Source organism: Dipodomys merriami, unplaced genomic scaffold (genome assembly GCF_024711535.1).
Source record: "Dipodomys merriami isolate MVZ:Mamm:240054 unplaced genomic scaffold, mDipMer1.0.p SCAF_696, whole genome shotgun sequence".
NCBI lineage: Eukaryota > Metazoa > Chordata > Mammalia > Rodentia > Heteromyidae > Dipodomys > Dipodomys merriami.
Window position 1 is genome coordinate 97501 of NW_027206286.1, and position 112782 is coordinate 210282.

Here is a 112782-nt window from a genome sequence, read left to right on the forward strand (position 1 = left end):
CTGGCTGCTACACCCCCAAATAAAAGGCAACTAAAGGCACCCACAAGCAAACAACCAAAAGCAAAAAACAACACATGCACACAAACCGCTTTGTTACAGCTCATGTGTCATTGTGAGCTTGAGTCCATTCTCAAAACAAGAATGCTTTGTAGCCAAGCACGGCGGTACACGTCAACAAAAATCAATCCCCAAACTAGGTCTCTGTCTCCGTGTCCCTCTCTAGTGATCACAGTGAGAAAAAACAGCCCTAAAGCAAATGTTCTCTCTCCCTCTCTCTTTTTTTTTTGGTGCCTACCCTGGGGCTTGAACTCAGGGCCTGGTGCTGTCCTTGAGCTTTTCTGCTCAAGGCTATCTAGCTCTACCACTTGAGCCACAGCTCCATATCTGGTTTTCTGGTGGTTCATCAGATATAGGAATCTCAGAAACTTCACTGCCTGGAATAGCTGTGGACCTCAATCCTCAGATCTCAGCCTCCTGAGTAGCTAGGATGACAGGCCACTGGTGCCGGCTTTATTGATTCATCTAGTTTGAGGTGGGTGCTAGATAGGGATCAAGCCCAGGGCCCCTTACTTGCATGTTACCAGCTGACCTCAAACTCCTGGACAGTCCACGCTCCTGCCTCAGTGCCCTGGGTAGCTGGGAGCGTGGGGAGGGGGTACCCCCACTTCCTGGCTACGTTCTGGCTCCTATTCCATCCAGAGCAGCCCATAAGCCCGAGGCCCTGCAGGGTGAAGGCATTCCCTCCTCAGTGCTGGGTTGTGTCTCCCCCAGGCTTCAAAGTCGAAGCGTCCTGAACTATACAACGAGGAGAATGCCAGCCTTGCAGAGCACCTGTGGAAATGAGCTAAGCTTGTACCATTGAGGTGAGGTTACCTTGTTCCAGCCCTCACTGCGGGGGGTCCGGGGAGCAGGGGGGGCGGGGGCGGGGTGTGTGTGGGGGACTGGCTCGGGCGGGACTAGGGCACCACAGGTTCTATCCACACTCCTCCGTGATGAAGAGGAGTTGCACCCGGCTCCAGCCAGGTCCTTCAGAAATGCCTTTAGCCTGGCTGCTTCCCCCTTCCCTGGAGCTCAGTCACCTCTCAGCTCTCCTCAACATTTGGTCTTTAAAAATGTGTCCACTCCAAGGGCAGGAAGTGGTGGAGCACAGCTAAGCCGAAGGTCCAGGCCATACCAAGGCCTGCCCTGGCAAACACATGCGGCTCCATCTGGAAGTAACTACAGCAAAAAGAGCGGGGGGCATGACTCGAGTGATAGCGCATAGGCCCCGAGTTCAAATCCAGTACTGCCACAAGGAGTTAGGGTCTATGGTTACGTTAGTGTGTGTAAGTATATGTAAATTGGATTGAGGTTTAGTCAGGTGATATGACAACTCCAACATAGCAAGTTCTTGAAGATTATTTGAAGCTGGGTGCTGGTAGCTCACGCCTGTAAGCCTAGCTACTCAGAGACCTGAGGATCGCAGTTCAAAGCCGCCCAGGCAGGAAAGTCCATGAGCCTCAGATCTCTAGTTAACTACTAAAAAGTCACAAGTGGAGCTGTGGCGTAAAGTGGTAGAGCACTAACCTTGAGAGAAAACGCTTAGAGACAGCACCCAGATCCTGAGTTCAAGTCCTACGACTGACCAAAAAAAGAAAAAAAAATTTTATAGATTCTGGAAATCCGTACTATTTACAGTTGGGGGTCATTTCCCCGTCATGACCTAAAACCACTTTGTGGGCATGAACTATCCTCACGTTATACAAGGAGCAGTTTATTTCATCAGTCATCTAATTCAGGGGCTGGGAAGGTGGCTCAGTGGTAGAGTGCTTGCCCACCATGCGTGAAACCCCAGGTTCGATTCCTCAGTACACATAAATGGAAAAAGCCGGAAGTGGTGCTGTAGCTCAAGTGGTAGAGCGCTAGCCTTGAGCAAAAGAAGCTCAGGGACAGTGCCCAGACCCTGAGTTCAAGCCCCAGGACTGGCAGAAAGAAAAAAAAAAGTTTACTCCATCCTTAGGAGAGCTATAACCCACAGGGATGCCACATACTGGACGGTGTCAGAGACAGACAGCAGTCAGACCGAGTGACACACAGACAGACAGACAGACAGACGGAGGAGTGAGGGGTCCTGGGCTTCCAGGCATGTGCCCTGTGTGTGGCCCAGCAGGCGCACTTTCCTTCCTTTCCATCTCTGGGAAAAGCCTTGTGTGTAGGAAGCTGCAGTTTGTCTTGCGTGGGTAGCTGGCGAAATGGCACCCACTCTAGCTGGAAGCAGAGGGTCCAGCAGGCCAGCCAGTAGCCAGAAATAAAGGGAATCATCCCAGATGGAGGTCTTAGGGTCACTTTGCCCATGGGGGAGAGGAGCTGGCAGAAAAGTCCAAGTCCACACTCCCTGGCCCCTCACCTTACCCGGAGATCCGCTTCCTTGATAACTCATAAATCAGAGACTGTCTCAGATAAACGAGCTGGTTTAATTACCTCTTTACTGCTATCACCGACCGGGTCCATTTTCCCAGAGAGTTTCCTTGTCTTATCACAGATCCCAGAGGTAGAAAACCCTAAATGAGGCTCACTAACTATGAACAGATGAGATGTCAAGTCAGTGACAAAGCGCAGCCCTTTCCCAGGCAGCACAGATCTGCTCCGAGGAGTGCCCCAGCCTCCAGACTTTCATCCTACGGCCCACCACTCCAGTGTGATTTCCTTCATCCTCAGGTCCCCTTCCCTGTCCTCCTGTGTGTGTGTGTGTGTGTGTGTGTGTGTGTGTGCACGCACACACACACACAGGCACCGGCACTGGCGACTGGAAACGCTTTGATCCTATGAGATTTGTGTCTTCAGCTCCCGTGTGGGGTATAAGGGACCAGCCACACACCTGGCACCCACTGTAGAACAATATATGGGTAGAGATACCAAAGTGCTGCTCCTTTCCCTCCTTCTGGTCCCCCTCACTGAAAACCCTCACTCGGCATTCATATTCCTGTCTTTCCGCTCAAGCTAAAAACGGCCTTGAACCATCTCCCACGCAAAGCCAGCCAGGTGAGGCCACTTTTACTTCTAAGAGTTGGTGTTGCCTTTGAAGTGTGACTTGGAACCCAGGCCATGGTGGCTCACGCCTGTCATTCCAGCTACTCAGGAGGCTGACATCTGAGGATCACGGTTCAAAGCCAGCCTGGGCAGGAAAGTTCAGTTAACTACTCACAAACTGGAAGTGGAGCTGTGGCTCAAAGTGGTAGAGTGCTAGCCTTGAGCAGAAAAGCTTAGGGACACCACCTAGGCCCGGGGTTCAAGCCCCATGACCACCAAAATAAGTAACTAAAACAAGTGTGTGTCGGTTGTGAGGCTTGAACTCTGGGCATGGGAGCTGTCCCTCAGCTCTTCAGCTCAAGGCTAACGCTCTACCACTTGAGCCACAGCGCCACTTCTGGCTTTTTCTGTTTATGTGGTGCCGAGGAACTGAACCCAGGGCCTCATGCATGCAAAGCAAGCGCTCTACCACTGAGCCACCTTCCCAGCCCCTCCATGAGACTCTTATCTCCAATAAATCACCAGAAAACTGGAAGTGGTGCTGTGGCTCAAGTGGTAGAGCACTTGCCTTGAACTGAAGAGCTGAGGGACAGCGCCCAGGCCCAGAGTTCAAGCCCCACAACTGACAAAAAATAAAAAATAAAACTTTAAAAAATTAAAAAAAAATAATGAAATGTGATCTGAGGTGCTAGGCTTTTGTGCCTGCCTCCACTGAATCCTAAATTTGAACCATTAAACAGTTACACACACACACACTCACACACTCACAGAGATAGTATCATTCTTCCTAGCACAACTCCCCCCCTCCCCCCCCCCCCCCGTCCTGGGGCCTAAACTCAGAGCCTAGGCACTGTTTGTGCTCAAGGCTAGCGCTCTACCACTTGAGCCACAGCACCACTTCCAGCCTTTTCGGTAGTTAAATGCCAATACGAGTCTCATGGACTTTCTTGCCTGGGCTGACTTTGAATCCTAATGCTCAGACCTCAGCCTCTTGAGTAGGCTAGGGTAACAGGTGTGAGCCATCGGTGCCTGGCTCTATATCTCTGTTTTTTATTTGTTCATTTTATTTAATTTTTATTTATACTTTTTTATGTATTGTTGGTCCTGGGGCTTGAACTTGGGTCCTGGGCGCAGTCCCTGAGCCTCTTTGTGCTCAAGGCTAGCGTTCTACCACTTGAGCCACAGCACCACTTCTGGTGTTTCCTGTGATTAATTGGAGGTACAGCCTCATGGACTTCCCTGCCAAGGCTGACTTCGAACAGCAATCCTCAGATCTCAGCCTCTTTTTAAAAAAATATTGTGATTAAGTGATTACATAAATTTCACAGTATGGTGAGAGAGTGATACTTAAAGTCACAAACACATTCTAACCTTCATGGGGCAAATTGTCTTTATCGTCATCTATAAAGTTTATGAGTTCTATAAGCTTTGACAACACAGTTGTTTCTTCTACACCGGGTGATATGCACATCTTTCCTTTTGCTTAGTGTCAGCCGTTCCCTCTTTCCCACTCATTCCCTCCCTCCCATTGCTGCCATTGAGTTGCTTAGTTTGTTTTCATCAATGTCCAGTGCACCTGGTGGGTCCCACTGTTGTATGTTTTCCCGTTTCCCTCTATTTCTGAGTCCTCCTCCTGGTTTCCCTCCGGTGTCAGTAGCATGGGCCATTTAGTAACAATTCAACCAGATCAGTGGAGGTCCTTTGTTTCTCCAGCCCTGTATACTTTGTTGTGTCTCCTTACATTGTGGATTGAACATCCACATATCAGGGAGACCATGTGCCGTTTGTCTCTTTGCTCTTGGCTTCCCTCACTCAAAATGAATTTTTTCTAGGTCCATCCATTTCCCTGCAAATGCTGTTATTTTGTCCTTTCTAATGGCTGCCTAATATGTCATTGTATATAGGTACCGCAGTCTTTGGATCCATTCATCTGTAGTGGAGCATCTTGGTTGTTTCTGTATGTTGGTGTAGCACCTCTTTGTAAAGGCCTTTGTGGGAACAGCAAAGGAGCCAAAGTCAGGAGCCCAGAATACTCCTGCAGGAAGCCTGGCATGTCAGGCTTCAATTTCCCCTCTGGCTCCCTGGTTCTTCAGTGGAAGTGGTCCAGTGTGGGCATCCAAGTGTCTTTATTGAAGGCTCAAACAACTAAAAGAAAAACACCAGGCAGGGTAGCAGACAGGTGTGTGGCAAAGACCCTGTGTCTAGAGCAAGCAGACAGCTGACCCGCCCCTTACAGAACAGTGCTGGTGAAGCAGAGAGGGCCGGGTATCCAGGAGCAAAGGCATGGGTGCTCACAGCTGACCGCCACTCCCCTCCGGGGGTGAAGAATCAGGGGGCCACCTCGAGGCCGGGAAGTATCTGGCTGTGCCTCCTGAGGCTGCCCACCAAATTGTTCTCCACCAGGCCTGCACAAGCAATGGAGACAGCCCTGACCTGTCCTGGTAATCCAGACACCTGCTTTACAGAGACATCCTCACTTCTATAAAAGCCTTCATTTGGCACATCACCTCTTCCAGCTGAACCCCCAACCTTGAAGGGATGGCCTTCCCGCCGAAGCAGAGCAAATTCAGGAGTACAGTAAAAGAAGAAGGAAAAGAGTCGCGGAAAAGGGAGAAGGGGGCCCTTTGCCGGTCCCCGCAGGCCAGGTCTGTAATGAAAGGGGTTCAGGATTTTTCTAGGGTGTCGTGGGCAGGGTGGAACGTAGTGCACCCATTTAACTGGCTTAGCTGTCTTGGCCACCAGTGTGCCTGCACCCAGGAAGAGGTTATCACAGCCATTCTTGGCTCTGAGATCCCCAGCCTCCCTGGTCACACGTGACATGTGACATCTGCAGCTCTTCAGTTAGTTGTTTTGGTTTTGGTTTTGTTGGTTGTGGGGTTTGAACTCAGAGCCTGGGCACTGTCCCTGAGCTCTCTTGCTCAAGGGTAGCACTCTACCCCTTGAGCCACATCCCTACTTCTGGTTTTTGAGTGGTTCATTGGAGATAAAGAGTCTCACAGGGACTCTTCTGCCCGGGCTGGCTTTGAACCGCAATCCTCAGATCTCAGCCTCCTGAGTAGCTAGGATTACAGGCCTGAGCCACTGGCACCTGACTTTTCCTTGAAATTGGAATTGCGCTCTCTCTCTCTCTCTCTCTCTCTCTCTCTCTCTCTCTCTCTCTCTCTCTCTCTGTCTCTCTCTGTCTTTGAACTCAGCACCTGACTTGAGCTTTTTTTTTTTTTTTTTTTTTTTTTTGTCGGTCGTGGGGCCCGAACTTGGCCTGGGCGCTGTCCCTGAGCTCTTTAGCTGTAGACTAGCGTTCTACCACTTGAGCCTTAGCCCCACTTCCAGCTTTTTCCGCTTATGTGGTGCTGAGGAGTCGAACCCAGGGCCTCATGCATGCAAGGCAAGCGCTCTACCACTGAGCCACCTTCCCAGCCCTGTCCTTGAGCTTTTGTGTTCAAGGCTGGCACTCTACCATTTGACCCACAGCACCATTTCCGGCCTTTTTTTTTTTTTTTTTGAAGGAGGGAGGTAGTTAATTGGAGATAAGAAGTCTCATTCTTGCCTGGGTTGGCTTTGAACTATAATCCTCAGATCTCAGCCTCCTGAGGATCTAGGATTATAGGCATGAGCCACCAGCGCTCAGCTTACTGTTCAATCATTTCAAAAATGCTAATTTTGTCTTACAGTCAGATCAAAAGCCTCCCATGAAACGATGACATTTTCAACTCATTTTGCATCTCTTATAACTTTCGCACGGTTTTCTGTGCCCAGAGCATGAAGACCTGGACCCTCTGGTTGGATGGTTGGAGCCGGCAAAGAGACTCTGTCAAGTTGGCAGGTAGGGCTTGGCGCAGACTCCACACTGACTTCCCCCAAAGTAATGATCTGGGTTTAAGGCTCAGCAGAGAGACAACTACACATGGTTACAGCCACTTCCCGAACGACAAGATTTAATGAGCCAAGGAAACTTAATTATTTCCTAAAGTGCACTTTCTGGTTTAGATTATGGGCTGGTGGTAGCAACGGCTACCACCAATTCTCTTGGAAAAATGACACCCAGATGTAAACAGTCCTGGGCTCTGTATACTATCATTTCATCATTCCCTACTGTTACTGGCAATGAAAGGCAGTAGATTACTTCTTTTTCTCATTATTATTTCTTCTTCTTCCTCCTCCTCCTCCTCCTCCTCCTCCTCCTCCTCCTCCTCCTCCTCCTCCTCCTCCTCCTCCTCCTCCTCCTCCTCTTCTTCTTCTTCTTCTTCTTCTTCTTCTTCTTCTTCTTCTCCTCCTTCTCCTTCTTCTTCTCCTTCTCCTTCTCCTTCTCCTTCTCCTCCTTCTCCTCCTCCTCCTCCTTCTTCTTGCCAGTCCTGGGACTTGAACTCAGGGCCTGGGTTCTATTGTCCCTGAGCTTCTTTTGCTCAATACCCTAGCACTCTACCACTTGAGCCACAGTGCCACTTCCAGCTTATTCTGAGTACTTTATTGTAGATAAGAGTCTCATGGAATTTCATACCCTGCCTGGCATTCAAACAGGATTCTCAGATCTCAGCCTCCTGAGTAGCTAGGATTACAGATGTGAGCCTTAGTGCCTGGCTTCCTTCCTTCCTTGCTTCCTTATCTTCTCTTTTTCCTCTCTTTTGTAGCTTTGGTACAATGCCTTGAGTGTGTTGTACAGGTGTTGTACCACTTGAGCCGCACCCCAGTCTTTGTAAAATATTAGTTAATTAAATGAATTAGTTAATTTGCAGTGCTGGGAATTGAAAGTAGAGTCTAGCGTATGTTAGGCAAGGCCAAAGATATTTGCTCTGCCTCTCATATTTCCTAAGACAGTGGTAATGACAGAAAAGGATTTGGTGAGCTACTTGTTTTTTTTGAAGTTGTGGGGCTTGAACACAGGAACTAAGGGCTGTTGAGCTACAGTGCCACTTCCGGTTTTTGAGTGGTTAATTGGCAATAAGAGCCTCACTGTGACTTTTCTGTCCGGGCTGGCTTGGAACCGCGATCCTCAGATCTCAGCCTCCTGAGTAGCTAGGATTACAGGCCTGAGCCACCAGTGCCCACTGAAGCCTGGTGTTTTTACCTGGGTCATGATTGAGCACAGCTTTGAAAATTATTTTGTTACTTTACTACTCTTTTGTGGTGACCACAATTAAAAAAATCTTATCTGTTGAATTAGTAGTCAAAATTTTGTATGTAGATTTTATTACTCCTCCCACCCTCCCTCCCTCCCTCCCTCCCTCCCTGCCTTCCTCCCTTCCTTCCTTCCTCCCTTCTTTCCTTCCTTTCTTCCTTCCTTCCTTCCTTCCTTCTTTTTTTCCTCTCTCCCTCTTTCCCTCTCTCCTTCTTTCCCTCCTCTCTCTCTCTCTCTCCTATCTGTTCTGACCTGAACTCAGGGCCTGGGAGCTGTCCCTGATCTCCTTTGTGCTCAAGGCTAGCACTCTACCATTTGAACAACAGCTCCACCTCCGACTTTTTTCCTCTCCCAGCCATAGCAATTACAGAAGACTCTATTCCCCTAGGGGTTGGCAGGTTGAGCCATACTACCCTTCTTGTAGATGAACCTGTCTTGTTTATTAAGAATAACTCAGAATGAAATAGACAAAACTGGTAAGGAAATTAGGTAGGAGGCTCAGGAAGGCAGAAGTCATGCAAACATAAAGCCTTGTGCATGGGTCTGAGCTTGCACATCAGCTGTGGTGATGCTGCGCAGACTGTACTTGGGTTCTCCGGGGGACTGGCAGGTGGTGAGCAAGCTCAGACACTGCTGCACACTTGGGCCTTGCTTACATTTTGGGGACTTTTTCAGATTTGTTGTTGTTGTTGTTGTCGGTCATGGGGCTTGAACTCAGGGCCTGGGTGCCATCCCTCAGCTCTTCAGCTCAAGGCGAGCGCTCTACCACTTCTGGCTTTTTCTGGGTATGTGGTACTAAGGAATGGATCCCAGGGCTTCACGCCTGCTAGGCAAGCACTCTACCACTAAGCCACCTGCCCAGCCCCCGGGACTATGCAGGCAAGTGCCGACATAACCCTCTGTTGTTGGTTGAGATGTGGTCTTGCTGGCTTTTTGCCTGGGCTGGTGAGCTTGATAATCCACCTCCTGCGTAGCTGGGATTATAGATGTGAACCGCGGCATTTGCCCTTCAACAGCCATTATTTAAATGCTTACACGAGACCAGGTGCTGGAGAATCAAAGGCAAATAAGCAGCAATGCTTGACCTTAGGGGGATTTTCCTGTTGCCGGAGACCAGGTGAGCGCCAGGCTGTTAGGGTGAGCTGTGCTGGCAGAGTCTGTTGGGAGCAGGGAAGAAGGGAAGGCTGCTGGAGCTGAGGTGTTATTTCTGACAAGGAGTTAGATTTGCGTAGAGAGCGGCGAGCAGTCAGGTTGCTGGCATGGAAGAAGATAGAGAGGAGTGGCGTCCACAGCAGTGAGCTCAGAGGGGCGTGCTCAGAGCTCCCTGATCAGTAGTTTCCATGGTGGCCACGGGCAGCTGCTCCCCAGGGCTGGGCTCAGCTCACTCCTCCCTGGATGGCCTAGCACACATCCAAGGCTCCCAAGGACAGACACTTGTTGATGCCTCTCAGATGTGTATGTTCACCCTGGGCTTTCTGCCCTGTGGTGGCTCCTGCGCTGGCTTCTCCTGGAACAGAAACTCAAAACGTGGTCATTCATATTTGTCCCCTAGTAAGGAACTTGCCCTGCCCAGGGTAGGATCCCCGGTGCCACACAGGCATGGTGGTACTTACCTGTAATCTCAGCTACCCGGGAAACAGACAGGAGGGTCACCAGTTTCAGGCCAACAAAAGCAAAATATAACTGGGCGCCGGTAGCTCACGCCTATCATCCCGGCTACTCAGAAGGCTCAGATCTGAGGATCAAAGTTTGGAGTCAGCCTAGGCAGAAAAATCTGTGAGACTCTTATCTCCAATTAACTACCAAAAAGCTGGAAGTGGAGCTGTGGCTCAAGTGGTGGAGCGCTAGCCTTGCACACAGAAGCTCAACACCCAGGGCCTGAATTCAAGCCCCAGGATTGGCAACAAGCAAAGAAACAAACCAATAACAAAAACCCGGCACTGGAACTGTGGCTCAAGTGATAGAGTGCCAGCCTTGAGCTAAAAAGGGACGGTATCTAGGCCCTGAGTTCAAGCCCCTGGTCTGGCACAGAATAACAAAATGGTGGAAAACTAGCTGGCCACCAGAGGAATATTTAAAACAAATAAATCACAGTTCCTTGTATAGTGCTGTAAGACTAACCAGAAGGTGGCCCCTTGTATGTACTAGTATGCATAGCATGATGAACACTTCTTTTTTCTTGGTCGGTTGTGGGCTTGAACTCTGGGCCTAGGTGCTGTCCTTGAGCTCTTTTTGCTCAAGGTTAGTGCTCTACCCCTTGGATCCATAGAGGTACTTCTCGTTTATTTCTGGAGGTTAATTAGAGATAAGAGTCTCGTGGACTTTCCTGCCCGGGTTGGCTTTGAACCACGATCCTCAGATCTCAGCCTCCTGAGTAGCTGGGATGCCAGACGTGAGCCACCAGCGCCCGGCTATGGCTGTGAGTTCTTAATCAAACAGATGAACTGAAGCTGGGGTGTGCATCAGCACCGTCGGGGATGAAGTGGCTGCTGGAGAGTGATATCCGCCCTCCCCCAGCTCTAAGAGAGCGAGTTTCGGTGGCCTCCCTCCTCCCGGAGGCGGCTCTGGGAGAGCTCACAGGGCTGTTCCCTGCCTGCTGCCCTGCGGGAGCCTTTAATTGGCCCACCCGAGGGGAGGTCGTGGCACCTGGAGCTGACTGGGTGCCTGGCCGGCCAGGTGCCAGCGCGGCGCATGTCCCTCCGGCCCCAGCGTGGAAAATCACCAAGCCTCCTTTTCGCTTCCAAAGACAGTGGGAGACTGGTGGGAATTTGCCAGACTCCTCCCAAAAGCCAGGGGAAGCCAAAGGGAAAACAAACACAAGGGCCACAGACAGCAGGCAGGTTTCAGAGCTTTGTGCCTGTGTGTGTGTGTGTGTGTGTGTGTGTGTGTGTGTGCCTCTGTGTGTGTGTGTGTGTGTGTGTGTGTGTACCTTACTGGGCTCATCCACTAGGCCATTTCCTGTTTCTTAAGGCCTTCCCCACAGGGACTCCTCTCCTGCCCTGGGCTGGGCCTGGGAAGTCCTCTCCAGCTGACCTGGAGCCACGCGAAGGGCTCTTCCTTCCCTCCCAACTCACTCAGAACCAAGAGACGGGCCCTTTCCCCTCTCCAGTCCTGTCGCTTGTCAGCCCGCACCAGGTGTTTGTCCATCTCAGAGCTATTCTTGGTTCACATGTTCGTTTTTCAGGTCGACGGAGCCTAGGCCACCTGGAAAACCTTCGTTTCCAGATGTGGTGGGTGAACCCCTGGCTGCGAGGAGCTTGCCTGGAAAGGCGTCTGGGAAGTGAATCTGGGAATCACAGAGGGGTTTGTGTCTACGCCGTGCCCTAGTCACAAACCCCTGCAGGCTGAACACACCCTACCTTCTCTTTTCTTTCCCTTCAGTGTGTGGGATGGAATCCAGTGCCTCTTGCATGCTAGGCAAGCTGTGTGCCCCATCCCACACATTGCCTTTTGTCCTTTTCTCCCTCCCTCCCTTTTGGATACAGGTCCTTGCTGTTGTAGCCTAGATTGGCTTTTGAACAACTCCCAGTCTTCCCACCTCACCTCCTCAGTGCTGGGATGACAGATAGTGGCAACGTCTCCTTGCCCTTAATGGGATGATTTAGTCCTCTACCCCTTTCCCCCCTATACTAGGTATTGAATTTAGAGCCTGCTAGGCAGTGCTCTACCACTTGAACCATGCTTTTAGTCAGTCCTCTTTAGTTTTTAGACAGATTTCCATCACCTGTTGCCAGGGCTGGTCTAAGACCTAGCCCTGCCTTCCAAGTATCTGGGATTATAGGCACAGGCATTATCCTGGCCTCCAGGCTCATAATCCTTGGGCCCACACAATACCCTCCACTTATCTGAGCACTGAGAACCCTTTATGGGTAATTTGAACTATGTGTTTATCTTCATCCTCATTTTCCAAGTTGTATAAGGGTCATGGCCAGTGGCCATTCTAAAGCCATCTCTGTGTTCCTTAAAATCAGTACAGTTCCTAGTCACAAATGAGAAACTGAGGCAAATTACGTAAAATTTGGCAGTCTTAACCATTTATTTTTCACTGAAGGAAGCCCTTCCTTCCTTCCTTCTTTCCTTCCTTCCTTCCTTCCTTCCTTCCTTCCTTCCTTCCTTCCTTCCTTCCTTCCTTCCTTCCTTCCTTCCCCCACCCCTCTCTCTTTTTTGTGGTCCTGGGCCTTGAACTCTGGGCCTGGGCACTGTCCCTAAGCTCCTTTTGCTCAAGGGGAACACTGTGCCACATGAGCCACAGCACCACTTCCAGTTCTCTGGTGGTTCATTGGAGAGAACAGTCTCACAGACTTTCCTGCCCAGGCTGGCTTTGAACCTCGATCCTCAGATCTCAGCCTCCTGAGTAGCTGGAATTATAGGCATGAGCCACCGGTTCCAGTCTGCCCTTCTTTTAAAAATTTATTTTATTTTTATTATTGTGTGTGCCCATCTTGTGAGCATTTCCTGCCCAGGCTGGCTTTGAACCACAACCCTCAGATCTTAGTCCTCTGAGTAGCTAGGATTACAGGCGTGCCAAACACTGGCCCTAGCTTATCCTGCATTCTTTTTGTCTCTTTGTTATCTCGAGGTGTTGGGGATCAAAGTGTGTGCTTTACCACTGAGCTCTCCCAACTGCCTAAGTGTATCTTTAATTTTTTTTTATGCCAGTCCTAGGACTTGGACACAGGGCCTTGGCACTGTGAGCTTTATTGCTTATGGCTAGTGCTCTACCACTCAAGCCACAGCTCCACTTTTGGCTTTTTGGTGGTTAATTGGAGAAAAACTCTCATGGACTGTCCTGCCGGGGCTGGCGTTGAGCTGTGGCGATCCTCAGCTCTCAGCCTCCTGAGCAGCTAGGGCTCCAGGCGTGAGCCACCAGCACCCAGCCTGGCTGCAATTTTCTCTGTAATTACTTCAGCTCGCCTCTCATTCTGGTGGAGTTGCATCCTGGGTGTCTACCACATGTACACGCCACACCGTTGGGTTGTTCTCCCGGGACTGTGCTATTGGGTTTTAGCCTGTGGTTTTGAGTCCCGTGGGGAAAGAATTTCAGTTGAAATGGAAATCTAGCCTTTTTCGTTTTGATCTGACGTTAGCAAGACATATGGTATAGAGCTGGAGGAAAAAGAAAAGAGGAGACCCATGAAAAGTATGAGAAAGGGAGGGAGACCCCTTTCTTCTCAAGGCCCAGATCTGGCACAGCAGAGGGGCAGGAGGTGTGCGTGTCTGCTAACGTCCAGACCGGGGTTGTGTATCTTCTGTGAAGGCCTGATCTGACGCACAGAGGCACACAGGCCGAATAACCACGTCCTGTTTGCCTTCTCTCCCAAATGAAGGTTTCTGTGCTTTTACTTTATTTTATCTTTTATTTTAGGTGGTGCTGGGACTAGATCCCAGGGCCGCCTCCTTACTAGGTAAGTTTATGACTGAGTGGTAGCTCCAGCTCTTTGGCTCTTTATTTTTTTGGTCGGTCATGGGGCTTGAACTCTGGGCCTGGGCGCTGTCCCTCAGCTCTTCAGCTCAAGGCGAGTGCTCTACCACTTGAGCCACAGTCTCACTTCCGGTTTTCTAGTAGTTTATTGGAGATAGGAGTCTCACAGACTTTCCTGCCTGGGCTGGCTTTGAACTGCAATCCTCAGATCTCAGTCTCCTGAATAGCTGGGATAGACAGGCGTGAGCCACCAGCACCCAACTTCATTTCAGATTTTTAAAAAATGGTAAGGTAGCTAAGCAAGTGTGACTCTCATATCTGTAATCTTAGCCACTTGCTAGGTTGAGTCCTGAGAACTGTGATTCAGAACCAGCCCAGACAGACAAATCCATCAGATTTGTCTCAGATTATTTCCAGTTAACCAATGAAAAGCCAGAAATGGAGGTTTGACTCAAGTGGTCAACCTGCCTTCCTTTATAGATATGAGGCTCAGTTCAAAACCCATCGCTACCAAAATACTCCCAAGCAAACAAGCCATATGGGCCTGGTATGTAACTCAGTGACTGACATCCATCCCTAGCACTGAGAACAGCAACAAGAAAAGTGCTTCAGGTTCTCTGGAGTCTGGTGTATCAAAGCCCTCATCTCCCTCCCGATGTCTTCTCCCTCCTCGCGATGTCCTCTCCTTACCCCTGGATGCCTTTTTCTTGTTCTGGGAGACGCTGGAATCACACTTGGAGCCTGATTTATTCACTTTCTTTGCTTCAAAACCGAAGGGGCTGCCGGGCGCTGGTGGCTCACGCCTGTAATCCTAGCTACTCAGGAGGCTGAGATCTGAGGATCGCGGTTCAAAGCCAGCCCGGGCAGGAGAGACCGTGAGACTCCTATCTCCAATAAACCACCAGAAAACCGGAAGTGGCGCTGTAGCTCAAGTGGTAGAGCACTGGCCTTGAGCTGAAGAGCTAAGGGACAGCGCCCAGGCCCAGAGTTCAAGCCCACAACCGACAAAAAAAAAAAAAAAAAAAAAAAAAACCGAAGGGGCTGTCTCAGCACTGGGGAGGCATAGGTGGGAGAATGGCAAGTTTGAGCCTAACCTGGGATGTGCAGCAAAATACACACACACACACACACACACACACACACACACACACACACACGCACACACCACACACACACACACACACAGACAGACACACACACACAGACACACACACACACACACAGACACACTACACACACACACACACACACACCACACACACACACACACACACACAGACACACACACACACACATACACACACACACACACCACACACACACACACACACACCACACACACACACACACACCACACACACACACACACACACCACACACACACACACACACACACCACACACACACACACACGCACACACATACACACACACACAGACACACACACACACACACATACACACACACACACACCACACACACCACACACACACACACACACACACCACACACACACACACACACACACCACACCACACACACACACACACACACCACACACACACACACGCACACGCACACGCACACGCACACACACACACACACAGGCGGGAGAATGGCAAGTTTGAGCCTAACCTGGGATGTGCAGCAAAACACACACACACACACACACACACACACACACACAGGCGGGGGAATGGCAAGTTTGAGCCTAACCTGGGATGTGCAGCAAAACACACACACACACACACACACACACACACACACACACACACACACACACACACACACACACAGGCGGGAGAATGGCAAGTTTGAGCCTAACCTGGGATGTGCAGCAAAATACACACACACACACACACACACACACACACACACACACACACACACCTGTAGGGCTGGGGATATGGTTAGAACATACGTCTAGCATATTTGGGATTAGGGTTCAATCCCAGCATTGCAAAACCTCAAATGAAGAACACCACTAGTGACTAACGAATGAGACGTCGGGGTTGCCGCTGACTGCTTCCCTTTTTCAGCGTCTGCAGCTGTGTGGGCTGCCTCTCTTCAGCCCCTGCTCTGCCTTCCATCCCTGCCAACCTCAACCTGAACCTCCTTGCTTGGTTCCCGCTTTTGCGTGGATCCTGAAATGGCTTCAGGATCCCAGGCTGCCTTTCTCAAAAGGCCCAAGCCTGGCTTTCAGTCTCCTTTATCCTCTTGCTTAAAGTCTGTCAGTAGTGTCATCCTCAGGTGTCTTAGGATAAAGCTTAGCTGAACTCTGAACTGGGTGCCAGAGTCCCCTCATGCTCTGCAGAAATGCCACGCAGCAGCCACTGAACGACACTGCGGCTGTGTTTATACCATTGTCTCTCTGTTTCCTCCTTCTCCATCCAGCTGGCACGGTGTCCTTCAAGCTCCACTGGCCCATCTGCCGCCCAGGAAGCAAACCCCGCTGTCCTCGTTTAGTTTGGCTTCTCTTCTTCTGGGCTTCCTCGCACGTCGTGCTTTCACTTAAAAAGTCTAATCCTTGATTTATTGGCTCGATGTCCTTGCTTGACTTTAATTGCCGTGGTGCATGGACCCTGGTTTATTGAACTTTGTAAATCTACACCCTCAGGTGACTGCCATACCTGGCACAGAAAAGGCTAAAAGTCGATGCTTTTTTTGTTTTTTTTTCTTTTTTGTTTTTTTTTTATAGACATCATTTTATTTTATTTTATTTTATATTTTATTTTATTTTATTTGAGAACATACTGTACAGAGGGGTTACAATTACATGGGCAGGATATGTTTTTTTTCTTTAGTTGGATTTTTTTTTTCTTTTTTCAGGCTCAAGGGCTGCTCTAGGTGCTAGGAATACAAACATTGAACAATTCGGGACCAGGCTCAGTGGTAGAGCATTTGTCTAATATGTTTCCTGCTCTGGGTCCATCCCCAACACTGAAAAATATGGTCAACAGAAAACACAACAAGCAAAACCAGAGAGCTGAGACATCCTAGAGCAACAGTGTATTGGGTGGAAGAGGAAGAAATACGTCTTTGTATCACTCTTTAACCGACGATAGCCGAGTTAAACTTAGTGGGGAGGCAGCTTTCAGTTCACTGTAGACGGTTCTTTGAACAGCGAGAGTCAATCAAATCTAGAACAGTCTGCCTCCCGCAGGAGTGACTCCTCATCTGTACAACCGGAAGGTGGTCACCCAGAGCCTGACAGCTCGGAACAGCTCCTGGGTGGGAGGTTGACCAGATGCCCTTCGGGGCAGTTGGACCATGAAGCTATATGATGCATTTCTAACCGTCTTCTTCTTCTTCTTTTTTTTTTTCCCTAGGTGCATCTTTTTTGGGGTGGGAGGCAGGAGGGCTGGTCTCATGGCTTGGGAGCTGAGTTTTGTTTTGTTTTTAACTTAAGGCTAGTGCTCTACAACTTGAGCCACACCTTCATTCCAGCCTTTTGGGGTTAACTGGAGATAAAAGTCTCTCAGACTTTCCAGCCTGGGTTGGTTTTGAACCAGAACCATATTTCTCAAGATTTCAGCCTCCTGAGTAGCTAGGATTTCAGGCCTGAGCCACGGGTGCTTGGCAAATCCCAGATCCTTGGAGCCCTGCAATATCGCTCTTGCTTTTCCTAGCAAATCTCAATTTATGCTGCAGGTTGGCCTGGAACTTTTATAAATAACAGTTTCTAAATTAACTTCCTTAATAAAATTGTATTAAAGGTTTAAAGTTCTGAATACAGGGAACCCGCTGTTTTTTTCTTTCCAATTGGAGACCCTTCTTCCTCAGGAAATTGCAGCACACACCAAGATATTTTCTCCTCTGAGCTCTCTACAGGGAACAACTAGATTAGATTATTTCTAACCACTCTTTATAACTTTAACGCTGTGTATACTTAAGGCTTTATACTAAGTTGACAATCTTACCATTTTATCGATCGAATTAGAAACTTGAGAGGCCTGAAACTGATATTTCTACCTGAATGTGAATTTCAAAGTGAGTAAAACGAAGGGGTGGGGGGGAGAGAAATTGAGGCACTGCTGAGGAGTTTGATACCCAATATGTACAACCCTGGGCCGTTTGTCAACCAAAATAAAGTGGCCTTTAAACCGAGCAGGGATGGTCCGAGGCCAAGGAAATAACCCAGGAGCTAAAATAATTTAAAAGAAAGTTAGAGAAATTAAGGATCCTAGGCCTTTTGAGAAGAGATTAAAGGAAAAACTCATTAAGATTCACCAGCTTCTGAATGGCGCTGAGAATTGAGTTGCTACAAAGCTGTTTGACCTGTGTCAAGAACAAGGCGAGATGTCACAATGAGCTAGGCTGTGGCAGGACACTCAGGAATTCAGAGAGGAATTTTGGAGAAGCATAAACATGGACTAAGCCACTCAGGGGTAGCAAGAGGGAGAGAGTTCTCGTATACAGCTTGTAGAAAAGAATGCAACAACAGCTCTCTAGCAGGACTTTAGGGCTGGAAATATGGCTCAGTGGTAGAGTGGTAGAGTGCATGAAGCCCTGGTTTCAATTCCTTGGTACCACATAAACAGAGAAAGCCAGAAGTGGCTCAAGTGGTAGAGTGCCATCCTTGAGCCAAAAGCAGCTCAGGGACAGTGCCCAGGTCCTGAGTTCAAGCTCTAGGACCGACAAAGTGGGCAGGGTTTATTTTATTCTTTTGTGGTACATCATACATGCTAGGCAAGTGCTCTACCACTGAGTTCCACTCCCGACCTCCAGTCCTGAGATTCAAGGTCGGAGGTAGAAAGGAGTCTCTCAGCCCCTTGGACTCTGTCCCGTTGAGTTCTAAGTTCGCCAGCCTTTGTCATCTCTCTTTTCATGGCTGTGTGAGGCTGGGAGCGTAGTCCATTGGTAGCGCGCCGAGACACCGTGTGAGACCTGAAGTTCCATCTCTAGTCTGTAAAAACAAAACAAAAACTCCACAGGACGTGTGCCCATCCGGGCCCACGCTGGTGGAGCCTGGCTGCCCGCTGCAGCCTCTCAGCAGGGTCGGGGGGGGGGGTTGTGCCTCGCAGTTCACGGCAATAACAAATTGCCCATCTTAGGGGCAAAGATCCATAGCCTTGGCCTACAGTGGCTTTGCCACTGTAGCGAAAACTGCAATTCACAGGAACGAGAAGACCTCGCTCTAAAGGGGCTCCGAGGACAGGTGTGTCTAAGGGGAGCCTGGCTACTCCCAACTGCTGGATGGATAGTCCCTGGAAAACAGAAGTGTACTAAAAGGGAGCATGAAAGAGTTAGTCGGAGGATTTCTGAGGCCAGATTGTCTATTCACAGTGATATATATATATATATATATATATATATATATATACATACATATGTATATATAGTTTTAATTTTTAATTTCTGACAGCATCTTGAGACAGCACAAGTTGGATCTGTGTTCACCAACCCTCCTGCCTCTCCCAAGGCATGAAGTCCACCATACCTGGTCACAGTAACTTTGGCTCCTACTTTTGTTCTTCGTACTTGGTAAGTATTCTACCATTAAGCTCAAACTCCATATACATATATATTTTCTTTCTTCTTCTTTTTTTTTTTTTTTTGTTGGTCATAGGGCTCAAGTTCAAACTCTAGGCCTGGACACTGTCCCTCAGCTCTTCAGTTCAAGGCTGGCCTCCACCACTTGAGCTACAGCGCCACTTCTGGCTTTTTCTGCTTATGTGGTGCTGTGGAATTCAACCCAGGGCCTCATGCATGCGAGGCGAGCGCTCTACCACTGAGCCACCTTCCCAGCCCCCATATATTTCTTTTATCCTAAACTTTGTCAATAAATTATATCCTGTAGTCTCTAATACTTTCTTCCTTCAAACAATGCAGGGAAGGAGGGAGGGTAAGAGAAGGAGGAAGGCACTGGGGGAGAACGGAAAGGAGGGAGAGGGTAAAAGAGAGGAAGAGAGGGAGGGAGGAAGGAGAGGAAGAAGAGAGGGCAAGGGAGGGAGGTAAGTCATACTAGGCTTTTGAGGAGTTTTGAAGTTCTTGCTTTTTTTGTTTGGTGGTGGTAGTCGTGGGTCTTGAACTCATAGCCTGTGCATTGTCCCTGAGATCTTTTTGCTCAAGGCTAGCTCTCTACCACTTTTTTTTTTTGTCTCATGCAGCTTGAACTCCATAGCCTGGGCGCTGTCCCTGAGCTTTTTCGCTCAAGGTGAGCGCTCTACCACTTTGAGCCACAGCTCCACTTCTGATTTTCTGGGGGTTCATTGGATATAAGAGTCTCATGGACGTTCCTGCCCAGGCTGGCTTTGAACCACAGTCCTCAGATCTCAGCCTCCTGAGTAACCAGGATGACAGGCATGAGCCACTGGCATCTGGCCTGAATTTCTTATGGTAGGTGACATGACTCATATCATCATTATACAAATGAATCACTCAGTTGGCACATGTCAGGGAGGATCTCCCCTAAAAATGTACTCTACTAGAGAAGAAAGGGTAACTGCAGTCACGGTAAAAGGCTTGCGTACCACTCCAAGGAGGACACCGGAAGGGCTGGGCAGGAGTCAGGCAGGGCAGTCCCTCTGTGGGTGGCAGGGGACCAGCCCAGCCAGAAGGGAGGAGGTGGGGTAAGCCCCTAGGTGTAGGCACCACTTTGGCAGGAGGAGATCAGCCCCGGGTTGGAAGGGCTGGGGAGGAGGCCGGATGGGATTCTCATGAACAGAGGGGAGTCACTGGTGAGTGGCAGGATTGAGTTTGGTCAGGTGTGCACATGTGCAGACGCAGATCTGTGCGTGGTGTGCGCACCGTGTGTTGGTGCGGCTGTGACCACTGTGCACATGTGCAGACGCAGATCTGTGCTTGGTGTGCGCACGGGTGTGTTGGTGGTGCGGCTGTGACCACTGTGCCATGTGCAGACAGATCTGTGCGTGGTGTGCGCACCGTGTGTTGGTGCTGCTGTGACCACTGTGCCAAGTGCAGACGCAGATCTGTGCGTGGTGTGCGCACCGTGTGTTGGTGCGGCTGTGACCACTGTGCCAAGTGCAGACGCAGATCTGTGCGTGGTGTGCGCACCGTGTGTTGGTGCGGCTGTGACCACTGTGCACATGTGCAGACGCAGATCTGTGCGTGGTGTGCGCACCGTGTGCTGGTGCGGCTGTGACCACCGAGGGACCCCCGAGGTAGGCGGGAAGGAGGGCTTGTCGGAGGGTTGCCTTCGCAGGCTGGGCGCACGTGGACCCTGTGGGGGCCTGGGGGTGCGCGTGCGCGCGTGCGTCTAGAGCCCCGCGGGAAGCTCGGGTCCCGAGTTCAAACCCCTCCTCCCAGCGCGGGGCGCCGCGGCTCGCGGGGCCCGGGGGCCCGGGGGCCGGGCCGGGCCGGCCTTCCCCGCGGGAGGGCGGTGCGCGCGCCGCAGCGAGGCCGGGGCCGGGCGGCGGTCAGGCCCGGTGGGCGCCGCGGCCCCCGCGTCCGGGCCGGGTCCGACTCCTTGCTCTTTTCGGCAGGACCCCGCCGTCCCGGGGCCGGCGCGGGCCTCGGCGCGCTGCCTCCCGCACGTGCGCGGCCGGGGCCGAGGGAGGAGCGGGGAGACCCCGCGGGGCCTCGCGAGAGCCCGGACGACCCTCGGGCCGCGGCCGGGGAGGGGGGGAACCTGCGCAGGCCCCGCCCCTTCCTCCCCTCCGCCACGCCCCCTTCCCCTCCGCCCCCGCTCGCGCGCGCCGCGCCGCGCCGGCTGCGCCGGGGGTGGGCGGGGTTGTTGTTGTGGCGCGCAGGCCCCGCCCCTCCGCGTGGCGGCCCCGCCCCTCCCCGGCCGCGGCCCCGCCCCTCCGGGCCGCGGCCCCGCCCCCGGCCCCATCTGTTTTCCCCGGCGCTGAGTGGATTATATTGTGCGGGACCGGGGGCGGCCGCAGCGCCGCCGCGGGACGGGGCGAGCGCGGACCCCGCCGACAGCCCGAGCCGCGGCCGCCTGGGAGACTCGGCCCCGCCGCCGCCGCCGCCGCCGCCGCCGCCCCCCACCCCCGGCCCGGCCCCGCCGAGCCGCGCGCCTCAGCCGCGGGTGGCGCGGAGCCCGGGCGCCGCGGCGGGAGCCGGCGCGAGGCGCTGAGGCGCGGAGGCGCCGCCGCGGGCCGGGGCCGGAGCCGGAGCCGGAGCCGCCGCCGCGGCGCCCCGGCCGCCGAGCGCGCGCGGCGATGTGCCCGGAGGAGCGCGGCGCGGCGGGGCTGGGCGAGCTCCGCTCCTGGTGGGAGGTGCCGGCCATCGCGCACTTCTGCTCGCTCTTCCGCACCGCCTTCCGCCTGCCGGACTTCGAGATCGAGGTGAGCGGCGGGGCCGGGCCGCGGCGCCCCGCGTGCCCCGGGACGTCCGGCGGCGGCGCCCGCGCGGTCCGGGGCCCGGCCTGCTTTTGTCGGGCCGCCGGGAGCTCGTCCGCCCGCGGCGAGGCCGGGGGGGGGGGCTCCGGGGCCGCGGGCAAAGTCGGGCGCCGCCTCTTCCCGCCGCGCCCGCCCGGCCCGGGGGGGGCTGCAAACTTGCGCGGCTTTTGTGTTGATGTTGTTGTTGTGTCGTTGCGTTGGTGTTGGTGTTGTTCTGGTGTTGATCCCCCCCCCCCGTCCCCCGCCCGCCCGGCCCCGCGGGGGAAGCCGCGCTCCCGGAGCCCGGGCGCCGAGCGCCGGCCGGGGGAGGCGGGGACCCAGGCGCCGGCGGCCCGGGCTCCCGCGGCGCGCGGGACAATGCGGGGAAGTTGCGGGCTGCCGCCGGCGAGGGGGGAGGGGGAGGGGGAGGGGGAGGGGGAGGGGGAGGGGGAGGGGTACCGGGTGGTTTTCTAACGACTTTCCCTCCTCTCGGTGGGAGCCCCGTCACTAGAATCCGGGGAGCCGAGGCTCGCGAGCCTGGAGTCCGCCGGAGGGAGGGAGGGTGGGTTTGTTTTCTGACAGTTACTCCCGAATGTTCTGAATTTCCTTAGTGGGTCAGCAGAAAAAAACAAAACAAAACACCCCGACGACGGCCAGCGAATCAGGGCTGCGTGTGTCGTGGAGGCCGCGGGGCCCCGCACCCCGCACCCCGCACCCCGCGGGCTCCCAGGGACCGTGGAGAGGACGCGGGTCAGGAAGCCTGTGGGGGAACGGCCCCGGTCCCCCGGTCCCCGGGTCCCCGCGCGCCCGTTTTGCGGATGGAAAAGGAGAGGTGGGCTCGTTGCAGCCTGAAGACAGCCAGCCGCGCTCCCAGCGGCCCGGGAGCGATTTGCCCCGGGTCCTGCACGTGCGTGGCTTCTCCCTCCCTACAGAGACACGCAGATGGTTTGAAGAGGTCAAGTATGTTTAAAGCAGAAATGAGAAGTGATTGTAGCTTACACAGTGACTGGTGCAGACACCCGAAGAGATCGTCTTCTAATTCTAGTCTTCCTGGGGAGTAACTTTTTTCTTTTCACTTAAAATATATGCAATTTGAAAAACACTCACCTCAGATACCTATTTAGATTCCAACATGTATGCCCTGTAAGTATTCTTCACACATCTTTTTCTTTGGAGACGTTAGGTAACCTACTTACTTAAACGCTCTGGTTCTTGTATCTCTATCGTAGAGCATGCGTATTTATTTTGATATGCCCCCCCTTTGTGTGTGTGTGTGTGCGTGTGTGTGTGCACACATGTGCTGAGCTGCTTTTTTTTTTTTTTGGCTCAAGGCTTGTATTTTACCCCTTGAGCCACAGCTCCATTTTCTGACTTTTGGTATTTATTGGAGATAAGAGTCTTCTCACAGACTTTTCTGACTAGGCTGCTTTAAACTATGATCCTCAGATCTCAGCCACCTGAGGAGCTAGGATGATGGGTGATATGGCTGTGTTTTAAGTAGAGATTTTTTTTTCAAAAGTTGAGAAATGTTGAATTAGTTGTCTACCAAACTTGACTCAACTGTGAAGAACTGAGGACACTAATCAGTTTTGATTCAGTATAATTGATTTCCATTTTTCTTAGGTAATTAAAAAATATCAAATAGTTTATTGGCCTGTTTAAGAAAACAATCTGGCTGGGAATGTAGATTAGTAGTAGATGCTTGCCTAGAATACATGAAGTCCTGTGTTTGATTCCTCAGCACCACATAAAAGAGAAAAGCCGAAAGTGGTGCTTTGGCTCAAATGGTAAAATGCTAAGTCTTGAGCAAAAAGAAGCTCAGGGACAGTGCCCAGGCCCTGAGTTCAAGCCCCAGATCTGGCAAAGAAAGAAAAGATTCCTAGGTTAGGTCCTAGGCCCTACAGTGGAAATGTACAGCAACTTGAAAAGATAGAAATGGGGCTGGGAAGGTGGCTCAGTGGTAGAGCACTTGCCTTGCATGCCTGAGGCCCTGGGTTCGATTCCTCAGCACCACATAAGCAAAAAGAAAAAAGCCGGAAGTGGTGCTGTGGCTCAAGTGGTAGAGCACTAGCCTTGAGCTGAAGAGCTGAGGGACAGCGCCCAGGCCCAGAGTTCAGGCCCCATGACCGGACCCCCCCCCCCAAAAAAAAAAAAAAGATAGAAATGGTGAATAATACCAGGTAGAAGTTGGATATCATTTCTTCTTTAATGGGGGCTTGAACTCACAGCCTCTCAATTTCCTTGCTCACTGCTGGAGCTCTAACATTTGAGCTCTGCCTCCAGCCTGGCTTTAAAATTTTTTTGGTGTCATTCTTGTGGTTTGAATTCAGGGCCTGGGTGCTGTCCCTGAACTTTTGTGCTCAAGGCTAGCACTCTGCCACTTGAGTCAAGGCTCACCTTCAGGCTTTTTGGTGGTTAATTGGAGGTAAGAGTCCTACAGACTTTCATGCCCTGATTAGCTTTTAACCAGAATCCTCAGATCTCAGCCTCCAGAGTAGCTAACATGCCAGCCTGGCATGGTTATAGGAGAAAAGAGTCTACCACTGGAGCCACAGCGCCACTTCTGGCTTTTCCTGTGTATGTGGAACCGAGGAGTTGAACCCAGGGCTTCACGCACGGTAGGCAAGCGCTCTACCACTGAGCCACCTTCCCAGCCCGTGTTTTGCTTTATTTTATTTTATTGTAAAAAAAGCCAGTTTTCACCTGTGGGACAGATCGCCTCTCTTTTTAACTCTTGATCACCTGGCTGAACATTTGGATTTATAGAATCCTCAAGACTTGGCTTCCATTTAATGTGAAGCAATCACTCATATTTGAAGGGCTGATGTTTTTTTTTTTTTTTTTTTTTGGGTCCGGTCGTGGGGCTTGAACTCTGGGCCTGGGCGCTGTCCCTCAGCTCTTCAGCTCAAGGCGACCGCTCTACCACTTGAGCTACAGCGCCACTTCCGGTTTTCTGGTGGTTTATTGGAGATAGGAGTCTCACGGTCTCTCCTGCCCGGGCTGGCTTTGAACCGCGATCCTCAGATCTCAGTCTCCTGAGTAGCTAGGATTACAGGTGTGAGCCACCAGCGCCCAGCTTGGGCTGATGTTTTTATATTGGCATGCTAAGAATATTTTTATTTCGTTAGCAGCCTTGAATATAGAGGATTTCTTCAGGAAAGGCAACATACTTTTGTTTCTCCTGGTGCTGGGAGCTGGGAGATTGGACACATGGTCTCATGCTAGCGAGGCTTCTACCATTAAACTCCTTAGCTTCTTATCATTTGGAGATTTTTTTGTTGTTGTTGTTGATCATGGTGCTTTGAACTGTGGGCCTGGGTGCTGCCCCTGAGCTAAAGGCTAGCGCTCTACCACTTTGAGCCACAGCGCCACTTCTGTTTTCTGGTGGTTAATTGGAGATAAGAGTCTCAGAGACTTTTCTGCTCAGGCCGACTTTGAACAGTTATCCTCAGATTTCAGCCTCCTAAATAGCTAGGATTACAGGCGTGAGCCACCAGCACCTGGCTTGGAGAATTGTCTAAGGACTTCAGTGTTTGTGTGCCCTAAATAAAGTGTTTGTAATCATCAGTCCAGAAATCTGTGAGTGTACGGTTAATGATCCTTTACATTGTTTAATTGTGGTTTAAAAAATAATAACATAAAATTGCCAGGTGGTAGTGGCTCACGCCTGTAATCCTAGCTACTCAGGAGGCCGAGATCTGAGGATGGTGATTCAAAGCCAGCTGGGGTAGAAAGTCCGTGCAACTCTTATCTCCAATAAAGTATTTTAGAAAAGGGGGGGGGCAGAGGCTAGAAGTAGAGCTTCAACTCAAGTAATAAGAGTCCTGATCTCAAGAAGGTTAGGGATAATTGCCTGGGCCTTGAGTTCAAGTCCCAGTATGGGTACACATACAAATGCATAAAATTATATAAAGCTTGAACATTATAGCAAAAAACATAAAAATTTGAAATAACCCACTATCACCCATGAGGTTAAAAACTTGTAACATTGTAGCCTATTGCATATTTATAAGTTCCTAAATATATTCACAATGTATTTGTGTCATACAGTAGGGATTTTTTCATAGGAGACTGAAGTATGCGGGTGGTTAAGACAGTGGATTAGTGACACTGAATTAAATCGTTGGCATCATTAAGTACGTACTATGTGCTTTATATAGATAGAAGTAGATAATATCAGTTAGGCTCATAACTGACCTGTCAGAAGATTGGCAGTTAATAAGTAGCTCAGAGCAGGGTGCCAGTGGTTCATGTCTGTAATCCTAGCTACTCTGAGGTTGAGATCTGTGGATCTCGATTCAAAGACAGCCCTGGCATGATAGTCCCTGAGACTCTTACCTTCAGTGTACCACCAGAAAACCGGAAGTGGAGCTATGGAACAAGTGGTAGAGCGCTGGCTTGAGTTAAAGAGCTGAGGGACAGCACCTAGGCCCAGAATTCAAGCCCTAAGACCAGAAAAAGAAAAAAGTACCTCAGAGCCACATTGTTTGTTTATTTTTTGTTCATGGGGCTTGGGTGCTGTCCCTGAGCTTTTGTGCTCAAAGCTAGTGCTCTAGCACTTTGAGCCACAGCTCTACTTCTGATTTTGGGGTGGTTAATTGGTGATAAGAGTCGCATGGACTTTTCTGCTTAGGCTGGCTTCAAACTGTGATCCTCAAATCTTTCTTCTGAGGAGCTAGGATTATAGACATGAGCCACCCGGCTTGTTGCCCAGCTTGTATACTATTTAATCTAGCATTATGTAATTGCTTAATATTTTAGTGGTTGGCTAAGTTTTGTTGACTCCAAAGAGAAAAGTTAATTGGTCTCATCTTCAGAGATTTAGCACTTTCCCCTAACCAAGTGGTCTTCTCAGAAACTAGTACCTTACTTGATAAGGGAGATTTTTCAGTGGTCTGATCCAAGGTTTATCACGAAGTGTGTCTCAGTACCTCTAGGAAACTGGAAATGTTCATGTAGAATCATTTATGTAGTTCTTATGGTAGCAGGATAATGAAAATTAATGGATTGCTTTGTTACATCTTTTAATGAGCTTCTTGCCTTTGAGAACCTAATCTTTAGCTTTGCTGTGTCTCTTTCTAGTTCTTTCGTTTTTGGTTAGTACTGTGGCTTGAAGTCTGGGCCTTGAATCTTACCAGGCTTTTTTGTTCATGGCTGGCTCTCTATCAGTGGAGCTGGTGAATTGGAGATAAAAGTCTCTTGAACTTTTCTGCTGGTGTATCTGGTTAGCTTGTAACCTTGATTCTCAGCTGGCAGCTTCTTGAGTAACTAGGGTTATAGATGTGAGCCACTGGTTGGTGTTGGGCTCTGATTGTGGTTTTATGTGGCTTAAAGTCCCTTACCTAACCCGCATGATCACCTGGGTATAATATGCTGAGTCTTGAATGTTATACTTGGTGTTTCCTTGGATTAACTCCTTACTGGGAGCACAAGCCATGAATGTGCACATTAAAACAAGTACTGAATGTGGCTCAGTGGTAGAGTGCTTGCCTAGTGTGCATGAAGTTCTAGGTTCCACTCCTCAGTTCCACATACACAGAAAAAGCCAGAAGTGGTGTTGTGGCTCAAGTGGTAGAGAGCAAAAGCTGCTCAGGGACAGTGCCCAGGCTCTGAGTTCAAGCCCCAAGACTGGCTCCTCCCTCTTTGCCCCCCCCCCCAGAAAAAAAAAGACTAAAGGTTAGGAGGAACTTAAAAATACAATCAACAGTTCCTAAACATGGTGCCAAAGGATGGGCCGTAGATTTTTGAGTTCGTATACTTATACACAATCTGCTGGCAGTGTGTTTGTGGTTTAACATTTTAATCAATTCTGAAGGAGGTTCTTCAATCAAAGGTTTAAGAGGCCTCAACTACAGGAAATAATAAGTTAGCCCTGATTAGGGTATTCATTTCATGATGACTAGATGTAGTGGACTGAGTGAGGAAACATGTATTTTTTTTTCCCTGGCAGGACTAGGGATCAAGAAAGAAGGTCTCCAGTGTACTAGACAGGCAGGTGCTGTACTGTTGAACTACACTCCCAGGAAACTATTTTAACTGAAACATACTGGCCTTTGTTTTTGTACTGGTGCTGGGTGCTGTCTCTGAGCTTTTCTTGCTCAAGGCTGGTGCTCTACCACCTGAGCCTCACAGACTTTCCTGCCTGGGCTGACTTTGAACTATGATCCTCAGATCTCAGCCTGCTTTGTAGCTAGGATTGCAGGCGTGAGCCACCAGCGCCCAGGAGTCCTGTCCTGTCTTGTCTCTGTCTTTCTCCTCTCTTTCCTCTTTCCCCTCCCTCTCTCTTCCCTCCCTCCCTCCTTCCCTTCCTTCCTCTCTCCCCCTCTCCTCCCTTTCTTTCCTTTTTTCTTTTGTGTGTGCTGGTTCTGGAGCTTGGGCACTGTCCCTTAGTCTTTGGCCACAGCTGGCACTCTACCACTTGAGCACAGCTCTACGTCATGGTTTTTGGTAGTTAATTGGAGATGAGTCTCACAGACTTCCCTGTCCTTGCTGGCTTTGAACTATTCTCAGGCCTTAGCCTCATGGGTAGCTAGGATTATAGGCATGAGCCACCAGTACCTGGCCAGAAGATCTTTTTTAAGCCTTCTACTGAAACTGAGTACAGGGGCAAGATCATGTTTCTTCTCTCTCTCTTGTGCGCTCTCTCGCTCTCTCTCTCTCTCTCATTCTCTTCCTCCTTCCCCTCCCCTCGTCTCTCCCTCCCCTCATCTCCCTGACCCCTCCCCTCTCTCCTGTCCCCCTATCCCTGAGCTCTTTTGCTCAAGGTTAGCTGTCTTCCACAAGGTGCTAGTGGCTCACACCTGTAATACTCAGGAGGTTGAGATCTGAGGATCAAGGTTTGAAACCAGCCCAGCAGGAAAGTCTGGGAGACTCTTAACCTCCAATGGACCACCAGAAAACCAGAAGAGGTGCTGTGGCTCAAAATGGTAGAATTCTAGCCTTGAGCACAAAAGATCATGACAGTATCCGAGGCCCTGAGTTAAGAAGCTTCACAATTGATTATAAAAAAAAAAGTCTCCTGGACTCTCCTGCCTGAGGCTAGCTTTGAACTGCCATCCTCAGAGCTTAGATTTCTGAATAACTAGGATGATAAGCATGAGACACCAGCATCCAGCTGAGTTCCTATTTCTTTGGTGGTGGTTGTTGTTGTGGTTGGTCTTGGGGCTTGAAGGCAGGGCCTGGGGCACTGTCTCTGAGCTCTTCAGCTCAAGGTGACCATTTCACCACCTGAGCCACAGCACCACTTCCAGGTTTTCTGGCGGTTCCTTGGAGATCAGAGTTTCGTGGAGGGGCTGGGAATGTGGCTTAGTGGTACAGTGCTCGCCCAGCATGCATGAAGCCCTGGTTCACCTCCTCAGTAACACACACAGAAAAGCTGGAAGTGGCTCTGTGGCTCAAGTGGTAGAGTGCTAGCCTTGTGCCAAAAAAGTTCAGGGACAGTGTCCAGGCCCTGAGTTCAAGTCCCAGGACTGGCAAAAGTAAGAGTCTCATGGACTTCCCTGCCTGGGCTGGCTTTGAACCGTGATCCTCAGATCTCTGACTCCTGCGTAGCTAGGATTACAGTGGGGAGAGTTGATGTTTCTTTGTGTGTTAGGCCGAGTAAGTGCTGGTGTGAAACTTGTAAACACAACACAAAAATAACTGCCTTCTTTTTCGTAGAATGAGCCAGATAATAAGCAAATCAGTAAGTCCTGGATGAAGTCTGTCAATGGGTAGTAAGAAATAAAGCCCAGCGGGGCACACGGAGTGAGGCCCATCCCTTAGTCACTGTAGTTTAATTTATGGTGCTGCTCCTCACTAAAAGGTGTATCTGGCCCCAAGTAGCATTGCTGAGGAAAGAATCACAAAGATCCTGAGCCTGTTCCTTTTTTTTTTTTTTTTTTGCCAGTCCTAGGTCTTGAACTCAGGGCCTGGGCTCTGTCCCTGAGCCGCTGTCTGCTACTTGAGACACAGAGCCATTTTTGGCCTTTTCTGTGTATGTGGTACTGAGAAATCAAACCCAGGGCTTCATGCATGCTAGGCAGGCACTCTACCACTGAGCCACCTCCTCGGCCTAGACCATTGCTCTTTAACAGTAAGAACTACTGAGAAAGACACTGAGCCCATGTTTTCGACAGATGTGGACTAGTGTTTGCTAGAGGCTAATATGAAGACGGAACAACAAAAAAGCAATGAACAGCACCCAGTGAAAAATGAAAATATGAGGGTGGGTGACACCGCTCTCTGGAGAGGCCCCAGTTTCATACATGAGTTGCAGCATGGAGGACAGGCAAGCCACAAACTAGACCTGGGTTTTATTCACGGTCTATGTACGAGGATCTCAAATACAACCGAACAAAGAGGAGTGAAAGAAGGGCAAAAGATAGTTTTAAGACATTTGTCCTCCAGAATTCCTCACAATTTTTAGGTCTAATTGAGGAAAAGGTTAATCTTTAAGCCTCGGAAGCTATTTTAAAAGTAAGTTGGACATTGAACAGAAAGAAGAAAAATCCCTAGTTCAGATGCGCCGAGGATGGATTTGTAGGTTTCATTTGGTAGAACGTTACTTGGTGGTACGGATCCTGACCAGGGTTCGCCACCATGCTTGTTATGCATGCTCAAAAACACTCCTAAAATCACAGAATTTTGGGTCTGTTGAAATACCTAGAGTTCATCTAACATAAAATTCTTGCACGGATGAGCCATCTGAAACCCAGACTCAATGGCAGAGAGATGACCTGCAGTCCAGTTGTGGTTCCTTTTCAGAGTGAGCTCAGGGACAGGGCATGTGGCAGAATGGTGTGTGTGCGACGGGAGCCCTGAAAGAAAGGGTGTGTGTCACACCAGCTAGATGGAAACCCAGCTGGCTGCACCGCGGAGGTGGCTGGCGGCGGGGGGGGGGGGGGGGGGGGGGGGGGGCTCCGCCCCTCCCCCGCGTCTCTGCGCTGCACATGCGTGTTTCTTGTGCTTGGCCAGTCCTCATTTTGGACCCTTAGCACACCAGGAATCTAGCCCTGAGCCTCACCTGGTCACAGGGCAGATGGTTGCTTGTACTGAGCCGCCCAGTTGTATTTTAGGCTGTCCTGATAGTGTTCCACAAAATTAAGCAAGACAGAATTCACATCTGTGTAAAAGTAAGCCAGATGCCAACATGAGATGTCCTCGGGGGTGGGGGACTGGTGCCCACCGAGGAGCGTCCCTGGCTCTACACCACAAAACAGTGATCCCCTCCCTCCCATTCAAACTCTTCAGTGTTCGCATTTAGAGAAATTGAAGGAAGTTGCGAGGCTTCCAGATTTGCATGCTGTCAGCGGTTGTACAGGTCAGTAAACCTGGGAAACAGATGTTAGGTTTTATTCCTTTCTTGGGGAATCATTAAAGAAGCGTGTTTAGGAGCAGTAGGGAGGGAGATGTGAAGCTGCCTGGCTCTCTCTATAAAGGCCTCCGCGGCAGGCTGGCTGCTTTGTGCTGTTGTGGCCTTGCGGCCATTGCCCGCCAGCACTCTTGTCAGCCCTGGAGCGGGTGCCCTGGTGGACCCGGGAGGGGGCTCAGCTCAGCTGCAACCAGGTCAAAAGTTCAGGACTTGAGTTGGGGAGAGAGAGAGAGAGAGAGAGAGAGAGAGAGAGAGAGAGAGCACGCGCACACATGTGGTGGTGGTGATAATATGTGTTCCGGACACATAACACATCCATTTTCCCATCAGTTTCAAATGACAGAACTCTAATAATGGTTCATGATTTCTTGAATGTCGTTGGGTTTCCAGGCAAAGATCCCAAGGTGGTATCTACCCTGGGTAGATGGTTTCTAGAGAGGATGGCATTGTGGTGGCGACCTAGGCAGCCTAGTGTACTTGAGCTTCTTGAGGGAACATATTACAGAACATCAAGGCAGTGTTTTCCTCTTTCCCGTGGCTCTTGTCTTTTCTGGAAGCACCTATCACCTAGTCTTGTCTGGGCTATTTCATTTGGTCCTTACAGCTGAAGGCCAAAGGCTTGGTGCTGAGTATTGAATCCAGGGTCTTGTAACTGCCAGGCAAGCATTCGCCCTCTGAGCCACAATGCTGTTCTCTCTCTCTCAGCTGGGGTTAAGTCCTGAACCCCCTGCCTTTGTTTTCTCTTCACTCCATTGTTGTGTTCTTCTCCTGATGTCCTGGGACTTGCTCTGGGTTGGTGGAGGAGGGGTAGAGTTCTGGCCTGCATTAAGGTGCTAAAATCCTATAATTTGTGTAAATAGCCTCGTGTGAAATCAGTTACTTTCACAGCCAAAAGCAGTGTTTCCTTCACAGAGCAAGTGACCCTTTACGGTGATGCTCTTGTGTGCTGTGTGGTATTTATGTATGCTGACTTGAAATTAGTATACAAAACTAGATGGAGGATAGTATTTATTTTCTCGTTTAAAGTTCCTGACACCATGCGACCTTTATGAGGTTTACATGATGTCACTTTCTTGTAAATCTTACACTGCAGTGGACAGTTTGTAACCTTGACAGGCAGCCCGCATTCCTTAGGCAGGTTTTCTGGAGTAATTGTGTGACTTGGCCGTAGGTAACCTGAACCTAACGTGATAGCAGACTGCGCCTGGTCTTTCATGCCCCTCCGTCCATCCATAACATCCCCCCACCCCCCAAAAAAAAGTGAAAATAGGGGAGTGATGGGGCCATGATGATCCTTTCTTCATATTTTAATGTTAAACTTTAAAGTCCCTCAGAGTAACTCACTTAAAATTGAGAAACTTTTAAAGCTGGCTTGTTTGCTGTGTTTTCCCCCTTCTGACCAGTCCTTTTTATTTATTTATTTATTTTGGGTCCAGTCGTGGGGCCTGAGCTCTGGGCCTGGGCACTGTCCCTCAGCTCTTCAGCTCAAGGCTAGCGCTCTACCACTTGAGCTACAGCACCACTTCCGGCTTTTTTCTTTTTGCATATGTGGTGCTGGGGAATCGAACCCAGGGCCTCAGGCATGCAAGGCAAGCGCTCTACCACTGAGCCACCTTCCCAGTCCCATGACCAGTCCTTTTTAATGACTACCTTTTCCCTGAGTGTTGGTTCTATTAGGCACAATAAATAGCACACTAGGGATGGTGGATTTGCTTGACAAAGTCTGTTAAATTAACAGATCTACTTTAAATCCTTTCTTCCATTTCCATTGTGTGTTCTCTTTTCCCGAAAGATTGTTTGTAAATAATCCTACTTATGGGAGACAATTTTTTTATTTCCTTTACGGAGGGAAAGGTGTTCAAAGAAAGATTTCTCAGGTTGCCATAATGAAAAGTTTCCCACTCCTAGATTGGTATTGATTTGAGTGAGTATCTTACACATGTACTGATTTTTATCCATTGTTTCTGACCTTCTCAATCCCCATGTGTTACAAACAGCATCCAGACCAGCTTGCATCATGCTGGGATCAGGAGGGAAAAGGATCTACTTGACAGCCTCCTGACTGGAGTTTTCACATTAGTGATGGATAGATCCCATCTTTATTCCTGTACTTCCATTTCTGTAATATGCAACTTTTTTTTTTTTTTTTTTTTTTTTGGTCAGTTCTGGGGCCTGACCTGGGGGGCCTGGGCACTGTCCCTGAGCTTTTTTTTTTTTTTTTTTTTTTTTTTGCTCAAGGTTAACTCTCTACTACTTGAGCCATAGCACCACTTCCAGCTTTTTCTGTGTATGTGGTACTGAGGAATCAAACCCCAGGCTTCATGCATGCTAGGCAAACACTCTAACCACTGAGCCACCTTCCCAGCCAATATGCAACTTTTTAAAGTAAAAATGGAATTAAAAAAATCTTTCTCGCCGGGCGCTGGTGGCTCACGCCTGTAATCCTAGCTACTCAGGAGGCTGAGATCTGAGGATCGTGGTTCAAAGCCAGCCCGGGCAGGAGAGACCGTGAGACTCCTATCTCCAATAAACCACCAGAAAACCGGAAGTGGCGCTGTAGCTCAGGTGGTAGAGCGCTCGCCTTGAGCTGAAGAGCTGAGGGACAACGCCCAGGCCCAGAGTTCAAGCCCCACGGCCGACAAAAAAAAAAAAAAAAAAAAATCTTTCTCTTTTCCATTCTTTTCATTATTATGATAAAGTTGTACGGATTATTACCGTTGCCTTGGGAAATTTATCAAGAGAGGTCTGTTACAATATAGTAGAAAACCCATGTTATATCTCTGAAGCAACCAGTCGCTCAGGGGGAGGCAATGATGATGAGTGAAGAGCTCCCGGGACTCAGGAGTTCGTGGTGTGCAGGTTAGCAAAGCTGGCCGGATCAGAGGTATTTCCTTATACAGACCGGTAGAAAAAGAGGTCGAGAGAGAGACCACAGAGGCATTGCTGCAGTGAGCCTTGCGTATCAGCTCGCTGTTAGTCACGTTTCTTCATGTAGTGGGAGAACTTTTAAAGTTCTAGACTTAAGAACTCTTGTGTGCCCTGTGTGTAGGTTAAATCTAGCACTGGTTGCCGGGCTGGAACAGAGTGAAAGAAGATCGTCATTTGCCATTGAAACACTGGGTAGAACTAGATGATCGACCCTGTGCACATTGAACTCAGAAGTGTATCAAGTATGATTTTTCTGGCTGCAAATAATAAAATGTCAGTAATCACTGCAGATTCTTCTCTACCCCTAAGCTCCTGGTAGGTGTGGTGGCTCCCATGATGGAAGTCAGTAAGTATTAAGAGCAATTCTGCTGGGCTCCGGTGGCTCACGCCTGTAATCCTAGCTACTCAGGAGGCTGAGATCTGAGGATCACAGCCAGGCAGGAAAGTCCCTGAGACTCCAATTAACCACTAGAAAATCGGAAGTGGTGCTGTGGCTCAAGCGGTAGAGTGCTCGCCTTGAGCTAAAAAAAAGCAGGGACAGCACCCAGGACTGGAGTTCAAGCCCCACGACTGACCAAAAAAAAAAAAAGTGATTCTGCTCCCCGTCACAGGATCACAGGATTAGCATTGCTGAGTAATAAGAGAGACACAGGAGAATGACAGTGGAAAGCAGCCATTGGGCATTGAGGGGTCAAAGATGACTTGCAGAAGGGTATTTGAGTTACTGTGGCACCAGAGGAAAGGAGGGGAGGGCTAAAACTTCTCTTTGGAAAGAACTCACTCTGGGAACAAGTTTGGGAAGGTGTTGAACTTTTTCTTTTCCCAAAAAACCACCAGAAACAGCTGAATTAGTTCCATTTCCTACGTAGTTAGCATTTTGGCAGACTGAAGAGTTCAATTGTAGGGTCCCCTTCCTGAAGCCAGCCGGGGCAGGAAAATCCATGAGACTCTTATCTCCAGTTAACTACCAGAACAAGCCGGGAGTGGAGCTGTGGCTCAAGTGGTAGAGCAGCACTAGCCTTGAACACAAAAAGCTCAAGGACAGGGCTGGGAATGTGACCTAGTGGTAGAGTGCTTGCTTAGCATGAATGAAGCTCCAGGTTTGATCCCTCAGTACCACATACACAGAAAAAGCCACAAGTGGCACTGTGGCTCAAGTGGTAGAGCGCTACCTTGAGCTGAAGAGCTGAGGGGCAGTGCCCAGGCCCAGAGTTCAAGCCCCATGGCTGACCAAAAAAAAAACAAAAACAAAAACAAAAAAGCTGAAGGACAGCAGGCCCTGAATTCAAGCCCAAGGACCGGGCATACAAACAAGAACAGAGCTGTGTGCCCTTTCCTAGCTGGCTGCCCAGGCTGCTGTGTGGATGTGGGGGATGTTTCATACGGTTTAAAGGGAAGCCTCATAGGAAGTATAAGTCCACAAATAATACAAACGTAAAACTGCATACAGTCCTTCAGGTGCTAGTAATTGATGAAAGGGAAAGGCCCTTAGCTGTAAAAGGCACAGATATGTGCTGAGCAAGATCTGGGCTGGGCTTTGAGAGCGGAAGTTGTCTGGGTGTAAGATGACCTTACCATAAAATCAGCCAGCCTTTGTTTCATATAGATGGGCTATCAAGATACAGAGAAGCCAGGTCTCTTCTGACAGAAGTACAGACAAAAGGTGATTGGCACCGTCTAGAGGCAGGAGTATTTTTCTCACTCTGAAAAAGTCTGTGTGTGCTGACGGCAATGGCCAGGGGTAGTGCCAGATATCTTACAGTCCATAAAGGCAGCCCTCCAAAACACAGAACTCTGACTCAGATGGCAGTGGTGATGAGCTTGAGAAACCCTGTTCTACAATACTCCTGTCTGGAGTTTGGTTAGAATGTGAATCTCCAGAACTGCTCCCAGCAATTTATACAATCTACTTGCATCATCATCATCATCATCATCATCATCATCATCATCATCATCATCACCACCATCATCATCACCATCATCGCCAGTCCTGGGGCTTGAACTCAGGGCCTAAGCACTGTCCCTGAGCTGTAATTGCTCAAGGCTAGCTCTCTACCACTTGAGCCACAGTGCCACGTCCGGCCTTTTCTGTGTGTGTGGTGCTGAGGAATCCAACCCAGCTTTCCTACTTCACCTGAAGAAGCTGCGTGTGGTAGTACGCATCATCTCCCAGTTAGTGCAGTACTATTGGGGCCCAGGTACAAAACCAGGCAGCAAGCAAGACCCAGATATAACTAGCACAAATGAAAAAGGACTGAGATGTGGAAGCTAGCGTACCTGCCTGGCAAGCATGAGGCCTTTGGATTCAATCCCCACTCCCATCACCATAAAAAATTATAAGTAAATGAAGAGAACAGTATTTCCCACCTGTAAGCTTCAGTCATTACTGATATCTCTTATTTATCGTCACCAGGCTTAAAATAACATTCACATGTCACCTTCTCCCTGTTTTGCCAACTCATTTCTTCCTGCTTTTTCTCTTCAGTTTGTCTGTTTTCTCTCGAAAATGGTTCTCTAATAATATGGGTCTATCAGCAGGGATCTTATCTCCTTTACACTTATATCCACAGGATCTGTTTGTCATCTTCTCTGTATGTTGACTCAGAAAATATTTACTACTGACTGAATGAATGAATGAACAAGTGAAAGAGATAATTTCCTAAAAGCAGAGCTGTGATCACTGTGGGTGTAGGTATATGTCTGTGATCCCAGCAGTTACTAGGGAAGTTGAGGCAGGAGGGTTGTGAGTATGAGCTTCACCTAGGCTACTACATAGTGAATTCTAGTCCATGTAATGAGACCTTGTCTCAAAGCAAGAAGCAATAGCTGGGCCCTGGTGACTCATGCCTGCCTATAATCCTAGCTACTCAGCAGGCTGAGATCTGAGGATTATGGTTACAAGTCAGCCCAGGCAGACAAATCCGTGAGAGTTCTATTTCCAAATAATAGGCAAAAAGCCGAAAGTGGAGGTTTGTCTCGTGGTAGAACGCCAGTTGTGAGCAAAAGAACTGAGTGAAAGGCCCTGACCTGAGTTCAAGCTCCAGTACTGATAATGCACATGTGTGCCTGTATGTGCTGGTGTGCACATGCATACACAGAAAAACAACAAAAACCACCAGGAACTGCAGGTTGTATATATTTATTGATTGATTTTATCTGAAACAGTATCTCACGGTGTAGCCTAGGCAGTCTGTGAAAACTTGAGGTTGTCCTGATGGATTGAGTAGCCCTACACCCCATCTCTGCCCCCAGTGACACCATTGCTGGACTCTCACTTGATGTTGAATGCTCTTTATTGTGTACAGGCAACTCCAGCACGTTCTGGAGTCCGGCAGACAGTAAGAGTCGGAAAAGATGTTAGAAATAATTTGGGTTTAATGTACAGCTCACACAACATATCGTGGCTTGAATTGGGAATAGAACCAGGAGAGAGCCAAGCCTAGCAGCAGAACAAAGATGGCCTAAAATGATAATTTTCTCACCGTTTCATGACAAGTTCCTGTGTCATTAGTGACCGAGTATTGTACTCTAAAGTGCCTTGCATGGTACTTTTGCTGTTAAATACAGAGTAATGTTTTAGGATTTAAAGAATAATGTGAAAACGTTGTTTAGTTGAGAATAATTTAATATTATATTTATTTCTGCCTTATGGGAAGGAGCGAGGTGCAGGACAAATCTTGGTTATTGGTGCAATGGGTATATAAAAAGATTTCGGAATGGGACAGATGAGATGGAGGGAATTAACAGAAGGCTGCAGATGGTGGCTTAGTGCTTTGGAACAAGTCCATCAGTCCCTGCTGTCCAATCTAGTGTAGGGTCCATCTGGAGCTCCCCTGAGCGCAAGGATGTGATGCAATGCGCGTCGGATGTGAGCGTAGGTTTCCCTGCAAGTCATTATTACCGTCGATCACATACTTGAAATGTTAGCTGGAAGACAAGATAGGGAAATCCAAAGGCTGACATTAGGCTCTCCATTTATCTTGTAAATTCCAGACCGCTGCTAAGTACACGTCAAAATTTAAAACAGCCTTCTCTTGAAAAAGAAGTTCATTAGAAACTTGTCAAGGTTGTGAAGGCTGATGCAGGAACAAAACAACGTTGAGAAAACAAAAGCAAGACGTCAGTGGAGGTTTATGGTTAGGTTGAGTCTGTAGAGAAGGCAGGGCCCATGCACATGCAGGTGTGTGTCGCATGGCAGTGCCCTGGGCCAGACTGGCCTGGTGGTGGTCTTGCTCCACTGGGCTGCTACTCTACCACCGCCAGCTACAGCCAGCTTTTGCTCCCTATTTGGAGATCCAGTCTTAGACTTCTCTGATCTAGCTTTGAACCTAGATTCTCTCATCTCTAAGTAGCTAGGAGTTTTTGGTTGTCGATGGATTCATTGCTTTGGTTTGGTGCTCAGCCACTCGAACCATACCCACTCTTTTGTGGGTTAATTTCGCGACGGTCACCTGTATTTGCCTGCCTGCTGGGTACTGGCTCTGTCCTCAGATCTCAGCCTCCAAGTCGACTGGATTATAGCTGTGAACCACCAGTGTTGGCTAGTACTGGTGTTCTTACCTAGTATAACTAGAAATGCGGAGGCGTAAACATTTGTTTCTGCAAAATACAAGTCCTGGGCCTCACCATTGGATCTTAACAGTGTGATTAAGTTTGTAACATCCCTTCCCCCTCCCTCCCCCCCCCCCTTTGTAGTGCTGGGAATGGAACCCAGGGCCTTCTGCATTTTTTTTTTTTTTGTCGGTCGTGGGGCTTGAACTCTGGGCCTGGGCGCTGTCCCTCAGCTCTTCAGCTCAAGGCCAGCACTCTACTACTTGAGCTACAGTGCCACTTCCGGTTTTCTGGTGGTTTATTGGAGATAGGAGTCTCACGGTCTCTCCTGCCCGGGCTGGCTTTGAACCGTGATCCTCAGATCTTAGCCTCCTGAGTAGCTAGTATTACAGGCGTGAGCCACCAGCACCTGGCGGCCTTCTGCATATTAAGTATACATTCTCCTACTGAGCTACATTCCCAGCCCCTGATGTTTAGTTTCTGAAACGTGCCTATTGACAGTTTGTTTTTTTTTTTTTTGGTCGGTTGTGGGGCTTGAACTCTGGGCTTGGGCGCTGTCCCTGCGCTCCTCAGCTCAAGGCGAGCGCTCTACAGCTTGAGCCACAGTGCCACTTCCAGTTTTCTAGTGGTTTATTGGAGATGAGAGTCTCACAGACTTTCCTGCCCAGGCTGGCTTTGAACTGTCATCCTCAGATCTCAGCCTCCTGAGTAGCTAGGATTACAGGCGTGAGCCACTGGCGCCCGGCTACATTGTCTCTTATTTGGGGCATAAAGAATTCTAGTATGATGGTCAGTTAACTCATTTAGTACTCACTTGTACTGGTGCCTACAGAACGTGGAGTCTTTCCATGCTGTCTAGACTGGCAACTTGAATGTCTAGGTTGGAGTGACCCTTCTGCTTTGGCTCTTGAATAGCTGGACTACGGACGAATGTCATAATGCCTGGCTAAAGGAACAACTTAACTGAACTTTGCCAGTCCCGAGGTTTGAACTCAGGGCCTGGGCACTGTCCCAGAGCCTTTGTTTGTTTGTTTGTTTGTTTGTTTGGGTCCGGTCGTGGGGCCTGAACTCTGGGCCTGGACGCTGTCCCTCAGCTCTTCAGCTCAAGGCTAGCGCTCTACCACTTGAGCCACAGTGCCACTTCCGGCTTTTTTCTTTTTGCTTATGTGGTGCTGAGGAATTGAACCCAGGGCCTCAGGCATGCAAGGCAAGCGCTCTACCACTGAGCCACCTTCCCAGCCCCCCCCCCCGCCCTCCCTCCCCCCCAGCTTCTTTTATCACGCTACACCACTTGAGCCACAGCGCCCCTTTGGCTTTTTCTGTGTTTGTGGTACTGAGAAAGTGAACCCAGGGCTTCGTGCGTGCTAGGCGAGCGCTCTGCCACTGAGCCACAGTTCCATCCTAGCTTTTTTCTGGTTAATTGGAGGCAAGGCTCTGATTTTAGGTGCTTCGCCACTCTGCGTCTCACTCACGTCCCGGGCTTTATAAAGCTCTTGCCTCCTTTCTAGACAAACCCTCCTGGATGAAGGAGGCATCTGTCCTGCCTACCACGCTCACGCTCACACCCCTCACACACGAGGACAGGCCCTCCTCCCCCAGACTTTGATCTGTGATCCTCAGACTGCTGCCAGGCCCCCAGCCTTCCCAAGAAACCATGAGGTGGGTTTCTCCAAAAGTGACCCTGAGCTCCCTGCTCCTCCTGCATGGCTTCCCTCCCTTCCTCATCTGGCGGGTGGACCCCAGCCCCTCTTCTTCACACCCTCCAGCAGTCAGCTTACTTGCAGCCCTGGTAGTTGATCACATTTGGTCGTCTCTGGCTGGCTCCCTCTTCCCTCACTCCCCAGCTCCTGTCTTCAAGCTGTGATTGATTAGCCTTCCCTGTTACTTGGCCTGCTCTCTGGGCAAGGCTGCTGCTTCCGCCTGCATGATACTGTGTGTTGGTATTGGAGCTTCAAGTCAGGGCCTCACACTCTTGCTTGGCAGGGCTGGCACTCTACAACTTGAGCCACACCTCCACTTCCGTCTTCTTGCTTGTTAATTGAGGATGAGAGTCTGATGGACTTTCTTTTTTTTTTTTTTTGTCGGTCGTGGGGCTTGAACTCTGGGCCTGGGCGTTGTCCCTCAGCTCTTCAGCTCAAGGCGAGCGCTCTACCACTTGAGCTACAGCGCCACTTCCGGTTTTCTGGTGGTTTATTGGAGATAGGAGTCTCACGGTCTTTCCTGCCCGGGCTGGCTTTGAACCGCGATCCTCAGATCTCAGCCTCCTGAGTAGCTAGGACTACAGGCGTGAGCCACCAGCGCCCGGCCTGATGGACTTTTTGGTCTGGATCCTCAGATCTCGGCCTCCTTAGTTGTTAGTATTTCAGGTGTGAGCCACTGGCGCTCAGCTGAGTGTCCTATGTTAAGACTATTGTGTTACTCCTTAGTGTTACAGGTGAAAGAAAGTATCTGTTTGGGGAGGGGGCTTGAGGAGGAGCAGGCCGTATGGGAAGAAAGGGTATGAATACCTGTTTAACTTGAAAAGAGCATACTGAGCACAGTTCAGGATGACTTCCCATTATTGAAGTTGTAGATGTGAAAACTCACCCTCAGAGCTGGATAGGCAATCTAGTTTGGGAGTAGGCCCGATGTATTAGTTGGTGAAATGGAGCGTACATTTTCATTTTAAAAGACCAGTCGCTCATTAGCCTCCGTGGGATCTTGTCATGAACAACCATGAATCAGAATTAGAGCTTACTGATTCCTCAAGGGATGGGAAGGACTCATTTTTTTAATATAAACTTTCCTCAAGTTTTTTTTCCCTTCAACATCAGACAACCAATTGAAAACTTAAAAGACAAAACTGTAGACCAGATCTTACGTTTCTGCTTGCTAGTCTCTTGCAGTCTCTTATGCATCGGATGACTTTGACTAGTTGAACAATAAAATCTCTTGAAGTTCTGAGATTCTGTGATTAGGAATGCCAGCTCATGAACCGGAACTCACTGTTTCCTTTGGTGCCAGTCCTGGGGCTTGAACTCAGGGCCTGGGTGCTGTCCCTGAGCTTTTTCACTCAAGGCTAGCGCTCTACCACTTGAGCCATAGCTCTACTTCTGGGGGGTTTTTTGGTGCTTAATTGGAGACACGTATCTAACTTTCCTGCCTGGGCTGGCCTGAGTGGTCATTTTTCTTTTAATCCATTAAAATTCTAGAAAGGCCACAGATATTCTCTCCCTATAATAGATTCATTAGCTTTTTTTCACCTTCAAGAAACTAACAACTCAATCCATCTCAACCCAGCAAAATAGTGATTTCTTTTTTCTCCTGGTGGTCACATGCCGTTAGAGTATAAATACCTTGCTGGTGAGTAGTTATTAAATCTGATGTTCAGAACCTACAGCAATAACTTAGATCATGCCGGAGCATAAGTTTATTTATTTAGTTAGCTATTTTTTATTTTTTGTCGGTCATGGGGCCTGGGCGCTGTCCCTGAGCTCTTCAGCTCAAAGCTAGCGCTCTATCTCTTGAGCCACAGCGCCACTTCTGGCCTTTTTCTTTTCTGTGGTGCTGAGGATTCGAACCCGGGCCTCATGCATGTGAGGCAAGGACTCCACCTCCGAGCCGCCTTCCCAGCCTGGGAGCATAAATTTTAACAGTAATCCTCAAAGGGAACTGGATACCCGAAGTAAATTCTCACTTCTTCACTCTGTCATGTTATACTTAATTGCAGGTAAAGGTCAATGTGGCTTTTAAAGTTTTCTGCACAATAATATATTATTATTGTGTAACAGTAACTTTAATACATAATACTTTTATTTTGGTTGGTTGTACAGCTTGAACACAGGGCCTGAGCGCTGTCCCTGAGCTGCTCTTGCTCAAGGCTAGTGCTCTATCTCTTAAGCCACAGCCCCACTTTTAGTGGAAATGACTTTCACAGGGCTTTTTTGCCAGGGCTGGCTTTGAGCCGCAATCCTCAAGATCTCAGCCTCCTGAGTAGCTAGATGGTGGGCGTGAGCCACTCGTGCCCGACTTAATGAAGGACTCTTTCATGCTGCTTGCTTGTTTCTGAACATGCAGTTTTAGTAAACTTGCTTTACTATTCTTTTATCACATGCTGACTGCATAATGAATGATTTCACTATTCTTTGGATAGCTGTTTTCAAGGCTGGCATTTATACCACAGTCAATTCTGATAACATTTTTTTTTTCAATTGGAAATGCCTTATGTGCTGACTTATGAATTCATAGTCTGTGTTGACTGTCATCATCAGTAAAGCTCCCCAGCAGAGAGGTCCTGTGGAGCCAGCCAGGGTTAGTCCTCTGTTAGGGAGAGTTGTATAAACAACGACAGCATGGGAAGAGGAATTGAGATGATGGGCCTCCCCTCTTTCTCTCTCTCGATGGCAATGGATATTTCCTTAATTTGAGCATGAGCTCCCGTACTTTGACTCAGTTCTGACTCAGCAGTCGTTAGTGGGCTGGGGGCATTGAAGGAAGGAAGGGACTTTGTATTTAATTCCATCCCCAGAACTCAAATGAGCATTATTATTAGTTTTATTATTATTATTGTTATTATTTTGGTCAGTCGTGGGCCTTGAACTCTGGGCCTGGGCACTGTCCCTCAGCTCTTCAGCTCAAAGCCACAGCGCCACTTTTGGCTTTTTCTGCTTATGTGGTGCTGAGGAATCGAACCCAGGACCTCATGCATACAAGGCAAGTGCTCTACCACTGAGCCACCTTCCCAGCCCGGACAAGCAGTATTTTCTTAAGTTTGGACTTGGAGATAGAGAATAGAGGTCTGGGAAGGTAGAAACGGTTTCCTTAAAGTCCAAGTGACTTGGGAGGGACCAAACTAGGTCTCCTGTGACATGGTAGCATTAAGCTCCAGTTTGTGTGCTGTGGGGTTTTGCAGGGTTTACTCCTAAAGTTTTCTGGTCAGGTGTTTGTGTGACAAGGAGGTGGTGCACCTGTCTGTCAGTCACTCTGCTTCCTCTATTTCCCCTTCCCCCAGGCCTCCTAAATTAGATACATTCCCCTTCTGCTCCCAGACATCTCCATCTCAGGGTCCCTTGACAGAGCAGTCATTTATCACATTGTCTCACCCAGGGTCGGGAGGGGCCGTCCCTTTGTTGCAGCCCGGCAGGATAACGCAGCTTAGACTCCAGCCAACTGCTGAGAGTCGCTGGACCCGGAGCAAATGTTGGAGAGGCCCCCTTTCATCTACCACTGCAGTTTCAACCTTCATTTTAAAACTGCAGCTTACTGGGTCTGTAATCACTCTGTACTAGAACACACACACTCTCGAGATAGTGTGGCTTATTTTTCCCCACAAGGTTCTTTCTTGTATTTAGTCATTGTGATCTGGAAATGGAGTTTTATTCTTTCTTTGTATTCCTTTCTGTTCTCCAGGGATAGGTTAAATTCTCCCCTCTCTTTTTTTTGTGGGTTGTGGGTCTTGAACTCTGGGCCTGGGCACTGTCTCTGAGCTCTCTTCAGTTCGAGGCAAGTGCTCTACCACTTGAGCCACAGCACCACTTCTGGTTTTCTGGTGGTTCATTGTCAAGAGTCTCATGGGTAGAAAAGCCTTTCTTGCCTGGACTGGCTTTGAACTGCGATCCTCAGATCTCAGCCTCCTGAGTAGCTAGGATGACAAGCGTGAGCCACCAGTGTCTGGCAAATCTCCCCCTGCCCTTTCTTTTGTTTGTTTGTTTGTTTTTTTGTTTTTTTGGTCCATTGTGGGGGCCTGAACTCTGGGCCTGGGCGCTGCCCCTCAGCTCTTGGCTAGTGCACTCTATCACTTGAGCCACAGCACCACTTCTGGTTTTCTGAGTGGTTTATTGGAGATGAGTTTCATGGACTTTTCCTGCCTGGGCTGGTTTTGAACCGTGATCCTCAGATCTCAGCCTCCTGAGTAGCTAGGATTACAGGCATGAGCCACCGGCGTCTGGCTATGTCTTCCCTATTTTTATGACACAGAACTGTGCATGTGTGTGTGCGTGCACACACTAGTTCTGGGGCTTAAACTAGGCCTGGATACTGTCTCTGAGCCTTTGTGCTCAAGGCTAATGCTCTACAACTTTTAACCCACAGTTCCATTCTGTTGGTTTTGTTTTTGTTTTTGATAAGTTAATTGGTGCCTAGCTTTATGACACAGAACTTTCCTTTTCCTTTTCCCTTTCCCTTTCCCTTTCTCTTTCCCTTTCCATTTCCCTTTCCTTTCCCCTTTCCTTTCCTTCTTTCCCCTTTCCCCTTTCACCTTTCCATTCCATTGGTTGTGGGGCCTGAACTCTGGGCCTGGGTGCTGGCCCTCGGTTCGTCAGCTCAAGGCTAGCGCTCTACCACTTGAGCCACAATGCCACTTCTGGCTTTTTCTGTGTATGTGGTGCTGAGGAATCGAACCCAGGGCCTCATGCATGCAAGGCAAGCGCTCTACCACGGAGCCACCTTCCCAGCCCTTTTTCTTTTCTTTTCTCTTCTCTTCTTTCCCTCCCTCCCTCCCTCCCTCCCTCCCTCCCTCCCTCCCTCCCTCCCTTCCTTCCTTTTTTTTGTGCCAGTCTTGGCTTGAACTCAGGGCCTAGTTACTGACCCTGAACCTTTTTTTTTTTTTTTTTTTTAAGCACTTTACCACTTGCTTTTTTGATGGTTAACTGGAGATAGGAGTCTCAGAGGCTTTGCTTCCCTGGGGTGGCTTTGAATCATAATCCTCAGCTCTCAGCCTCCTGAATAGCTGAGATTACAGGAGTGAGCTGGTGCTTGGCTGACACAGAACTCTTAGGAAAAGACGGAAACTGCCTCAGATAAATGATGACTGTCTTTAGGACATACATGATATAAATGATGGAACTGAAATTTGTCTTGAGTCTAGGTCTGTCCTTACGCTCTCCAGTGCACAGTACGTTGTTGTCTGATGCTTGTCTCCTGACACTCTAGGGCTTCCCTTGTAATCTGGTACAAGGCCTGTGTGTAGCTTTCCTTGTGAAGAAATAAAGAGGGGGTTTTCGTAGCAAAAATGAGAAAAGGAAGAAAAATTTAAATTTTAATAGTTCTAATACTTGCGTGGCTGACTGTAGCTCTCAGATTCAAATGTCGTTTTAGTAAAAATCTCTCCTTGGGGTACGTTTACATTTGCATTGAGTGTATTATGCACAGCAGTGGACCCAGCGAGCTTTGCCTTCACGCATCTGAACGACAGGGCATTCCACATCCGTTGGCTGAAGAGTTTTGAGGAAAGAGAGTGGTAATGCAAATATCTCCAAAATGCTGGAGGGGGTTAGGGTGAGGGGCACAGGTTTTGAAGGCCAGGATAATTTTAGGTGTAGCAAGTTAAGGACTGAGAAGGGAGTCCAGGTGTAAGTCAAGGGAAATAGCAGGAACTGGAACCAGAAATTTGTGGATACTAGATCATGAGGACTTGTAAGCTCCGACAAGCTGGAATCTTACTGCCAGTGGTGGCAATCATAAAGCAAGGGCCATTGGATATTTATAACATACAAAATGATCAAGATGTTGGCAGACTGCCCAGAACAGCGGAAGAAAATCACAACAGAAGCACGTGTGTCTGTCTGTCCCATCTCAGGCTAGTTGGTTTCTCTATCCTGATCTGCCCTCTGGCCAGCCGGTCATTCCCCACCCAGTTTTACAGGTGGGGTGAAGTAGTATGTACGTTTATTTTCTGAAGCTTTAGTAAATGAAATACCTCACGTTCTGGTGAGTTTATGGTGTTTGGAGGCCTTTGGCGTCAGGCTGTGGAGGTGGGGAACTCCCAGACCCCAAGCTCCCTGCCTGTGTGCCCAGGTCTCTGTGCGCAAACTCCCAGCCTCACCCACCTCTCAGTGCCTTCAAACACCATCGAAACAGGGATGTAGGGGGTAGGCTCCCAACACATCTAACTATAGCAGGGAGAAATGGTGGCGTTGATTCACGGGGAAACAGGGTGAGGGAAGGGAGGGAGGGAGACACTGAAGTACATGGAGCCAGGTGGGAAAATAGGAAAAGGGTGATAACAGTGCTTCTGACCTGAGCCTCTACCACATGGGGGTAAGGTGCCCTTGGGTGCGAGGGAGAGGAATGCTTGTGATGTGATACCTGTTGTTTGTTTACGCTGTGTTTCCTGTCTCTGTAGATCAGCTGTGTGCCCTGTGCTATCTTCTTCCTCCTCTTGCCTTCTGTACTGAAGTAGTACTTTTGCTCATTTCAGATGAGCATGTCTGATACCAGTGATGGTGGGAAATAAACTAATGAGAAGACCAGTTAAAAATTGGAACAAGAGGGGCTGGGAAGGTGGCTCAGTGGTAGAGCGCTTGCCTTGCATGCCTGAGGCCCTGGGTTCGATTCCTCAGCACCACATAAGCAAAAAGAAAAAAGCCGGAAGTGGCGCTGTGGCTCAAGTGGTAGAGCGCTAGCCTTGAGCTGAAGAGCTGAGGGACAGCGCCCAGACCCAGAGTTCAGGCCCCACGACCGGAACCCCCGCCCCCCCAAAAAAATTGGAACAAGAGTTAGATCTCAGGAGAGCTGGATTCGAGTAATGTACTTATTGACGCTAGTTAAACTATTAAGACCGGATGGTAAGCCTCCTTAGTGATTAAAGAAATAAATAGAAGGAGACTGAGCACTAGTGATTCCTTACTTCAGTAGTTTCCAGATGAGACTCATCATCCGATTTACTGTGCACTTGAAAAGCACAGTAAGGAGTCCAGAACCACTCGTTGTTTTTCCTGACCAAACTTTACTTGAGCAACTTCAGGAAAGTTCTAGGGGCCAACTAGTAATAGGAAAATAGAACAGGGTGTAGAATTACAAATCTGCCATTTGAGGAAGTGGTAGAGGGCCAGCCTTGAGGGGAAAAGCCAAACAAGAGCAAGAGGCGTGTGTGTGTGTGTGTGTGTGTGTGTGTGTGTGTGTGTGTGTGTGTGTGTGTGTGTGTGTGTGTGTGTGTGTGTGTGTGTGTGTGTGTGTGTGTGTGTGTGTGTGTGTGTGTGTGTGTGTGTGCGCGCGCTTGCATGTGTGTGTGTGTGTGCGCGCTTGCATGTGCATCCTGTCCTCTGAAGTGTGAAACTGTGGGAAATAGATCAGACAAAATTTGATTCTGCTTTCCAAGATGGTTTTAAGTTTTGGTTTAAGCATCTAGTGTCTAATAGTGGATGTCAGTCTTACACTGCAGAAAATCTAGAATTGCAATTTATTTCAAGCAGCTTTTCCGACTTGTAGAGAGGGCTGCGTTGATGATGATAATGGAGGTGAGAACGAGGACCCACGCTGGTGTGCTGTTTCTCAGCTGTCTCAGTTACCGGAGGTACCTGCTGCCTCTCATCTTCCGAAACCACGGTCACTTGAAGTGACACCTGTTCTTTTCTGGGGTATGGTCTAGCAGGAAACAGTGTCCCTGAAGAGAGCCATTAACTGGGTCTTCATTGGGAGAGTGGAGGGCTGAGCAAACCCCAAGTATTATAAAAACACTGTCCAGTGGTGTGGGCACTCCAAATTAAAAAAAAAAAACAAACCGGGCTGGGAAGGTGGCTCAGTGGTAGAGTGCTTGCCTCGCATGCAGAGGTCCTGGGTTCGATTCCTCAGCACCACATAAGCAGAAAAAGCCGGAAGTGGCGCTGTCGCTCAGGTGTTAGAGCACTAGCTTGAGCTGAAGAGGTGAGGGACAGCGCCCAGGCCCAGAGTTCAGGCCCCACAATGTGCAAAAATAAATTCAATAAATAAAGGACTTTCTTTTGTTTCAGCCGTGGAGGTACTGGAAATAAAAGCCTGTTTGTAGAAGGAACAGCCCTCTTGTTTTTAGCCATTTTTTCTGAAAATAGGTAGTGGAGTAGGTCTTCTGAGGAGTCTAAAAGAAAACGAGAAAGCAGAGAATAAGTGTTTCAGAAGCCAGGGTGATGAAATGCAGAAAGGAAGCATGCCACACACTTAACCTAACGATTTAGTTGGCATTTTGTATTTGGGAGAAAGAAAGGCAGGAGGTGGGGAGGGGGTAATCCCAGTTACAAGAAGGCAGAGGAGAGACAGAAGAAAGGGGGTGATTGGCTCAGTGTAACGGCTGAAGGCCCAGGAAGGCAGTTCATTGATAAGTCCAGAACAAAGGCTGCTGTGGTACTGGCAAAGCCTTGCCTTTTCCTTTTCCCCTTCCTTCCTTCCTTCCTTCCTTCCTTCCCTCCCTCCCTCCCCCCTCTCTTTCTCTCTTTCTCTCTCTCTCTCTCTTTCTCTCCTTTCTCTCTCTCTTTCTCTCTTTCTCTCTCTCTTTCTCTCTTTCTTTCTCTCTCTCTCTCTCTTTCTTTCCTTCTTTTCTTTCTTTCTTTCTTTTCTTTCTTTTCTTTCTTTTCTTTCTTTCTTTTCTTTCTTTCTGCCAGTCCTGGGGCTTGAACTCAGGGCCTGGGCACTGTCCCTGAGCTTCTTTTCCTCAAGGCTAGCACTCTACCACTTGAGCCACAGCACCACTTCCCACTTTTCCTGTGTTTGTGGTGCTAAGGAATCGAACCCAGGGCTTCCTGGATGCTAGGCAAGCACTCTACCACTGAGCCACATTCCCAGCCCTTTTTCTTTTCTTTTCTTTTCTTTTCTTTCTGATTTCTATTCTAATTTCAGCACATCATGATTTCCCCCCCCCCCTGAAATTCACAGGTAAGTACTGGCGCAAGTCTGTAACCGTAGTGCGATGAGGGGATCTTGCATTAAAAAGCGAGTAAGACTCCATCTCAACCATTTCTTTGGCCTGGTGGCAGATGCCTGTCATTGCTGGCAATATGAAGCCCAAGTAAGAGGATTGTGGCTCACGCGGTCTAAAGTACACCAAGGCAGAAAAGGGGTTTGGGGCATGACTCAAGTAGAAGAGAACTTTCCTCACCAGCAGGAGGCCCTACGTTCAGCCCCCCAGTACCGCCAAGCGGGGAAACGTCTTGTCTGGTTAAGGCCTTTGTCCATGGAAGCACTCAGCTTCAGTCAGGAAGAATGTTTGCATCACCACTGAGTGCTCAGCAAATGTTGGCTGACTACCACCTGCCCTTGGTTGTGCAAAACCTGTTTAATGTGGCGCTGTGGCTCAAGCGGGGGTAGAGCGCTCGCCTTGAGCTGAGGAGCTCAGGGACAGTGCCCAGGCCCACGACCGACAAAAAAACAACAGTGAACAAACCTCCTGTCTATGTCCTGTGTACTTTGCCTTCTCTAGTCTTTCTTTCCCCAGCAAAATCATCTGTTCACCAGTTGTTTTGAAAGTGGTCACTCTGATTATATAATTATATAATGAATGTCTGCTAAATGTGTCTTGCTCTATCACGATTGCCTTCAGATGACTAAATTAGTCCCTGAGCTCTATAAGTTAAAGTTCTTGTGCAGATATGGTAGTGAGCTGCCATCACCGACATGAGCACCTGTAATCTCTGCTACAGGAAGGCAGAGGTGAGAAGATTTTACTGTGATGTCCTCACAGTCCAGGCAGGCCTGAGCCTCTACCAGACCCAAATTTGACCAAAGCAAAAAAAAGGGCTGTAGGTCAAGTGGTAGAGCTTGAGCGTAATACCCTGAATTCAACACTCCAGAACCACCACCAGCACCACTCAAACAAAAATGCCACTTTTTCCTTTTTTGTGGGACAGACTATTTATTTAAAATACATAGGGTGCCTTTGGTGGCTTTCATGTTCACACCTGCCAATTCAGCACAAGCTATATTTCTAACCTAAGACCTGCTTACTAACCAGAATCAAGCATCAGAAGATACTAGTGTTTTGTTTTTAATTTTTTTTGTTTGTTTTTGTTTTGTCTGTCGTGGGGCTTGAACTCGGCCTGGGCGCGGTCCCTCACCTCTTCAACTCAAGGCGAGCGCTCTACCACTGGAGCCACAGAGCCACTTCAGGTTTTCTGAGTGGTTTATTGGAGATAAGAGTCACGGATTTCCTTGCCTGGGCTGGCTTTGAACTGTGATCCTCAGATCTCCGCCTCCTGAGTAGCTGGGATGACAGGCGTGAGTCACCAGCGCCCAGAGTTCAAAGCCTACAACCGATTTAAAAAAAAAAGAAAAAAGATGTAATATGCAGAGGGGTTATAGTCACATAAGCCAGGTAAAGAGTACATTTCTTTATGGACAGTGTCACCCCTTCCCACACTTTCTCAGTTTTGCCTTCCCATAACTACCCACAGGTTATATAGTTCATTTTCAACAGTGTCTAGTGAGTACACTGTTGCATTTATTCACCCTCTGTCCCTCTATTTCTGTGCCCTGCTTTACTCTCCCAAAGGCAGATGAAGTAACAAGACAAAAAGAAAACAAAAACAAAAACAAAAACATCTCTTGTTTCCGTTTCCTGGAGTTCATTTTGGTAAGTGTTATGTGATCAGATACATATTGATGTGCCTGTGTCTTCATCTACTAGAGTCCTGTATGGTTTATCATGTCCCCCCATGTATTTTAGGTCTAGCTTCCTCATGTGGTAGAAGACATGCACCGTTTGTTTCTCTGAACTTGGCTTACCTCAGTTAACATGATTTGTTCTAGAGCCATGCATTTCCTGCGATATTCTTATGCCTGTGTAAATTTCCATTGTGTATAGGTACCTCTTATTTTGATCCATTCAGCTGTTTGTAGGGCATCTGGGTGGTTTCTGTAGCTTGGATATTGTGAGTCATGCAGAAGTGAACCTGAACGTGCAGGTATCTGTATGGTATCCTTGCTGGTGAGGGTCGGGTAGGTGGCCAGTGGTTATGGCTGAGTGGTAGGAGGGTCTGACCTCCAGACTGCAGTCCAGAATAGTTACACTACTTTCTGTTCCCACCGACAGTGCAGTAGGGTTCCCTTTTCCCCACATTCCCCCAGCATTTGTTGTTGGAAATCACAATGCTGACCTGTCCACCATGGGTGAGATGGAATCTCAGAGTTGTTTTGATTTGCATTTCCTTTATGGCCAGGGCTGATGAGCATTTCCTCCTGTGTTTGTTTACCATTCTTACCTCTTCAGAGAAGGTCTCTCCTTAGCTCCTTAGACCATTAGTGATTGGTTTATTAGCTTTGGATGGGGTTTATTCCTTGTATATTTTCAATATTAGGCCTTTGTCAGATGTATTGTGTTAAAAAGATACTGGTTTTGAGGGAATAATTTCTCCCAGGGCTGATGAAATAGTTCTTCCCCCAACAAAGCATCTCTCCCCCAGGATAAGGTTGGATAAACACTGCCAAGTTGTTTTGTTTTGTTTTTATCTTGGGACCTTTTTGGCAGTGTAGATAGCATGCATCATATCTGGATTCTAATAATTCTTTTTTTCTTTTTTGTGTGCCAGTACTGGGGCTTGAACTCAGGGCCTTGCATGCTTGCTTGCCTGCTTTTGCTCAAGGATGGCACTGTACTACTTGAGCTATTCCTCTGCCTTAGGCTTTTTGCTGGCCAATTGGAAATGAGAATCTCACAGACTTTTCTGCACAGGCTAGCTTCAAGCTGAGAGCCTCAGATCTTAGCCTCCTGAGAAGCTAGGATTACAGGTGTGAGCCATCATTGCCTGGTTTCATGGTTTTTTTCTTTGGGTGCTGGTTGTGGGGTTTGAATATACTGTCCCTAAGCTTTTCCACTTGAGGTTAGTGCTCTACCATGAAAGCCACAGCTCCACTTCAAGTTTGTTTGTTTTTCTTTGAGTTTGAGATATGAGTCTCGTGGACTTTCCTGCTTGGTCTGGCTTGGCTTTGAACTGCCACCCTCAGATCTCAGCGTACTGAGTAGCTAGGATTCCAAGTTTGAGCCACCAACACCTGACGGTAATATTAACATTTTCAATACTATCTGTGTTATTAGTTAGCATTCTGTCTCAGACCTGAGATAAGCAAACTTAAAAAAGAGGATTTGTTTTTGCTTTTGAGTCCAGTTTATAGTCATGTGGCCCTGTTGCTTTGGGCCTGTAGTGTAACAGTCCATCATGGCAGGACTACCTACCTACCCAGCAGATGGTGAGAGAGAGAGAGAAGAAAGGACTGGCGTCCTGCCCATCTGCCTCCCTCCTCACTAGCCTCCCTCCTCACCAGCCTCCGCCGTCTTCCACTACTGCAGTGGGGGGCTAGGCCTTGAACACACTGCAGATTCAAACCGTAGCACCGTTTTCTTTTTTCTTTTGTCGGTCGTGGGGCTTGGGCGCTGTCCCTGCGTTCTTCAGCTCAAGGAGAGTGCTCTAATGCTTGAGCCACAGTGCCACTTCCGGTTTTCTGGAGGTTAATTGGAGATAAGAGTCTCATGGACTTTTCTGCTCGGGCTGGCTTTGAACCGTTATCCTCAGATCTCAGCCTCCTCAGTAGCTAGGGTTTTAGGTGTGAGCCACCGGCGCCCTGCTATAGCACCATTTTCTTAGTTAGAATCATATCCTGGTGATTCCTAGTTCACATTACCGTTCCATATCTCTTCTCTTGGTTGGAGTTCAGGCATTCCTGAGAATCTCCAGTCACACACATCTTTTCAGAATGGTTGCTACTAATGTCCAGTTTGTTTGCTTGGTGAACATCTGTGACCAATTGTTCTGTGAAGGGACTGGTCAGTACCAGAATTTAAGCACAGGATTTAAAAAAAAAAGTATTTATTTATTTATTTTTGGGCTGGTCTTGGGGCTTGAACTCAGGACCTGGGTGTGGTCCCTGAGCCTCTTTGTGCTCAAGGCTGGTGCTCTACCACTTGAGCCACAGCGATGCTTCAGGCTTTTGCTGAGTAGTTTATTGGAGACGAGAGTCTAATTGACTTTCCTGCCTCTGGCCGACTTCAGACTGAGGTCCGAGGATCTCAGCCTCCTGGGTAGGTAGGATGACAGGTGTGTGAGCCACTGGCACCTAGCCAAGCATAGGATTTTATTAGTTTAAAACACGGTTTGTCTGGGCGCTGGTGGCTCTTGCCTATAATCCTTAGCTACTCAGGAGGCTGAGATCTGAGGATCGAGGTGTGACGCCAGTTTGGAAAGAAAAGTTCATGATATCTATTAACCATCAAAAACGACTGGAAGTGATACCGTGGTTCAAGTGGTAGAGTGCTAGCCTTAAGCAAAAAAGTTGGGGACAGTGCCCAGACTTTTGAATTTAAGCCCCAGGACCTGCACATAACAAATGCAAACAAAAACACTTTTAATATTTCATTCTTGGAGGTGACTTGTGTGTCACTAAGTGCCTTTCTGTTGTCAGCCTGTGTCCATTGCCGGCTCCTTGTTCACCCCCACAGTGGCATTCTGACAGAACCAGCATTGTAGTGTCCTTCCATTGAATTGCCAGCCTTACCTTGCCTTTCTTTTCTTTTCCCTCCCTCCCTCCCCAGAGCTGAAGACTGAACTCAGGGCCTTACATTTGCCAGGCAAGTGTTCTTCCACTGAGCCGAATCCCATCCCAACCTTTCATTCTTGATCAGTGTTATGTGAGAGTAGGTTCTCTTTTTATCCTTCACATACACACAGTGTGTGTGTGTGCGTGCGTGCGTGCATGCGTGCGTGCGTGCGTGCGTGTGTGTGTGTGCGCACGCGCGTGCCAGGCACTGTAGGTGCCTTTCCACAGTTGTGGGAAGCACGTCTGATTGCGTATGTTTTCATTCTTACACAAGAGTCTGGGACATGAACAGCTGAGGTTCAGTTGGCTTGAACAGCTGTCTGTACAGCACTCCACGATTACATCTCACTGTATACACTGAGAGGACTTTTATCTCCAGTGTAATTCTTTGTTATCACTGCCACCCCAATCTAGCCTTTTCCTTGTTTACACTTATCTAGCTGTTTTTAGACGGAATTAAAACTCAACCTAAATTTTCTTGTCTTTTTTTTTCTTTACCTACAAGTAGGTGCCACGCTATTGACTGTGCTTCTGAAATGCGTCCCTTTCATCTCTCATTGCCTGTTCCACTGTCATCCCTCCAGTAGTAACCAACCTATCACTTCTCACAACTGGACTGGGGCTCTCTGTTCACCTTCTTGCCGTCCCTCACAATGTCCTGTGCATACCAAACGTAGATGCAGATGCAGACCAAACATAGATAAACCTTTGGGGTTTGGTCAGCCTTTTTTTATTTTGCTTTGTTTGTTTGGTCATTTGTGGGGCTTGAACTCAGGGCTTGCGTGCTGTCTCTGAGGTGGTTCCCCACCCCCCCACCCCCAAAGGTAGCACTCTACCGCTTTGAGCCACAGCTCCACTTCCAGTGTTTGAGTGGTTAGTGGGAGGTAAGTCATAGGAACTTTTCTGCCCAGGCTGGCTTTGAACCACGACCCTCAGATCTTAGCCTCTTGAGTAGCATGAGCCCCTGACACCCAGCCCCAATCTTTGTTTTAAAAGTCAAGAATTTGAGAGGATGGCTCTGGGAATGTGGCTCAGTGGTAGAGAGCTTGCCTAGCATGCATGAAGCCCTGAATTCAACTCCTCAGTACCACATACACAGAAAAAGCCAGAAGTGGTGCTGTGGTTCAAGTGGTAGAGCGCTAGCCTTGAGCAAAAGAAGCTCAGGGACAGTGCCCAAATAGATAAATAATCTTAGAGCATCTACCTACTATGGGTGCTACCTCCCAGAACTGCAGGAAAAAATGAAAATGTGTTTCTGAGCAACAAGCACCAACAATAAAACAAAAAGGCAAATGACTCCAGGAGGCTGTGCTGTTTTTACCTCCTGTCTTAGGTGTGGAGCCCCGGTGGGAGACCTTTGGTGGCTGGCGAAGGCGGGCGTCCAGCTGGACCCGCGCAGAGCATGTGTGTCCTGGCTGGGATCTGCCTTTCCGTCTGTGTAGCCATGCTTGTCCAGCTTAGTGCCTCCCACCCCAGCCTCTAGGCACCACGCTTCCTGCTTTTTCAGTCATTGGGCATTGTTTGTGGCATGGTATTTTTGTGTGTGTGTGGAAGATTAGGCAATTTTGAATACTTTTTTTAAATAGCCTTTGGAGCCACTATTCCTAATTTAAACATTTGCAGAAAAGTCATTCTAGTTTCACACATTTATTGTGTAATTAACATTTTTCCAGTTGATGATTTTGAGTTATAGTCCACACTTGAGGGAAGGAGCTGTTTGGTTTCCACAGCATTGTAGCCGGTGACATAGCCGAGTCTGGTCACTGCATACAAAGCAGCAGAACAGACCTGCTCGCCTTTGGGGGCTGCGCAGATAAAGGTTTGCCCACTGAACGTGTTACGTAGCTGCTTTCAGGCCCCTCGGCAGTGCAGTTGCTCCGGCTGATTTATACGTTCCTGCTAAATTGGCATGCCACATGCCTTTGGGGTTAAATTAACGTGTACCAAGTTAGAGAGCATCAGCTGCCAGTCTGGGTGCCTTCTGGAGGCTGGTGTGCCTTTCCTCCATGTCCTGAGCCGGCACTCCAGGCAGTCTCTGTGGCCAGCAGCTGCCAGAGTCCCTCAGGGGCCCGCTGCCCCGCCTTTGTGCATGAGGGGTTCTGGTCCCACACGGGGCTTTCATCTAGATGTACATTGTACTCGGTCCTGTGCAAATCAGGAAGATTTGCAACTCCAAAAGCAAATACAGCCAACACGACTTTATTCCTTAGCCACTCCTTCCCCCCTCCCCCCTTCCTCTAAATAAACTCAAAGGAATTATTGTGACTCAATGGCGGCAATATAAATCTGTATATTGATTCTTGGAAGTTGAAGAAAAGAAACAAATTGGTAAAAGGTTAAAGAAAACTTACACAGGGAATAGGTACGCATTACAAAAGGAAAGTGTCTGGAGTGTTATTTAAGAAAAGCTACAGTCGAGTGACTGGCTATATTAAGGAAATTTCATGTTCCGTATGTCATTAGACTGTCCTTGGTCTGGAATCCGGCTGTAAGGCGAGCAGGACTTTTTAAAGTGAGCAGTTGTTCATCCTTAGCGGGCATGTTTTCTAACCGCTGTCTTCTTCCCCTTCCCCCAGAGGTAGTCTGGGTGCCCCTTGCTCAGTCGTGTGTGTGTGTGTGTGTGTGTGTGTGTGTGTGTGTGTGTGTGTGTGTGTGTGTGTGTGTGTGTGTGTGTGTGTGTGTGTACATGTGCACACGTTAAGCAGGCTTTTCCCTAATGAGCTGTGGCGCCAGCTGCAAGAGAGGCAAATCCTGTTACTCTCCGCAGCTCCTCTGAAGCCGCAGAGCAGTGGTAGGAATGGAGTCTCCTTTCACTCTTTTCTGCTGTTTTCTTTCCCCGTCCTCTGCTGTCCCTGAGCATCTTGGCAAAGTTCAGATTTCTGTGCTCACAGTTCAATGCGCACAGTGAAAGGAGAATACAAAAGGCCCAAGGAGAGAAAGTGAGAAGAGGAAAAAAGAAAGCTTGGGGTGGATGTCTTTAGGAGGAGGGTCCCTTGTGCATTAGTCTAAGACTTAAGCTCTGGGTTGAAACCTTAAGTAGTAAAGCTTTGAATAACCTGGATCTCTGGACTCTCTTTGGAGACAGTTTTATCCGTACTCAAAGCAGTGGGTTATGTATGAAGAGAATTGAATTCCTTATTCCAAAATTTGTGAAATTTATGTAATTTGAACGGGATACTGGTATCTCCTCAGTCTTTGCTCTCTTTCCATAGAGGAAGATGAGATAAATGTAATATTACTTAGCGCAGCATTTGTTTTGTGTATCACGGGTGGTATTTACCTCCCTTCTTTGTCCGTACCACCCCTTGGAGACCACATACTTCGTGTGAGGAACACACAACATCTTGCTGTGAAACGTATTTTTTAATTGTGGTAACAATTTTAAAACATTGATATCGTTGCTACAATTAAAAGTTACCCCATTAGTCGGGCTCTGGTGGCTCATACCTGTAACACTAGCTACTCAGGAGGTTGAGATTTGAGGATCACAGTTCAATGGCTTTGGCTGCCCGGGCAGAAAAATCCCTATAAATCTTTTTTTTTTTTTTTTTGCCAGTCCAGGGGCTTGAACTCAGGGCCTGGGTGCTGTCCCTGAGGGCCTGGGTGCTGTCCCTGAGCTTCTTTTGCTCAAGACTTGTGCTATACCACTTGAGCCACACCTCTGTTGCTGGCTCTTTCTGTGTATGTGGTACTGAGGAATCAAACACAGGACTTCGTGCATGCTAGGCGAGCACTCTACCACTAAGCCACATTCACAGCCCCCTATGAGATTCTTATCTCCAGTGAACCACTCAAAAACCAGAAAGTGGAGCTCTTGCTTAAAGTGGTAGAACAAAAACCAAAAGAAAAAAGAAAAATCATGAAAATGACTTTTTTCCTGTTAACAAGTTTTCATTGTACAGTAATTAATTAACCATTAGCCATCATTGTGTTTCCGTAGTATTAATTTCATTGTTATATTCAGTAGTGTATTTTTATGGTTGTGAAACAAACACATCTCCAGAGCTTTTCATCTTGCACAACTCAAACTACTCTTTAAACAGAGATGGGGAAAGTCTGGCCTGTGGCCCATTGAAGGCCTAGGAAGTCAGTTGGTAAATGAGGGGACAGACAGACAGGAATGTATCTGCTCTGATTGTACTGATAACTTCGTATGGCCCATAATGATGTTATAAAAGGCCATATGACCTTTGGCAGGAAAATATTTCTCCACCTTTGCAAAAGTTTCTTTCTTTTTTTTGGTTGGTCATAGGACTTGAACTCTGGGCCTGGGCACTGTCCCTCAGCGCAAGGTGAGCGCTCTACCACTTGAGCCACAGTGCCATTTCCTGTTTTTCTAGTGGTTAAACTGGAGATTAAAAAATCTCATGGGCTTTCCTGCCCGAGCGGGCTTTGAACCCTTATCCTCAGATCTCAACCTCCTGAATAGCTAGGATTACAGGTGTGAGCCGCCTAGGCCCGGTTTGGTTCTAATTTTTTTTTTTTTTTGGGTCCGGTCGTGGGGCCTGAACTCTGGGCCTGGGCGCTGTCCCTCAGCTCTTCAGCTCAAGGCTAGCGCTCTACCACTTGAGCCACAGTGCCACTTCCGGCTTTTTTTCTTTTTGCTTATGTGGTGCTGAGGAATGGAACCCAGGGCCTCAGGCATGCAAGGCAAGTGCTCAACCACTGAGCCACCTTCCCAGCCCTGGTTCTAATTTTTAATGATAACTTAATAAAATTGTTGTTACAAGGGTGACCCGTCACATTTACATAAGTCAGGTAATGAGTACATCTCTTTTTGGACAGTGTCACTTCTAATGATTTAACCATCTTCTTAGCTCAGGTCTGCATTTGTGCGTCCAAGCCTGCATGCCTCTCCCCCACCCTAGTATATTTCCAGGTGGCGTTCTGTTATATTAAACATAGTATTGTAGAATTACGTTTTAAAAGGCAGTCTTGTATTTGAACCTGTTTGTCTGCGGACTGTACTGAGTTATTTACCATATTGTACGACCTATGGTGTGGGGGAAAGGGGTTCGTTTTTTCCTAGTCCAACAGTCCGGATGCTGTATCCTTCTATTGTACTTATCCTATAAAAAAACAAACTCTTCTCCCAGAGAGAAGCCTCTTGTCTCACTCAATAGTTGACTGAAGATAATTTATGATTTTGTTCCCCCTTCATCTTGGTTTAGGGAACCTGGGGGCGAGCTCAGTGGTTGAAGCCTTCTCTACAGGTGCCAGGCCCAGGAGCTGTCCTCAGCCAAAAACATTAATGCACATCTTACATTCTACTCCAAATCATGGTTATTGTTTAAACATAAAGTCACCATTAAGTGTTTTCCAAGTCTGGTCTCTAAGAGATCACGCATATCCTCTGTTAGACTTCTGGCAGTCCTCTCTGAGCAATGCCCCCTGGTTCTTGCCTTATGTTCTCAAGTGTGGCTGTTAAAACAACTTAATTTGGTATGTCCTCTGTGTGTGTGTATGTAGACGCACATGAACGAGTCCACGTTTGCCTGGGATTTGAACTCAGAGCCTGGGCATTGTCACTGAGAATCTTTTGCTCAAGGTTAGTGTAGTGCTCTGCTACTTGAGCCATAGCTCCAGTCCTGGCTTTTTGGTGGTTAGTTGGAGTCCCATGGACTCCTGTCTGGGGCTGGCTTTGAAGTTCAGTCCTCAGATCTCGGCCTCCTAGGTAGTTAGAATTACTTGGCAGAGCCCCTAATATATTTGGTAATAATATAAACTGTAGGAGACATTACATAGTTCAGTCTAAGCACCTCTAATGAAAAATGAGCATTTTGGGGCTGGGACTTTAGATCGGTGGAATAGTACTTGGCGTGTGCAAAGGCCTGACTCCCATCTCTACCATTCTTCAGAGTTAGAAACCACACTTAAGAGCAAGCAGGTTGCGCTTTTGAAGTACTCTGGGAGAGGGGGGACTCGTAGGCAGGTGTGTTACACGGTACATAGCTACTGTAGTTCAGGCATCGAAATTGGAGGATTGGCAAAGTGAAATTCACCTGGGAAGAACGTAGAGAAAAGTCTTTGTGCCTGGTGCTGGTGGCTCACACCTTTAATCCTAGCTACTCAGCAGGCTGAGATCTGAGGATTGTGGTTCAAAGCCAGCCCAGGCATGAGAGTAGTCCATGACACTCTTAGCTCCAGTAAACCACTCAGAAAACTGGAAGTGGCACTGTGGCTCAAGAGGTAGAACGTTCACCTTGAGCTGAAGAGCTGAGGGACAGCACCTAGGCCCAGAGTTCAGGCCTCACGACCCGGACCCCTCCCCCCCCCCCAAAAAAAAAGAAGTCTTTGTGTGATGTACAGTTGACCCAGAAAAGGGATTTCCAGGCCCTAGACTGTACACATAATTGCTTGGAAACGTAAGCAAAACAAATGCATCGCACCAAGGCATTACTCCAGATGATGTAAGAGCCGTCTTATTCTAGCAATCTCCTCTAGACATGTAGGAGTAGCATCATTAAAGTAAAAGTTGCCAAATTTCTTCCTCCCAGTTCTGTTAAGTTTAAAATACAGTGTTGCAGTTGGTTTATTTGTTAAAACTGTTATATAACAAAGAGTATTTGTAATTGATTATAAAGCATTTAATGCTCCTGTATTTTGTTTTGCCACTAAATTAGAAAACTATACGATATGCAAACTAGTTGATTATACAGCTAGCATGGCTTTGCACCTGGGATTCAGTGGTTCACACCTGTATCACAGCTATGGGCTAGGATGAGACCTGGAGGATTGCGGTTAGTAAGTAGTCAGCCGAGGCGGAGACATTTCCAAGCTCCATCTCCAAAATAGCCAACAAAAAAGCAGGCTGAGGCGGGTGCCCGTGGCTCACACTTGTAACCCTAGCTGCAAAAGGGACTGAAAGCTGAGGATTGTGCTGCTGAGCCAGCCCGGGGGGAAAAGTCCCTAAGACTCAACTCCAGTAAATTACTCAGAAAAAGCTGGAGGTGGTGCTGAGTTCAAGTGACAGAGCACTAGCCTGGAGCAGAATAAGCTCAGGACAGCTCCCAGTCCCTGTGTTCAAGCCCTAGGATCGACACACACACACATATGCATGCACGTGTGCACGCATGCACACACATGCACACACACATGCACGCACACACGCACACACACACACAAACACACTGGGGCTCAAGTGTTAGAATACAGGTCTAGCAGGTGCAAGACCCTGAGTCCAGCCCCTGCCCCCCATTACTGTCTTCCCCAACCCTCCCCAAGAACTGTGGGTATGTCTTCCAGAGTGTAGACAAAAGGAATGGGGGGGGTGGTAGGGGCAGTAAGAGAAACTCTAGTAAAAGCCTGAAAGCTCTCATCGCTCCTCTAGCAGCAGTAACTGGGGGAGAGGGAAAACGGCAGCAAGCCCTTGGCTTCATTGACCAGCAGCCGTTTTCTGTTGCCTGGGCTCTGTGTTTGTGGTGGTAGTGTGGATTTGATCTCTGTCTTTCCTCTTCTCTCTCAGGAGTTAGAGGCAGCCCTTCACAGAGATGATGTGGAGTTCATCAGCGATCTGATTGCCTGCTTGCTTCAGGGCTGCTATCAGCGAAGGGATATCACGTGAGTAACTACTGACTGTGCTCTGAGCACACATTTACCACACAGGGAACTGACTAGCCAGTCATAGAATCTACCCCTAGTCTGTACAAGACAGTAGACCCTAATGCATAGTATGCAAATGAGCTCCCAGGCTCTGTGTCTGCTCTTTTTTTTTTTGTTTTTTTTTTTTTAATGGGGTCCAGTTGTGGGGCCTGAACTCAGGGCCTGGGCGCTGTCCCTCAGCTCTTCAGCTCAAGGCTAGTGCTCTACCACTGGAGCCACAGTGCCACTTCCCGCTTTTTCTGTGTATATGGTGCTGAGGAATTGAACCCAGGGCCTCATGCTTGCAAGGCATGCACTCTACCGCTGAGCCACCTTCCCAGCCCCCACTTCCGGCTTTTTTTCTGCTTATGTGGTGCTGAGGAATCGAACCCAGGGCCTCATGCATGCAAGGCAACTGCTCTACCACTGAGCCACCTTCCCAGCCCCTGCTCATTCTTTACTGTGATGGTTGAGTTTGCTTTTCACAAATCTGTATCATTTACTCATAGCTACACCAGCTGCCACTCAAGTGTAGAATTTTTATCTCTTGTTTGTGCCTATTTCTGATTTTTGTTTGAAATATTGGTGAAATACTGCCTAACAAAACGATAGAGTTTTCTATATTTCTTGCACTTGTGTCTTCTGTTGTCCACATAACCTGGTAGCAGTAGCATAATTTACTTGGAGCCTCTGGACTCTCTGATGCTGTTATAACTGCCAAATAAATAGCTCTCTAGTGCCTGTGAAGGCTCTAGCAAGTAAATTTGATCAATGTTGACAAAACTGTTTTGTGCTGAGATCTGTTTTCTTGGTGGTGGTTGTCTTTGGAGCCTGGGATGGGCTGTGTTATACAGGCTAGTCTAGAACTCCTGGGTTCAAGGGGTTCTCCTTGAAGTTCTCACCCTTCTGGATAGCTGGACTACAAGTATGTGCCACTGCACCTCACCTTTCCCTTATTTTTGGAAAAAAGCCCTGACATTTGTTAGCCTTCCCTTTTGTAGAGCTCCTGCCTAGCATGCATGAGGCCCTGGGTCTGTTTATTTCCTCTTGCTGCACAAATAAACACTCCCCAAAGTAGAGACGCTGGATTCTGAGGAGGGTCTCATGGTTCTCTGGGCCCTTGTGGACTCTCCGAAGCTCCTTGGCTTTGCTGGGGTGCACGGCCGTGCCAGGCCCATGTCCCCCTGAGAACCGGGAGCAGACCCGCCCCGGCCGTTACACACGACAGGTGAAAAGGTCGAGCAGTCAGCACAAGTTGCAAAAGCATTATCAGAGATGTATTTTTATAAGTACAAAAGAAGGAAAACTGAGGGTACATGTAAATGGACAAAATGTACAAAGCAGTTGACAGCCTGCCTCACACAACTCAGGAGCGCTGTTCTGTCTCCTGGGCAGGGAGAGTGTCGGTGTTCACATTGATGGGTGATTGGGGTTATCTGCACTGTGTGGGTCCAGCACTTGCACTTGTAGAGCAGGGGTCTGAGGTTACATGCTTTCAGAGTCGTAGGAGCCAACGGCTCTGGAGCACGCCCAAGGTCTGCTAGTAGTAGAATATTGCCTATCTTCTGTTCCCCAAAGTTGATGATAAGCACCTGGGTTCTTCGTTCACTTTTTCTGGGGTTTCTTTTTCCATTTTCTTCTCTAGTATACAGAGGGGTGTTTTTGTTTTGCCAGTCCTGGGGCTTGAACTCAGGGCCTGGGCACTGTCCCTGAGCTTCTTTTGCTCAAGGCTAGCACTCTATCACTGAGCCATGACTCCACGTCCAGCTTTTACTGTGTGTGTGGCAAGCACTGTACCACTGAACCACATTCCCAACCCCACTTTCTTTGTTTTGTTTTGCTTTGCTTTGCTTTCAAAAACAAAATCTAGTACTGAAAGTTTGTCCTTTAAACATTATCTCTTTGGAAATCACAGTGCTCCTGCTAAATGTGTTTATTTGAACTTGTGACACCATGCAGTAAAATCACTATCTTCAGCACACAGGCCACTTCTGTGTGTGCGCATGACTGGGTCTGTGCACTGGTTTGGGGGCCTGACCTAAGGCCTGGGCACTGTCCTTTAGATTTTTTTTGCTCAGAGCTGCCTATCATTTGAACCACAGCTCCACGTCTGGCTTTCTGGTGGTTAATTGGAGATAGGAGTCTCATAGACTTTTTCTGCCAGGGCTGGCTTTGAACTAGGAGCCTCAGATCTCAGCCTCCTGAGTAGCTAGGATGACAGATGTGAGCCACTGGCACCTGGCAGGCCAATGGATTTGAACAAATGCATGTGCCATGTAGTCATCATTCTGCTCAGAAACATAGAACATTTCCATCTTCCTAGAAAGTTGTCTTTGTAGTTGCTCTCCCATGTAAACTGGTCTGGCTGTCAGCAGCCTCAGTTTTACTAAGATACCTTGTGGTAGTGTTGTAGAATTTGTGCTAATGGGACAACACACTGTCAAGTCCAGCTTTTTTCATTCAGTGCAATGTCTGCAGAATTCTTTGGGATTGCTGTTTGTATCAATTTGTTCATTTTGGCCAAGTGAAGGATTAAATTGTATCTAGTGAAAAATAAATTGCAAGCTGTTTAACCTTTCCATGTGTTGATAGGGATGTATGTTGCTTTTGAGGTTGTTACGATAAAGCTACTGTGAGTATTTGCATGCAAATGTTGCTGTAAATGTGTTTTCATTTATTTTGAGAATTCCTGAATCTTATGGTAATGGTATGTTTAAAGGCAAGAAACTGCCAAACTCTTTTTCAAAAGTGGTTGTGACATTTTATGTTTCTACTAGTGAAACAGGAGAAGTCTAGTTGCTTGCTCTATATCTTTGCCAACATTTGCTCTTTTAATTTCACCGATTCTCTTGTCTTTAAGGTAGTAACTCACTGTCATTTTAATTTGTATTTTCCCGATGACCAGGAATGTTGGACATCATTCTTGTTCATTTGTACATCTCTTTTTGCTGAAACGTTTACTCACATCTTTTGATTACTTATGTTCAGGAAGGGATATTTACTAGTTTGTAGATGGAACTGTTAAGATTTTTTATGCAGTCTGGATGTAAGTCCCTTGTTAGACATACAATGTCAAAGTGTAAATATTTGCTCCTAGTGTGTATTTTCCATTTATGGTTTTTTGTTTTGTTTTTTGCCAGTCATGGTGCCTGAACTCTGGGCCTGGGCGCTGTCCCTCAGCTCTTCAGCTCAAGGCTAGTGCTCTACCACTTGAGCCACAGCACCACTTCTGGCTTTTTTCTTTTTGCTTATGTGGTGCTGAGGAATTGAACCCAGGGCCTCAGGCATGCAAGGCAAGCGCTCTACCACTGAGCCAACTTCCCAGCCCCTCCATTTATGTTTTTTCTTTTCTCTTTTTTTTTTTTTTTGCTTATGTGGTGCTGGGGAATCGAACCCAGGGCCTCATGCATGCAAGGCAAACGCTCTACCACTGAGCCACCTTCCAAGCCCCCTCCATTTATGTTTTTAAAGAACAAGAGTTTTTATTTAGCTGGGCACTGATGGCTCACACCTGTAATCCAGCTACTCAGGAGGCTGAGATCTGAGGGTTGTGGTTCAAAGCCAGCTCTGGCAGGAAAGTCCTAAGACTCATCTCTCCAGTTAACTACCAGAAAACCAAAAGAGGCTTTGTGGCTCCAAGTGATAGAGAGCTAACTTTGAGTGCTAGCCTTGAGTGAAAGACCCCAGGGACAGTGCCCAGTGACCTCCCTCCCTCCAAAAAAAGTTTCATTTAGTTCAAGTCTATGTAATATATTTTTTCCTATATATTTCACAGTTTTTTTTTCCTGTGTGTGTGAAATCAGTGATAACTACAAAAGGATTATTTTCACATGCTTTCTTTTAGCGATTTTTCCAGATTTGGCTTCTTATAAGTTGTCTTCCCGCTGCATTTAGGGCTAGCATTTTCTGCCGAGATAAGAAGTCCCAGGATTTTTTTCCTTTGGCTGTCTTGATTTGGAGCCCTACTGTTCCAGATCTTAGCCTTCCTCAGAATTGGGATGACAGGCATGGAATGCCCAGTTCTGTGTTTGTTGCTTGGCTGGCCTCAAACCATGGTCTTGCCGGGTCATCTCAGCCGTGTGATGGAGCTCGGGGCAGCACCTGTGTGATGTCTTGTTGTTAGGTGTTTATAGAACTTCTCTAGGTATTCCTGTCAAATCACCCCATTTATTATTGCAAAATTCCAATTTCAGTGTTTTTTGAGTTGGTCCTAAGATTAGCTCACAGTTGGTGCTGTATGCCTTGAGCCATACCTCCATCTAGGATTTTTTTTGCTGGTTTTGTTTTGTTTTGTTTTGTTTTAGATAAGAATCTCAGGTTGTCTGTTGAGCTGGCTTTGAACCATGATCCTCAGATTTCATCCACAGGCTTAGCTACATTGTAAAGTCCTGTCCAAAACAAAACAAAAGATCTGTTAACTATTTTGGCCTAGGTTGTTCTGAGATCTTAAAGAAGAAACACTTTCAAGCTGGGTACCTGTACCTCAGGAGTCTGAGATCTGCAGATCAAGCTAGCCTAGGCAGGAACCTGTGAAACTCTGTATCTCCAATTAACAAGTAAAAGTCCCAGAAGTGGAACTGTGGATCAAGTGGTAGAGCCCTAGCTTTGAGCAAAAAAGCTCAAGGACAGCACCCCCAGGTCCTGAGTTCAAGCCTCAGGATTCACATCTACCCACACAAATAAAGGCTAGACACTGTCAAGTCAGTGGCTGTGGCTCCAGTACTGGGGATGGTGCACTGCTGCGCTCTACCGCAGGCCTCAGATTATCTTATACAACCTCTTCACTTGCTGATTTACAAGAACTCCTGCTAAATATTGTCTCATCAATCATGTGCATGCATTAGTTAAGCCTCACCAATGCTTGAAGCGTGTGGAAGGAGGCGATTCTACTTTTCACTTAGTCTGCATTGTGTATGGTTCTTTGCCTTAATTAGTACCTAGTAAGGAGACTGGATACCTTTTCATGTCCCTGACATGTGCTTCTAAGAGGTCAGTAGCTGCCTTTTTTCTATGATATCCCAAACACATTGCAGCTGTTAAATCAGTTGCTTTGCCTACTCATGAATTCTGCCAGTTCCAGCCAGCTGACCCTTAAAAGCGGCCAGTACCCAGCCCTCTGCCTCTGTCTGTGGGCTGGCCAATAGAAGGGAAGTGTCTTCTGTCTGAAGCTGGCTGAAGAGCTCTTTGCTGGCTTCTAACAAGTGGCTAACCTTGGGTGTTAGAAAGCAGTCGACTCATCCTTGTTTTCATTCTCTTTCTACTGCTCTGTCTTGATTTCTCTGCTATAAGAAACAGGTAACTTCAAGTAGGTCTTCGTCTCTTTACTCATGCAATACTAACTTACAGCCATGGTCTTTCCTAATATTTTGAATAGGGAAGTAAAGAGAAAATGGATCTTTAAGAGTATTTGGAGGCTGGGAATGTGGCTCAGTTGTAGAGTGCTTGCCTAGCATGCATTTCGAGTCCTGAGTACCACATACACAGAAAAGGCCAGAAATGGCACTGTGGCTCAAGTGGTAGAGCGCTAGCCTTGAGCAGAAGAAGTTCAGGGACTGTGCCCAGGCCCGGAGTTCAATCCCCAGGCCTGGCATGCACGCACGCATGCACGCACGCACGCACGCATGCATGCATAAATAAATAGGATGATGAGCAAAAGGTTAGACAGTCATCTCCACTCATAGTCTGTTTGCTGTTGACTGGCGTGTGCTGCTGCCTGTGTTTTAAGAGTTTTCCGTGGGGAGCTCTTAGGACACGTTTATCTTCTTTGGAACTTCATGTAGTTGGTCTGATACATAAAGCAGCCAAGACCGTCAGATCCTCCTTGTTGCCGTTGATAAGTTTGTCAGCTCTCAAGCCACAGCTCTGTGTACATTCATGTATTTTTGTCTGGGCCTTATGGATAGGCCTCAGACATTCCACAGCTACCTGGAAGACATTATCAACTACCGCTGGGAGCTTGAGGAGGGGAAACCCAACCCCCTGAGAGAAGCCAGTTTCCAAGACCTGCCTCTTCGTACCCGCGTGGAGATTCTGCACCGCCTCTGTGATTACCGGCTAGATGCAGATGATGTCTTCGATCTACTCAAGGTGCTTCCCTGAAAGCCCTTTCTCTAGCACAGTAAAAACCCAGTAGTTGAGAATGGAGCTTTGAAATCAGTGCCTAGACATTGTCCCTAAGCTTTGTTGCTCAAGGCTAGTGCTCTACCAATTGAGCCATAGTGCTACTTCTATCTCTTTTAGTGGTTAGACATAAGAGCTCTTGGATCCTTTTTTTGGGGGGTGTGGTAGGAATTTGAACTAGGGCCTGGACATTGTCCCTGAGCCCTTTTTGTTTTGTTTTTGTTTTGCTCAAGGTTAATGCTTTACTACTTGAGCCACAGTTCCACTTCTGGCTTTTTGGTGATTAATTGGAGATAAAGAGGCTCATGGCCTTTCCTGCCTGGGCAGGCTTTGAGTCGTGCTCCTCAGACCTCAGCCTCCTGAGTAGCTGGGATGACAGACATGAGCCACGGATGCCCGGCTGGCAGGTGTCTGGATCATACAGGATTAGACCTGGTGATAACTTCTAGTCCTTTCTTGGTCATGTCATTTAGAGTACTCTTCATTCAGGACTCCAGCCTAGGTCAGGCCCTGGGGTAAATTGGGAGTCTCAGCTGGAGCAGAATGTTGCTGTGGGTTCTGACTGAGCTGCCATAGTGGATTACATGGGACAGAACCTTAGAGCATCTTATCCTACCCACTACCTTTTGTGTACATATAAAGTACATCTAAGCCAGGTAGTCAGACCATTCATTGGAATTCTTTTTGGTTTCTCCATTTTTGGAGGGGTGGGAGCCATGGTTGGGGTAGGGAACATTTCAAGCATTTCTATATCTTGTTCTTCGAAGAAGGTACCCCCATCCCATTCCGTGTTTTATCTGCCCAGATGGAAAAATGTTATTCTGTACTTGGCATTTTGAAACAGGTGATAGGTTCGTGTATTGAAGTTTTCTTCCATTTATTTAGTTCATTGTTGTCCCCAACCCTCCTTCCTTTTCTGCCAAGGGTTTGGATGCAGACAGTCTCCGTGTAGAACCTCTAGGGGAAGACAATTCAGGGGCACTCTACTGGTATTTCTACGGAACACGAATGTATAAAGAGGATCCGGTACAAGGGAGGTCTAATGGAGAACTCTCCTTGAGCAGGTAAAGTCTTCAGTGTCAAGTCTGTGATAGCTACTGTAAAAATGTCTTTAAAGTTAAACGCATCAGTGCTGGGTTGTGGCTTAAGCCATAGAGCACCACTTTGCAAACCTTACGCCCTAGGCTCAAACCCTGGTACCACACATACATAAAAGAAGAAAGCTCATACAAACAAACAAATTAACTGTATCAGCATTCTTGAAGGGAGAGTAATTTCATATACAAATAAAAAGGAGCAGGGCACCAGTAGCTCACACCTGCGATCCTAGCTACTCGGGTGGCTGAGATCTGAGGACTGCAGTTTGAAGCCAGCCCAGGCAGGAACTTTTATCTCCACTGAAACTAAGAGGGAAGTAGTGCTGTGGCCCAAGTGATAGAGTGCTAGTCTTGGGCAAAAGAAGCTCAGGGACAGTGCCTGGGCCCTGAGCTCAAGCCCCAGGATTGGCACCCCCCCCCCAAAAAAAAAAAAAAAAAAAAAAGGAATTGCTCCAAAGTCTCTGCCAGAAGCTGTGGTAAAAGGAGAATGTATGAAGTCGTTGGTGAGATTGCTGGGGAGTAGCAGTACCACACCACAGACTCGACTTAGGTAGCAGGACTTTGTTCTCCGCAGCGTGAGCGCTTGTCTGTTAGAGTGCGGCAGACCTGTAGCTGGCTGGCTGAACGCTTCCTGAGGACGACGGCTGCCCTTGACTTAGTCATTTATCTGTTTATTGTGGGGAGTTCCTTACGGCTAGAAGCAGTACTTCTTGTTAGGAGGTGTTAGCTTTTAGAGCTCACTTAGTTGTTGTTGTTTTTTTTTAATATATTTTTATTGTGAAAATACTGTACAGAGGGGTTACAATTACATGGGTAAGATAATGAGCACATTTCTTATCAAGCATTGTAGCCTCCTCCTTTGTTTCCCCTTCCAGTCCCTTCGTATCCTCCCACCCCTCCAGCCCCCCCCCCACCAAAGTTGTAAAGTTCGTTTTCGACATAACAACTTGTACATCTCGTTGTTGCAGTGGGTCCTCCTGTATCCCTGTTTTAACAATTTGCTTTTTCCCTTCCCCTCCACATATACACAACATCATATATAGTGAAAGCAGGGGTTGTACCATGGGGGAGGGACATACAAGGCAGCAAAGACATAATCTTATAAATAAATATGTTAGAAACGATTGCATGAAAGATCTCTTTTTTTTTTTTTTTGTCAGTCGTGGGGCTTGAGCTCTAGGCCTGGATGGAGAGCTGACTTAGTTTTTAAATTTATTTATTTATTTATTTATTTATTTATTTATTTATTTATTTATTTATTTTTGTCGGTTGTGGGGCTTGAACTCTGGGCCTGGGCGCTGTCCCTCAGCTCTTCAGCTCAAGGCGAGCGCTCTACCACTTGAGCTACAGCGCCACTTCCGGTTTTCTGGTGGTTTATTGGAGATAGGAGTCTCACGGTCTCTCCTGCCCGGGCTGGCTTTGAACCGCGATCCTCAGATCTCAGCCTCCTGAGTAGCTAGGATTACAGGCGTGAGCCACCAGCGCCCGGCTTAAAATTTATTTTTAATAGTTACACAGACGGCTTCAATTCCATAAATCAGACTGTGGGTATAATTGTCATCCCTTCCATTCTCCCCTGTCTTTCCCCATTCATTTTTACTTTGTGCCAGTCCTGAGGCTTGAATCAGGGGCCTGAGAGCTCTCCCTGAGCTTTTTTGCTTAAGGCTAGTGCTCTACCACTTGAATCAAAGTCCTATATCCATCTTTTTGGTGGTTAATTGGAGATAAAAGTCTAACAGACTTTCCTGCCCATAGTAGCTCCAAAATGCAATCCCCAGAACTCAGCCTCCTGAGTAGCTAGGATAACAGGCGTGAACCACTGGCACCTAGTATTTTTTATTATTTAGCATTTATTTATTATTTATTTATATCCCTATTAATATTGCAAAATGTTATTTTTCTGTGGGTTCTACATTTTAATAATGGATAATAATCTGTCCTTTTCCTCTTCTAAATGATTGTTTTTTTTAAGTGTGGCCAGAAATTACTGTTAGTAACAAAATCTTACACAACTCATCAGTTCTGTGCTAGAACATTTCTATTTAACAGTGCTATTTCTTAGGGAAAATGAAAAACAAAAAAATGTCTCAAGTGTTCCTGGAAAAACAGGAAAAAGAAGAGGAAGGCCCCCAAAACGGAAGAAACTACAAGAGGAGATAATAGTGAGGTAAGCAAGAAAGCCTGTGGACACTGTCTTTTCAGGCTGGAACCAACCTTATTTATTTATTTGTTTGTTTATTTATTTATTGTCAGCTGTGGGACTTGAACTCTGGGCCTGGGCACTGTCCCTCAGCTCTTCAGCTCAAGGCGAGCGCTCTACCACTTTGAGCCACAGCACCACTTCTGGTTTTCTGGTAGTTAATTGGAGATGAGTCTCACAGACTTTCCTGTATGGGCTGGCTTTAAATGGTGACTTTCAGATCTCAGCCTCCCCTTAGTAGCTAGGATTACAGGTGTGAGTCACCAGCGATTGGCTTATATTTTCTTAATTTAATTGCATTTAGTAAAGGATCTGATCTATCATTACAAATCTGTGAGGTCTTGTTCTTAAAATTTCTAGTAACAAAGTACACAGCTTCTTTGCACTAAATTTAGAAATTCTAACTCAGTCTAAATGCACTTGGATTTAGTAGATGAGTCAATCAGAATTTGATTTTTGTTAAATTCCATTAGTATTCTTTTTTCTTTCTTTTCTTCTTTTTGCCAGTCCTGTGGCTTGAACTCAGAGCCTGGGCACTGTCCCTGAGCTTCTTTTGCTCAAGGCTAGCACTCCTCAGTGCCACTTCTGACTTTTTCTGTTTATGAGGTGCTGAGGAATTGAACCCAGGGCTTTCATGCATGCCAGACAAGCACTCTTCCACTGAGCCACCTTCCCAGCCTCAGTATTCTTTTTTTTTTTTTTTTTGTCGGTCGTGGGGCTTGAACTCTGGGCCTGGGCGCTGTCCCTCAGCTCTTCAGCTCAAGGCGAGCGCTCTACCACTTGAGCTACAGCACCACTTCCGGTTTTCTGGTGGTTTATTGGAGATAGGAGTCTCACCGTCTCTCCTGCCTGGGCTGGCTTTGAACCGCGATCCTCAGATCTCAGCCTCCTGAGTAGCTAGGATTACAGGCGTGAGCCACCAGCGCCCGGCCCAGCCTCAGTATTCTTAAATGGTGAAAAATGTGGCTAAAGTGGAGTTGTGTTTCTGACAAATATCCTATAGTCACCTGTCTGCTCATACAGCATCTGGCCTCTATTCAGAAGCTGTTTTAATTACTCTTCTCCATTTCCCTGTACCAACCATTAAAGTCCCATAGCACACATAGCTTAATGCTGCCCTCTACTGGCACCTTTTATTTTTTTGTTTTTGCGGGTCCTGTGGCATTAACTCTGGGCCTGAATGTTGTCCCCAAACTTCTGTGCTGAAGGCTAGTGTTCTACCACTTGAGTCACAACTCCAATTTTTTGGTGGTTAATTGGAGATAAGTGTCTCATGGACTTTACTGTCTAGGCTGGCTTTGAACCGTGATCCTCAGATCTCAGCCTCCTGAGTAGCTAGGATTTACAGGTGTGAGCCACCATTACTTGGCTCTCCTGGTGCATTTCTTATCTTAATAACTTTGCAGCTGGAGCAGTGTTTAAATATTTTAAAGTTTTGGGTTGGAGGTATGGCTCAATTGGTAGAACACCAGACAATGAGCAAAACCTCAGGTACTGAATTCACATCCCAGTCTCTCAACAAAAAAAAAAAAAAGAAAAAAAATTTAATGCCAATTTTAGATTTTATTTAAGTTATAATATGTAAATTTACTAGCCACATACAGGTTTTAATAGCTACAAATAGTTCCATTTCAGACTTACAGCAAACTATCCTGTTATGAATGCTTACAAAAAAACAAAGAACCCAGAGTTCCTTCTTGTCTTCGGGATGTGGTTAGCCATTGTGATACGATGTTGTGTATTTTGTAATTTAACCCGATGTGCCTGGTGAGTTAGGAACTATTAACAGCCCCCATTTCAGGAAAGTTAGTTTTCCTGAGGGAGGTCCCATGCTGACAGATCTTGAGAAGAGGCAGTCCAGCTTCCCAGCCCAGGTTCATAGCCTTTGTTGTAGATAAGGTTAGGGTAGCCCTGAACTGGGGAGGGGAACGTGGAGTGCCAGGGCTCTCTGGACACAGCTGTTAACAACGCTTCGTAGGTTAATGTTTCCCTGCGTCCGTATTGAGGCTGCGGCACCTGTGTCCCCGCACTGCCGCTGAGCAGCTGCCCCTCACGGGCACTCCTTTCCCTTCCTATATGGAGTCCACATGCCGGGGAAAGTATCAAGCAATTTTGCACTTGCCTTTTTAAAACATTTTTTAATATGCCACATCATTTTCCTATGTTTCAGTGAAAAGCAAGAAGAAAACTCCTTAGCCTCTGAGACACAGACAAGAAACGGTAATGACCCTTGTGGGTGTTAAGACTCCCCCTGATTCATGTCTGTTATGATAGTGATTCTTTTTTAATCATGCAGAGATCTTCCCTCCCTCCCTCCCTCCTCCTCCCCCTCCCTCCTTCTCCCCCACCCCCAGTTTTGTTCATCATTTTTCGTCATGTTCCCATCTCCCCCAGTCCGCGCAGTTTAATGCCAGCACTAGGCTACTCACAAGTGTCCAGGAACCTCACATGTGGTGAACAAGAAGCTTCTCTGTAACGTCAGTGTTTTATGACATACTGCTTTCCTACTTAGATTTTAACTCTGTTATCCAACTAGCATAAATTTTGGGTGGGAAATTGCTTACAATATCACAATATAAATGATGTGAAAGCATAAACTTCTGCAAAAGCTCAAACTCACACTTTTTAAAAAGAAAACACATTTAAGCATTTCTTGGATATTAAGCTCATTAAAGCCACAATATTTAGGTTTGTGTTTTCTCTACACATTGTTTTAGTTGTACGCAATAACAGGAAGGTAAAAAGTATACATTATCATCTGGGCCTGGTGATACATGTGTACACACACGCACGCGTGCGCGCACACACACACACACACACACACACACACACACACACACACACACACACACACACACACACACACACACACACACACACAATCCCAGCACTTGGGAGGCTAAGGATCTCAGAAGCTCAAGAGCAGCCTCAAGATCTCACCTCAAAAAATAAGAGAACAAAACATGTGGGGTATGTGTGTCAGTGTCTTACACCTGTAATTCTAGCTGCTCAGGAAGCTGAGATCTGAGGATCTTAGTTGAAAGTTAGTATGGTCAGGAAAGCCCGTGAGCCTCTTATATCCAATTAACCACCAAAAAGCTGGAAGTGGAGCTGTATCTCAAGTAGTAGAGCACTAGCTTTGAGGGAAAGAGAAAAAGCTCAGGGACAGAGCCCAGCCTCTGAATGCATATCCCAGGATGGCTACTCCCCCGCCCTGCCCTTCTCCCTCTCCCTCTCTTTCTCTGTTCTCTACTGTCTCCTTTTAGTCATGACCCCGCAGGGTAGTAAGTAGGAAATCATGACAGTGAACCACCCTTGATTTTTAGGGGCCCACAGACCTGGTCAAGGCTCATGGTGGCTTCTGTGCCAGACGGAAGAGGAGTGGAGACAGGTCACCGAGAGTTTCCGAGAGCGGTCCTCCCTCCGAGAGCGGCAGCTCTACAAGCTCCTCAGTGAGGACTTTCTGCCTGAGATCTGCAACATGATCGCCCAGAAGGTATGTCTTCCTAGGGACAGCGATAGGCCTGTGGACACACACCCGGAACCGGAGGAGACACGAGCTGTCTTCTCAGAGAAGGCTGGGGTGATGCTCTTGCCTTCACGAGGGCCCGCGTTCCTGTCCCTCACCAGGACGCTGAATGCCTTTTCACAGCAAGATGAGTGGAAAGAGAAATGTGGGTGAATACTCAATCTGTATGCATGAAAATGGAACCAAGAAACTTGACGGGCAGGGGCCGGATAGTTTTTTTTTTGGGGGGGGATGATAGAAGGGGGTGGCTGTTTAAGATGTATCATATACATAAATGCACATGTTACATTGAAACTCTCTTATACAACTGTTGAACATAATTAAAAGAATTTTTTAAAAAAAGGGCTGGGGAACTGGGCGCCAGTGGCTCAGGCCTATAATCCTAGCTACTCAGGAGGCTGAGATCTGAGGATCATGATTTGAAGCCAGCCTGGAGCAGGAAAGTCCCCATGAGACTCTTATCTCCAATTAACCACTCAAAAACCGTAAGTGGCGCTGTGGCTTATACAGTGCTTGTCTTGAGCACAAAGAGGCTCAGAGACAGCTCCCAGGCCCTGAATTCAAGCCTCAAAAAAGGGGAGCCTGGGGGCTGGGAAGGTGGCTTAGTGGTAGAGTGCTCGCCTAGCATGCATGAAGCCCTGAGTTCAATTCCTCAGTACCACATACTGAAAAAGCTAGCAGTGGCATTATGGCTCAAGTAGTAGAGCTAACCTTGAGCAAATGAAGCTCCGCAACAGTGCCCAGGCCCTGAGTTCAAGCCCCAGGATTGGCCAAAAAAAAAAAAAAAATACTTTGTTTTAGAGGGAGGAATCCTGGCACTGGTGTCTTAGGCCTATAATCCTAGCTACACAGAAGGTTGAGATCTGAGGAGCGAGGTTTGAAGCCAGTCCATGACACACTTATTTTCAGTAAACTACTTAGAAAAAGCCAGAAGTGCCACTGTGGCTCAAGTGGTAAAGAAAGCAAAAGATACTCTCCTGGACAGTGCCCAGGCCCTGAGTTCAGGTCCCAGTACTGGCACCAAAAAAAGAAAAAAAGAAGGAAGAGGTAAAATAATGAATAGATGCTTCTAAAAGTCTTGCCTGTGAAATTAAGATAAAATGGTAAAAGATGATTGGATTTCAAATGAAGAGGTGTTAACTTTTGTCTAAAAAGAGGAAATTGGAAAAGCAGATGCAAGTTTAATAGGTGTTTATGTGAACAAATTGCAGAAACCTTCCCTCCATAGGGTCTTACAGCCTATGATTAGCGAGTAATAACTATTTGAAGAGTACATAATTTCAAAATTCTTTGTTTTATTTGACTGTGGGTCTCTCCCCCACCCCGTCCATTTTTCTTTTATCTAAGACCTAATTTAAATGATGCTTTCACTCATTGGCTGGTGCTCTACCAACTGAGCCATCCCCCCCCCCCCCCCCGTGTGTGTGTGTGTGTGTGTGAGCGCGCGCGCGCGCGTGTGTGTGTGTGCGCGCGTGTGCACACGCACATGCACATATATATATATATATGATGGTCCTGGTGCTTGAACTCAGGGCCCAAGTGCTGTCCCTGATGTTTTTTTGTTCAAGGCTAATGCTCTACTACTTTGAGCCACAGTTCTACTTCTGGCTTTTTGGTGGTGAAATAAAGATGGAGAGTCTCAAGAGACTTTCTGGCCTGGACTAGCTTGGAACCATGATCCTCAGATCTCAGCCTCTTGAGCAGCTCAGATTATAGGTGTGAGCCACCGTCTCTTGGCTCTGTGTTGCAACAATGAAAAATGTCTGTCAGATGTAGCAGTTGAAACATTAGCAGAAAAGAATATGATGCTCACATTAGACAACATTAAACTAACATTTTAAACAGTGCAAAGGGGAGGCAGGCACAGACGGGGTTCCTGGTAAAGGGTTTATGCAGGTAGTAGTGTGAAGAACTGGGAGCTTTTCTTCAGATACACCTGAATCATGGTTCCACCCTATTCTGTTGATCCCTTGGAGAAGATAGGTCATATTTCTGAGATTCTTGTCCGTTTGCCACCTGCAGTGTGCTGTCTTCATAGGAAGTCTGGTGGGTATTACACAAAAGAACTTACGTTAGTGTACATAGCACTTAGGAGGCATGGGGTCTCGTGCATTGTTTGATGATGATGATGGGTACCTAATGAAGAATCTCAATTGGAAAGTAAGCCCACATTTCTTAATAAAATAAAGACAGAAGATTTGATACATCTCTGGAGGTATGTTAGTAAACTGGAGAGAATTAAGGAGGTGAGGCCTTTGAGCATATAAAAATGTTAGTGGCCGAAGCCGGGCGCTGGTGGCTCACGCCTGTAATCCTAGCTACTCAGGAGGCTGAGATCTGAGGATCGCGGTTCAAAGCCAGCCCGGGCAGGAGAGACCGTGAGACTCCTATCTCCAATAAACCACCAGAAAACTGTAAGTGGCGCTGTAGCTCAAGTGGTAGAGCGCTCGCCTTGAGCTGAAGAGCTGAGGGACAGCGCCCAGGCCCAGAGTTCAAGCCCCACGACCGACCAAAAAAAAAAAATGTTAGTGGCCGAGAGCTGGTGGCTCACGCCCTGTAATCCTAGCTACTCAGGAGGCTGAGAACTGAGGATCACAGTTCAAAGCCAGCCCGGGCAGGAAAGTCCATGAGACTCTTATCTCCAATAAACCACTAGAAAACCGGAAGTGGCGCTGTGGCTCAAGCGGTAGAGTGCTCGCCTTGAGCTGAAGAGCTGAGGGACAGCGCCCAGGCCCAGAATTCAAGCCCCAGGACTGACCAAAAAAAAAAAAAAGTGATACAAAAAGTAGTATTTAGTCTAAAAGTTGTGTTTGGGACAGCTCTTAAACATTAGACCCTTAAAGAAGACTGTGTACACAAAAGGTGACAGTATTGTATGTCAGGACACTCGTCTGTGCCGGGAACAGGATGGTCTTCCTTAGTCACTCTCCTGTGATGTCACAGTGTTGGAGTGAAACTGCTGTTGGCTTTTTGTGCTATTAGCATGGTAAATCGATGAGATTTTCCTTTGGAAAGTTCTGTGCTAAGTCTGTGTTTAAAGTTTAAGAGATCTTCTCTTAATGTCTTGAACCTTATAAACTGCTGGGGTAGCTTTTGCGGAAAAGGAAGAAGGTCACAACACTTTGGATCTTGTGATTGAATTTACACAGGACACCCCCCCCCCCTCAGAAAAGGTGTCCAAACTGCTGACCCTTTCCCTTTGCAGTGTGCCTAAACCATATGAACTATTCCTTACTGTTACTCTGTTGTTTGATGACTTACATCATTATAACTTGAGGAAGTCTTGAGAATTCTTGAAAGGAAGATCAGGATTCCAGAGTGTGTTCTGTATTTGTTGCATTCGTGGAAGTTGTTGGACTATCTGACTGAAGGCTCTTGTCTAGCAGGCTACAAGGTGGTGCCGTGGGCTCATCCACCAGAACCCCACAGGCTGCATGCACCTGCTAATACAGTGTCAGCTAGAGTGGACGCCTAGGTGTAGATCATCTCCGAAGCTCCTCCTTTGAGATTTCCCAGAGTGGTCGCTTTCGGGCTGCTCAGTTTTCTCAGTGTTCTCCGCAGATGAGCTTTCTGATGTCTCCTTGCTGCGTCTTCTTCCCACGTTTACTCATTCTGGGCTCTGCTTGGGCAGCTGCCCTCCCTCACTTCTTCCCACTGCCGCTGACCGCTGACTGACCTTTAAAAAGGCTTTCTGCCTCCAGCTGCCTTTTTTTTTTTTTTTTTTCTGATGCTGGTCCTGGAGCTTGAACTCAGGGCCTGAGCACTGTCTGTCCCTGACTTGTTTTGTTTTGTTTTGTTTTGTGTTTTGCTCAAGACTAGCATTCTGCCACTTGAGCCATAGCTCTGCTTCTGGCTTTTTGGTAGTTTATTTTGGAGATGAGAGTCTCATGGACTTTGCTGTCAGGACTGGCTTCAAACTACAGTCCTCAGATCTTAGCCTCCTGAGAAGCTAGGATTGTAGGCATGAGCCACTAGTGTCCAGCTTCTTAACTGCTGTTACTGTGGTAAGACAGAGCTTTACCATTTGTGTAAATTTGGGTAAGGTACCCAGAGCTGGCCTTGAACTTGTGGAGTCTAGACATGTACTGGTTTTTTTTTTTGGTCGTGGGCCTTGAATCCAGGACCTGGGCACTGTCCCCAAGCTCCTCTACTCAAGGCTAGTGCTCTACCGCTTTGAGCCACAGCGCCACTTCGAGGTTTTGATAGGGACTTTTCTGTCTAGCCTGTTTGTATCTGCAGTCCTCACATCTCAGCCTCCAGAGTAGCTAGGATCAGGCATGAGCCATCAGTGCTCAGCGGAAAAATGTTCTTAATATTAATTTTTTTCTTTGGTAAAGGTTGTCATGGGAAATTCTTGGCTGTTTTGTTTAATATACTGAGCTGGTTATGTTAATGTGCACCCTCATCCTAACTACTGGCCGGAGCATAAGGAGAGCAGGATTATGGTCCATGCCTGTCCCCTCACAAAAAGGAAGACCTTATCTCAAAAATAGCCAGCACAAAAAATGCAAGAGGCATGGCTCTAGTGGTAAAGAACCTGCTTACCAAGCTGAAGATCCTGAGCTCAAATCAGTACCACCGAGAGTGATAGTAGCAATTTATTGGCTTAGAACCTGGCATAGCTAAATACTTGTTGTCCTGATCGTCTTACAGATAGATCGTCACCGTTGGCGATTTCCTCTGTGCCTCCGTGGTTCTTTTTCTACCGGTGGCAATGGTGGTGGCAGCGGCAGTGGCTGAGAGCACCCTAATCTGTCTATCCCTTTCTTTTCCTCACTTCTAACTATAGGGAAAACGTCCACAGCGCACAAAGGCAGAGTTGCAGCCTAGGTGGATGTCAGACCACCTGTCCATGGACTCCGTCAGACCAGAGGTGAGTGTGTGTGCAAGCAGAGAGACAGAGAAAGGGCAGCTCCCTTTCACCTAGCTTTTGTTTTCACTTCCTTATTTTTCTTCATTTAAGTCTCAAAAACTTTATTAAGGATTTTTGCATGTAAGGCCCATTTCTGTAAAGAGAATATGGAAATAAATCGTTATATCATAGTCTCATCTCCTTGAGTGATAGGTACATCCACACGTATACTCTAATATAGATCAGAGTGGCTAAGTTGTAAAATAGAGGTAAAAAGTTTATGAATGCAAAGCAAAGAAGGAAGGATTTGGGCAGTGTTTGGCCTGGGCTTGGGGGTACCTTGGATTCTGGTAGTTGGCGGGGAGTGTGGTAGAGCTGAGCGCAGTCTCTCCGTGGCAAGGAAGCACACAGCATGGTAGAGAGCCGTGTGTGGTGCATGCAGCTGGGCAGGTATGATACTGGTAGTTACAGTGCAGATTACGGCTCTCCAGAGTCTCCTGTTTATATCTTCAGTAGGCACAGAAGCAAGTTGCCATTTGCTTTTGGAAGAATGCTCTCTGCTCACTCCATATACAGTAAATGCTTTTTGGGGGGTGGAACTCTGGACCTGTGCATTGTCCTTGAGCCCTTGAGCTCAAGGCAAGCACTCTACCACCTAAGCCACAGCACCACTTCTGGTTTTCTGGTGGTCTATTGCAGATAAGAGTTTCATGGACTTTCCTGCCTGGGCTGGCTTTGAACCACAATCCTCAGGTCTCAGCCTCCTGAGTAGGATTATAGCCATGAGCCACTGGTGCCCAGCCTAAGTAAATGCTTTTATAAGAAAAAACTGGTGGTACTAAATAGTAGTTACAGCAAGAGGAAGTAGAATTTTTGCTGTTTGAAATATCTAGAATGGAAGAGATGACCTTTGGGGAGAAATTGTTTCCTTAGAGAATGGTAGGAATGGAAGAAGCTAGTGAATAAATAGAAGTAGGCCAGTGAATAAAGGAATGTCTTGATTGGTCACCATTCACCAACCTTTTGGGAAATTGAGCCAGTGAAAGAAAATGAAAAGTAAAGAAAGCTGGTGTTGTAGTAGATGTCTGTCAGAGCCAGAGGCAAGACAATCCTGAGTTGGAAGCCAGGATCGCCTACAGAGAACCAACCAGTCTTATTTCAAACAATAGTAGAAAGGAGAGTGCACAGTTGGTCCCTATTTGGTACAGTATGGGCCTGAAATGGCTGTGAATTGGAATAGGATGGATATGCTGTCTCTCTGCTGAGATGAATTGCCCAAGTGACAAGGCCTTGTCAGAAAGTCTGTTGCTCACATTTCCCCTAAGACATAAGGGCTTAGATAAACAAAGACAGTTCTCTTGAAACGCAGGAAATTTTTTGTGTTTATAATCAGTCATATGAGTAGAAGGCGTATCAGATGGGAGTCTGAAGGACATTGTTAGCTGAAGAAAATGGGTAAGAAATGGGTATTACTAAGAAAGTTTCCAAGCACCATCCAGGACTAAGGAGTTGTATGGTTCTGTGTTTTCCTTTCATGATATAACCTTTGAGGTGTGAAATGACTTTGATCTAGCGCCACACTGTGGGGAGAGAAACTTCTGATCTTTTCATTCACTGAGATTGACCAAGTGGAGAGGTGACTGGGAAAGGATTTAGGTGGCTGGTGCAGCTCTAGGAGAGCAGAGCAGGGGGATGTGAGCTGAAGAGGCTGAGAAGGCCATTGCTTCTCAGCCCGCTTCTTGTTCCCAGGAGACTGCCCGTCTAACTGCCTTTGTGTTGGCCATCCTGCAGGGCCTGCTTTCCACCTCCTCGTTTCCTCTTCCCATCAGGGCCACTGGCTTGTGAAGGGCCAGTGGCACCAGCCCGAGTTCTCAGGCGTGTTTCTTTTGCTAGGTCCTCCCTTTCCCCCTTTCCCTCGATAGTCAACACCTCCTTGAACACTGCTATGGGGGCAGCTGTTTGTTCAATTTGCCCATAACCTAAGTACCCTGGAAGATTCTGCTGCAAGCAGACGTTGAGCATCAGACAGCGACATTTCTTCTATTTTGGTAGGGTTTATTTTTAAAATTCTGCTATTTAGCTTGAAATACAGGAACCACAGTATGTAGGAACACAAACAATACTTGAGTATCTGTTTAAGAATCAGATGTTTTGGAGAAATCTTAATGATAACATGAGCTTCCAGAGCAGATAAATTTTCAGGCCTTTTAAGCACATAGGCATTGACCACCCAGGGACTACACTGCCTCAGAAGATCTTTTAATGTGACTCCTACAGGGAAGATCAGTGAAGGGGCATGGTCTCCCTGAGCCTGAGGATTAGGGGTGCTGAGTGGGGGTGGAGGGAGGTGGGAAGCGGGGAGGAGTCTCGGTGTCCTGGCTGCCCAGTGGACCAGCAGGGTATCTTGCAGTGAGGAGCCAGCACTGCATTAACCTGACAGAGGTTTTAGTTCACAGTCGTTTAGAGGGTTCCACAATGATGTTTCTAATTAGCCTCTCATTAACACACCCTCTTGATTCTAGAAGGACTTTTTCTTTCTTTTTTTTTTTTTTTTTGGGTCCGGTCGTGGGGCCTGAACTCAGGGCCTGGGTGCTGTCCCTCAGCTCTTCAGCTCAAGGCTAGTGCTCTACCACTTGAGCCATAGCGCCACTTCCGGCTTTTTTCTTTTTGCCTATGTGGTGCTGAGGAATCGAACCCAGGGCCTCGAGCATGCAAGGCACGCGCTCTACCACTGAGCCACCTTCCCAGCCCCTAGAAGGACTTTTTCTTATAGAGCATTTAAACACCAATCCCTGTTCCATTTGCAACCGGCTTTTTACATGGGACCATTACATATTACTTCATACATACCCTTTTTAAATGATAACCTAGCCGGGCTGCCTCTTAATCGAAGAACATTCATTAAATAGAAGTAAAAAAATTCTGGTTTGCTATGGTATGGTATAGTGACTGCAGCTAGGGTTTGTATATCATATACGGTCAAAAAGAATTTTTTTTGCTTTTGCTATTGGCCATGAATGATAAATGTCTAAGAAGATAGTTACATTTAACCTGATGACAGAATATATCTACGTATACTAAAACATCACATAGCACCTTGTTGTTATGTATGTTTTTGTGACTACACTGAGAATTGAACCCAGAGCCTTTGAGGCAACCACCCTATCACCAAATGCATCTAGAGTCCTTCCTTGCCATTCTCCCCCTCCTTTTGTCAGTCATGGGACTTGAACTCTGGGCCTGGACACTGTCCTTCAGCTTTTCAGCTCTTCCACTTTGAGCTATAGCACCACTTCTGGTTTTTGGTTAATTGGAAATAAGAGTCTCATGGGTTGGAAGTGGCGCTGTAGCTCAAGTGGTAGAGCGCTCGCCTTGAGCTGAAGAGCTGAGGGACAGCGCCTAGGCCCAGAGTTCAAGCCCCACGACCGACAAAAAAAAAAAAAAAAAAAGAGTCTCATGGGTGCTAGGCGCCGGTGGCTCACACCTGTCATCCTAGCTACTCAGGAGGCTGAGATCTGAGGATTGTGGTTCAAAGCCAGCCCAGGTAGGAACGTCCCTGAGACTCTTATCTCCAATTAACCACCAGAAAACCAGAAGTGGCACTGTGGCACTGTGGTAGCCTTCAGCTGAAGAGCTGAGGGACAGTGCCCAGGCCCTGAGTTCAAGCCCCAGGACTGACAAAGAAAAAAGAAAACTTAGAATATCAAAAAACTTTGTAATATATAATTGAGGAATCATTGCCATTTACAGCTACCCATTTGCTTCAGACCCTTTTTGGATGCATTTATTACAAACAGATCTCAGTGAACATTTCTGTACCCTGTGTGGTTTATTATCTTCTGTGAGTTGCATATTTGTTTTCAAGTGGGGGTCTGTTAAGAGTTCTTTACATATTTGCAGTGTCTCTTTGTTTTTGTTGCAAAAAGTGTGCGTTGCTGCGGTGTGGCCTGAGTGTCTGTCCTCCTGTCCACCCTCGGCACCTGAGCGTGGCTAGGTGCATGTGGAACGCTTCGGGGCAATTCTTTTGTTTGTTTGGAGATTAGGTCTTGAGTGGTATTTTTTCTGTTCATAAGTGATTGATTTGCATTTCCTCAGGAAAGAAGCTTATCTTGGGGGATAGCTGGGTAGAGTGGTTGTATAGCATTCCGGAGCCCCTTGACCCAGGCTGGGTCCCCAGAACCAGAAACGACCCGAAACAAATGCTCGTTCTGTTTCGTATACCCTGTAATGGTAAAGGAAGAAGGGAAGAATATCTCACAGATATTTCAGAATATTTGTGGCGACAAATGTACACATACATTGTAAGTTATTTAAATAAATTGTGGTCATTTAAGATGTCCAGTTTTTTTCTCTTACTTTTGTGTCCAGTATGAAACTGGTGTTCTTGTTTATGTGTGGTTCTGGGGTCAAACCCAGGACCTTCCTGCATTAGGCAAGGGGTCATTTGTTTTGTTAGAACGAAGTAACTCCATTGACAAAGCTGTTTTCCTCTTTGTCACTTTCATTTGATGTCTTACATTGTCTGGGAATCACTGTACAGCTGTCTTGCTTTGGTCTCTGTGATCTGGTGTATGATACGTATTCAGGCTGGGATACAGGATTGCTGGTGGGATGCTGGGAAGAGGCTCACTGGCATTTATTTAGGAGGGCGATGGCGTCTCCCAGGTGACTGTCCTTTGCCAAGTGTAGAAGCACGCCAGTTCCTAATCATCATCTCCCTGCCTGGGTTGTAGGGAGATGGTGGTTTCAGGACTTTGTTCTGTGCAGCCTGCTTACGAGTACAATGTTATGTGTACAGTCAGTGATAGTTTTTAATTTTTATTCCTCTCTGTTTATTCTAGAGTTTTACTTTGCAAGCTCTTCTAACATCAGGGTTAAAGTGGTAAAGTGACTTTGAGAAATCTACTTCTAAACTTGCTTTAACCACAAAAAACAACCCCCTTACCCCCAAAACAAACCAGGCTGGGCACCGGTGGCTCACGCCTGTTATCCTAGCTACTCAGGAGGCTGAGATCTGAGGATCATGTTTCAAAGCCAGCTCAGGCAGAAAAGTCCGTGAGGCTCTATCTCCAATTAACCAACCACTAGAAAACTGGAAGTGGTGCTGTGTTTCATGTAGTAGAGTGCTTGCCTTGAGCTAAAGAGCTCAGGGACAGCGCCCAGGCCCAGAGTTCAAGCCCCATGACCAACAAAGAAAAAAAAATCAGTGGTTTCCTTGTTAAATACAATTTGTTTAAATGGCATTGCCATTATTTGCCCTTTGAAGTCCTCCCCTGTGTACATTAACTAGTCAGTGCAGGATGTTGAAGTCAATAACTTGGATCTTCACTCTGCTTCGCATTTGGTCCATTGACTCTACACCACCTTGGCTCCTCACAGGGGACTCCTGTACTTGCCAGGATAGAGAAACAGAAGCGCAAGGAGGAGGAAGAAGAGCGTCAGATTCTTCTCGCTGTGCAGAAGAAGGAGCAGGAGCAGATGTTAAAGGAGGAGAGGAAGCGGGAATTAGAGGAAAAAGTCAAGGCAGTGGAAGGTATGTGAGCCTTCCTGCCCTGTCATGAGACGCATCCGCGTGAGGTGAGGCCACCCACATCCAGGTGGAGATGAAGCCAGGAGTTCATGGCTCATCTGAGCTTTTGCTGATCAGACTCCTGCTGTCATACACATACATGAAAAAGCCGAAAATGCTGAAGTACTGATCATAATTTGCTCCATACTTTTTGGGGCGGGCGGGCGGGCAGGACGAGAGGTTGACCTCAGGGCCTCACACTTTCCAGGCAGGTGTGTTTGCATGTGCGTTAATCTTTGAGTCACTGTGATTTCAGGCTAGTGGGTGCTTAATTAGAGATAAGAATCTCACGGGGGCCCAAGAAGGTGGCTCAGTGGTAGAGCACTTGCCTTGCATGCATGAGGCCCTGGGTTCCATTCCTTAGCACCACATACACAGAAAAAGCCGGAAGTGGCACTGTGGCTCAAGTGGTAGAGCACTAGCCTTGAGCTGAAGAGCTGAGGTGAGGGACAGCGCCCAGGCCCAGAGTTCAAGCCCCATGACTGGGGGAAGGGGGGGGGGGATCTCACAGACTTTCCTACCTGGGCTGGCTTCAAACCACAGTTCTCAGATTTCAGCCTCCTGGGTCGCTAGGATTATAGGTGTGAGCCACTGGCACCCGGCTGCTTTAATTATTTTAGCCACAGTCCTCCTAGCTGTACCTGCTGTGTGGCTGGGATGACTGGTGCACACAACTACGGTGAGCTTGTTTGTTGAGATGAGGACTTTCACCTTAGTTGGCCTCAAACACAGTCCTCCTGAACCCCACTTTCCAAGTAGCTAGGATTACAGGCTTGAGCTCCCTCCTCCTCCCAGAAATGTAGTTATTGCCTTTGGACATTACATAAGTCTCTGTTCCTAAGTACCAGGATTGGAATTGAGCAGATAAGCAGCCCTGATCTGTTGGAACATCTTTTTGTATCCCATTGTTTCATAGACTCCATGTCTAAGGCTCCTGAAATGCAGTGTACACAGGAACAGCTAGAATTGTTGGGGGAGGCATTTCCTCTTCACACGAATTGGCTTCTTTACTAGTGCCAGTCGAACCAGGGTTCTACTTATAATCAGCAGAGTTGTTTATGACAACCTGGGGTATTGGTAGAACTAGCTAGCCTCTGGGGGTGCCAAGAGTTCTGGGGTTAGAATGTAGTGTAGAAGACTCTTCAGTACAACACTGTAGCCCCTTGGATCCTTTTACTTGACATCCACAGTCACCATGTGCAGAAAAAGTGCTGGTACAGGTATGGGTCTCACCACAGGGGGGAATGCTTGCTCACCCCTCACCCAGTCAAGCTTGCTCAGGGGAACGTACAAGTCCCCGGCCAGTGGCGCAGCTCCCAGCCCACAAAGGTTTGCTGCGCAGCCCTGTGCCTGTCGCCCCAAGACAACCACAGACAGGCGAGATTGGTATGTCTGCCCTGCCCGGCCCTTCCCTTTTGTTTTCCAAAGTTAAATGACCTGCAATTTATTTGGCCAAGTAGGGAGTAAGTCAGGCCTCAGTTGATTGATAAAGGGAACCATGCAAGAGTTTTCTTTACAGTGACAGTTTTGTCTGAGCAACCATTCTGTGCCAGCACCGTTCAGAATTCAGTAATGACACAATAAATCACTTTGTGGTGCTTCCATTAGGGTGGTAAGAAGATGGAGAATGATTGTCAGGTATCACTGGTGCTGATAAGCTTTCTGAAGGAAAGGAAGGCAAGTTTGTGTAAGGAGTGACGCGTTCAGAGTGACATGTGCAAAGGATTATGCTGAGCTTCTCCAAGGGGAGCTGGCTGGAGGAGCAGGGTTGCAAGCACAGTGCTCACCATCACGTCCGTGTTCCCTCTAGATCGTGCCAAGAGGAGAAAGCTCAGGGAAGAACGGGCATGGCTACTGGCTCAAGGCAAGGAGCTTCCCCCCGAACTGTCCCATCTGGACCCCAGCTCTCCCATGAGGGAGGAGAAGAAGCCTAAGGACCTGTGAGTAATAATGGCAGCAGGCCTTGTCACAGACCTGTCTGTGGGAGCGTGGAGGGACCGCAAAGAACAGGAGTGGGTGTTAAACCCACGGAGCCCCCCCCGCCCCCCGCATCGCCCACGCGCACACAGATCCCCTGCCCTGCTCTGCCACAAGCACAGGGACCCTCCTCGACAAAGCTCTGTTACTAAAGACATTAGAATCGGATTACTTCTAAGAATCTGATTATTTTGAAAGTACAGAGAACATCTTTTTAGTTTAGAAGAGTGGGGATTTTTTATTTTGGGGGGGGTTAGCCTCTCCTCGCAGTATCTTTCCATAACCTTCTGGCTTGGAACTTGAGATCCTTCTGCCGCAGCCTCCTGAAGGCTGGTATCACAGCGTTCCCCACCATGCTCAGCAAACAGCTTAACTGCTTCTGTTTTCACTTCCAACCAAGCAGGATGGCACGTGTGTGGAACTCCAGCACTAGGGAGACTGAGGCAGGAGAATTGGTCATTCAAAGCCTGCTAACCTCCTGTCCCCACGGAAGTGAGAAAGGAATGTGCTGATGAGTCACTTGAATTAGTGTAGAGATGGGGAAATCTGATGATCTCTCTATTGCTAAGAGATGATGGTGAATTAGTGCTAATGTGTTGTTTTACAATTCACAGCTTTGAGTTAGATGACGACTTCACTGCCATGTACAAAGGTGAGGACCCATCCTCCATACCCAGGCTCTGATTCTGAGAACCTCCTGTGTGAGTGCGCATGGATTGCTTTTCTCTTGTTTCTTTCAGTTCTAGATGTGGTTAAGGCCCACAAGGATTCCTGGCCCTTCCTGGAACCTGTAGATGAATCGTATGCCCCTAACTATTACCAGATTATTAAGGTATGTTTGAAATCTTCATTTAGTATCTGTATTTTGCTGCAATTTTCTTTTGCTTATCTATCATTCTCCCTCTCCCCCTTCTTCTCCCCCTCCCCCTCCCTTTTCCCCTCCCCTCCCCCTCCCTCTCCCTCTCCCCCCCCTCTCCCCCCTCTCCCCCATCGTGCTTGCATTCTCTTTAACCCCGCCCCTTCTGTTATTTGTCTCTTTCCTTTCCCCCTCCCTCCCTCCGTGCCTCCTTTCCTCTTTCCCTCCCTCCTTTTCTTCTGGGGTTTGAACTTGCTCTCTCACTTAAATGTCTTTGCTCAAACCTGGAGCTCCACCACTTGAGCCATGCCCTCCATTTCTGGGTAACTAGAGATAGGAGTCTCTAGGGTTTGTCTGTCTGTGCTGGCTTTGAGCCTTGATCACTTAGATGAAAGCCTGCTGAGTAGCTAGAATCACAAGTGTGAGTCACTCCTGGTAATGGTACTGGGGATTAGACTTGGTAGGCAGGCCCTCTACCACTCGAGCCACACACACCTATGCTCCTCGAGTTCATTTTGTTATAATTTTTTCTTCCCTCCTGGTGGTACTGGGGTTTGAACTGGGTGTCTCGTTCATGTGGCTTGCTTGCTTGCTAGGTTGGTGCTCTGCCACTCTCATCAGTTTTTTGTCTTTTTGTTACTGGGGGTGGTCATTGTGGAGCTTGAAGTCAGGACCTAGGCACCATCCCTGAGCTCTTTTGCTCAAGGCTAGTGCTCTAACCACTTGGAGCCACAGCGCTGCTTGCAGATGCTCTACCACTCTCGTTTGTCATTCTTACAAATTAGATTATTGGACATATACCATTCTCTTAAGCATTTTGTAATGGCATGAAACCTTTGCTTCAGAAGTGCTGAGTGATGTTCTATTATGTCTTCTATGTTAGATCCCCATGGATATTTCAAGTATGGAGAAGAAATTGAATGGAGGTATATACTGTACCAAGGAAGAATTTATAAGTGATATGAAGACAATGTTCAAGAATTGTCGAAAATATAATGGGGAAAATAGTGGTAAGTGAGGAATGAAGACATGCTGAATCCTGTTACTATCAGATTAATATACCTTCAGCTGGGAACCAGTGGCCCATGCTTCTAATCCCACCTATTCAGGAGGCTGAGATCAGAGGATCACAGATGTGGCAGTTTGAAACCAGCCCAGGCAGGAAAGTTTGTGAGACTCATATCCCCAATTGAGAAATAAATTAATTTATACACCCCCCCCCAAAATTACTGCTAGAAATAATATGGTCAAAGCTGGGCATTTTTTTTTTCTTTTTTGGTTGGTCGTGGGGCTTGACCTCGGGCTTGGCACCGTCCCTCAGCTCTTCAGCTCAAGGCGAGCACTCTACCACTTGAGCCACAGTGCCACTTCTGGTTTTATGGTGGTTAGTTGGAGATAAGAGTCTCACTGACTTTTCCTGCCTGGGCTGGCTTTGAAACACAATCCTCAGATCTCAGCCTCCTGAGTAGCTAGGATAATAGGCATGAGCCACTAGCGCCCTGCCAAAGCTGGAAAACTGGGCTTTTTTTTTTTCCTCTGGGGCTGGGCGCTATCCTCAGCTCTTCAGCTCTAGGCTAGTGCTCTACCACTTGAGGCATAGTGCCACTTCCAGCTTTTTCTGTGTATGTGGTGCTGAGGAGTTGAACCCAGGGCCTTATGCATGCAAGGCAAGCACTCTACCACTGAGCCACCTTCCCAGCCCCCTGCTGGGCATTCTTGAAAGGCTAACTTTGACTACATAACAAGACCTTGTCTCAAAAAGTAAAAATAAATAATTCAGGAGCCAGGTATTGGTGACTCATAATCCTAGCTACCCAGATGGAGGCTGAGATCTGAGGATCATGGTTTGAAGCCAGCCCCAGCAGGAAAGTATGTGACTCTAATCTCCAGTTAAACACAAAAAGCTGGAAGTGGAGCTGCGGCTCAAGTGTTAGAGCACTAAGCTTGAGCAAAAAGAAGCTCATGGACTATACCCAGGCCCAGAGTTCAAGCCCCAGGATGGCACAAAAAACCAAACCAAACCAAAAAAATTTAATCAGGTTCAGCAAATCTTAGTAATTTGTTTTAGCTTAGCTCAACAGAATCAGACTTGGGCAGAAGAATATGGACAGAAGCATGTCTTCATCTTATATCCATAGCTCTATAATTTAATATGCTCCCAAGTTGAACTAAATCAGAAATGTAGCCAAATGGCATTTCTACTGCTTATTTTTAGAAGCACTTAATGTTTTTTGTGTGTGTCCTATCAAAACTACCTGGAGGTCAACCCTTGTGTCTTCCTTATAGAGTATACCAAGATGTCTGATAATTTAGAGAGGTGTTTCCATCGAGCAATGATGAAACATTTTCCTAGTGAAGACGGAGACACCGATGAGGAATTTTGGATCCGAGAGGATGAGAAACGAGAGAAAAGACGAAGTCGTGCTGGGCGGAGTAGTGGTGGCCACGTTTGGACACGCTCAAGGGACTCTGAGGGGCCCGGCAGGAAACAGCCGCCGGTGGAGAACGGAGGGAAGTCGCTGCCACCGGCTCGCCGTGGCGTCTCCTCTGGGGACAGTCAGAGCAGCAGTTCTGCACAGCCTCCTCGAGAGGTGGGGACTTCCAACGGCCAGGGCTTTCCCCGCCCCTTGCATTGCGGTGGACTGCCCAGCCAGGAGCCCCTTTTCAACCAGACGGTAAGGAAAAGCTGTTCCTGGAACTCACTGGTTTCAAGACAGGTGTGTGAGTGCTTTCCTTTCTGCCAGTCATCCTTAACCTCTTTTTATTAGCCATTTGGGGTTAATAAAAGGCACGTGTCTTTTGCTCAGGTGCCTTTAGGTATAGGCACATTGGTGACATGTGTATAGCTCAGCTGCTTGGGAGTTCAGGAGTTTGAGACCACTGTAGACAACATCAAGAAACTTCTCTCAAAAAGGAAAGATAAAGAAATGTTCCTCTTTTAGTGTCAAAAGCCCATGTATACTGCAGTACCTAAGCTACCCAGAGTATCTGAGACTTTACAAAATTTCATAATCAGGTACATTTGGAGCAGACAGGATGCCCACAAAGGTATTGTGGAGAGCAGATTTGTAAAAAGATGGAGAAAGACTGGTTTTTTTGTTTTTGTTTTTTTTTGGTTGGTTGTGGGGCTTGAACTCTGGGTTGGGTGCTGTCCCTGCGCTGTTCAGCTCAAGGCACGCTCGACCGCTTAAGCCACAACCCCACTTCTGGTTTTCCAGTGGTTTATTGGAGATAAGAGTCTCACAAGGGGCTGGGAAGGTGGCTCAGTGGTAGAGCGCTTGCCTTGCATGCCTGAGGCCCTGGGTTCGATTCCTCAACACCACATAAGCAAAAAGAAAAAAGCTGGAAGTGGCGCTGTGGCTCAAGTGGTAGAGCGCTAGCCTTGAGCTGAAGAGCTGAGGGACAGCGCCCAGGCCTAGAGTTCAGGCCTCACAACCGGACCCCAAAAAAAAAAAAAAAAAAAAAAAAAAGTCTCACGAACTTTCCTGCCTGGGCTGGATTTGAACCACGATCCTCAGATCTCAGCCTCCTGAGTAGCTAGGATTACAGGCATGACCCACCAGCACCTGGTTAAAGACTGGTTTTTGTTTGTTTTTGTGCTGGTCCTGGGGTTTGAACTCAGGGCCTGGGTACTATCCCTGCGCTTTTTCACTCAAAGCTCGTGCTGACACTTGAGCCACAGCTCCACTTCTGACCTTTTGCTGGTTAATTGGAGATAAGAATCTCACGGTCTGGGACTGGGAAGGTGATTCAGTGGTAGAGCCCTTGCCTTGTATGCATGAGACCTTGGGTTCGATTCCTCAGCACCACATAAGCAGAAAAAAAAAAGCTGGAAGTGGCTCTGTGGCTCAAGTGGTAGAGCACTAGCCTTGAGTTGAAGAGCTGAGGGACAGCACCCAGGCCCAGAGTTCAGGCCCCACGACTGGACCCCCCCCCCCCAAAAAAAAAAAGAATCACATGGCCTTTCCTGCCCAGGCTGGCTTTGAACTACAGTCATCAGATCTCAGCCTCCCTGTGTAGCTAGGATTACAGGTGTGACTACCAGGGCCCAGCAGGAGCACATTTTTAATAGTCTTCAAGACACCCTATTCTCTCCTGACAGCTGTATCTTTTATTTTTCTTATTTTATTTGCCTCGTAGAGGCCAGCAGTACCAGGGTTACTTGGCCCTCTTCAAAGATCAGATCCCACCAACTTGTATGGCTCCTCTAGAGTCCTAGAAGTCCCCCCAGGAGCCCCCTTGCAGCAGCAGCCCCCCTTTGCCATGCAGGTAATCAACCTCCATAGACAGCTCACTTGGAGTGAGGCCTCCTCCTACATGCAGTTTAACTCAATGTCTTCTGTCCTGAAGAGTGTCCCAGTGGGTGAAGCGTGTCCACCGTGTTCTGTGATCGTTACCTGTATTTTCTTGTCTTTTTGTTCCTAGCCTCCAGTTGGAGGAAACAGCAGCCACCGAGGCCCTCGGCTTAGAGCTCCTGAGGAGACGCACGTGTGTGGTGGGCTGACACACCTTGCCCACGCAGGGCCCCAGCCCCACGCCTTGCAGCTCGGGCAGATGAGTTGCCCCGGTCAGGATGGAAGCGTGTATAGCCCAGGCCCGTTCCAAGCAGGATTCGTTCCTCCCAGGCACGGTGGAGCTCCTCCAGCACGACACCCAGACTTCCCCGAAAGCTCCGAATTTCCTCCAAGCCACATGTTTCGATCCTACAAATACCTGAATCGAGTGCGCTCAGCTGTCTGGAATGGAAACCACGGTGCTACAAACCCAGGACCTCTGGGGCCAGATGAGAGGCCCCATGTGGGGCTCGGGCCCCCTCACCAGCCGCACACCCTTGGCCACATGATGGATGTCCGGGGGATGAGACCGTCTGTTGCCCCAAACCAGTGGACTAAACAATCAAACTTCCTACCTCATGGAGTTCCTTCCTCAGGGTACATGCGACCCCACTGTGAGTCTGCAGGACGCCGGTCACAGCCACCTGCGGCCTCCACGCCCAGCCCTCTGTTCGGAGGGCCTTCCCAAGCCCTCCGAGGGGTGCCCGGCGGGGACTCCATGATGGACAGCCCCGAGATGCTCGCCATGCAGCAGCTGTCCTCTCGCGTCTGTGCCCCAGGTGTGCCTTACCACCCCCACCCGAATCCCCCGTCCCCCCTCCCCAGCCCTCTCCCACAGGCAGCCCAGGCAGCAGCAGTGAGTGTGTCAGTCCCCAGGCCCGCCTTGGTCAACCCTGAGAGGACACAGGATGTCAGTGAAACACAAGAGTCTGAGAAGGATGGAGGTAATCTACCTTGCTTTTCTTTCCTGATCCTTCACTGTTCACACAGAGTGTGGTTCTCCTGCACTGGCCCTAAGTACGCCCATTGAGCCAGTTGAAGTACTTTTAGTGTAAACTCCTGTACTGCTGTACCACAGGGCACTTAGAGTGTGTGACATTCTTTTTGTGATTATCATATTGATTACCATCAATATCCCTGTTTTTTTTTACAGATGGGAAATCCAAGGCACAGAACGATTTGCCCTTTGGGTAGAGAGTAGCCAAACAGACGAGGTCCACGATTTGCCCTTTGGGTAGAGAGTAGCCAAACAGACGAGGTCCACAATTTGCCCTTTGGGTAGAGAGTAGCCAAACAGACGAGGTCCACGATTTGCCCTTTGGGTAGAGAGTGGCAAACAGACGAGGTCCACGATTTGCCCTTTGGGTAGAGAGTAGCCAACAGACGAGGTCCACGATTTGCCCTTTGGGTAGAGAGTAGCCAACAGACGAGGTCCACGATTTGCCCTTTGGGTAGAGAGTGGCCAATAGACGAGGTCCACGATTTGCCCTTTGGGTAGAGAGTAGCCAAACAGACGAGGTCCACAATTTGCCCTTTGGGTAGAGAGTGGCAAACAGACGAGGTCCAATTACTCTTGAGCAGTGTTCCCTCACTGCCGTTGGCAGGTGGATGGCGGGTCAGGTGGAGACTGCTCCACCTCTCTGCTTGAGCTCAGACTGCCCCCAGCCCACCTGTTTCTGACTGTTCCTGGCAGGTCTTCTGCCCCACTCCCACACACCTGCACATAAGCGTGAAGAGCTAGCAAATGTGAGGAAAGCGCGGAGCAGTTTCTTAGCAGAACCAGAGGAGAAGTGTAGATTTTCTTCAGTATATGACTGGAGAATGGAGACACTTTTACTTTTTTTAAAAATTTAGGTAGTTGTATAAAGGACACTTTTATAAAAGATGTTAAAGGTTTTTTTGTTTTTGTTGTTGTGTTGGTGGTCATGGGGCTTGAACTCTGGGCCTGGGCACTGTTCCTGGGCTCTTTTTGCTCAAGACTAGTTGTTCTACCACTTTGAGCAACAAATCTACTTCTGGTTTTTGTAGTGATTAGTTGGAGACAAGAGTCTCACAGACTCTCCCTGCCTGGTCTGGTTTTGAACTGTGATCCTCAGATCTTGAGTAGCTAGGATGACAGGCGTGAGCCACTGGTGCCTGGCTTCATTATGAATCTTAAATCTTGTCCTCAGTCTGTTACCAGACTCAGATTTTGATCACACTTGGACAAACCCTGTCCTCCTAGAAACATAAGTGTGTGTACGTGTGTGTATAGATAGGTTAGAGAGGTGTCATCCATATTATAATGTGTATATTTGCATATAGTATATGGTATAGTATTGTATATAATATATTGTATATAATGTAGGTATTTCATTCATACTAATGAATTGTTGTAGTGAAGCCCTGGAGGTGTAAACTGTAATTATTCAGTGTATTAAATTGTTGTATAGTTGGGAGTTTGGTGGTATACACCTATGTTTTCTGAACTTGGAAAACAGGTAAACAAAAGATCTATAACCTGGCCGGGCTCCGGTGGCTCACGCCTGTCATCCTAGCTACTCAGGAGGCTGAGAGCTGAGGATCACGGTTCAAAGCCAGCCCAGGCAGGAAAGTCTGTGAGACTCTAATCTCCAAATTAACCACTAGAAAACTGGAAGTAGTGCTGTGGCTTAAGCGGTAGAGCCTCTCCTTGAGCTGAAGAGCGCAGGGACAGCGCCCAGGCCCAGAGTTCAAGCCCCACGACCGACCAAAAAAAAAATCTATAACCTGATAAAGACGCCTTTGAGGGTCTGGGAAGGTGGCCCAGGGGTAGAGCGCTTGCCTGGCATGTATGAGGCCCTGGGTGCCATTCCTCAGCACCACATAAGCAGAAAAAGCCAAAAGTAGTGCTGTTGCTCAAGTGGTAGAGTGTTAGCCGTGAGATGATAAGCTGAGGGGCAGGGCCCAGGCCCAGAGTTCAGGACCCATGACCAACCAAAAAAAAAAGATGCCTTTGAGTTTTTGTTACAGCTGGTTTTGTGTGTGTGTGTGTGTGTGTGTGTGTGTGTGTGTGTGTGTGTGTGTGTGTGTGTGTGTGTGTGTGTGTGTGTGTGTGTGTGTGTGTGTGTGTGTGTGTGTGTTGTATGTTGTGTGTTGTGTGTTGTGTGTTGTGTGTGTGAGTTGGGGGTTTGAACTGGGGCCTGAGTGCTATCCCTGAACCCTCTTGCTTATGGCTAGTGCTCAACCAGTATGAGCTACAGCTCTACTTCTGGTTTTCTGGCAGTTAATTGGAAGTAAGAGTCTCATAGACTTTCCTGCCTGGGCTGGCTTTGAACCATGATCCTCAGATTAAGATAGGATTACAGGAGTGAGCCACTTGTGCCCAGTTTTATTATATATATTATGTATTTTGAGACTTCCAAACAAGAGTGTTGCTCAATACTAAAGTTTATGCTTAGTCTGATAAGGTTCTGGATTCCATCCCAAAGCCCCTCAATAAAAGGCCCATAATAAGTGTGTTCATTCACAGGTAGAGATTCAGTCTGCATTTTCCAAGTACTGAGACCACTTGCTGAAAGTGGGAGCCCTGCCCCCTGCTAGGGAGCCCCTGTTCTGAAGGGACGGAGTACTTCAGTGCCTCAAGCTCTCCTATATGGTCAGCAGTGCTGATGACAGCCGCAGCCTCCTGCTAGAGTCCATGAGCTCTGATCGTCTCTCAGTCTCTTTCTCACCTGACCAGCTGCACAGGAGGGAGGCCTTCGGGGATAGCTTTAGAGTTCCACAAAAGAGAGCATGCAAGCCCTGACATTTGGGCTCCTCCGTATCCTCAGCCCCTATTATTTCACTCTTTTTTTTTTTTTTTTGTCATTCTTTGCAGAGTCCTTGCCCGGGCTTGAAGAGAAATCAGTAGGCATTAGTGCTTCAGAGAGGGTCTACCTCAAACAGCTACCTCAGGCTACACCTCCCCTGCAAGCTGACTGCACCAAGCAGAGCCCAGCGCAAGAGAGAGACTCGGAGGGCCCACAGCTCAAAGGCGACTCCTCAGAAGCTGACGCCGCCTGCAGAACAGCAAAGGGCAAGAACGCCTGGCCTGTGGATGACAGCTACCGTAGCCCAGCTGCCCAGGGCTGTGTGAGAGACCTCTCTGTGGTGTCAGACAGAGGGGCTCTACCTGAAAACGGGGCCACGGGGGAGGCTTCCCCTTGCGGCTCAGACGGAAGGGGCCTCGGTGGCACTGGTTCAGACAAGCCCCTGTGCGCCAGAGGCACAGCAGCACAGGAGACCTTGCAGTGCCCAGGGCAGAGCACAGTGGCACCGGCCTGTGCAGACTCGGGTTTAATGCCAGGCTCTGTGAGCCAGTTTTCCCCCTTGTACATGCCTGGCCTAGAATACGCGAATCCAGCTCCTCATTATCACGTCGGCCCAGGCCTGCAGGGTTTGGGCCCCGTGATGGGGGGGAAACCTTCGGTGTCACACCCTCAGCCGTTCCCCCCCAGAGCCTTTCAGTCCGCCAGCCCCCATCCTGGCGTCTTTCCCAGGTTCCGCCCCCACCAGGGAATGAGGTATTCCTACCAGCCACCACCTCAGCCTTCCTATCATCACTACCAGCGAACTCCTTACTACACATGTCCACAGGGCTTTTCTGACTGGCAGAGACCACTCCATCCCCAGGGAAGCCCAAACGGACCCTCAGCAAGTCACCCTCTGCCCCCGCGGCAGAGTGCTATGGCCGATCTGCAGGGCTGCGAGACGCTGAATACTGCCTTATCTTCTCCAACTCAGATAGATGCCGTGGCTGCTAAAGTTGTCCCAGCCGATGGGCCAAATTCTGGTCCTGAGGAAGAAAAGCTAGATGAGTCTATGGAGAGGCCTGAAAGTCCCAAAGAATTTTTAGATCTAGACAACCACAACGCAGCTACCAAGCGACAGAGTGCGCTCTCATCCAGTGACTATCTCTATGGAACTACCCCACCTCTGAGTTCGGGGATGGGTTTTGGTGCCCCTGTCTTCCCACCTCATGGTATGATGCTACAAACTGGGCCTCCGTACACACCTCCACGGTCAGCCCGTCATTTCCAGCCCAGGGTGTACTCCTCCCCTGCAGCCGCGCAGCCACCTCGCCATGCAGCGGCTGCCCAGCCCAACGGCCTCTCCCAGGAGGGCCCTCTGTATCACTGTCAGGAAGAAGGCCGGGGCCACTTCCAGGCTGTGATGATGGAGCAGATGGGCGCAGGAAGCGGGATGAGGGGGTCTTTCCAAGAAGTGTACAGACCATCCGGGTAAGAGACGTAGTACATAGTTCAATTGTTTGTTTTCTTATCTCTCAAGACATAACACATGTTAAGTTTGAAAAGAAAAAAAGGAAGATTTAAAGCTCTAGTGGTTTGGGACCGAGAAGAACATGTGAACCGTTCATGGTGTCTATTTTGCTCTTGTGACCATTTTTCCCCCTTTGTGAAAATGAGTTGGCATTGTCACTTCGTGTTCTGTTTTGAGACAGTATTATTTCACTCTGTAGCTTGGACTGGCAGGAACTTGCTCCCTGTAGCCTCTACTTTGTCCAAGGGGTAGGACTTGGGGTGCGTGCTGTCGTGTCCCATTTCATTCTTTTCATATTGGCTTGACACACCTGTATCTCCTTGCCTTTTGTTGCTTTTCCTCGGCCAGGGCCCCTTCAGATACTACAACGTAATTGAAAGGCCCCACGAAGCAGCAGATCGCCTCAGGTACCCATGTACTAAAGGATTTCGAGGCTGGCAAAACACAAGTTCTGTACCCATGTGCCTAAACCATTGGAAATTAAGTTTTAGCATTCAGATCCTTCCCACAACCAAGTACCTCAGCACTCCTCTCCTAAAAGGAATGCCTTGCAGTGTAATCTCAACACTGTGCCACCCACGGGAAAGAACCCCCAATACAAAATATCCTTAAAAGTCTTTCAGAACTAACCTTTTCCTATTTGTTTCTGACCTAAAATCTGTTCAAGGCTCAGAGTTGACTTGTATTTAGTCTCTTTTCAAAAGAATCATTCTATCTTTAGTTTGCTTTTTGTGTGTGTGTTTGGGGGGGGGGGGCGGGTCCTGTTGTGGGACTTGTACTCTGGTCCTGGGCATTGTCCCTGTGCTCTACCACTTGAGCCAGAGCACCACTTCCGGTTTCCTGGTGGTTCATTGGAGATCTCAGCCTCCTGAGTAGCTAGGATTACAGGCGTGAGCCACTGCCACCACCCAGCTGATGCGCTTTTTAAAGAGGCGAGGCCAGTTCTCGTCTAGATTCTGGCTCTGTCTCTAGAAGGCTCACACTGTCATTTGGTCCCAGGATTGATGATTCCCAGTTGAATCACCCAGATAGTTGAGGCAGCGGCAGCAGCAGCAGCATGATGAAAATGTTTTCTTGGGGAACTACTAATCTTCATTAATTCTTCACTGTCCCCTCTTTATGGCTGTAGCATGTACATGCCTCCGGTCCCGTCACAGTCCTCATTCTCAAAGACCCCAGCACCAGCAGCAGCACCAGAACAGTTGTCATCGCATAAGCCCCCGTCGCTTCCGCTGGGTCAAGTAAGAATCGGTGTTCGTTACTCCTCCAGGTCTGGGACATAAATACAGACTACCTATTCCTTCCTCACAGTGCTTGGCCCTGAGGTTTTCTGACTTTGGAAAGCTGGTTGGTCACACCAGTCTGTGAATAAGCTTGGAATGTTTCACAGTGAAAAACTTGAGTGTTGGTATCCAAAACATTTGGGTCCAAAACATCTTGGGCTGTGGTAGATTACTTGCCTAACATGCCTTAGGTTTTACCTTTAGTGTAAGACTGATTGACTTGTGCATGATCTCATTGCTATTCTGAGAACAAGTTGTATAGGAGTAGTAGGGGTTTGGTTTGTTTGGTCTTTTGCTGTGCTGAGATCAAACCTAAGGCCTTTGAATTCTAGGCAAGTAGTATACTACTAAGCAACACTCTGTTGGTTGGGGTAGGGGGTCGGTCTTGGGGGGTTGAACTCAGGGCCTGGGTGCTGTCCCTTTTCACTCAAGACTAATGTTCTACCACTTTGAGCCACAGCTACACTTCCAGTTTTCTGGTGGTTCATTGGAGATAAGAGTCTCATGGACTTTCCTGCCTGGGGTTGGCTTTGAACCACAATCCTCAGATCTTAGCCTCCTAAGCTAGGATTACGGGCATGAGCCACGAGTACTGGGAAACAATTTTAAGGTATCCTGTTAATACAGGAACTTTTTCTAAAGAGTTTTCCCTGTATTTAGGCAACCGGGTAGAACAGGATAGTCAGCCCTGTGCTCCTAGCCCTTCAAGCCCAAGCAGAGTCTTGAAGGACCTTCTGATACTACATGCTTCCCCTGCCCCACTAGTCTTTTTGGTAGCCACCTAATTAGAAGAATTTATGCAGCCGGGCGCTGGTGGCTCACGCCTGTAATCCTAGCTATTCAGGAGGCTGAGATCTGAGGATCGCGGTTCAAAGCCAGCCCGGGCCGGAGAGACCGTGAGACTCCTATCTCCAATAAACCACCAGAAAACCGGAAGTGGCGCTGTGGCTCAAGTGGTAGAGCGCTCACCTTGAGCTGATAGAGCTGAGGGACAGCGCCCAGGCCCAGAGTTCAAGCCCCACGACCGACAAAAAAAAAACAACAAAACAAAAAAAACCAATTTATGCAAACCCCTTTTTTTGCCCATTTCTTTTGCCATAGTCTCTTACCTGTCTTAGCCTACTCTTTGTGGGAGAGACTAAAATGACAATAGCTATTACTTACTTTTTTAATTTGTATTTTATTTGGGGGGGGATCAGTCTTGAGGCTTCACTGGGCCTGGGCGCTGTCCCTGTGTGCTCTTCAGCTCAAGGCCAGGACTCTACCACTTGAGCCACAGCACCACTTCTGGTTTTCTGGTGGTTTATTGGAGCTAAGAGCCTCAAAGACTTCCCTGCCTGTGCTTGGCTTTGAACCGTGATCCTCAGATCTCAGCCTCCTGAGTAGCTAGGATTACAAATGTGAGCCACCAGCACCCCGCTGACAATAGCTATCTTTGAGTTCTGCTACTTCTCTGCCGTTTGCTGGGGGGGGGGTCCCACACACTATTAACTCTCCCATTCACTCTCATCCTTGATACCATAAAGAAGATGTCAGCAGCGACTGTATTTCCCAGCATGCAAGAAGTCTGCAGTGACTGAGCAGTGGGCGGGGTCTGAATCAGGGCCCAGCACTTGCAGGACACCTCTGGGAGTGACATTGTTTTTTAGCAATGTGAAATCCTTTGTTTGTGTGTTTTAAAATATTTTCATTCTGTTTGTTTCTCTCAGAGCTAGTCCAAGGAGGATATAGCCCCCGATGAAACAGAAAGCTGTGCATGAAGACAGCGTGGAGGATTTGGGGAGTGACCCTCGCCCGTCTCTGCTGTCAGCAGCTGGAGCCTTGGACAGGCCCTCTAGATGACTGGCTTGCAGCGGCCCCGGGTTGCCACAGCAGCCCGCGTTCCTGCTGACTTCTCCAAGTCCTGAGACTCGGTCAGGGAAACGCGATTTAAGCTTGAGCGGGGCTCTTGGAGTGGTGCTTTTAAACTTTATGAACAGCTCAACTCAGGAATATATTTTGGGAAGGGACTACTTGTAGTATTAATGTTTTTGGAGCTGGGTCCAGTTTACAGAATTTTCATGTTGCCTTTTAAAATATTTTTTGTTGGTGGTGAATGTATTGTACATAAAGTGGGAAGGATGGGTGGGCATGTGAAGGAGACAGGAGCCCCGATCGTGGTGGGCACACAGCACTGCCGTGGTCTCTCTGTCTGTTTACAATCACGTCACACACGGAATGCTTTGGGGGGCTTGGGGAGAGGGTAGGGGAAGTTTCACCTTGTTACACATCACAGCCTCTGTGTCCAGCCCTGGACAGAGAAAGCTCTCCCTTGAGTCCAGTGCACCGTCTGTTCACTCCTCATCAGAGGTAGAGCTCTCTGTGACCATTGGGACCTTCAGCCCCAAAGGCAGGTGCTGGTGCTCAGATGACCTAAGTCCTGGACTTGTGAAAGTGGTACTCCATCCTGTGAACTGGTGTCAGGAATTGGACTGACTGCAGTGTTTCACTTACGAGCGGCCTCTCGGGGGTGCTGTAGAAGGGGTCACACGAGCTTTCTAGCACAAACCACATTTGGTGAACATGACTACTCAGGTTTGTATGTGTTAGTCTCAGTAAAGAAATTGCACAGGTTTGAATAAAAAAAGTGTATCCTATAGATATACAGTTTGAACTGAAGAATATTTCAGTATATAGTTTTTATTCAGTTAAGTGAATCATAGTATAATCAGCTATGGTGATTTAAATTAGCTGTCAAATATAAATTATTAGAAAGCATTTTGTCATTCTGATAGGAAAGAATTTTACAGTATTAAATTGTTTATTATGGATTTACAAGTTAATTACACTGGATCCTCCCTGTTTAGCATTCTGTGTTTTATTTTAGCTAAGATGCCACCCAAGTTTGGGCCCATCTTTAAACCTTTAAATATCCCACAAGGAGAGACGGAAAATAGCCTGAAATTCCAGTTTAGTAAGGAATAGCATTTTTTTGGAAGCATGCTTTTGGGGTTAGTAGAAGTCTTCCTAAAACGTGCATCTTTAGTTTCTTTCCGACTTAGCTGTGGGCAGGATTGGTAGAACCCTTCCCTCCAGTTCGTTTCCTCAGTCAATGGGGAACTGATAAGCTAGGTGTGGTGGTTCGTGTCTGTAATCCCAGCAAGTGGGAGGCTGGCGCAGGAGGATCATGAGTTCAAGGCCAGCCTGGATTAGGTACAAGGTGAGGCCCTATCTTTCTGTTTGTTTGTTTGTTTTTTAACTTGAGAACTGTTGTTTACAATCCGCTAAATATGCCATCAGAAGGAAAGGAGCTAGACTGGTAGCATCCAGGCTCTAGAAGTGAATAGACGCCGCATCCACACTTCTTGAAAATTCATCCCAGGAAGTGAACGCGTGCTAATGTAATGTGGTGAGACGGAGAGGGAGGAACACAGAGGGCCTCTGAGGTATGTAGCATATGAGCGGTCTTCTGTAACAGACTTCACGTTACATTTGTTACTACTGTGAGTCAGTTGGGTTCTGAGGCTGAGTTCTCAGGTAGGTGGACAGATCAGTTTGCCCTCAGGCTGGCCTGTGCTGAGATGGACAGAGCAGTTACTCCAGTTTGTGCAGGGCGCAGAAAGCATCTGTGTAATCCTGAGCCTGAGCCCAGTCCGTTCCGCCACAGACGGGGCTTTGTCCATAGCGCTAAAGCTGTAGGTACACTGTGTACACACCGCATTAGGTGCTGCTTCCCCTCGCTCCCGGAGTGCTCGAGATGCTGTGATGAACAAGTTACTTCCTCCTGTGTCCCCGGACTCCCCTCCCCTCCCCCAGTTTACAGGCAACTGAGAACATGCTGAGAGTAGTAGGTATCGAATCCCTGGGGTTGCAACACTATGAGCAGGAACAGCACAGTGGCCTCGGTTGCATCCTGTTTGCGAACTTGGTGGCCGTCATCCCTCGTCTGGGCATGTCTCCCGCTTGTAGTGGTCTTTGGAGAGCAGATCAGCTGACAGTTGCCGGGAGCCTCTGAGAGTCCCACATTCAGTCACCCCCCCCAGACAGGACCCCTCATTTTACCTTTCTCCTCCTCCGGCTTTTCTCTTTCCAAGTGCACTAAGCAGATGTGAGAATAGTGGGCAAAGCATCTTCCAAAGGGTATGTACCCTACACCAAGCCACCTGCTGTGGTCCCTGGGGATCCTTGGAAGCCCTGACATTGCTGTTGACCACTCAGGATGAACAACTTAGAAACTGGTTCCTCAAACAAAGCCACGGAGAAACAAATATCCAGAAACAGAAGTCGAGCCTTTCAGGTTTCTTCTGCCCCTTGTCAGTCGGTTCATTTAAAAAGTCGCAGGAAGTTTTGGCCAAGATTTGTTGTGACAGATGAATATGGAGAAGGATATGCAAGATTCTTTGATTATTAGTTTCTGTTTCTCTCTCCCCTGGCTCCCCCTCACTCCCCCCAGCTACTAGGTTTTTAAATTCAGGGCTGAGCACTTGCTATTCAAGTGCTCTACCACATGAGCCACATTCTCTCCCCGTGCCCGTGCCCGCCCCCAGCCCGGTCTGATCTTTAAAGCTGCTCCATCCCCTGCGTCAGGCTGGTTTGGTTTTGTGGTAGTGCCGCAGAGTCTGTTTAGCCACCCTGTAGTGTCACCTGGCACGCTTCAGGCTGTCCCCTCAGAAGGCAGATTCCTGCTGGCTTTTATGAAACCGTTGGTGGACTTTCTGCTCTGTGCTGCCCATCTTAGTCATGGTCAGTTCACTCTAGCCTTCCTGTGGAATTCTCTCCTGACCTTTATAGTTGTTGTTCCGTGATGTTCATCTGCTGTCTAGGTATTATTATTCTAATACCCGCCAGCACCTAAGGGTAAGCTAAATGCTGCCACAAACGCAGAACCCTGATGCTGGCGTCCCCATGGTCAGCACGGAGAAGCCTTGAAGTCATCCCGCTTGGCCGGGCTCCCTCTCTCCCCTCACTTCTCCTCCCCCATCTTTCCTCCCCCATGAGTGGCACACATCTCTTAAAAACGAATGTGAAACTCCACCCAGAGTCTTAATCTAGAGTCCCAAGAGCAGGGTATGATGACCTTAGTCACCGCTGGCATTTACCTATGTCTGTCCCTTTGTCCACTCGTTCCGGTCCTCATGGAGACCCGCTGTGGACGAGTTGCCACCGCTTACTGCTGGAGGTTTCTGGAATGTGGTCTCTCAGCAGATAGCATTTTGGACAAAACTTGTAGTGAGGACAGTGGCATTTGTGCCAGCAGGCAATTGTCATTTCTAGTCCCATGTCACTGGTCACCAGGACCGTGGCCGAGCCGCACTAGGTGAGAAGATAACCAGGGTAGATGTTTTGTCCAGTGGCTTTAGATCTCCCTCAAAGCTTTGGCATCGGAGCTTTGCCTTTCCACTGGGAAGACGCAGTTAGGGTCTTCTTTGCTTATGTCCCAGCTCTCAGAGAAACAGGACACAAGCTTTGTCTGCAGCCCTCTCCGCTAGCTAAGCACACGTCTTCCCTGGCTTGGGTTCGGCACCTCTTGTTGTTCGTTCTGACTTAACTCTTTAGTAGCCATGCCTGAAAACCAGCTGTTTGCCCTGCTTCTGTTTCTGGAAGGGTTGCGTTGGGGCAGGGTGGGCGGGGTGGAGGGGTGGGAGGGAACAGGTTGATGGCTATTGAGATACTCAGATGTTGCCCCAGATCAGGTGCCTTGCTCACCTGCCTTTTCCCTGCTCCACCTGCAGTACACACACAGGGTCCGTCCACACTCCTGCTGTAGAAGTGAATGCCCTGGTGAATCTTCTGGCCAGTACTGGAAGGGGGAATGCTATTTATTTTTTTATTTGTGTATATTTTGTCGTGGTCTGCTGATTCCCTGTTTCACTGAGAGCGACACTTACCTCAATAGTTAGTTCAATATTGTGTGTTGGATAATTTTTTAAAAGAACTTTTTAAAAAGCTTTTTGATCCTCGGAGGTCTGTAGATTTATTTCCATATGAACTGGTTATTTTGTATAAAGTACATTCTTAAAATAGCAAGGATCTGACTTGTGTGTCCGTGCGTGACTGTGATCATTAGGGCAAACTCCAATTCCACCAGGACCCCTGAGCCATCTCCTGAACTTCAGTGTCACCACCTCTCTGTGTTCTGGTTGGTCAGAATCCTCTCAAGGGCTGGCCAGCTGTGGTGGTGGATGCCTGTAATCACAACCCTAGAGAGGTAGAGGTGGGATGAATGCCATACAGGCTAGATAGGCTACAGAGCAAGTTCAATTCCAGCCTGAACTACATGACACACTGTCCAAAAAAAAAAACTGCTCACACCTGTTGTCATCCTTGCTACTCATGGCGCTGAGATCTGAGGATCATGGTCAAAGCCAGCCTGCACAGAAAAGTCCGTGAGACTTATTCCCAATTGATCACGAGAAAACTGGAACTGGAACTGTGGCTCAAAGTGGTAGAGTGCTAGCCTTCAGCAAAAAAACTCAAGGAGAGTGTCCATACCCATAACCGAAGCCCCACAACGGACCAAAAGATAAATCCCAGTGCTTTATAGCTTTGTTGGGGATAAATAGATGATGTAGCCACATTCTTTTTTTTTTTTTTTTTGGTCGGTTGTGGGGCTTGAACTTGGCCTGGGCGCTGTCCCTCAGCTCTTCAGTTCAAGGCGAGCGCTCTACCACTTGAGCCACAGCGCCACTTCTGGCTTTTTTCTGCTTATGTGGTGCTGTGGAATCAAACCCAGGGCCTCATGCATGCGAGGCAAGCGCTGTTCCACTGAGCCACCTTCCCAGCCCATAGCCACATCGTTTACAGTTGGCTGTGAGAACCAAGATCTTGTCACAATTATTCAGCAAAAAGCGGGAAATGATGGTTTGTCTCATGTGGTAGATGGGGAAAGCAGAAAGCTCAGAGATCAAGTCGCAGTACTGACAGGCCCGCGTGTGCGCACACGTGCACACACACACACCTTGACAAGGTGCGGTAGAGCTGAGCCTCGTCTAGTCGAGGTACCTGCCTTACACAAAGATGGTCGCGTCACCATTGCGCTTCCATAACAACAACATAGCAACATAGCAACACCGAAAAGGGCGGGGGCGGGGAGGGAGAACAAGACCTATTTTGCTACTGTGGATTTGCCCAGAATTCTTTTTTTTTTTTTTTTTTTTTTTCCTTGTGGATCATGGAGCCTGAACTCTGGGCCTGGGCGCTGTCCCTCAGCTCTTGAGCTCAAGGCTAGCGCTCTACCACTTGAGCCACAGCACCACTTCTGGCTTTTTCTGCTTATGTGGTTCTGAGGAATCGAACCCAGGGCCTCATGCATGCCAGGCAAGCGCTCTACCACTGAGCCACCTTCCCAGCCCTGCCCAGAATTCTTATCAACTTTCTGGTTTGACATTTGGAGACATTCAAAGGTGCTTGTTACAAAAAATGATCTCCTTGCCTCTAAAACAAAAAAGACATTCTTGGCGTTGTGAAGTTCCCCCCTCTGGCAGTTGGTCATCTCCACAGAGTCGAGAAAGTAACCCAAGTGCTGCTTCCTCCGTCCCAGAGTGGGTGAGTGGCCTGGGACATGGATTTGTTATGCAAGAGATGGTGTTGGCAGGAAGGGCTCTGGGCCATTTCCTCCTGGGTGGCTGGATTCCCTGCCAGCTCACCCAGAGACACGGAGCTCCGGGTTCCCATGTCGCAGCTGCCCGCCGAACTCTTCCCCTGCCCTGCAGACCTGTCTTCCGGGTTCTTCCTTGGGATTTTAAAGGATATTTGTGCGTTTGTTTTACTCCCCTTATGCTATCAAGACTCACTCCTCCAGTGTCCTTGGGTGATTTTTAACAAAAGCCTTAGTGAAGAATGAACTGTACAGAACCAGCCAAGAAGGCAGCTGGGAAATGCCCAGATCGGGCTATTGTAAGCCAAAATCCCCCCCTTGCATAGCCATGATGTGCATATCAATGCAGGTGGCCTGGAGACTGAATCCTGGACCAGAGCCTCATTCCTGATGGCATAGAACAAGGATGAATTATCTTATTCTAGCAAAAGCTGTGCAGAACTTTAAGGGCAGTAGAGACATTTTCTCAGGTTTTTGCTGTGGGAAGGAATTGAGTCTTGAGTAAGAAAGCAAAGGCAAGACCAAGTGAAGTCTGACCCGGAGCACTCCAAGAGCGAAGATGAAGAGGGAGTAACCAGCCAGCCAGGGCTCCAGTAAGTACAAGAGACCTTGGGACCCTGGGGACGGATTTCAGGGCCCGCAAACCACAGGCCTGCACGTTGCTTATATAAGGGACTCTCAGATTTCATATCTGTGCATCTTCTCGTACCAACTCCGTGCATATACCAGTACTGAGGCTTAAAGTCAGGGCCTGGGCATTGTCCCTTAGCTTTACACCCAAGACTAGTATTTTGCCATTTTGGTTTTTTTTTTTTTTTGTAGTTAATTGGGGATTAAGAGTTTTACAGATAGACTTGGCTGCCTGGGCTGGTATTGAACCCCAATCAGATGTCAGCATCCTTTGTAGTTAGGGTTACATGTATGAGCCACCAGCCCACCCAACTCTTTTTTTTTTTTTTTTTTGGTCGTGGGGCCTGAACTCTGGGCCTGGGCGCTGTCCCTCAACTCTTCAGCTCAAGGCGAACACTCTACCCCTTGAGCCACAACACCACTTCCAGCTTTTCTGCTTATGTGGTGCTGAGGAATGGAACCCAGGGCCTCATGCATGCAAGGCAAGCGCTCTACCACTGAGCCACCTTCCCAGCCCAATCACCAACTCTTTTTGGGGTCCAGTCATGGGGCCTGAACTCTGGGCCTGGGTGCTGTCCCTCAGCTTTTCAGCTCAAAGCTAGCACTCTACCACTTGAGCCACAGCACCACTTCCGGTTTTTTTTTTCTTTTTGCTTATGTGGTGCTGCGGAATTGAACCCAGGGCCTCATGCATGCAAGGCAAGCGCTCTACCACTGAGCCACCTTCCCAGCCCAATCACCAACTCTTTAAGTCATCTCTTAGATAACTTGATGGTACTGACCTAATACATCAGTGTCCAGAGTGTCTTCCATTGACTTCGTCCTTCTGTCTCCAGCGCTGTGCATTCCTTGTCACCCTCTGTGTGATGACTCTTCATGACACCTTTCCAGATTCCAATCTTAACATCTCCACCTGCTGCCATGGTGGTTTTTGTTTCATATTTCAACTTGCAATACTAAAATGATTGACATCTTAATGTCCAGAGTGTTTCTCATAATAGACATACATACATATAATATCTTGCCTGCTTTTAAAATCCTGTTTTACGTTGCATACCTCACCCCTCATGGTGCCATCCATTTACATTCACACGTCATGCACTGCTGCTTACTTGTCTCACTTGCTCATTTGCTTGCTTTCGTCCTCTTATAATAATGGTAAAGTCTTAATCTGCTGACATTTCATCTCCAACTGAAACCTGGTACCCAGTGTCTAATCCCCCTCCCCCTCCATAGCCCCTGGTAACTGTTCCACTGCTGTCTTTGAACTTGTCTATTCAAAGACTGGAATGGTACAGTATTTGCCCTTTCCTGGCCCGTTTCCCTTGGCATGATTTCAAGATCCATCCACCCATGGCCAGTGTCAGTTTCCTTTCTGAACAGGACTGTGTGCTGCCATATTCTGCTCATCCAGTCTTCCCTTAGGGGTGCCTTAGTATCTTCCAGGGTTGACAGGTTGGAGAGAGGTGCTCTGTTGGTGCCAGCCAGTGAAAGAATGTGTCAGGCACTGCGTTTTAGTTTCTAGTCTTGGACCTTAAAGAAAGACAACTGGCCTATAGAAATGAGTAGGTAAATACTTATGCAGATCTTCTGGGTCTGCAGTTGCTAGATCTTACACCAGTCCATACACCCAGGTTGCAGTTGCTAGATCTTACGCCAGTTGTTCAATAGTGTAAGGAGCTGCCATACTCAGCTGCCGTCACATTTTACATCCCTACCAGTAAAGCACAGGAGCTGGTTTCTCCAGCCCCCCACCGTTTGGGCAGGGCTTCTCACGCAGGATGCTCTGGGGTCAGAGGGGGGTGCTCCCACTGCAAGGGACAGACTGCGTGAGTGGAATGGCCGCTGGGAAAGCGAGTGGGGCGTGCCAGACCCGAGGGCCCCGGTTCCGTTCCCACTCCTGCACAGAGAGGCCGGGAGGCAGGTTAGCTTCTGGCCCTACTGCAGAAATGTTTCCATTGTATCGATTCTCCCTGGTTTGTCCACCCCTCTGAGTCTTGGCCAAATCACTGCCCGGCTAAACGGAACTTTTGTGTGGAGCCCTACTTCAGCGAAGCGGGGTGGCTGCCTGCCAGGTTGGGGGGATCTCACGAGGCCGTGCGGCCTCTCTGGGGTTTGATTCAAATCAAACCGAGGGAGTTGGGGAGTGGAGGTGAGGCTGGGACGCGGAAGGGAGGAGGAGGCCACCCAGGAATCAGGAGGGCGGGACTGTGGACAGGACCCAGGGACAAACCAGCCCTCCCCACAGCGCAGCGGCGAGCTGGAGGGCTCCCTCCCGGAGACAGGTAAGCCTTGCCTCTGCTAGGCCAAGGTTCCCGCAATCGAGGGGGCGGGAGGGAGTCCCCTGCCTGCCAAGGGCATCCTGGGTAGAATCCAGGCCGGAGGGCAGGGTACTTCCTGGTAAGGAGTCAAGAAGTCACTTGTGCTGTGAGGGCCTGGATCAGACACCCGACCCAGCAGGAGCTCAGTGTGGGCTAAGGGCACGGAGCAAGCACACAAGTCTTGGGTCAAGCAGGCAAGGGCTACCTGGGCCACACGTAGTTGGCTTCCTCCACAGCAGGGACTCCCACAGCCCCTGTTGGGTGGGGAGTCAGGTTATAAGCAGCAGTAACCCGGGAGGCGGGCTGGGACTTGTACTCGGCAGGATCCCAGAGGGCAGGCTAGATAGCAAGGTGTATTGGGGGACATGATGCCAGCCTAGATGCCACTCAGAGGCCCGAGAACAATTTGTAACTTACCCAAGGTTGCGGAGAGAACACCCCGTGCAGCAGGGAAGGATGCGGGGCTGGGAGTGGTGGGCAGTGCCGGCCTGGCAGCTCCGCCCTGGAGGCTGACTGGAGGGGCGCTCGGGGGCAGGGGGAGGCAGGGGACTTGGCTCTTTTGCCTGCAGTGCAGGAGCCAGGCCCACCCTTGTGTTACTAATTACTACTTAGAGTGAATTACTTAAGACAGATCCTAAGCCCACATTCTACCACTCAGTACCCTACACACAAAAGATAGAGGGCTGGGAAGGCGGCTCAGTGGTAGAGCGCTTGCCTTGCATGCATGAGGCCCTGGGTTCGATTCCTCAGCACCACATAAGCAAAAAGAAAAAAGCTGGAAGTGGCGCTGTGGCTCAAGTGGTAGAGCGCTAGCCTTGAGCTGAGGAGTTGAGGGACAGCGCCCAGGCCCAGAGTTCAGGCCCCATGACTGACAAAAAAAATAGTTCAAGCTGGAGACCCCAAAAAACTCCTAGGCCCCACTAGTTTTCTGCACTAGGTTGACTAGCTCTGTGGAAGTGAGCGGCCTTGGGGCTCCATCGGAGTGGGAAGGTAGGCAGAGTGGAATGCCAGTCTCTCCTCCCATCAGTGACCCTGACCTGCTCCCCGACACAGATCGCCTCCTGAGAAAGCCATCTGTGCCGGGCTCCAAAGCACAACCCTGGCGCACCTGCCTTGTTCCCGAACGCTGAGGGCAGGTGTGGAGCACACGCCTAAAACCAAGGCAGCCGAGAGACCCTTCTCCCCGTCTCCATACCACGAACCTGCTACTAACCTTCGTTCTGCCTCTTGCGTGGCCCCGGAGCCCGCCCTCCCACCCTGTCAGGTTACTGCTCAGAACAGCTGCCCTGGAGAGGACCCTGCATTCGGGCTCGGGAGTGGGGGTGGCAGGGCCCCAGGCTGCCCCTGGGAGTCAGGTGTCTGGCCCAACCTACTGGTCAGCTGAGTGCCTCACACTGGCTAGACTGGTGCTCTAGCAGGTGATCCATGCCCCCGGTCTACTGCTTGCTGATTATGTGGTAGATGATGTCAATTTCTGAGGTTGGTCTTGAGAGATTTCCATCCCTCCAATCTCAGCTTGAGTGGCCAGAATTGTAGGTTACCACTATTACATTTGTGTGTGTGTGTGTGTGTGTGTGTGTGTGTGTGAATGCGCACACGCGCGTGCACTTAAGATTTTTCACCCCAGACTGGTACTACCACTTGAGCTACATCTCCATTTCCGGATTTTTTATTTTTATTTTTTATTTTTGTCGGTTGTGGGGATTGAACTCTGGGCCTGGGCACTGTCCCTGTGTTCTTCAGCTCTAGGTGAGTGCTCTACCACTTGAGCCACAGTGCCACTTCCAGTTTTTTTTTTGTTTTGTTTTTGCTTTTGCTTTTGTTTTGTTTTCCAGGGCTGAGGACCAAACCCAGGGCCTTGTGCGCACCGGGCAGGCGCCCTTCCGCTGGGCTAAACCCCCAGCCCCCCACTTCCAGTTTTCTGAGTGGTTTATTGTAGATGAGAGTCTCACGGACTTACCTGCCCTGGGCTGGCTTTGAACTGTGATCCTCAGATCTCAGCCTCCTGAGTAGCTGGATGGCAGGCGTGAGCCACCAGGTGCCCGATGGATTTTTGTTGTTTTTTTTTTCTGGTTAGAGATATTTGGATTTATCTGGCGGGCTTCAAGCCTTGGTCCTCAGCCAACAGGACTGCAACCAGCTATTGAGATCAGGTCTCCGCGTTAGGCTTGGGCTTGCCTCAAATTATAATCCTCTCCCATCTTGTCCCCCAGGTAAGTAGGGTTACAGGCAGGAGCCATTGTTGGCCAGTTGACCAGAGACTTTAACCCTGCCCAGAGAGGCTCCAGCAAGCCCTAGATAGACCCATGTTTCTGGCTGCCTTTGCATTTACACCTCTCCTTTTATTATTGTGTGGTAGGACTTGAACTCGGGACCTCCTGGTGCTGTACCTTTTGAGCTTCCATTTCTGTTTTTTTGCTGGTCAACTGGAGATAAGTTTCATAGACTTTCCTGCCCGGACCTCCTGAGTAGCTAGGATGACAGGTGTAAGCCCTTTTTCTTATATGACACCCCCACCCCCCAGCTCCCAAAGCTCTGTCTAGGAAGGGGAAGTCCCAGAGCAAGCTGGCGGTGGTGAGCTGAAGCGAAGGAAACGCACCACTTCCTCCTCTGGACCCAGCCAGCAGCCCCTGCCAGAGGGCCCGGTGACTCCACCCCTCCAGAATGTCCAGCCAGGATCTGAGGTACGCTAGCCCAGGGAAACGCCAGGCCTGGGTGGGGAGAAGATGGATGCTGGGAGGAGAGCCCCCCCGGCCCCCAACTTAGCTGACTAGTCTGTGGAGTTGGCAGCATTTGTGTTCTTAGCAAAAGTTAAGACATCACCTAATTAGATTCATTTGTGAGGAAATCTACCACCCAGATATTTCACTCGTTTGCCTTTGGCCTGTAAGATAAGAACATTTTTACTACGCCCCACGGGGTCTGAGAAAGCTTTTCCTTTTGTTGGTTGGTCATGGGGCTTGAACTCTGGGCCTGCATGCTGTTCCCCAGCTCTTCAGCTCAAGGCTAGCGCTCTACCACATGAGCCCCAGCTCTGGTGGTTCATTGGAGATAAGAGTCTCATGGAGTTTCTTGCCTGGGCTGGCTTTGAACCGTGATCCTCAGATCTCAGCCTCCTGAGTGCTAGGATGACAGGCGTGAGCCACTGGTGCCCAGCAAAGCTTTTATATTTTCTGTGTCTTTATTTCTCTAGCTTTTTTTTTTTTTTTTTAACCAATCTTGGAGCTTGAACTTGGGACCTGGGCCCTGTCCCTGATCCTCTTTGTGCTCAAGGGTAGCGCTCTACCACTTGAGCCACAGTGCTGCCCCTTCTTCTGGCCTTTTCTGAGTAGTTTATTGGAGATACCGAGGCTCATGGACTTTGCTGCCTAGGCTGGCTTTGAACTGCAACCTTCAGATCTCACCTCCTAAGTAGCGAGGATTACAGGCATGAGCCACTGCTTGGTACCTGACTTCTCAAATATTTTATGGGAGACCGGGTACTGTCTCTGAGAGCTTTTTTCTTTCTTTTTTTTTTTTTTTTTTTTTTTTTTGGCAAGGCTAGAGAAAAGCTACTTGAGCCATAGCTCCAGTTCTGGCTTTTTGGTGGTTAATTGGAGATAAAAGTCTTACAGGCTGAGTGCTGGTACTCAAGCCTGTAATCCTAGCTACTTAGGAGA

At 48.2% G+C, this 112782-nt stretch overlaps 2 protein-coding genes across 6 annotated transcripts in view; both read left to right on the forward strand.

The window, feature by feature from the left end:
- Positions 1-5635: 5635 nt before the first annotated feature.
- LOC138816388 (chromatin remodeling regulator CECR2-like) lies at positions 5636-100672 on the forward strand. Of its 3 annotated transcripts, none has more exons than XM_070006094.1 (21): positions 5636-5654; positions 6766-6832; positions 18913-19031; positions 19658-19886; positions 61384-61478; positions 67403-67586; positions 68544-68683; positions 70779-70883; positions 73087-73136; positions 74243-74412; positions 79235-79318; positions 84677-84830; positions 86677-86806; positions 87458-87495; positions 87584-87675; positions 88583-88709; positions 89986-90374; positions 92125-92977; positions 95872-97273; positions 98443-98554; positions 100306-100672. In XM_070006094.1, the coding sequence occupies exons 4-21, from the start codon at positions 19884-19886 to the stop codon at positions 100309-100311; spliced, it is 4134 nt and encodes a 1377-aa protein (XP_069862195.1). In that variant the 5' UTR covers positions 5636-5654; positions 6766-6832; positions 18913-19031; positions 19658-19883; the 3' UTR covers positions 100312-100672. The 3 variants fall into 3 exon arrangements, with proteins under 3 accessions (XP_069862195.1, XP_069862196.1, XP_069862194.1); XM_070006095.1 differs by lacking the exon at positions 5636-5654 and adding an exon at positions 13491-13530 and having other exon boundaries at positions 6810-6832; XM_070006093.1 differs by lacking the exons at positions 5636-5654; positions 6766-6832; positions 18913-19031; positions 19658-19886 and adding an exon at positions 21677-21802.
- Positions 100673-106249: 5577 nt separating this feature from the next.
- LOC138816391 (mitochondrial glutamate carrier 2-like) overlaps positions 106250-112782 on the forward strand; it is a 13394-nt gene continuing 6861 nt past the window's right edge. For 2 of the 3 annotated variants that reach the window (XM_070006098.1, XM_070006100.1), the window contains exons 1-2: positions 106250-106765; positions 111648-111807. In XM_070006098.1, coding sequence (XP_069862199.1) covers positions 111788-111807 — 20 coding nt within the window. In that variant the 5' untranslated portion in view covers positions 106250-106765; positions 111648-111787. Of the gene's footprint in view, positions 106766-108948; positions 109088-111647; positions 111808-112782 lie in introns of those variants that run through there. The other variant, XM_070006099.1, reaches the window with a different exon arrangement.

Coding starts and splice junctions, on each gene's coding strand:
- LOC138816388 (XM_070006093.1), top strand. CDS start 21,677: ATGTGCCCGGAGGAGCGCGGCGCGGCGGGGCTGGGCGAGCTCCGCTCC. Junction 67,587..68,543: donor ATGTCTTCGATCTACTCAAG/GTGCTTCCCTGA, acceptor TTTTCTGCCAAG/GGTTTGGATGCAGACAGTCT. Junction 79,319..84,676: donor TGGACTCCGTCAGACCAGAG/GTGAGTGTGTGT, acceptor GGCTCCTCACAG/GGGACTCCTGTACTTGCCAG.